The sequence below is a fragment of the Drosophila hydei genome, unplaced genomic scaffold, assembly GCF_003285905.1.
Source record: "Drosophila hydei strain 15085-1641.00,03,60 unplaced genomic scaffold, DhydRS2 tig00008135-arrow-pilon, whole genome shotgun sequence".
NCBI lineage: Eukaryota > Metazoa > Arthropoda > Insecta > Diptera > Drosophilidae > Drosophila > Drosophila hydei.
Genome location: NW_022045844.1, coordinates 2,874,627 through 2,992,069, shown reverse-complemented (window position 1 = coordinate 2,992,069; position 117,443 = coordinate 2,874,627). Strand labels below are relative to the sequence as shown.

General features: G+C 41.8%; 6 protein-coding genes and 1 pseudogene across 13 annotated transcripts; 3 read left to right on the top strand and 4 right to left on the bottom strand.

Annotated features, from left to right (window-relative positions):
* The first annotated feature begins 12,499 nt into the window (after positions 1 to 12,499).
* On the top strand, positions 12,500 to 16,269 carry LOC111593214 (WD repeat-containing protein 63). The gene is made up of 7 exons (XM_023305864.2): positions 12,500 to 12,735; positions 12,788 to 13,452; positions 13,507 to 13,660; positions 13,758 to 15,049; positions 15,119 to 15,294; positions 15,354 to 15,553; positions 15,609 to 16,269. Exons 1-7 carry the CDS (start codon positions 12,548 to 12,550, stop codon positions 16,243 to 16,245), a joined length of 3,312 nt encoding a protein of 1,103 aa, XP_023161632.2. The 5' UTR covers positions 12,500 to 12,547; the 3' UTR covers positions 16,246 to 16,269.
* A 2,809-nt stretch (positions 16,270 to 19,078) lies between these two features.
* Positions 19,079 to 21,467, bottom strand: LOC111593215 (gamma-tubulin complex component 2). Its single transcript, XM_023305865.2, has one exon. It carries the CDS (start codon positions 21,450 to 21,452, stop codon positions 19,233 to 19,235), a length of 2,220 nt encoding a protein of 739 aa, XP_023161633.2. The 5' UTR covers positions 21,453 to 21,467; the 3' UTR covers positions 19,079 to 19,232.
* Positions 21,468 to 22,892: 1,425 nt separating this feature from the next.
* On the top strand, positions 22,893 to 75,534 carry LOC111593213 (rho guanine nucleotide exchange factor 40). 4 transcript variants are annotated; one of them, XM_023305859.2, is made up of 18 exons: positions 22,893 to 23,778; positions 34,171 to 34,694; positions 34,911 to 35,238; positions 35,292 to 35,573; positions 49,559 to 49,682; positions 50,863 to 51,636; positions 55,220 to 55,348; positions 55,713 to 55,836; positions 59,787 to 60,069; positions 60,274 to 60,888; positions 72,195 to 72,320; positions 72,381 to 72,970; positions 73,029 to 73,190; positions 73,256 to 73,988; positions 74,045 to 74,258; positions 74,318 to 74,434; positions 74,486 to 74,884; positions 75,164 to 75,534. In XM_023305859.2, exons 1-18 carry the CDS (start codon positions 23,587 to 23,589, stop codon positions 75,376 to 75,378), a joined length of 5,931 nt encoding a protein of 1,976 aa, XP_023161627.2. In that variant the 5' UTR covers positions 22,893 to 23,586; the 3' UTR covers positions 75,379 to 75,534. The 4 variants fall into 4 exon arrangements, with proteins under 4 accessions (XP_023161627.2, XP_023161628.2, XP_023161629.2 ...); XM_023305860.2 differs by lacking the exons at positions 22,893 to 23,778; positions 34,171 to 34,694 and having other exon boundaries at positions 34,925 to 35,238; positions 35,325 to 35,573; XM_023305861.2 differs by lacking the exons at positions 22,893 to 23,778; positions 34,171 to 34,694; positions 34,911 to 35,238; ... (5 more) ...; positions 59,787 to 60,069; positions 60,274 to 60,888 and adding an exon at positions 69,793 to 69,993.
* Positions 52,698 to 53,615, top strand: LOC111593216 (protein late bloomer-like). 2 transcript variants are annotated; one of them, XM_023305866.2, is made up of 3 exons: positions 52,698 to 52,876; positions 52,941 to 53,114; positions 53,185 to 53,615. In XM_023305866.2, the coding sequence occupies exons 1-3, from the start codon at positions 52,799 to 52,801 to the stop codon at positions 53,563 to 53,565; spliced, it is 633 nt and encodes a 210-aa protein (XP_023161634.2). In that variant the 5' UTR covers positions 52,698 to 52,798; the 3' UTR covers positions 53,566 to 53,615. The 2 variants fall into 2 exon arrangements, with proteins under 2 accessions (XP_023161634.2, XP_023161635.2); XM_023305867.2 differs by having other exon boundaries at positions 52,809 to 52,876; positions 52,936 to 53,114.
* A 721-nt stretch (positions 75,535 to 76,255) lies between the features above and the next one.
* LOC115483480 (ubiquitin-related modifier 1 homolog) lies at positions 76,256 to 76,906 on the bottom strand. The gene is made up of 5 exons (XM_030225630.1): positions 76,847 to 76,906; positions 76,725 to 76,792; positions 76,585 to 76,666; positions 76,479 to 76,527; positions 76,256 to 76,423 (listed from the first exon to the last, which is right to left on the bottom strand). Exons 1-5 carry the CDS (start codon positions 76,894 to 76,896, stop codon positions 76,355 to 76,357), a joined length of 318 nt encoding a protein of 105 aa, XP_030081490.1. The 5' UTR covers positions 76,897 to 76,906; the 3' UTR covers positions 76,256 to 76,354.
* Positions 76,907 to 77,598: 692 nt separating this feature from the next.
* Positions 77,599 to 90,680, bottom strand: LOC115482731 (four and a half LIM domains protein 2-like). 4 transcript variants are annotated; one of them, XM_030225606.1, is made up of 6 exons: positions 90,347 to 90,680; positions 89,406 to 89,595; positions 88,076 to 88,250; positions 78,586 to 78,755; positions 78,327 to 78,513; positions 77,599 to 78,251 (listed from the first exon to the last, which is right to left on the bottom strand). In XM_030225606.1, exons 1-6 carry the CDS (start codon positions 90,472 to 90,474, stop codon positions 78,094 to 78,096), a joined length of 1,008 nt encoding a protein of 335 aa, XP_030081466.1. In that variant the 5' UTR covers positions 90,475 to 90,680; the 3' UTR covers positions 77,599 to 78,093. The 4 variants fall into 4 exon arrangements, with proteins under 4 accessions (XP_030081466.1, XP_030081467.1, XP_030081468.1 ...); XM_030225607.1 differs by lacking the exons at positions 88,076 to 88,250; positions 89,406 to 89,595; positions 90,347 to 90,680 and adding exons at positions 80,363 to 80,630; positions 83,805 to 83,964; XM_030225608.1 differs by lacking the exons at positions 88,076 to 88,250; positions 89,406 to 89,595; positions 90,347 to 90,680 and adding exons at positions 80,363 to 80,603; positions 83,805 to 83,964.
* A 5,105-nt stretch (positions 90,681 to 95,785) lies between these two features.
* On the bottom strand, positions 95,786 to 106,510 carry LOC115482745 (annotated as a pseudogene).
* Positions 106,511 to 117,443: the final 10,933 nt, after the last annotated feature.

Here is a 117,443-nt window from a genome sequence, read left to right as displayed (position 1 = left end):
CAATATATATATATCCATGCTTTGATCACTTGACATAGTGAGTTTAGATGTGATTGCATTAAGTGATCTACGCCATTGTTAGATATGAAGCTATGCTTATATGTATAATGAGTCATTACTGGTATTAGATCACTTGACATAAAGCATAAAGTGATCTAAGCTATACTATTCTAATGCTATTCTAATAGTCCAGATATCTTTAGCTTTCTCTTACTGCGCTATTGTTACATTATTTGATATGAAACAATGCTTACATTACTTAATGAATTTTCTCTAATCGCATTTTCATTGCATTTAATAACCTTTAGTCGCGCAATAATACATGAGTTTATCTACCAGAATGAGTTAGACTTAGACTCGTGCCCTTGGCATGAAATGCTTGAGAAGCAAATGTCAATCAACCCATTAGCTATATATCTTATGATCTAGGATCTTGTTGGATAACATTAGTCAAGTAAATGATGTTTAGCAAGAATTTTTATAGCAGTGTGTTATAAGTAGTGTGCTCAATATATAAATATAAATCCGTTCATTCTTCAGCATGCCATTCAAACTTGCTTCATAACTTAATAAATCTTTATTAAGATGCATTTTTCTATTGTAAATTTGTACACATTTATATACAAGTATAGGGTAATTTGCTGCACTATATCATATTGCTGTCATGAATATAATCAACTAAAAATCACGTTTTTGTTTGGAAAATGCTTTGGTGTTGCTGTCAACCTTGGCTTGGTCTGAAATACTTAATGCACTTAAGCAAAATCTTGTGTCTATTATTCTATTTACTACCTCTATTACTATACTTATTAAATATTGTATGTATATTTTTATGCTCTATATTATATATTATTTAAATATATCTCAAAATTAGCTTTACCCAAACATTAAACTTTCATAATAGTTCCCCTTCTGTGGTTCAGCTTTTAACAGCTTAAATTGCATTTTATGTCATGTTCGTGGACAAATGTAATTTGTCTAAAGGTTTTTATAAAACTTCCCAGAAACTAGATAAACAGTTGAGCTTGCGTAACAGCTTATGATATGTTTTATGTCTTATGTCTTCTGTCTTCTGGCTGTTGCATCTGCGCATTTGTGTGTCGCTGACTAATTAGTTGAAGCTTTATCTATGGAAGTCATCGCAGCTCGAATGCATTTTAATACGTTAATCTTACAATATCATATTTCATCATAACACATTGGGGCTGACAAGGCGACCTTCATGTGCAGTCACTTTGTCAACTGTTCAGAGATGTCCCGATACAACGAAAAAAAACCTTAAATTGGGTTCACTGGCAAACAGATTCGAATTGGGACAGGCTATCAGGCAGTGGGACAGCTGCTGTTGCTGTTGCTGTTGCTGTTGCTGCTGCTGTTGCTGTTGCTGTTGCTGCTGCTGGAGCATCCGCAACAATTTGCAACGTTTTTTAGGTTCGATTGGCGACTGGTTTTGCGCAATTTTTACGTGTTCATTATCATATAAATGGAGAGTACTGAGCAGATGCACAGCCAACAAAACGACATCGACATACCCAATCCACATGCCACATGCTGCATGCGCAGCGTTGTAAATATATATATATATATATATATATATATTTTGTACACAAACGAAAGTGAACTTTTTAATGGCGGGGCCAAAGCCAAAGCATTTTTATCTGTGATGCTGCCTGCGAAACGTGTTCCATGGAATGGCTCGACTCGACTCGCAGTGGCCTGGCCCGGCCCGAAGCTGAGGCCTCTCTTTATTTATCGTTGCGTTTTTTTATGATTTAACATATGTACGTGTTGCTGTCACACATACGAGTACACGCACCCAAACATGCTTATATATTAATTTCATTAATAATAAGTAATTTCACTTTTCATTTCACTCAAAAACGAGCCAAGAATTCGCTAAAAACTTTCGTTGCGGGTGAAGCTGCGCAGCACACTTCCCCATCCCACTCTCTCTCTACCCTCCTCTCTCTCTCTACCGCTCTCTATCTCCTTTTGCTGCCCCTCGCACAAAGGCCAGCAGTTGCGTGGCCAGACAAAATCGATGAGCATATTAATTGCTTCGACTGCCGGGCCAGAAATGCACGTATGCGTATACGTAATTTTTTATTATTGACTGTTAATTACATGCGCATACCCTCGCGTGGGGTATTCCAAAATTTGTAACAATAACTGAGGGTATACTATATAGATTGTTGAGCTGAATGAGAGTGCAGCATAGCACAGTTCGTAACTATATTTAATTGGTCTACGCTTAACAAAAGTTTTTCTTCTTAAACTTTAAGTTTATTAAAAAGAAATTTTAGATATGTTATTTTTTATAGAAAAACTTGTCGAAAATTTGACGCCAAAAGTAAATTTTCTATAAAAATTATTTAGATATATTTATGTAAAGCTAAGCCAGCTCAAGTTATGTCTGCTTCATAGTCACGTTTGCAGCTCAAAAGTTTTCTACTGCAAGCCGCAATTTTTGTTAAAAAAAATTGTGTTTAAAGAGCGATTTTTGATAAAGTTTTAACTAACAGAGAAAATTAAGTTGACCTTCAGAGTTGGATTACATTCTAGCTTCCATCAAGTTGTCGCAAGTTTTATAATAAACATAATAAGATTAATATCTCAACTAACTAACATAGAATATAAACTATAATTTATAAATTCTTCTATAACTTATCTCGATTAGAGTCCTCTGAGCAACTGCTAGTTATCTGTTAGCGGCAAGTCAAATACGTGTCAAGTCATCTTCATCTCAAGCTAAAGCTGATCAAATCAAGTCAAAGTAAATTCTTGACTCTTTTGTCTGTACTTTAAAGCAAATGAAAATCATTTGCCAAAACGAATTAAAAACTCTTCAATAGCTTAGCTCGATTAGAGTTCCCTGAGCAACTCCAAAATATCTGTTAGGGCATTGAAACTTCGTCTAGCCACAGCTCGCTTGATTATTTACTTCATCGATATATCTTTTTGCTTGTATTATGCTTTGTTTTTTTTTTTTTTTTTGGCTTGGCGTCAAAGACAAATGTTACATGTTGCCGCCGAGCGATGTGTGGGCTTTTATCGGCTCGGGGCAGATCAGCGCCAGCGTTTTAATTGCTCCCGAAAATTGAGTTATTTTGAGTTATTTTGATTGCAGCCCGTTGACCTTTTTCGCATTGTTGTTGCTGCTGTTGCTGCTGCTGATTCTTGTACACACCCAGGTAAATGTCGAGTGTGCCTGGTGTTGGTTTAGTTTCGCTTTGTTCGCTGTTGGCCAACTGCTTGGGCCTGGCCAAGATCGATTCTGGGCTCTGGGAGTCGTGCCATGCCGATGTTTATCGCCTCATTGCCGATTCATTCCATGCGAGTGCCACATTAAATTGTAAATAAAAAATCAAGCAAAACTCGAGTCGATTCGATTTGTTTCGATTCGATTTCTGTGTGCTGCATTCTCGGCCCACTACTGGCGGCGGGCTCTATATAAATTTTCGTTTATTGTCAGCTCAATTGGCTGGGAAAATTAATCATTAAACTGGCCGCCGGCTGGCAATCAATGCAAATTTTCGCTCTTTACGGAAATCGGACATTAATTTGTGTTTTCTTTTCATGGGAGTCTTTTAATGGCAAGACAAGATGCATGCAGCAGGCACCGCACCTGCCACGGCTGGCAATAAAAATGTAATTACGCCCTCAAATGCCACACACAACAGCATCAAGTGGCAACTGCGGCCTCTGCCCCTGACACTGTGGCCAGCAACGGCAACAACAACAACAACAACAACAGCAGCAGTTGCAACGCCCTGTGGCTTCTGCCTTGGCCTCCGTCGATCCATTGGCCATTTTGATTGATTACACATACGTCGCGTGGGCCGGCGTTAATGTTAACGTTGCCACATTGCCACAGCCGCATTTGCATCTATGCAACATGCATTTGCTAGCATGACGTCATGCGACAAATGACAGCAGCAGCAGCAGCAGCAGCAACAGCAATAAAAAATTCCATATGTTAGTCGATCTGAAGTTAGGGACTTTAATAGCTAATGGATCACATTTATGTTATTGTACACGATTTACAATCAAATTTGGTTTTTATTAACTTGTGGGGGCTTGGGCGCAACGCCTTTGTCTGATAATATATTAACCCATGCACATTAGCTCGTAAACATAAAAAAAGTAATTGAAAATATGTAAAGCTAACTTTTTTACAATTGAAATGGAAAGTTAATGGTCAATGGAGGAACTGAGAGAAAGGGAAAGAGAAGGAGAAAGAGAGAGGGAGAACGACTAAGTGAGTTTGATTGTTTAATTGCTAACTTTTCTCATGTTAAACAAGTGTTTGTGGGATAACATAGAGTAACTAATTTTCAGTGTTACCAGAGTGAGTGCGAGAGAGAGAAGAAGAGATAGAAAGAGAGGGAGAGAGGCAGGGAGAGTGACAGAAAGAGAGAGAGGATAATGAGTGCGCGAGGGTCCACTTCTATTAAGCTAGTTTGCTATTTGCTTATTAAAGAGCATCTTCAATGAGAATCGCAAAGAAAGGCGACTTTTAACCCCCAAGAGACACGAGAAGAGAGATATAATAAACATATTCGATTATAATAAACATATTCTAATTATGAATCATATTCTGATGAACATTTATGAGAATTGCAGAGAAAGGTGACTCGACTACAAGTAACCATATCAACCATACCATAGCATATCAATATAATTAAAGACCAAAGACATTATGAATTACTTAAAAAGCTAGAGATCATACATTAATTTATGAGAATCGCATGGAAAGGTAATTGTTGCAAATCAAAAAAAAAAATCAAAAAAATAATAATTAATAGAAAATTAGATTAAAATTTAAAAAATATAAAACTCAAATCAAATTGTTAAATACTTCATGTTAGCCATGCTACAGGATATATCAAGCAATTTCGATTTCAGGATCATAATTCTATGCGATTCTCGTTTTTCTTGCCACTTGGCCATTTGTCTGACTGCCACAAAGATTACCTCAGCAGCCGCTACGAGTAACAGCAGGCAGCAGTGAAGACAGGAGAAGGTTAGCCTCACCTCGCCTCGCCGCACAGCTGGCCAAAACTTCATTGACTTAGCCACAAAGCTAAATTTCGCTTTCTATGCCAAAAGATTTGACAGCGTGCGGCTACAATTTTGCACGTTTGACCAAATTTGGGCGCACAAAATGTTTGGGGCGATCGCTGTGGCCAAATGGTGATGACGATGACGATGACGCTGACGCTGACGCTGACTGCTGCTGGGCTCCTCCAGTCGCAGCTACTGCTGCCCCTCTGCTTGTCGAACTGCAGCTCGAGCTCCTGCTCGTGGCTTGGCGTTGGCGCAAGCTCTGGTAGCTTCTTGTCGCCGTATGTCATGCGGCTTTATCTTGATGCCGCTGTCGTCGGGAGTCATGCGCCAGTGCCAGCGCCTGAGCTGGAGCTGGAGCTGGAGCTCGAGCCCAAGTCAGATTTCGCTGTTTAACATAGTTAGGTTTTTGGGATTTTCACCGCAGCACAGTAGCCGCTGCACTGCACTACGTACGTAGGTTGAGGTTGAGGTCAGTGCACCCAGGGACTCGACTCGTGGTCGCATTCACATGTGATTAAAAGCTAAAATGCAAGACCATCATAAATATCAAAATGCGCCACAATTTAGGGCCTGCTATGTGGACCGTGTGGACATTTTCTTGATTTTCATTTTCATTTTCATTTTCATTTTCAATTTCATTTTCACTTTTGCTTAAACGCTGCAGCGACACCTGGCGACAACTCAGGGAACATGAGTCACACAGACTGTCGCCCGGGCCCAAGCCCCACATAAGTGCATCATAAATTATGTTTGGCTTTGTAAACCTTTATATCCATTTTATTTTTGCTTCTACTATTTGGTTTCTTTTTTACCTTCTGTTAACCATTTTCATTTGCTAAAGTAGTCGCACGGTCAATTGCCTGGGACGCCGGGACGTGGCACATTTGTCGCCGCAGTCGCGGCTGCCGTCGCAGCGAAATCGAAATCGAAATTGAAATCCTGGTCTCAGAGTCTCTGAGTCTCGGCGTCTCAGCTTTTAGCCACAGCAGCCGCACTTTGGTCACGAATGTCGGTCAAACGTGTTTTTCGCTATTTTACAACTTTAAATATGCCAACAATGGACGGGGGCCGAATGGCTACTAAGCACCGCCACCAAATCCGTTTTGGATCGCCGCACTTGGGATACTTAATTTGTGCGCATATTTTTGCAGGGATTATCATTGTCACAGCCAGACACATTGCCGCACGGCGATTCGATGCGGCAGCTACTCTTTGCCACATGCGAATTCTAATTTGCAGATTTTCCCTAACAGATTAACGCAAATTTTCATCGCGAGTGCAAAGAGGAAAGTCTTCGCTGGCGTTGGGGTTAATATGGAATTATCTTCAGCTAATATCCGTTGCAAATATTCTCATTTATCGAATATTGAATATGTAAATTCATTATTTCTTGCTGTTAACAAGCTTAGCATTAGCATTAGCATTAGCATTAGCATTAGTATAACATTAGCATTAGCATTAGCATTAGTATAACATTAGCATTAGCATTAGCATTAGCATTAGCATTAGCATTAGCATTAGCATTAGCATTAGCATTAACATTAGCATTAGCATTAGCATTAGCATTAGCATTAGCATTAGCATTAGCATTAGCATTAGCATTAGCATTAGCATTAGCATTAGCATTAGTATAACATTAGCATTAGCATTAGCATTAGCATTAGCATTAGCATTAGCATTAGCATTAGCATTGTCATTAGCATTAGTATTAGCATTAGCATTAACATTAGCATTAGCATTAGTATAACATTAGCATTAGCATTAGCATTAGCATTAGCATTAGCATTAGCATTAGCATTAGCATTAGCATTAGCATTAGTATAACATTAGCATTAGCATTAGCATTAGCATTAGCATTAGCATTAGCATTGTCATTAGCATTAGTATTAGCATTAGCATTAACATTAGCATTAGCATTAGTATAACATTAGCATTAGCATTAGCATTAGCATTAGCATTAGCATTAGCATTAGCATTAGCATTAGCATTAGCATTAGCATTAGTATAACATTAGCATTAGCATTAGCATTAGCATTAGCATTAGCATTAGCATTGTCATTAGCATTAGTATTAGCATTAGCATTAACATTAGCATTAGCATTAGTATAACATTAGCATTAGCATTAGCATTAGCATTAGCATTAGCATTAGCATTAGCATTAGCATTAGCATTAGCATTAGTATAACATTAGCATTAGCATTAGCATTAGCATTAGCATTAGCATTAGCATTAGCATTAGCATTAGCATTAGCATTAGTATAACATTAGCATTAGCATTAGCATTAGCATTAGCATTAGCATTAGCATTGTCATTAGCATTAGTATTAGCATTAGCATTAACATTAGCATTAGCATTAGTATAACATTAGCATTAGCATTAGCATTAGCATTAGCATTAGCATTAGCATTAGCATTAGTATAACATTAGCATTAGCATTAGCATTAGCATTAGCATTAGCATTAGCATTGTCATTAGCATTAGTATTAGCATTAGCATTAACATTAGCATTAGCATTAGTATAACATTAGCATTAGCATTAGCATTAGCATTAGCATTAGCATTAGCATTAGCATTAGTATAACATTAGCATTAGCATTAGCATTAGCATTAGCATTAGCATTAGCATTAACATTAGCATTAGCATTAGCATTAGTATAACATTAGCATTAGCATTAGTATTAGCATTAGCATTAGCATTAGCATTGTCATTAGCATTAGTATTAGCATTAGCATTAGCATTAGCATTAGCATTAGCATTAGCATTAGCATTAGCATTAGCATTAGCATTAGCATTAGCATTAGCATTGTCATTAGCATTAGTATTAGCATTAGCATTAACATTAGCATTAGCATTAGTATAACATTAGCATTAGCATTAGCATTAGCATTAGCATTAGCATTAGCATTAGCATTAGCATTAGCATTAGCATTAGCATTAGCATTAGCATTAGCATTAGCATTAGCATTAGTATAACATTAGCATTAGCATTAGCATTAGCATTAGCATTAGCATTAGCATTAGCATTAGCATTAGCATTAGCATTAGTATAACATTAGCATTAGCATTAGCATTAGCATTAGCATTAGCATTAGCATTGTCATTAGCATTAGTATTAGCATTAGCATTAACATTAGCATTAGCATTAGTATAACATTAGCATTAGCATTAGCATTAGCATTAGCATTAGCATTAGCATTAGCATTAGTATAACATTAGCATTAGCATTAGCATTAGCATTAGCATTAGCATTAGCATTAACATTAGCATTAGCATTAGCATTAGCATTAGCATTAGCATTAGCATTAGTATTAGCATTAGCATTAGCATTAGCATTAGCATTAGCATTAGCATTGGCATTAGCATTAGCATTAGCATTAGCATTAGCATTAGCATTAGCATTAGCATTAGCATTAGCATTATATATATTATATATATATATATATATTCACTACACCAATTCGCTATCCAAAGTCCATACTACGAACAGAATCAATATCTTCACACCTCTCTATCCCTTCTACAACTATTTTTCCCAGATTCTACACATTTTCATTATTAAAATTTTCCTCTATTTCCTTTTCTTTCACGCTCATTTCTCTTCGTAAAATCAACAGTTATCACATCTGTGAGCTTTACTAAATTTTTCTACCTTTATTATTGTTACTTATCCACTCTTGACTAACATCAATTTGCAACACTTTCGCGCCGACCAACACTGCACAGATAACTGTGCCGAAATGTGACCTAATCTTAATTGATTGCCATTTGTAGCGGTCTTCGGGCTTAATGGAACACGCTGTGGGTGGCCCAATTTCGAGCAATGAAAGCCATAATCCGTGGCCCCTTCAGCCGTCATTTGGCTCGCCGCGCCGTTGGCACAGTCAATGGGATTGGGAAAATCAGTAAAGCATTTAGCTCACTAACAAATTTCTCACATAATTCACAAAACGTCGTAATACGGAAGCCAATTGCAGCAAATTTCACTCGCTGATAAAAAAGTCGCAAAGTAAATTTGGCGCTCAAATTTGAATTTCATGTCCCTTTTATCGGTGCGACTATCTAAGCTCTCTGCCTAGAAGTGGGCATTGTTTTGGCCTGGTTGCTGTTGTTGTTGCTGCTGCTGCTGCATTTGACCAATTTGGCAGCGGCTAATAACGGTGCTTGGGGCGGCTTGCCTTATTGGGCGGTCGGTCCATTGGATTGATGTGCCAGGCTAAAGCCAATTTTTTGGTTTTTGATTTCTTTTTTTTTTTCGTATTTTCGGCTACCACAAAGTTATAAAATATCGAAAATTATGCGCTTCGACTACCGTTGCTGTCGGTTGTCATCAAAAGCGGCGCCGCAGAGTCAAACGTGGCAACTCTAGCTCCGAGTGGAACTGCAACTGTGACTCTGACTCTGACTCTGACTGTGGCTGTGGCACTTAACACCTTTTTGACACACAGCCAACGACGTCAAATGCAAATGAAGATAAATCGCTGCCTCTGATCTTTTTAGCACCTTTTTGCATATATTGCTGGCAATAGGCAACAGGCAACTGGCAACATGTGGCAGGCGGCATGCAACGGGCGGCTGGTGACAGCCGCAAACATGCAACATTTTGTCGCCAGTTGTACAGCTGCCTCCTCGCTCACTCGACTCCCATTGGCTCTGCCCCACTCAGCCAGCGCAGCCATCGAGTCGATTTCTGCTGCTCGGCTGAACCCAGCCCCAACAACAACAACAACAATTGCAGTTGTTGGCGTTGTCTTAGTGCAAGTATCCCATAATTTTATATGATGTTTGTGACAGCAGCATATCGTAATCTAACAGTTTTATATATATATATTCATATCTGTTGGGTTTTTAACATGCGAGCAGCTCGAATAAAATTTCAGATATCTTCATATTAATTACAAATATTTGAATAAATTTGGGATTTCGTGGAACTGGATTTGCTTTTAAATTAAGTTATATAAACAAATGGTTTGCTCTCTTTATCTTTGTTATAATTTTTTTGTTACTGCTCTTCTTGTTAATATAATTAATATGCTCACATTAATTATAACAAAGGCCTTTAACGAACTATTCAAGAAAATGTTTCAAGGGCTCATCAAATTCATTTGTTTTATTTGAGCTTAGGCAGTTCCTGTGTGAGACACTCTTAAGTAGATTCAGATCGTTGCCTAATTAATCATCAGGATTTCGAATAAATCCTAAATATTTATATAAATATAGAAATAATAAAATATGATTTTTGCTTGCTTGATGTCTTTATAAATCTGAATCATGTTTTGATGCTTAAATTTAAATTTAAAATTTTTTTTTTTTTTAAGTTTTAAGTTTAAGTTAATTTTTTTTTAAATTTTTAACACTTAAATAAAATTTTGAATTAAAATTGATTTGTTATATGTTTTCAAAGCTGCAAATAAAATCATATTAAACACAAATTCTGTCAAGTCCTGACCAGATTCCTTCAACTATAATCTCTCGTTCATATTTGCAACGGTAAATGCTCTATAACTTAATTTTTATGCTGGGCATTTTGATGTTGGGCTTAGCTGGAGTAAGGAATTAATATGACAATTCAAGAGATTGGCAAAGTTAAGTAAATACTTTTCTTTGAAGATTTTTATTGTTTTCAAGTATATATAGGATAGTATATATAGTATATATAGGATAGTATATTATATATGTATTTAGTTCATAGAGTTATGGCAAGTAGTTTATGTGGCGTCACGTCAAATTCTTGTGAAGCGGACTTTAGCAACTTCATGCCATGCAGGTGTCAGGCCATTATAATAAATATTTTATTTACATCTACGTTTTAGAGTAAGAAATATATGTGGAGCATAATATAGGAAGCTAGACTGAGGTCAAAAATTTGTTTCTTGCTTTTTTAGTAGTCACTACTATTTTTATGAACAACTAAATTTAGCTAATTTGTCTTGCCACGCCCTGAAAAATCATCCAAATTAATAACAAAATTTATTAATCTTAATATTCGATTTAACACAGTTGCACATAATAAATAAAATATATAATTGAACTATATATACATATATATATCTTTTTTCTAATCTCTTATTTATTATCTTATCTCTTATTACCATGTTCATCGCTGTCTTAGAAAGTGTATCACGTATTTGTGGCGCAGCAATGTGAAAATGTTTTGCCAAATCCTGCTGCTCGCTCGACTACTGTCAAATAGGCTCCGCAGGCGCAGGGGCAAGGGACGAGCTCGCGTAGCTAGGCGGCTATTGTTCGCTATGGCTGTGGGGCGCTACGTTTCGGACCCACTTTGCATATGAGCAGCGCGAACAGCTCGAGCGGGGCACAATCAAAAAAATTATCAGCCTGGGCAACGGCGACGTCATTGTTGTGCCTGGACAGGCTCTTGGGTTGCGGATGAGGAAGTTGTGTTGTTGTGTTTTGTTTGCTTTTTGTTTGTTTGGGGATTTGAGCTGCATTCGCTGTTTGCATGCTGCCACAGCGACTATCGGACGTTGACTATCGGCAGCTTGTCGCGTTGTTGTTGTTGCTGGTTTTTTATTTATTTAAATTACGAAATGTTTTGTCAACAATTTGTCGAGTGATTTATATATGAATGTGTGTGTGTGTGTGCGTGTGTGTGTGGCTATAGTTCGAGCATGCCACAGGCTAATCGCGAGGTGCCAGCTATCGACTGACAGGTGCATAAATTGTTCAGTTGCAATCGAAAGTTGAGCCCAGGCCGCTGCTCAGAATGCGACTGAAAATGAAAGTGAGCGACGTGCATCCATTAAATGTGTGTCAGTTGCAAGCAGCAGACATGGCACCACATTTGGCAGTGGTGGTGGTGGTGGTGCTGCTGCTGCTGGTGCATTGACATCCAACTGCAGCTGTCCATCAGAGAACTTTCGATTTCGATTGCGTAGCTTGTGCCGCACGCTTTCCACATTCGCCGTTTGTTGAACCAACAAACATGCCACAGATCATGTCCAGCTCGACGACTGCCAGCGGTAGGGGGCATGGTCACAAGAAAAACACATATTTCTGCCAGCGCTCAGTTTTTTCTTGTTTTTTGTTGTTTTTTGAGGCCTCTGTGAGTGACACACAATTGCGTTTGCCTTTTTTCTGTGTATCTTTCTCTCTCTCCTTCGGCGCATAGTTCCGTATTTGGTCAAAGATAATGATGTGAAATGCAGCCAAAAGTACAGCAGCAACAGAAGCATCGACAACAATCACCCACTCAAAAATTGGCAGTTGGCATCGCATTTTGGCCATGCATGTAAATGAGTGAAAATATCTGTTGCAACAGAATTTCATTTGAAGTGCGTGCCACATGGCTCGGCAATAGAAGTTGCCATAGACGCCAGTCCAGGCTAGGCGCATGCTCTATTATTGCCATGACACACAAAGAAGGCCTGACAGAAAATAAACAGTCTATCGAGAGAGAACTAAACAGCATAGAAATTTCTATTTGATCCAGAAACAGAAACAGAAAATCAAATACAAAATGGACGACAATCTGGAAGGGGAGTTGGAAATTACCGCCGATGGCGTACAAAGGAAGCGGCCTTATGTCAAGAAGTTCGAGAGGCCAGATTCCGACGAGGACGTCCAGGATGTGACGAAACTATTCAATGTGCAGGAGGCGTGGCGTACGCTGCTCTCACTGCCCACCTGCCAGAAGGTGATGGTCACGTAGGTATTCCGAGCCGAGCTAAAAGGAATTCACCTCAGTTCCATTTCCCAGCGAGCCAGTGCAGAAGAAGCTGAAAATTCAGGTCGGCGTGAATGTTACCCAGGAGTTTCCGTGGAAGCAGGTCAAATTTAAGGAGCTGCGCGATATGCTCTTTGAGAACCTGGAGAATACAACGGAGTTGTTTAAAATCTTCAAGGGCTTCAATCCGGAGCATTTCATTCTGATTGGCTACTGTCCCACACTAACCGAGGGCGAAGAGGAACCAGCCGAGGGCGATCCTTTCATCTTCTATGTGAACAGCAAGGACACAAGGATGGCCATGGGGCTCATCCAAAACATGGAAGCCTTCGAGCGTTGGCGCATGCAGCGACGTCTACGAAAGAAGCCCCGTCGCTGGGTCAGCCAGGGCACCGAGGATGAGATGAGCATCATCGTCGAGCGCTTTAGCGACCAGCCCGTCGATGTGGAGATCCAGAGCGTTTATCCCATACAACAGCCCCGTCACATTGCCTTCTCATATCGCATGACGCGCGATGTGCGCGACGGAGTTGTCGAGCTGCTGCCCAAGGAGGATATCAAATACGACAACGTCGTCAAGCGACGCATAGCCGTGGCCGTCCAGGTGGCGCCAGCGTGCGTAAACATTGAGCAGCAAACCAATCCGACGTTTCCTTCCAACGCCTGGTCGCAATACCTCTACGAAATCGATGACAATGGTGGGTTAGTCTAGGCAATGCTATGGAAGTTTTCCTAATCTGTTTCTGGCTCAGATCTGGAGCTGGATGAGTCGGAAGTCGAGGAGGAGGAAGGCGTCCAAGGCCGGCCAGGCACGGCGGAGCCAAAGCCCAAAGTAATCCCACAGATGTCTAGCCAAATGGAACTGCTCCTAGCCACACTCGACTTCAATCAGATCGACTGCTATCGGTGAGCGCATATTTCATCTCTCTCAATTCTCGTTGGTCATCTGTTCTATCTCTGCTTGCTTCTTGCCTCTTCCCTCTTTCTTCTTATCTCCCACCAGCTACGACTATCAGATGATCACGAACCGGCAAGTGGTGCACTATACCAATCCGTTCTTGGAGGAGTTCATCTGCTTCGCCAACATCTCGAAGAGCGACAAGCGATTTGTGGCCAGCTGTGATTGGTATCCGAAGTTGTCCGGCCTAGTTGCTGTCTCGTACGCGTTCAGCACTCCGGTGACAGTTGACCTGGCAACCCATCAGACGAACTTTGTGCAGCGCGCCGTGCTGGAGCCGAATCCCGTGTTGCTCTGGAGCTTTGCCGACAATCTCAACTATAAGCTGGAGTTTGAGGCACCGTTCGAAATCACCAAGCTCTCGTTCTGTCCCTTTAATGGCGACATCTTGTTGGGCGGCTGTCAGAATGGACAGGTCGTGCTCTGGGATCTGCAAGGGCGCTGCGACCACCTGGAGGAGGAGGAGTATCTAACGCCCGCCCAGGCCAAGTATCGCACGATGATTGGTGAATATCTCAACTGGACGCTGGACATACACGAGGATGTGGTGGTGGCACCGGCCACAATTTCGCCACTGGAGCACTCACCCACAGGCGCCATCACTGGCATCTACTGGCTGAGCAGGCATTTCTATTTGAACAACTTTGGCAAGGTGTTCAACGATATGGATAAGCGCAGTAATCACAACTTCTTTATCACTTGCTCCTTCGATGGAACGGTTAGCTTTTGGAATCTGGACGGCGAGAGCTCCAAGAAGGAGAAGGAGGCCCAACAACGTAATAAGAATCTGCCCAAGGAGCTGACACAGAATGAATCGCCCCTCAGGTCCAAGACAATCAAGCCCACCTATAGCATCAGCTACAACGAGCCACTTACTGGTATTATAGCAGACACTTCGGTCTTCTCCATTAATACGCCGTCACCGAAGTTCATCTACAGCTCTCCAAACAACTATCCCATTTCGATGGTGGCCAAGAATCCCCCCGAGCTGCGCCAATCCCTCATCCTGTCCACCTACTATGGTCATATAATACGCGTGGAGTGGCAGGGCATGTACAGCGAGGCTGGTTCCAAGGAGCAGGTGAATGCCTCCATTAATTTTGCAATGGTGCACGATGGACCCGTCGTGGCCATGAGCAAGAATCCCTTCTATCCGGAGCTATTTGCTTCGATAGGACGCACGGTGTTTGCCTTGTGGAAGGAGGACTATCATGATTCGCCCATTATATGGCGTAAGCGTCCTTGTGATCTGACCTCTGTAGCATGGAGTGAGACGCGTCCAGCTGTTCTGTACATTACACGAATTGATGGTATTTTAGAAGCTTGGGATATATTGGGTTAGTACAAATAGACGCTATTCGGAAAGCATAGGCTATACCCCTTCCCTTCCCCTTCCTTGACAACAGCTCGGGATGATGACGCCGTTCTCAGTGAGGTCCTAGGTGGTGGCATCATCACAGCCGTCACGGAGCATCGGCCTTTGCTACCCAACAAGATTCTAGGCATAGGCGACTACAATAGCAGCATACGCATGGTCAAGCTGCCTCACAGCTTCGATACGCCGCTGGACAATGAATTAGAAGTAGATCAGACTCACTTACCTAACCCAGACATCATGTAAGCCTTCCTTATACTTTCCAGAAACTGATGAAATATGTGCTAAGGCAAATCACGCGCAAAATGAACATTCGAGCCTGGGAGCAGAAGTATTACGAATTGAACAAGGACATCATCGAGGCAAAGCGCGAGGCCGAGGAGGAGGCGCGCAAGGAAATGGAAAAACAGGAGCGCGAAATGTTGAATCCACGTAAACGCAATTCCGAAGGGGATGAGGAACAAGTGTAAGTGAGAGTATTTCAAATTGGCTAATAAGAATGCTAAAGCCTACCCCTGTAGCAAGGTCAAGAGTGGGGCTACCTATAGCGAGCGCATGGCTAAAAAGTTTGATGAACTGAATTTGAATCGTATGATGACCATTCTAATGTCTCGCAAGCAAATGGATCCCGAGAAGCTGGCACGTGAGACGGCCTTGGAGAAGGAGCGTCTCAGCTACGAGACGGCCAAAAAGGAGTCCCATGCCAAGCTGTTGCAGACCGTCGAGGACGATGTGGCCACCATTCGCTCTCGCATCCTGCCTGCCGAGGTGCAGGATATGCAGCGCAGCGAGATGATAGCGGAGCGTGTTAAAAACGAGATGGGCCTTGCCGCGTCCTACGAGACCGTCAGCGCGCACGCATTCAAGAAGCTCAAAAAGTTCCCAGAGCTGAAGTCCATTGACTACATTGAGCTGCTCGAGCGTGGGCTGCATCGGCGCCAGCTGTTGGATCAATCACTCGGAGGAAATACCGAACGTCTGCTCTGGTACAAAGAGAAGTTGCAGAATGGAGAGATTTCCCAATGCGATTTTGGAGTGGATCTGCTCTACAACAACCGTAAACTGACTCCGAAACCCAAAGTGCAACCTGTGATAGAAGTCGACGCACCACCACCACCTGAGGTTACCAATGTAACAGAGGCACAACCAGAAGAATAAGATTAAGTGTATTTTGTTTCAATAAAAGGCTATAAAAAAATTCTTATTTATATAATGATCAATCGCATAATGATAATGATAATGATGATAATGATGATAATGATAATGATGATAATGATGATAATGATGATAATGATGATAATGATGATAATGATGATAATGATGATAATGATGATAATGATGATAATGATGATAATGATGATAATGATGATAATGATGATAATGATGATAATGATGATAATGATGATAATGATGATAATGATGATAATGATGATAATGATGATAATGATGATAATGATAATGATGACAATGACAATGACAATGACAATGACAATGACAATGACAATGACAATGACAATGACAATGACAATGACAATGACAATGACAATGACAATGACAATGACAATGACAATGACAATGACAATGACAATGACAATGACAATGACAATGACAATGACAATGACAATGACAATGACAATGACAATGACAATGACAATGACAATGACAATGACAATGACAATGACAATGACAATGACAATGACAATGACAATGACAATGACAATGACAATGACAATGACAATGACAATGACAATGACAATGACAATGATAATGATAAACGCAATGATACATATTTCAAATTGTTTTTGGAGCAAATTAGAACCTTTAGACTGATCTGTGATTAATATAGATTATAGGCTTATTCAATCATGCCCTAATCTCAAAAGCTATACTCAATTATAAATGCCTGACTAATGAGTTTGATTCGTGTGGATACAATTAACGTCTTATGGTTTAATCCATTCACTGACAAGTCGTTGGTAAATGGAACCTTAACTAAATGTTTGTGTATGGCTTTTGAATGATTATTTGAATATTATGAATTACCTGCCAACTGCTCATTAAAATCAATTCAATGGCTTAGCTTTATTTACCAATTGCCATTGCCAATGCCATTGCCAAAATAGATAATGAAAAATGCGTTAATTAAACGGGCACTGAACCTTGACGTCGCACTTCCGCTCCAGTGCCGCGCGAGTTCAAGTATATGACATTTCTAAGCGACGCACAAATGAAGTCATCTCGTGACCAAGGCGTGTCATAGGTTTAATGAACTGAGCCACCAACCACAGCAGACAGAGCCAACCACAGCTGCGCTACGAGCGATAGCCACCGCAACCGCAGTCGCTTTCCCACGACTGTCCGGCCGGCTGGTTGGGCCATAATGCACATATCACTGGACACAGCTCACTCAGGTGAGTGCAGCCCATTGATCAGGTAAATGGGATTGGACAGTCGACAGTCCATCATTTTCGCAAGCACATAATGATATACATTTCGGAAGCAATGCATCTGAACTTTACCATAATTTTGCGACCATTATTATTGGCTGCGACTCGTGGTCGTCGTTGGCTGCTATGCCGCCGGCCGCACTTTATTGTTGCATCATCATCATCATCATCAGCATCAGCATCAGCATCAACATCGTCATCAGCATCAACGTCATCATCGTCATTCAGCGACCACCTGTTGTCCTTAAAGCGCAAAGCGATAAATATAAAGTGAATTCAACTTGGCTTTTTTGATGCACTTTTTTATTTTACAGTTGCTTTTTGAATACCCTGTGAGGCATGTGCAAGGGTATATTAGTTTGTCGAAGTGTGAGTGAATATGCATATGAGTGACTATCGTGTATGTGAAAGCCCGAATATTTGATATATAATTTGCTTTTATGGAATACGTCTCATATACCCTAATTGATTATATATATATTCTTCAACTTTAGTTAAATCTTTATATTTTTACAGGGCATTTCCAGCTTAATCCCTCTCATCCAGCACACTCCTGCCAACTTTTTTCTTTTAATATTTTTTTATAAAAAGATTTTGGACAGCATTGCGTGAAGCTCTGCTCGCTATATTCGACTGGCTCTGAGTGAATTTTCCCGATTTACATAACAATTGGCCTTTGGATTTCGCAATTGTGGTACGTGGCTGGGGCCGCGTCTGGGGCAAGTGCCACAGTGTGGCTGGGCGCATTAAAAACGTTTTTGCGGCCATTTAAAATAATTTACGATCCTATGCAGAAAGCGTTGCTTGATGCATTTTTTGCCGTGACTCGGCATAAATTTGGCAGTGTTCCGAAATTAAGCATACAAATCGATTATTCACGCCCATTGTACGCAATGCAACGCTGTGCTCAGCACTGATGGGGCTGCTAAGTAGGCTCGAATCCCGCTTTTCCATTTAACTCAAACTGTGATTAAAAACTTATCCGACGGAGAATAGGATTGTAAAATATAGTCTCAATCGAAGTTGGACGTAGTTTAAGGGTTAAGAAAGGAACTATGAGCCTTATCAATAAAATATAATAAATAAATAAATCCATAACAAAAAATTCGAACTCGAGCTCGAACTCGAGCCAAGAACCAGCAAAATTTAGGAATTCCAAATTTAGTACAGATTTAATTTAATTTTTAAAATATAGACAAATTGTCTATAATTTAATAATAAATTAATATTATTTTCTATTTTTAATTAATTAATTTAGACCATTTTTTGTTTATACAAATTTTAATTTAATTTTTTACCAATTTTTTTGTGTAATAGGTTTTAATTGTTTATTGTAATATCTATTTAATTTTTTTACATTTTATTTAATTAACCAAGACTTGCTTTTACTTTCAAGCAAAATTTTTTTATATATTTAAATATATTTATTTAATTTTTTATAAATTTATCACAATTTTTTTTTATTGATTTATTTTGTATTATTTAAACTAAAATAATTTTTTTTTACTTTTACTTTGCACAGCTCAACTAAAAAGTTTACGACTTAAGAATAACCCAAAGTTAGAGCCAAAGCTCTTGAGGCAGGTTGCTGCAACCTGCTGCGTCTTGCTGCAAACACCTGAAGATTTATCAATTTTTTAGCTACTTTAAATTTGGAATGGTTAAAAACAGGAAAAAATAAATAAAATCGAACGTAAACTAAGCCAACTCCTGGCTAATTTCTTCGAGGCGCCGCAGCAGCTGCTGGCAGGATTGGCGCTCCTCATTGCCGCACGAACTGTTTGACCTGGCCAGCTCGATGAGCAGGTCCAATATGCCAATGAGCAGCCCATTGAACTCCTGCTCATACTCGGCCAGGCTGGAGTCGAAGCTCTGCTCGCTGTCCTGGCGCTCCAGGAAGAGATTGTAGTTGAGACAGAGTTGACCCAGCGTGTAGAGGGAGCGCACGAAGGTCACCGGCTCGGAGAGCAGGCACATCACCTGGCAGCTGTCCAGGGTGCCCTGAAACAGTTTCATCAGCTCATCCACAAACTCTGCCTTCTGCACATTGTCCAACAGCGATTGCCAACGAGGCTTTACAACGTCCTGGGTCATGTGCTGCTCCAGCTGTTGGATGCACTGCAGCATGCGTGCGTGCAGCGCCACAGCACGTGCGTTGTTGCTGCTGGTTGAGCTCAACTTTCGTTGCACGTAGTGCAGATAGAAGAGCACGCGATGCAGCAGCTGCAGCTGCTCCAGTGCCTCTTCATGAAGGATTAGGCTGATCGGCCACTTGGGCTCATAGCGCAGCGTCAGAGCCTCATAACCGTAGAGTGCAAGCTGCTCTGGCAAATCAATGCTATCTTCCGCCTCACTGGACAACTCCAATTCAGCTGGCGGCTGCTGCACTTGCTCTAGTTGCTTCACTGGCGGCCCCTGTTCCACTTTTTCCAGTTGCTTCACTGGCTCCGTCTGCTCCTCCTGCTTCGTTCGCACTGTTTGCTCTGACTGCTCCTCTTTGGTCTCTGGTTCAGTCTCCTGCATCTGCTGCTCCGTGCCAGCTTTTAGACGTTTCATCCGCCTGGTTAATTGCGTAGCCACATCACAGTCCATCAGCTGACTGCGCAGCAGATGCTTGAATGGATCTGAGCTGTACTGCAGTAACTTCAGCGTGATCTTGTGCAGCTTCTCTGGCCTTAGATCGTCCACATTGCACTGTAGCTGATCCGAGTAGTATTCAATCAACGCCTCATTGAAGTCCAGCTGCTGCAGCAGAAAATATGCCTGCAGATTATCCAGATGCTGCAGCAGATCCTGGTCCTGCACCAGGACCTCGTACAGCTTCTGCGCGGGCAGCTCATAGCTGCTCTGGATCAGCTGCACGTGTGTCTGCTCATCTGGCACATAGCTGAGTGAGGCCTGCATCAGCTTCATCTGCACGTTGCACTGACGCAGAACATTGAGGTACTTTCCAGCCAGCAGAATGGACTCGGCTTCCGGTTCCAGGAAGCTCGGCAGGCGATTCAAGTGCAGGCGATAGCGTTTCGCCCAATAGGCGTGGCAGCACTGCTTCGGCGATAGCAAGGTGCTGCTCATGTCGCTCGCGTTGGTGTCCTCGATGAAGAACTCTTTGCGCATGTCGTAGAGAACGCCCTTCTGCGTCCACAGCTGCACCATCTTCATGTAGTAGTGGGAGACGTCTGTGAGCAGCACCTTCAACCGGTCGCACTTGAAGTGCGCGTGATGATCATAAATCAGCGAGAGCATCTGAGCGCTATTCAGCTTCAAGGAGCGCACCCGACTGGTTAAGTTGGCCAGGGATTGCATTGTGACCAGCCAGGGACGCAGAAGCTGCACCAGCTGATGCAGATTCAGCTTCTTCTCCTGCAGCTGCGTCTCGAGCCCCGCCTGCATCTCGAAATACTGCTGCATGCTGTTGTGCAGAGCCAAGCCCAAGGAGCGACCACATCCCGTTGTCATGTTCATATCCTCAATGAAGCTCTGCACAGTGATGTAGTAGCCGATCAATGGGAGCAGCTCGTTGGCCAAGGCGCGAAAGGCTCCACTGAAGTTCTCATTGATCTTGAAGCGCACCTTTTCGATCTGATTGGCGCGCAGCTGCGAGACTTCTTCGATGGGTATATCGGGGCGTATGTGGGAGGCGGGCACGCCCGAAAACGCATAAATGAGATTGCGTATGAGCAGCTCCTCTTGCCGTTGCACCGTTAACTTCGTAACATCCTCCATGGGCATATAGAAGCCACCCACACTCTCAAATACCCAGTTGCCCATCTTACGCTTAAGTCTCTCCGGCTCACCTACACTTTCACTGCCCACCGAATCCCGCAGCTCCGAATCGCCCAGCGAATGCTCGTCCCCTGTTCTGCTAGAACGGCGACTGCTTGACGCAGTATTAGCGTCTGGCAACTTCGAATCCATTATTAATAAAAAATATATAGTATATAGTATATATATATTTATATATATATATATATATATATATATATATATATATATGTATAGTTGGGCAGTGTTTGAGACTAGTTGAACTAGTTGCAAGAGACTAGTTGAACGTTCAGCAAATGTGAAGGAAGGCTTCAATTCCTTTGTTTAGAAGTTTAAAATTATAGGCTTTAAATCAATTTGGATACCGAAAATCGAAATTTCTATGATATGTTGATCTTGAAAATGTATTTTGAATAGAATATTTTCTAGTAGATTGATATTACGTAAGACAAGTACTACTCTACTATTCGGATATATAAAGCCAATCAAAAATATAACATAAATTGATTATAAATATATTATACTCTATGCATAGGCTAATGTCCAAATGCCATGCGATCTATGCAACAGCTTCGGGCCGTGCCAGCCTTTGGCCAAACTTATGAATGAAACCGGCATCGCAATTCATTCAGCTAAATTCGCGAAAACACCAACATCAATTGTGTTCATTTTGCAAGTGGCACGTACCTGTTGCAGGTTCCGCCGTACCCAGCGGCGACGTCTTCGATGCAGACGCCGTTGCATCCGCACAGGTGGCTTATGCATTTGGATACCGAATGCGAGTCTCCTATGTATGTACGTGAGCGAGGGGCAACTTCGTGTTGAGAATTTTCCACAATACGAGAAAATCACAACGCTGGGAAAGATGCACTTTCTTCATAAATAAATAAATATGGTTGTAGTACACGATACGTGGCCTAACTATGAGAGAATTTTTATATTTATGGGCTTCGTCGCGTGAGTGCTACTGTCGTTGTTGCCGTTGTTGTCGTTGTCTAGCTGTTCTCATTCTAAACAATGCAACGTCAGCGTCGACGTCGTCGTCGACAGCAACATTAGCATAAATAAATAAATAACCGTAATAACAGCGACACTAACAATAGCAGCGATAAAGTGCATAGGCAACGCGAGCAAGTAAATAACAACAGCGAGATGCAGAAGAAATAGCGATAAAGCTTTTTCGGCTTCTGTTGCGTTTCACTGCTTCTTCTTTTTCACATAGTCCATCGGAAATGCACGACAAGCTTTTGTGTTCATTCTCTTCTAGTAGCACACATTCTCTCTCTCTCTCTCTAAATACGTTTTGACAGGCGACAGTAGCTACAAAGTACCCACACGTGATTAACGCACTGTGGAACCATATGCAATATATGTTAAGTGTAAAATAATTAATAACATAAAAAACATACGTAAACAATTCTTTATCAAAGCTTACTTCATATTTTGCCGTTCTTTAATTCCACTTCACACATGCTCACTATCAACAACGGTTACAATAACAACTTCTTAGCAACGACAAAAAGCTCGCCCAGCTTGCATGCATTTAAATATGGCTTTTATTGCCGTTACCTACAATCAAATTGAGTGCAAAGCTCAATTTCAGTTTCGGCAGCGGTCGCGGCCTAGAGAAGGGCAGGGCTTAGCTGAGCAGCAGCGACGCCGGCAGCGAAGCCGGCTTTGAAGTGCGATGTGCTCTGACTGCAAAAAAGTGCCGTTTAAGGTTTCGGGGTTTTTTGTCGCTGTTGCTTATTGCATTATTTATACGCGCTCGCATTTACTTTCTTGCGCGCTACACACACGCACACACGCAACTTATAAACAAAGCGCGCCCACAGACACAGACAGCAGCTGCAACAACAACGGGGTGTCGCATTGGTGACAATTTGCGCCTACTGCAACAACACTCTCGGTCTCAGTCTAAGCCGCTCTCGCAGTTAGCGACGTCGCGGCCGACGCCGTCGTCGCAGCGGCAAATCCGACCGCATTCTCAGTCAAACAACAAACGTAACTGAAGTAACAACGGTGTCCGCGTCCAATAATATTAAACACAGAGAGGCCAAATACGAAACACCCCCCTCCCCTCGCTCTGTTAAATACTAGTGCTAAAAGGAAACAACGAAAAGTGATTAAAACACACACGAAACAAAAATATTGTGTGCAAAAAGAAGTCGAAGCTTTGCTGAAAAAGCGCCAAGTGCAAGTAACAGGAAGTGTTTCTATCTCTGTCGCTCGACTAGAAAGTGATGAAATTGTTGTTGCTGCATATAGGCAGCAAGTGTTGTGCTTAATGTTGGGTCTGCCAACGCGTGAGCAGTGCGTCGAGTGGCTGCAGTTTATCTTTCTGTTGATCCTGCACATCTGGAGCATTTGCAGCATGTCGCTAACGCGCAGTCGTCAAACGACGCTCAAGTGGATTAAGAAGCGTTTGGGGCTGCCGCGTCGACGTCAGCAACAGCCACAGCAACAGCATAGGCAGCGGGTAAGCGTTCTGAGAGCCTTTCAAAAGCGGGTCAACTGTTTACTCAACCCCTTTTACTTAACTTTACTTTACTAATTGATTTTCGTCTAACGTTTAATTTCTCTGGAATTCAATTAAAGTTAATAATTTGTGGTTTAATTTGCGGCAAATTTTGTTTTTCCTGCGTATTTGAAGGCAGGGTTCGAACTTTTGCATTGGCGTGACTTGCAACAATTTCTCCACAAAGTTTGCCCCAAAAGCTCAACCCCCGTTTTACCATTGCCGTGACGTACTTGCCAACTGTCTGCCGCTTTGTTCCGTTTCCGTTGCCATTTGCTAAACACTCTAACCTAACGGTAGGTGTGTCCACCAGCCTAGCCCTGAGCCGCATTGCCGTTACCGACGCTGTCGTTGTCGTTGTTGTTGTTATTTTGCATGTTTGGCCTGTCTTCAAGCTGAGCGATTATCGCTGTCAGCTTGTATAACAGTTCTGCGCGCCATTTGAGTCGTTATCATTTTCGAACACTTTTCGCTGCTTGTTAGAAATCAAAATTTATGCGAAATTTTATGAAAGTTTTTGATGAGTTTTTTGGTATTTGCGATGATTTTTTTGGCAATTTCGAAATAGTTTCAGGGCGTATTGCTGTAACCACTTTATAACTAGGTACATTGCAGGCACAACACGTAGAGGCGAGAGTATGGCAAACGCTACGAGCATAGCAAAAAGTTTTCTATTGCATGGCATTTGTCAAAGTTGGATATACACTCTTTGGGAAGTAAACACGGCATATTGGGTTTAAAATTTGAAATAACTATTATCTATTTACAGTAAACATATTTATATATAACATTATGAGTAAAATAAGTAAACTTCACAAGCCCCAACTTTCTCATCTAAACAGAGAATTTCGCTGCCTTAAATACCCCAATGCAAGTTTATTAACTATAATTAAAGGTCATTAATTTAGATACTTTGACTTTTCAATCAGGTTTTGAAACTACTTTGAGTTTCATATGACATCATTGCTAGGGGGAAAATATATCAAGCAAATTGTTAGAGTTTTTGTAATTAGAAATTTATAGACATAGTTAACTGCTGACATCAGAAATTGACTCACATTTTTATTAACTAACAACTGACGGAAATGCACTTTTAATGAGTTAAGATCACAATGGAACGCGAATAGTTTAAAGATAGAATCATATATTTAAGAGATAGTTATGAGCTGGATAATTATGAGCCGGCTAAGCGATATAGAAATAGATTTGGTTATTATAATACTCTTATAAATGGTATTTCTTAACATAACAGAGTTTTTGAGCAAAGTACTTCAAAGATATTTTATATAGAAACATTTCTTAAAAAGAATTCATTAGACAATGGAGTTCGCTCTTAAAGTGAGGATTCAATGTGATTCTCTATAAATGGAAAGTTAATCTGTAGTTCATACTTAAAGAGGGCATTCATTTCCCAAAGAGCGTTTCTACCAATTGTTTTATTTATAGCATATTTCGAAGACACGTTTTAAATCATTTCTCATAGATCAAAATCAAAACAAAATATTTATTCGCTTCGAGCAAATGTTTATTTCTCAGCACTTAAGCTCTGCTTGCAGTAAACAAAAATCGCATGTTCCGATAATCGAAATCGCATCAGAAACCATGGAGCCATTGAGCCACGGAGCCGTGAAGCAACGGACCCACGGAGCCATGGAACGATGGAACCATTCCGTATAGCCGCAAACAAAGGGCCTGTCAGCTAGCTAGACAAGCATAGTGTGGAAAGTGCGGAAAGTATCTGAGTTTTTAGCCAAGTTCAAGGCGCTGGCGGCTGTGGTCGCTCCATTCGCGCTTGCCACTTCGCAATTATGGCTAACAATGTGTATCGGCAAGGGATGGGCAAATAAAGCAAACAATGCGATGGGGAGCATTAAGCACAGAGAATTTCTGTCCCCCCCCCCCCTGTTTGAACGTAGCACACACAAAACAGTCGAACAATAAAAGAATACCCTATCCCTTGTGCACAGCAAATGTGGGTGTGCTGCTTTGTAAGCTATGCATCGGGCAACACTGTGCTACAAAATCAATGGAGTAGTCTATGAGAATGGGGTAGGAAAATAATTTGGTGGAATTCAATTATAATAAGAAAGGTTATTTTAATGTTATTATAATGTATATTTAAACTTAAGAATCTATACTGGTTGGTAATGTCAAAAAAGTGTTAAGCTTAAAGACTTCAAAATAGCATTTAATAAATCTTGAGATATCTTTAGATATTTTTAGATAAAACTTCACTTATAATCATTTAAAAAGTATTTTAGTGTCTTTTGTACTTAATTTGATTTATATTTCATATCACTTTTCTCGCAGTGTGTTTAAAAAACTCTCAAGTCAAATATCTGAACTCAAGGCTTAAGTATCTTTAGGCACTTTTAGAGTCTTAGCATATATCAAACTCTGACTCAGAATATTATAGTAATTAAGATAGTTTCTCACTTAACTTGTAGTACAGTGTATTTATATAGAATTTGATTGACTCACATTCAATCAATTCAAGAGCTTCGCCGATTCATTCGTACGGCGGATTCACATTGAAAATCATTCGCACGCATGGAAAATCATTCAAGCTTGCAGTGTGTATGTGTGTAACTGTATAGCTGTGGGTGTGTATGAGTGTGTGTGTGTGTGGGGCGTGTGTGCGGCTTTTCCATTTGGCGCTCGACTCATTTCAATTTAGTTGCGCGCCGCAAACGCTTTGAACTTGTTTTGCCAAACGGACGCGAGGCGACGCGAACATTTTCCTATTCCAGTTGGAGCAGCCGTTTGCCAATTGGAGCCCTGCCCAGCGAGCTCTGTGCGCTGTGGCTGCGTCGCGTTTTTTCCCATTGATCTCGCATCGCAAGCGAAAAACAACAAAAATTTGTGCGCGTTTTGATTTTTTGGCGCGTTTTTCATTATTTATTTTTTTACTGCTGATTTTCGTTGCACGTAGCTGGACCTGAACCTTTCTGTGGCTTACCTTAGGCTACGAGCCGAAAAAAAAAACAACTGAAAATAAAGAAACAACAACAACAACTATGTATTGATAAATTGCCAGCCGACGATTTCCGTCGTGACCCGCGCGTTATGCAAAATGCTCAAATGTAAATAAATATTAAAATAATACAAGAAGAAGTAGTAAAAAAGGCACTAAGCCGCCTGCCACGCCTCCCCGCTGCCCTGCCGCCTACCTGCTTTTGTTGGTTTTTGGCTGGCCTCAGTGAAAAATGAAGTGAATCTGTCTTTTGTAAAGTGAATCGCCTGCTGCCACAATAATAAGCAATAATAATAATAATGTAAGCCGACAAATTTCGGACTCGAGTCTTTTCTTTCTTTTTTTTTTTTTTTTGAATTTATGAAAACAATAAACGCAACACAAACTACGCATTAAGGCGCAAAGCCCTCGACCCCCGCGATAGCCTCGACTGGAGTCTGAAGTCTGTAGTCTGGGAGTCCCTGTCTGTCCCTGTCTGTTGGATGGTCGCAGTCAGACGATTTCCTGGCACGCATACAATTTGCATGTGGATATCGCAAGCCTGGCCTGGCATCGATCTTTATGATGTCTTATGTAATCTGGAAACTATTCATGCAGCAATATGCGCGCCTGCGCCTCGACGGCCGCAGTACGCAGCCGTCGCTGCGGCCGACATTGATCTGGCATTCGCATGCGGCCATTACAACGGTAGGTGGCTACGGCTCTGCCTTTAGGGCATTCGCTGCACAAACCACTCCAAATGGAAATGGAAATTGGAAATGGGAATCAGCTTGCACACATATATAGATATCTCAGCCGAATGCGGGTCACCTGGAAACTCTTGCAGATCGTTGCTTTATTGATTTAAATTGAGCAATTTGTAATGCGAGAGTTTCGCTCACGTGCAATTGCAACTTAATGCCACCAAATTATTCATAACTAAGCGCTCACAATTGAGAGATCACAGAAATTGATATTCTATTTAAGACGACTTGAGGCAGAGCCTCAATAAATTGGTTACGCTAGAGAGGATGCTTATGACAGCTGAGATTTTGTGTAACTTTTCAGCTTAGTTCAATTTTGTATTTTTTAAAAAAGATTTTTTTTAATTTTTTCGTAATATTCTATTTGAAATTTTTTTTAGAAGAATATAAAAAATATAGAATATTTAATATATAGAATATTTAGAGTGGAGAAAATAAATAGAAGACATAGAATATATGAAATAGAGTACAAAGAATATATAGAATACATAGAATATATTGAATATATATACTTTTAAAATAGATGCAGCAAAGATTTTTGAATTTCTTCACTGAAATTCAAATTATATAGGTATAATTTTCTCTATATTTCTATATTTAATTTAATTTTTATATTTTGAGAAATACCATTTGAAGACATTTTTTTAATAGTAGATGCAGCATAATAAATGCTGACAGCACATGTTCCGTTAGACTAGCTAGGAAAAGCAAAGGAAATGGCCAAAGATTTGGGAGAAAAATATATAAAAGAAAAAACGAAAGAAAAACAAAGTAAAAAGTTGCCGCCATTGACGTGGTCGTAATTTTTTTATTGATATGATATGAAGAGCAGGAGATGGTGGACCACCAGCAGCAACAGCAGCAGTAGTCCCAGGCATTGCCAATGGCCAAAGCTGTTGGCCAAAAGCCATTTGGCCAAATCGCTAGTCGGCTTAAACGTTCCATTGATAAAAACAATCTAAGCGCGAGAGAGACGGAGAGAGAGAGGGAGACTAAGAGGGAGACAGAGAGAAACGAGAGCTGCAATAAGTCAGCGCTAAGTGTTAAAATGTCGATATTAATTGTGGACTGGCTGCCAACGGTTGCAACTGGTAACTGGCAAGTGGCAACTGGCAACTTGCCCCTGCCGCAGCTCGCATTTAAATAAATTGCGATTATGGCTGCAAATGTGGCATGCAGCTAGCTAGGCAAAGCCAGTGAACCGCTAATAATATTTATCAGTGCCTCATTTGTTGCATGGACAGCACAAGTAGTAGGAGGAGATGGAGGTGGAGAGGGGGGCAGGCACAGGCGAGGCAGTTGCAGCCATTGGCCAATAAACCCACAAAATAAAAAAGAAAAATAAAAAAATTTGAGAGAAGCAAATAAAAATTGTTGCAGCTAATTGCAATGAATGTTGTTGCTGTTGTTGCCACTTGGCTTGGTTGCCAGTTGCAAGTTGGGGGCCGATGTTGCCGCTGCTTTGTGCATCCGCTCGTCAATTTTTCGGTTGCTGTTTTGCCACATTGTTTGGGCAGCGCCGTGGCCATGCATATTTATTTATTGCAACTAAGTAAGCTTTGCATTTTCAACCAGAAATCATGCAAAAAACCAAGAGACATGCAACAACAACAACAACATCGGCAACATCTCTGCCGTTGAGCGGCTTTCAAATCGCATTCGTAGCTGTTAACTGAGGAAAAGAGCGACAGCGACATGAAAACTGTTTAAGTTTTCCATATTTTCCTTTATTTTTCTTTTGATTTTTTGTTTTTTTTTTTTTCTGCCGCACGCACAACGTGGGAAAACTCATGAAAAATGCAAACGCATTCGACTTGAATACGAACAAACAAAAAATAAGATTTGTGCATGCCCAATTGCAATATGAAAGAAATACGTCGAGCTTTGGTCGGACTGTGCGATAGGGCAGAAAGCAGGAAAAGGCGCCGCTGATAAGCGACACGGCATCAAGGTAATTGAGGAAATCAGAGAACAGCTCTCTGCAGATCATAGCGAGTATTATGTTATATCACAAATACCATAACTATATTGTATCACATAACTGTAAGCGAAACGTGAGATGGGCTTAGCGCGAAAGTCGGACAAAATTAACTATTGATAGCAGTTAGATCTCTAAGTACTGTTAGTTGCGGCACTAGTCAGCGTTAAGGACTTAGTTTTACATTGGCCAACTGAAAGACAAATAGCATTGTTGGATAAATATGAACAGAGGGAGCCTATGTTGCTGTGCAGCAAAGTATATATATATATGTACAGGGCAATGAAATATTTAGTAAATATAGCATTAAAATTGACCATTATTCTCATTAGTGTTAGGATTCATCTCACATCATAACCCACAGCATAACTAATGATATATCATTGTCATCATTGCTATTAACATTATCAATAAGATTGTAACGGGTATGAATTTTACTTTTTACTTAATTGTTATCATTATTAGCATTAGCATTAGCATTAGCATTAGCATTGGCATTGTCATTAGCATTAGCATTAGCATTAGCATTAGCATTAGTATTAGTATTAGCATTAGCATTAGCATTAGCATTAGCATTAGCATTAGCATTAGCATTAGCATGAGCATTAGCATTAGCATTAGCATTAGCATTAGCATTAGCATTAGCATTAGCATTAGCATTAGCATTAGCATTAGCATTAGCATTAGCATTAGCATTAGCATTAGCATTAGCATTAGCATTAGCATTGTCATTAGCATTAGTATTAACATTAGCATCAGTATTATCATTAGCATCAACATTAGCATTATCATTGGCACTGGCATTATCATTAGCATTAGCATTAGCATTAGCATTAGCATTAGCATTAGCATTAGCATGAGAATTAGCATTAGCATTAGCATTAGCATTAGCATTAGCATTAGTATTAATATTAGCATCAGTATTATCATTAGCATCAGCATTAGCATTATCATTAGCACTGGCATTATCATTAGCATTAGCATTAGCATTAGCATTAGTATTTGCATTAGCAATAACATTATCATTAGCATAAACTTTATCTCTCTTATTTTTAGCTAAAACTTTTACATTTATAATTAGCTCTCATCGTAATCATTTTCATTCTCATCATCATTGCTACTGCCATTCCGAAGCATCATCGTTTAGTTCCATTGCACTCATGACTCACTGCCCGCCTCTCTGCTTCCAACGAACTGATTTAAATGATGCCCAGCATCTGCTAATAATCACTTAATATGCACATCATGTAATCGTTAGCCTCGCTTAATTACAGGGTATATATTGCATACATTAACGCCTTGTCACTTGTCATCCAATATTACGAGCATTTTCATATCAATTTTAACCACTCACACACACACACACACACACACATACATATATGTATGCATTTTATATGCAACTGTTTAACATGCAAATGACTTTTCTCACATCGCCAGCGCAGCTTCAGGTCTCGAGCGAAATTCATTTCTCTTTCGTTTTGGCTTGTTTGGTTGGGGGTTCAATGCAGAGGTTAGGCTGGAGCCATTAACGGCCCGTCAGAGTCGAAGTCAAGTAATTTTCAATTTCTTTTCCAGCTTTAGCTGTGGCGTTGGCTTTGGTTGTGGCTGTGGCTGTGGCTGTGGCTGAGGCTGCGTCTGCGGCTGTCACTTAATTTGGAAGCGGGAGCAGATGCAGTGGCCACCCACGCACTCGCGCACATTGTCGCCAAGCTTTCGTATAAATGGGCAATTGCAATTTGCAACGCCAACGCGCGAACCGTGGCGCCCCGTTAACTGCCGTTGCTAACAAATTAGTTTGCTGACGCAATTTATTTTTTTCGGTTTTCGTGTTTTTTTTTTTTTGTCTTTTGCTTGTCTTTTGTCCACTATCAAAATCACACGCAATAAATTTAATTTGTAGGCAGGTGTGTGTGGGGATTATGCTGGGTCAGCTAGCCAGCTGGCCAGCTTGTCCAATTAATAAAAAGAAAACGCAGTCATAATGTTTTGATTAACACAAATGTGACAAGCGACGCATAAAAATTAATTTCCAACTCGAATCCAATTGGAAGATATGTTTTTCCTCTTTTAATTTGATTTGGGATGTGGGTCAGCGCGCGCGTAACTGTACACGCGTGAGAAGCAAATGTGCTATATATCTTATAGATTGTTTGTTGTTGTTGTGGTTGTTGTTGGTTCAATTCAAATCGAATTCCAATTGCCCCAAGGTTAGCTAACTGGTCTGCAAATGCACTGAAGCGACCTTCCTTTAAATGTCTTGAGCAGCTTTTCGATTCACTCTGCCGCTCGTAATTTGCTGTTGTCGCTGGTCAGCTCGACCCACTGCCCAGAGAGACGAGAGGAAATCCAAGAGCCAGACACGCATGCACGCACGCCTTCGGGCCAGCAGACCTGGGTAATTAATTGATGAGCTGCGTCCGGCTGTAAATTGGACCCAGCCGCCGCTGTCGCTGCCACTGCCGCTGTTGGCCATGGCAATGGGGCATCTTGCAAGTGGCACAAATGGAAATATTTTTGTGATATTTTTCGTGATATATTTATTGGTATTTATTTATGTGTATTCACTTCAAAAGCAGCCGCTGCCTGAAATTTATTGTGGCGCATGCGCATGCGCTTGTGCCTGTGCCGCTGGCGACATCTGGCGGCCAGTCTGGCGAAACACAACATTTTTGGCTAGGACTCAGCACAGGACTTCAACTCTGTTTAGTGGCTAAAGCAAAGCGCGTGCTGCAGCTGCTCTGTCTCGCTCGCTCGTCAGGTCTGTCTCTCTCCTCTGTTTGTTGTGGGTGTTAGCTGTATATAAAGCGCTGCTTATATGGCGCAAAAGTGTCACATTGTCAGGCTGAACAATTTTAAGTATTTTCTGTTGTCTCTTGACTCGCAATAGACCAAAAAAAAGCCAAAAACTGTGGCCAGTGGGCATTGTGTGTTATGGTCAAAAAGGAGGCGGCCAGCCACTTTCACTGCAAAATTTCCCAATCTGTGTGTGTGTGTGTGTGTGTGTGTGTGCAAAAGAAAGTGAATTCTACTGTGCTACACTTGACCTATGACAACAACAACTAGCAGACAACAACCAGCAGCAAAAGCAAAACATTTGACGTTTTGAGCTCTGCCAAAGTCATTTGATTGTCATGCAATGCAAATGCGAGCTGCAGCTGCCACACAGTTAAAGCTACTGCTACTGCAACTGCAGTCGCATTTGTTTTCTGCTGGCCCTCCCCTAACGCCCTGCCACGCCCTCTCGCGCTGTCTGCCGTTGTCTGTGGCTATGTGAAATCGGATCAATGTTGTCCCCAATTGATTTTTTGTTTAACTTTTAACATGCGCCCGGTCAAACGGTAGCCCAGGCAACCTCCACCTGTGTGTGTGTGTATGCGCTTAAGAACTTATTTTATACCCTAAGCGCATGGAAAATGGGAGTTCAGGGTATATTGGTTTTGTGAATATGTATGTAACAGGCAAAAGGAGGCGTGGCAGGCAACATAAAGCAAGTGTTGTTTGCTTTGTGTGTATATGAGAGCAGCATAGAAAGAAAGGCCAGGGTAACTGCTAGTCGGGCACTCCCGCCTACAGCTCTTTTTGTTGTTTTACTTGTGTTTTTCTGCCCCCAATTGGTAGCGCACCCCATTTTATTTTTGTCTACATGTTGACTCGCCCACAATACGGAAATTTATAGTGCACAAGAAAACAATAAATAATTAAATATTTATTATTTAAATTTATATATTTAAATTTATAAATATCTTATCTTGAATATATAGTTAGTGAGTTATTCTTTGAGTCACTTTTATAGTAAATTCAAGTGTTTCCTTATCATAAGCTTAACATGTTTAAGGCTCGTTTCGTTTTAGTCATTACTGACATAGCTTTGATAATCTAGACTAGACCATACCAAAGAAACATACAGAAATCGGAGATATCATTGAAGCTTGCGGCCTTCTTCATAGTTTTCTATATATAAGCTTCCCTCTCTTTGGTCGATCCCTTTACCTCACTAGAGTCCATTTATTACTTGCTCTGCCTCTCATTTCTTTAGAGATAGCTCTGTATTTATATCTATTGTTTTTTCTCTCAGGTTTTGTGCTCTCTTGCTATTACCTTTTTCTCTCTCTCTCTCTTTCTCTCTTTAATTAATTTGCTCACTCATGCTCTCTCCTACCCCTTCCTCTATCTCTCTCTTTTTCTTTAACTTAATTATTTTTCTCTTTCTCTCTTTACTTCCCTTCCGACCTCCTCTCATTGCCTTTCTCTGCCTCTTCATCTATCCCTCTTGCTGTCTCTCTTTCTATCTCTATCTCTCTTCATTTATCTCTCTCTGTCTCTCTATCTATCTCCCTCTCTTCCTTTCTCTCTCTCTCTCTCTCTCGCGCTCTTTCTTTAGTCCACTCTCTACCTGGCTCAGTTTCTCCACTTAGAACTCGAACTCTTTCAATCCCTTAATCAAAATAGACATGAGAATACTTGAGAATACTTATAGAGCTTTCTTCCTAGCATATTTATACCTAACAAAGGTAAAGGTTTTATACCAAAATTCATATCACGTACACGATATATGAACTGAGACACATTTTAACCTTAAAGCCCATTTACCTTTTAAATGTTTCGAACTTCACACGTGTCTAAGTTTCTGTTTCTGTCTCTTCGCCGCAATGCAGACTGACACAAACAAGGCAGCAGCAGCAACATCAACAACTGCAACAGCAACAACAACAACAACTGCAACAAACAACGACCCAGGAGCTGAATTTGTGGATCAGGGCCATTTAAGCGAGATCTTGGTGCTGAGTGACACTCAAATCGATGGCCAGGCCGCGATGTCGGCGCCGCCAGCAGTTGCCATCGACATGGACAACATGAACACGGACACAGCCAACAACGACATGAACGAGGCCAGAGCGGGCCACACAGCGCCAATAGCGCGCGACGAGTTTGTTGAGGAGTTCGAGCCAGAGAAGGAGCAGGAGGAGGAGGAGGAGAACGATGAAGAGGAGTTGGAACTGCAGCAGGAGGAGGAGCTGGCCAAAGCGAATGCTAATTATGTGTGCTGTCAATGCCCAGCAACAACACGAGCAACAACAACTGCAGCAGCAGCAACAACAACAACAGCAGCAACTGCGAGCCGCAGCAAGTCGCGTGTACGCAGCTATCTAAAGAAATGCAAGCAACGCCTAACGGGTCAACAGAGCAGACCAGCAACGACAACGGCAACAACAGCAACAGCAGCAACAACATCAGGAGCAACAGCAACGGATGTAGCAACAGCCACAGCAGCAGCAGCTGCGACAACAGCAACAGTTGCAGCTACAGCAGCAACAGCTGTAGCCACAACAGCAACAATTGTCGCCACAGCAGCAGCAACAACGGCAACGGCAACAGCAACAGCAACTGCAACAAGAGCAAAATCTGCAGCCACAGCAACCACGACAACAGCAACGATTACATTGATCAAGAACGAAGGAACAGCACCCACAATAGTTCAGGCAGAATGTATGAGGCAACAGCCGGAGGAGTCTAAGGCGGAGGAGGAGGAAGAGGACTCCAGCTGTGGCAGCAGAGATTCGGCCAGCGCCTATGCGGACTGCTTGCCGCTTGATTTCAACATGGGACGAGCGCCAACAGCGCCGCAGGAGATGAGCAGCAGCAGCGAATCCGAAACTGATGAAGAGCCAAGGGAGCAGGAGCTGGAGCAGGAGAAGGAACTGCCAAAGGAACAACAGCAAGAGGTAACTCTATATGCATGAGCAACAACTATTGCCAGATCAACAACTAACTTAAGCCCTTAATTTGTTCATTTGTGATTTGTGTGCAGGGAACGACTGCTGCCACAAATCAAAGCCACATGGATGTGGATGGGGTCCAGCTGGCTGAGCTGATTGACAGGCATCTGTCGCACATTTATCCCGTCTACTGGGCACGCACGCGTGCGATTTTAGTGCGGCAGGCACGTGAGCTGGTCGCACTGCAATACGATGGCAGCCTGCCGCGTTTCGAGCAGCGTTACCTATGCAAATTTGCGCAAATTGCCGCAACGCTGCGCGCCACTCATCAAATTGGCGAGGTAAGTGCCCCCAACGCAGCCAGATGCCCTACAATTGCCCCAACCCCAGAGAACCCTGAAGAAGAGATCGCAGCACACAGATCTATCATTTAGTGAGTTCTTTCTCCCTTTCTCTCTCCCTGTCGCTCCCCCTCTGTCTATCTCTGTTCCTTTTGTATTTCTCGCAGGCTCGCAAATTAGCGCTTGAGCAATTTAACGATCGCCAGCTATGGAAATGAAAATAGCACTGCCAATGGAAGGGGGTTTCGGAATGGGTGGAATTGGGCATCGAGGAATGGGCATAGTTTGTGCGCATGCATATTTAATCGAACAATAGCGCATTCTTTATGGCCACTTACAGACGGATCTATATGTGCCATAAAGCTAGCAGATGACCTAAAAAAAAGTTGGATCGTAAGATAAATAATTTATGGAGCAAACAGGAAAACACATAGCCTCCAAAGAACTCATTAAAAATTTGCTATTTATAAAGTGGGAGGTAAAAAACCATATTGAGAAACCGCAAATAATTCAGAATTTAATAATATACTTGAAATTTTTTAATAGTAATTTCGAAAAACTTGAAAAATCTAATTTCATTAATCACTTTACTGCCAACAAATGGTATACCATAAGAAAAATCTCCCTATAACAGTTATATCCCCAATATTACGCATATTTTACATAATTTTTATTAATTTTTTTTGCCTAAATGCCATTCATATCTCGAAATATATTTCTAAATTCTATCAAAAGATTCCTGAATCAAAGCACTGTTAGCGCAGCCCTGGCCGCTGTTAATTTAGGTCTAAAAATAAGCAAGCGAGCTGCACTCAACTTCACACGCTTAGCAGTGCCAAAGCGAGCATAGCAGTACCAAATTGAGCATAACATGCATGCGCTTTACCAATTGAAAAGCCCACAACTTCGTGCCAGCGAGCGAATAGGTCGAATTGCATGAATTGGTCGAAATAAGTCGCATTGCTGTTCGGCTTCGTGTGTTGTCAGTTTGAGATTTGAATTCGCGGCGCGCAGTCTTGTGAGCGGTTGAAAACCGAACAGCAGCACAAAAAATAATAATAACAACATCAACAAGAAGCAAATCAAGCAACGAAGACGAAACGTGCAATGCATTTCGTATTTCGTATGTTTTTTTTGTGAGCCAACAAGAAATGTGCAACAGGAATAACAACAACAAAAATAAATAAAATAATAAAATATTCATAAATTAATCTCAGTGAAGTGAAGTGCCTTAAAGTGTGATTATTCAGAGAAATATTTTATATAAAAAATAAACCTCAAGAAAAGTTGCCATAAAAGTGCCCATAAAATCAACTTAATTAAAGTTTTTATATTTTTATACAGTTTGAGGTAATTTACACAGAGTCAAAGCTCAAATCAAATGAAACTTTATAGTTATTTGTCTTTTATTTTTACCTCTGGCTAACGGTTGTCTGACCGCCGTCCCTGAACTTTCGGGCAATTAGCACTATAGTTGGGAATGTGTTTTGCTTTGTGTCTTTACACAAAAAATGAAAAAAGCACGGAAATGCGTCCTTCGACCTACGCTTGGCTGTTTTCTAAGACTCTAAGAACCTTCAGACGATAAGAGGCTTTTGGATTTGGCGACTCAATGACACAGCCAAAGACAAAGTGTGGGCTGCCTTTCGACAACAGACTTGAGAACTGGACAAAAAAAATAAAATAAAATTGAAAATATTAAAATTTACAATCGAAATGTGTTCTTGACAAACTGTGACTGTGTGTGCGTGGCTTATCAACAAGTTGTTGCTGTTGCTGTTGCAATTGTTGCTGCTGTGTCTAAACTGTAATTTATGTTAATTTGCGTTACGCATACGCAGTGTGGCACGCACACATTCAGCTGTGGGTGTCTATCGCCCTCTGTCTCCCTCTCTGTCTCTCTCTTTGAAGTGACCTACATACAAGCTGCAACAGCTTTGGCTCTGGCAAACGTTCTTTTTTATTATTCGAATCAATCAGCGAAAAATTACTACGCACATTTGCAGCTGATTTTCGTAGAGAAGCCGTAAAAAGCTGTTGAGCCCACGGCGTGGCAGCAACAGCAGCCACAGCAGCAGAGGGCGCCCTCTGGCCTCATGCCCGCCCCTAGCCCCCTGCTACTTGCAACTTCACAGTTGCAGCTGCCTTGTTGCATGTTAATTGCCTTTTAATTTCTCAAGCTGTGCGTTCTCTTCTCTATGTATGTATGTGTGTGTGAGTGTGTGTGTGCGTGTGTTTAATAATGAAACTTTAAACATTCTCTGCAAAGAATCTTAGCTGCGTGTGACTGAAGTGGAGTTCGATGTGTTCTTATACCCTATAAAAAGAAGTGCTTTAGCGGAGTTAAAAAATAATAAAAATGTTGCATTATTGAGAAACAAATTAGTTATTTAGCACTTGCAAAATTTAGTTGTTGCTTAGCAACGATGTTAATAATAAATTACAATAATTCTTTAAGACTTTAATTTTTATTTAGATATTTTTATTTTAAATTTTTGGAAATTTTGTTATGTTTTATTTAGAAGATAAAAGTTGAGCTTTTTGTTGTTTAAAAAATCACTATTTCTATACTATTATATAAAATATAGTATAATATAGAAAGTGTAGCAAAATTAATAATTTGTTTATTTATTGCAATTTATTTAAATTTTCTTTTTGGTTTTTTATGTGAGAAAAGTTAGTATTTCTTTTTGAGCAAAATATTTAGCGAATAAAAAAATATAAATAAATTAATATTTAATTTTATTTAGATCTCAAATCAATTACGAGTGGCATTATTATTACTATTATTTCTTTCAATTTAAATTTATATATTTAAATAAATTTCTCTTTTTATTATTTATTTTAAAATTCTAAATTTTTTAAAATAAATCTTAAAATTGCCTTTCATGTCAGCAAAAATAGAAATATGTAAAGTAGCTGTCGGAGCCATCAACACAAAGAAAATCAATTGAAAAGAAAATGAGAAAATTCAAAGATTAAAAGTGGAGATTGAGTGGGAAAAATATTTTGATATGCTGTCAACTTAGCGCACTTTAGGCAGACAGAAAACAGCTTAAAATATTTTACAGGATATCTCGCAGCTTAGGAATGAAAGAACAGATGTGTGAGAAATGGAAATAAAGTCGGAGCTGGGAGTAAAGATAAAAGTGGGGAGAGGTTTAGAGAGGGGCAAAACATTTAGGTAAATATGAGGAATTCTAAACTGAGAGAAGCGAAGTGAAGATGCAAGATAAGAAACTAAACTTGATAAATGATGAATAACTTAAGCAAAGATCGAGAGACTAGATAAAATGAGAACACGAAATTTTAAAAGAAAAGAAAAGTCTAGTAAAATAGAGAGAATAAAGGCAATGAAGAGAAAAATTGCATAATAGAATTGAAGAGAAGTTCTCAGTTCTGATTGCAAATAAGACATTTAAAAACCGCAAGAAGCTTAGAAAGACTGGAAACTGCAATAATAAAACTATATTAAAAATATAATATTGCAATTTGTAATAAAATATGTATTAAAAGAAATATTGTTGATAGAATTTGAATAAGGAAAATTGAAAGTTTTAAAGTTTGGAATAGAACTTTGCGAGGTATCTGGCAGCTTGGCATACTTCATGCAACAAACACTTTTACTTGCTTTTATTTATTTTTATTCGATTGTTCTTTCAGCTTCCTTCTGCTTCTTCTCTCTTCTTTTTTTCTTTTTTTCTTTTTTTTGAATGAACGAAGCACGTTCTGTAATTTAATTCGGCTTTTTGTGCGCAGACGCAGCGACAGGCAGACATAGAAAGGGCAATATAGGGTATATGGGGAAGGGGTCACATACAAATATAAGCATATATGTGTGTATATAGGGAAAGGGTCGCAACTCTCATCAGGTTTGCTACGCTTTACGCTGTTCGCTTCGAGTGCCACTAAATTGTAAGCGGAAATTGTGTATTAAGCAAGAGAGGGAGGAGAAACTAGGGGCTAGCTGCCCTTTGTTTGTTGCCCCTGTTCAAACTGATTAGGCCTGAACGCTCAAATACAGATTCCGATTCGGATTTGAATTCAGATTCAGATTCTGTTGCTGCTGCTGCTGCTGCTGCTGCTGTTACTGCAGCTGCTACATGGCATATCACTTAGCTGTACAGCAATTACTGTCGGAGCTGCAGTGATTTGAGCATCGAAGTGCTGGTATGGCAAACAGCTACCGAGTTGAGCCCGGCAGCAGTTGCTCCCCCAACCCGGCCCCCACTTCATGAAGTCTGTCCAGACCCAATTTCAAATGCAGTTGCCAGACGTTTTAGATTTTCTGCAGTCTGGCAATAATTTTTGAGCTGCTAAAAGTGCTTTGAACTGTTTATTGTGTGTGTGCGAGTGTGTGTGTGTGTTGAACACAAACATGATCGGCATTTGTTAGCGATAATGAATTGAACATTTCTGAAAAACATGTTTGTACATAATTTGTATGCAGGCAGACACTACGGGACATGTTGCTCTCTCCCTTCACCCTCTCTCTCTTTCACTCTTTCAGTCTGTCTTCCTAAGAGATACTCGATCTGTATCCTCTGGCTAGCTGGATGGCTGTTTGTTTTTTGCTTGTGCGCACACATTAAAAAGGCTAACAGAGAAAGAGACAAGGAGAGAGAGAGAGAGAGCGAGACAGAGACAGAGAGAGTGAGGCAAAGAAAAAGAAATGTGCAAAGTGTAAAGTGCATATTTATGGCTTGCATAAAATAACTTGTAAAAAGCATTCTCGAGTGCGCACTCACATTCATATGAATAGACACGTGTTGTGCATGACTGAGTGTGTGCGTGTGCTCGTGTGTTCGTGTGTGTGTGGTGTGAGTGCGAATTGGCTATAAAGTCATGACAATCACATGTCGTATTAGAGCTGAAGAGGAAGTTGTCGTTAAGGATATGAATATGGATATGGATATGGATGAATTATAATGCGTGCATAGCATTTGAGCATGAGTTATGAGTGAATGCATTCAAGTGTTTACAAATCTATTGAACATTCATTTCTCTTGTTCAAACATCAAGTTTAGCCACACGCTTTGAACAGCCGACCCGAGCTGAAGAGCTTTTAGCATTAGTTGAAAGTCATTGTAACTTAATCAGTTGTGATTTAAGGCTTTAAAAACTCAAAAGAATTTAACTTCCCTCATTTGGTCTTAATCAAGTGTAATCAAAAGTTCTAATGAGCTTTGACTGAAACAATTTGATTGTTTTCTAATTGGGAAAATATTATTATATTATATTATGTGAAACATAACTGAGGGCAAAATAAAGTTTTGTTGTTTATGATACTTTGATAATTGATACTGAATATGTTTACATTGAAATAGCATTTGGCAGTCTGTTTTGCTGTATTCCTAAGCCTGCCTTTATTATAAATATTTATAGTAAATATTTATTTAAAGTTGGTTCTTCAAGGTTTTTTCGTATGTCTAAATACTTTAAGGCCCATTTTCTTGACGACTTTTTGAAATTATCGCAGTCATAGTCAAAAGAGGTATTTATAGAGCTATAAGCTATTTATATTACATGCAAGTTTAGATTATATAAATTATATTAATTATTATAATTATTAAATGAATATAATTAATAGATTATATAAATTAAAGATAGAAGAAGAACAATGACTATAGATCTTCCATCCATCCGCAACATTTTGCTTACAACTTGATACATATTTACAGATATGTAAGATCACAAAATCTTCTAGATATTTTTTCTCTATTATCTCTTTATACAAAATACTTTCTACCTGCTCTTTAGAAACTTTTGGTATATGCATAGCTTGACTAACATACTCTATAAGCTCTTTTAGCTCATTTATCATAGCTCTAAAGACTCGTTAGGCATAGCTGCTTCATATTAATTTCATATTTCATGCATAAGACATGCTCTATCTACCACATCTTGCTTATGCAACTACTCTTTAGCTACTCCATATGATTTCATATCTATATCACTTACCAGACATACTCTAGAGATAGTTTCTGCTTTCATCTAAAGACTCTTTGACTATATTTCTTATGCAATCCCTATGTAGCAGCATATCACTTACCATAGTCAACTCTTGGAATACCTGCTGTGCGTCTTGTTCTTTTCTTAGCTATTTGTTGATATACTTGCACATTAGCTAGTTCATTATGAGGTACTTAGTTCTAACCAGCAGCTGCGTTATTAATGACAGTGACAAACGGAATCCCGATCCCGAACCGAAGCCTCCACTGCCAGGCAGATTATGTTACGCAGAAGCTTTAAATGATGTTTGGATTTGATGCGTTTCTCTCTCTCTCTCTAAATAAATAAATATATATATTTATATGTATATAGAAAGAGTTGGATACGCGCAGCTGTGCAGTTGGCAATAGATACGAAGACATCGTCCAGAATTGCATTCGAGATAGCCTTGAATTATTCAAGCGCGTGTGACTTGCTTAGTAATTAACCCAGCCAACAAAAGCCAGCTCCAGGCTGATGATGAGTCGCCGCTTGGATTGACTTTGAAGAGGGGCGGGAAGCGCTGCGGTTGGAGCTGAAGCCAAAGCTGGAGATCGGGCTGCAGCTGCTGTTGTTGCTGTTGCTGTTGCTGTTGCTGTTGCCTTAGCTGGGGTCCACATCAAGTGGCAGACACCGAAACCGAGACATAACAAATGGGTGTGTGTGTGTGTCTACATTGTGTTCCTTTTTGTTTGACTGACTGCCAGTTGTTGTTGTTGCTGTTTGTTTTACTTTGTTTTCTTCTCTTTTTATGTCATTATCGTCATTGTCTGCCCGACTCGACGCGTCTCGTCTGGGTAAGGTGAATGCTTCCTGCAATGCCAACAACAGGTAGACACATTCGCTGTGAGAAACGGCTGCTTCAAATGCTTCAAATAAATTGTTAACAGCAACAACTGACTACAAATCCCCATGAATGACTGACAAGCCCTTTGCGACAATTGTGTGTGCACCTTTGACCAAGCTCTAATAAATGGTTCAATCATAAATTAGACTTGTAGTTGGAGCTGAGGTTAAAGTTGCCGCCAGGATTATTTTTATTTGGCGTCACGTTATTTTTGCATTTGTCAAGTTCATAGCGTTGCTTATTTATAACACTAGACAACAAGGTTGTGGTTGGCAATTGCGCCAACTTTGGCATAAAAGACTTGCACATAAATTTGAAAACATGTTGCTTCATGCCAAAGAGCAATTATTTTGCTTGAATTTATTTGTAAAATGAAATAAAGCTGAACCAGAAAAAGTCCATAACTTTAGGGTTGCATCAATAGTCATGTAAATTGGTGTTTACTTAGATATATATCAACTAGGTTGAAGAGCTTAGCACTGCATATTTGACTCAAGCTCATTATGCTTTCAACTTTTCGGTGCTTCACAGCTTGAAAAGCAATTTTAAGTATTTCACATGATTTCAGGTGCTTTTGTAAATATTTCTGACGACTCTACAAAGTAGTATATAGAAGTATATAGAAACGATAAAGCCTTAAACTGATTAAAACAACTTTGAAAAGCGCTTAGCTTCAAAGTATTTTGAATAAATTTAAACAAATCCCATGGGGACCACTCGTCATTAAGCTTCTAGAATGTCTGATATGAGCAGATATGAGCTTTCTATTAATACGTTCCTTAAGCTTTTTGTTTTTTGCTTTGCTTCAATTGTCAAAGCTTGAATGTGCTTTAAAAGCTGCTTGCATGGCTTGCTTTAGCTAAGCATAGTTCACGAATAGAATTTCTGTAGAATCCTGTTGCACAGTGTGGAGCTTTTTGTGCAGACAACACCGACACCTTGCCTGGAGCTCAGTTGTGAGTGGGATGTCAGATCGCGCGCCACCTTCGTGATTTGTGGCTTAAGGGCACATGTGGCAGCCACAGCTGTGGTGGTCTCCGACTCCTGGTCAATTCAGTATGCGTCCGTCTGTTGGCTGTCTAAGTGTCCCTCCGTCCATCTGTCTGTCTGTCTGTCTGTCTGTTTGTCTGTGTCTTTTGTCCGTTTTAGCCGCCGGATTAGCATTGAAATTGACTTCGTGCTGTGCTCATTAAAATTTTACGTGCATAAAGTTTATTTCGATTTGCCCGACGATGTCGTTGCCGATGTTATTTCTGCTTCTTCTTATTCTTGTTGTTGTTGTTGCTGTTCTTGTCTTTGTCGCTGGCCACGTCCTTATACTCAACCTCCACCTCAAAGTCAATGTCTCCTTATCTCTCCCCCCGCCAAAAAAATAAAACAAAAAACAATTACATTTCGTGGTTTGCGACGCAGAACTTTTCCTAGAAACTGCGAATGAGAAAATTTGAAGCTCAGCAAATAGAAATAGCTACTGCGGCCTGTTCGATTTTCCAATATCGAATTCTGACTTCCTTATTGACCAAAAGAGCAAATCGCATGCTTGGAAAACCCTTCGACTCCAGTTATTGGCTTTAGTTTTAATGTGTTTTCTTTTTGTTGCCTCTCTTTGTAGCAAGTTTATGGACGTTTTTGGTATTGATGTTGGCTAACAACATTTTCAATTACCCGACAGAATCAGAGTCCAGACCTCGAGTCAAGATCATCTTTCCGTTGTTGTTGTTGTTGTTCTTCAGTTATTATGCCATGAGGCTATAAAAACTCGTTTTCAGCTGATTTTTTTGTGTCTTTTGCTTTTGCCGAAGTTCATGATCAGCTGTGAACTGAAAGTGGTTGATTGGAACAGCAGCAGCCACCACCAGGCAACCACCGGCCAGCGAGGCAGCTGTAGAATATCAGCTCTAAGTTGTACCGGTTTTTGCTGTTACTCGACGGCAATTGTGAGTCGTAATTGAGCCGCATCGCATCGCATCGCATCGCATCATTGTCTTCATCTCGTTGGCTGTCTTTAAGCGTAGTGCCTCAACTGTTGCATTACGTTCGCTGCACACTGATGTAATCGTAGCTGCAGCTTTGATGTTGCCACGAAATCGAAAATCTTTTGCTGTTGCCTGCCGCCTGCTGCTGCTGTTGTTATCTTAAGCCCGTTAAGTTGACAGGCTGTGAAGTGCCTGATTCGCATATTTGATTCCACTTTTTTGTAGAGCATTCATGATGCCCTATAATATTTCAACACTCAATCGATATGGCCAGTGTACTTCCTGCTTGCTGTTTGCCCAAATCATCTTCATCTAGCTGCCAGTGCCGCGCTTTGAAGAAATTGCAACAACAGCTGAATTTGGCATGCCATCAGCTCAGCTGAAGATGGGCCAGGCAAGGCGATCCAGCGGAGTGGGTTGCAGAAGTTCGTCTGCCTTTGCATTCCGGCCATGCAGCAAGCATGACAGCCTAGACCTGATCTATTTTGGTCACGCTGCGCCTTATGCCCCTTGCACCTCTCCCATCCACACTCAGCTCCAGCAACATGCAAAATATACATAAATATGCCACATTACACACACACACACACACACACAGTCTGTATGTGTGTGTGTGCTGCTCCTGCTATTGCAAAACAAACAATTTGTAGGTGTGGCTGCGCCCTGGCTTTGGCCATTGCCAGTGGTGGTGGTGGTGGCATTCTCTTGATGGCCGTTCTGGTAGATGAAGCGGAAATGTGACGTTGACTGCAATAAATTCACTCGCTTTTGTTTGTGCAAAACAGTTCAAAAGAAACGCAGCGCTCAGCGAATTGCAGATGGTGTTCAATGGAATGCCAAATGTTTATGGTGAGATAGATAAATATCATAAAGTTGAGTGATGTTTAGTAATTCAAAATCGTTTCAAATTCCATATAAAATCTACAATATATAAATTTACATCAATTAACTTCATGTTAACTTACTGCAGCTCGTTAACATTCCGGCGCGCTTTGAGCTTTGAGTAATTGACTGTAATTGATAAATATTTATGTTAATTTAAGCTTTAGTTCCACTTGCACTGCATTTTAAAATGTTAAGTCAGTAGATGCTGCTAAGTTCAAGTAATTGACTGCAATTGAATTATGTTTATTACTAGTTGCAGCCGAAAATGTTAACTAAAGAGACCTCATTAATAAGTTATTAGAATATTAAATTTGCTTTTATGCATTAACAATGAAAGCATTGTTTGCTTTGTCTTAACATACATTGTACCTAGTTAAATGCTAATTAGCAGCAGTTTAGTACTTGACTTTAAACCTGCAGCGCAAATGTTAACTTAACAGTTGAAGCTCTGATTCTAGCAGAGAAATCATTGCCTATGACGTTAACATTAATTGTCTTTAGTTCAATGCTATTAAGCTCATAGAAAATGTTAGCTTAACAGTGTGAGTTGCCATTATTGCCGTTGCTGTTAATGTCAATGATGTTAGTCTCATGGAAGACTTCTGCACTTATATAAGCTGTTAGTTTAACAGTTCAAGTTAGCAGTCTCTTAGTTTTTGTAAATTGCAAAACTTAATATAACAGCTCTGCTGAATGTTACCTTTCGCTACAGAGTAAACTGTTAATGTATTATGTTTTCGTTTATTGTTCACATTTAATGTGAGACCAATTGGCATATGATATTAAATGTTAGCTTAGCAAACTCTTTAAGATTTCATTCGCTAAGTGAATTACGTAATAGCTTTCGTCACTTAAATGAAGCATATGCAATCCTAAAGCAAATTCTCATTTCCCTCACACCCCACCCACATTTCATAACAAATTTCTGCATAAGCCAAAAAAAAACAACCTTAATCAATACCCTTAACAAATGGGTTTCAATGAATTTCCCATAGCATTAGTCACACAAGCGGCCACTCGAGAGAAGCCCGCTGTCAGGGGACAGGCGAATATCAAATTGATTCGCCAAATTGACGGCCTTCTGTCGAAACGGTTTTCTCATGCTGCTTTGCTTTGGCGGCAAACACGGCGTATGTGTAATTAAAATTGTTGTGCCAGCGGCACTTTTCGACCAGGTGTGGCCCTTTTCGCCAACATATTAATTACTGTTAGAGCGCAACAAACAGCAGAAAAGAAGAAAAAACGAGAAACAAATTTCCAAAAATTACAAAAATATCAAAATTACAAAAATAGTATCGAAAATAAAACTGGGCGTCGGCGCAACCCACAATTGGGTCCGACCAGCGGGCAGCGGGCAGCGGGTAACAAGTTGTCTCTGTTTTCATTTTATACTTCTATAATTTATTAAGAAAACAAGCCAAATGCAGAGTGTGCAAGTGAGGGAGTGTGTCTGCCACGCTGCCCCTCTCACTGTCTCCCCATCCTCGAGCCTGTTCATGCAACGCGCCTTTTGCATGCGTAATTTGTGCTGCGCTGACGGTGGTCTCAATGGCCCCGTCATCAGCCCAGTCTGTGCCGCTCCGGGTGCGACGGCACCCGCACTGAATAATTGCCATAGGCTGGGCGCCACACGATTGCGGGACAGGCACCAGGCACACACAGAGAGACAGAGAAAGAGAGAGAGCGAGAGAGAGCGATCGGAACATGGATTCGTATTCGAGTTCGAATTCGGATGTATTTTTGTATATATACATATCTAGATCTGCATATATGCTAATGCCAACTGCTTGTCGGCTTGATTACTCATAAAGTGCGCTGAAAGAAACGTAATACCCTATAAATTGAGCAGGAGGGGTATGATACACATATATATAGAATAAGTTGAGCATATATATAGAATAATGGAGATATAAGATTTAAATCCGCATGTGTGTTAATATAATACCCTGTACTCATCCATCAAAGAGATATGCCACACTCATGTATAAAAGTTGTAGATGTGCGCATAACAGAAAAAGTAGAGCTATGGCATAATATGTAAGAGAAAGATTAGCATAAAAGCTCATAATATACCCTATAACTGACTGCCAATGGGCATGCCCTCTCTCATAAGAAAGGAGTTTATCTAACAGAAGCTAAGTAAAGCGGATTGTCGCTGACTCACAAAGTATGCTGAAAGATAGGCAATACCCTGTTATTAGCCAGCACAGTGGTATGCTTAACTTATATATATTTGCATAAATACCCATAAAATACCCTGTATTCTACCAGCAGCTGGAGCAAGCTCAGTTAAAACATTCGAGATATAGACGTCACTCTAAGTCAAACTCTTTTCCACTCACCTGAAACGTTAGCTACAGGGTATTTTCTAGTCGTTCACTTTCACCCCTGCTCCATTTAGCGTATATAAATATTTATGCGAACTGTTTGCGTGGACAACGTGAATTGTAATTTAGTTTTCAACATCAAAGGCGTGGGAAAGAGGCAGAGCAAAAATTCAAATTTAAGGAAAAAAAAGGAAATGAAACGAAACGAAACGACTCAGCCTATCACAATGATAAATGCGTTTGTTTTTGTGAAAAAAAAGATCCACTGCCGAATCCTTTCAGACAAATCCTCCCAGATTTATGGAGGGCAACAAAAAATTATAAAACTAAAAAACTATAAAAAAAAAAACAAAATGCCAAAAGTCAAAAGCAAATGCCGCCAATGGAACGGAAATTTGTCGCCGCAGCAAATTGAAAACGAGCCGAAGCTGACTTTGAAAGCCAAAATGGGCAAAAGAATTCTAACAAACAAAAAAAAGCTAAAAATAAGAACTGAAATTGAAGCTTGAGGCTTGAGGCGGCGCAGAGGCGTGGCATAGGGGGGCAGTGCAGGCAGCGGCAGCGGCTCCGGCTCCGGCTTCGGATGACAATGACAAGCGGCGTCCGAGCGACGCGCGCATTTGGGTCAATGACGACGAAATCGAAGCGACGACGATGCCAATGATTTAGAACCTAATGTTGAAGAGCAACAACAACAACAGCAGCCGAGGCAACAACAGCAACAATGCGAGTCTGATCTGGAATTGGCGTTCAATCAAGCTGAAAATGTTGCAGAGAGCAGGCATCATTTTTAGCATGTGGCGACAGCGACTTATACAACTTGAATCTGACTAAAGGGAAGTTGTTGTTGCAGTTGTTGTTGCTGTTGTTGCTGTTGTGTGTGTGGCGATGATCATTTTGTTCAATCGATTGTAAACGATGCGTTGCGATCGTTTCGCTGCGGCTTTGATCAAATGACAAAATTGATCATTTTCTGTTTGAATGGATTTTGGAGCAGTCGATGGCCCCTGCGCCGCCCTCTCTTGGCCCTCCTCTTGCACAGCTCTGTGCTGCCAACAATTGATTTATGTTGGCTGCCGTCTCTCTCTCGCTCTCTGTGTGCTGTGTGGGGTCTGTTGTGTGGCATGTGCAACAGCAACAACAACTATCAAATAGCAGAGCTTTTGTGTTGAGTCAAAAGGTGCTATAAATCAAGCCAAATGTGAGCGCACCTCCAATTCGTTGTTGTTGCAGCTGAGTGAAGGTTTTCTTGTTGTTGTTGCTGTTGTTGTTGTTGCGCATTTTCCGCAAATTAACAACAATGCGCCAAGCATTTTCGCCTTGCAACAATTAATAGCGCACAGGCAACGCAGTGCAGTCCAGTGCAGCCAGCCACAAGGTCCAAAGGTCTCCCAAAGAGTCTGTTGCAAGTCGCTTTTTTGAGTTGCAAGTTCGATTTCACATTCCCGTAGGGGTGAAATCTTGTTTTTTTTTTTGGTTTCGTTTGCGTCGCGTTTTTGTTTCTTGAGCCTGTGGGTAATGGCCAAAAATTAGCTAAAAATTGCTAAAGTTTGACTTGCATGATTTATCTATAATTTTGCATCGCGACTCGCCACGCGGCCCAGGCCGGCATTTTGGCTCTGGCACATTCGCCATCTGATAGGCCCACAGTCAAATACACATAGAGAGAGGGAGTTGTGAAGGGGATACCCCTACTATATACATCTGACAGCCTGGGCCATTTTTAATGCGCTTTTCAGCCTAAGCGATTTGGAGTTTCTGTTCGGTTCGGTTTCGGTTTCGGTTTCGGTTTCCTTTTTGCAGCTTAACACTTGCGGGTGTTATTGTCTACATAATTTCACTGTAGTCGCAGCCTGTGCTTTTCGCTCTGTGCCACAACATGTAATCGTCGTAATAATAAAAATTTGCAAATGATTTCGTTACTCAATCTTCAATCTCTTTCATTGGCTATCGTTGCAGTCCTGGTTATGGCATGCCGGCTGGCCGCTGGCCACATCCAATGGAGCCCTCGTACTCCAGCTGAGCGACTCTGAGTTCGCACACGCACTCCAACCCGCCGAGCTCTATCTGTGTGTCAAATTAGGTAAGTGGAACGAACTGGTCAAGATATATATATATATATATATACAGCTATATCGTATTTTGTTCAATGGTGATTCTAAGGACAAAAGAGTGTAGAGAGGGGCCAGTGTGAAGAAGGAAATGATAAGAGAGCTAGGAGAGGAGAGAAGTAAGAAGAAAAGTGCGAAGAGATGTCAGAAGAGAATTGTTAAGGGAAGTGATAATAGAAGAGAGAACTAACTAAAGACTGAAGGCTGAAGACTGAAGACTGCAGACTGAAGACTGAAGACTGAAGACTGAAGACTGAAGACTGAAGACTGAAGACTGAAGACTGAAGACTGAAGACTGAAGACTGAAGACTGAAGACTGAAGACTGAAGACTGAAGACTGAAGACTGAAGACTGAAGACTGAAGACTGAAGACTGAAGACTGAAGACTGAAGACTGAAGACTGAAGACTGAAGACTGAAGACTGAAGACTGAAGACTGAAGACTGAAGACTGAAGACTGAAGACTGAAGACTGAAGACTGAAGACTGAAGACTGAAGACTGAAGACTGAAGACTGAAGACTGAAGACTGAAGACTGAAGACTGAAGACTGAAGACTGAAGACTGAAGACTGAAGACTGAAGACTGAAGACTGAAGACTGAAGACTGAAGACTGAAGACTGAAGACTGAAGACTGAAGACTGAAGACTGAAGACTGAAGACTGAAGACTGAAAACTGAAAACTGAATACATAAGAGAGCATATAAATGAGAGATGTTAAATAAGAGATGAAAGATGAGAAATGCGAGAAGAGCGGACTAGGACAAAGGAAGGAAGGAACTATTATAAGGCATATATTTTACTAGATTAATTTGCAGATATAATTTTTTTTAGCAGAATCATGTTATACATTTCTAAAACCTATGCATAAAGTTTCCTCTATTCATATATTATGAAGCAGAGCTCCATCCTCACATAAGTCTTACTCAATTTCCGAGCCAATATTCCCTTCCCAGCCTCTCCTAGAGCCGTTTCAACTTTTACTTTCCGCCTACTCTAAAAATAATGTCTCAGATAACTTTTCACTTATTCCAGCTGATTATGGGCAGCGTATAAGCAATTAATCTTTGTAAATTAACGACTCTATATCTTGTCCCTTTCCACTCAGCTCTTTTATGTGCCGTCATTATTCATATTTTCACTTCCTTTTTTCAGATTCTGACGCAGAGGCCACACCGCAGCTTTATGTCGTTTGGCGCTCGTCCGAGCAGCAGCAGCAGCAAGAGGGGAGCACACAGAGCGGAGGGCAGAGTAACTGCATCAATATCGATTACACAAATACGCAACGGCAGCCACTGAGCGTGCTGCAACTAGAGATGTCAATGGCAGCCACAGCAGCAGGACACGCACAGAGTGCGGCACAGGAAAGGGGACAGTTTCAGGCCGAAGCTAACGAAGCCATCGAGTTGCCGCAGCTGTTGCAGAATTTGCTTGTGAGCGTGGAGCGCAGCATAGAGCGCGTGTCGCTAAACGAGCTACAGATGCCGCTGGCACTGCACGAGGATCAGCTCGACGAGGCCAACAACAACAGCAGCAACATTAATACCACCAACATTGGATCGCCAAAGTGCGCGCTAAGGCGCAGCGATTTAATTACCAAAAACAAACTGTTCAACAATCGTTACATGCTCCGGCGCCTGACCAATCGACAGGATAGCATGAACTCCACCTCGTCGGGCAACAGCAATGCCAGCGAACGCAGCAGTGCCAGCTCTAGTGCCAGCGAGGAGCTGCACAGCCATCTAAATAATAATAATAATAACAACAACAACAACAACAACAACAACAGCAGCAACAACAACAATAACAACTTGCAGCTTGCTGCATCCACATCGCCTGCCTTGCCGCTATTTTGTTTGGGCAACTCATTTCCGCACATTGACAGCGACGAGGAGGCCACAGATGCTGGCGAGAAGCGGCAAACACGCGGTAAGTTAATGCATGCGCGACGTATACGTAATATATTGCATTACGCATACGCCATGCAGGCCAGCCAGCCAGTGCTCCACTTGCTGCGCTTATCTCAATTGCTGGGCGTTATTTCTATTTGTTTTTGCTTTGTGCTATGCAAAGTGCCACGCCCACAGCTAAACAAAATATTCAATTAGACGCCCCGCAGCCAGAGCCGAGCTGCAGTTCGCTTTGAAGTTGAGCTCGGTCTGAGCTAATAACACGATTTGAGATATCGCGCAAATTTAGCGCTAATTTGATATAATTTCTGCGCATAAAACATTTAATTCAATTAAAGCGCAGCTGATTGTGGAGTTTTGTTAAGAATTCTAGCGAAAATATGCTCGAGACTTGTCCCGACTTCAATTTGATTAATTACGATTTGTATATTTTTTTGTCCACTTTTACTACTTTGATTTGCAATGCAAATTCAGCTAATTGGATAGTTTTGCCTGCATGCGGTATACATAGAGAGTTGTTGGTTTTTGTTTGAATTAGGGTCTCATGTGTGAGATGAACATCTGATTGTGATTCATTAAGAGATGGTTTTATTACTCACTTTCATTACAAGCCACTTTTATCAGTTCTTAACACAATTTACCCAAATAATGTAGTCTTTGTTCAAATGTGTATTTTATGAGTAATCAGACTGCAGAGTGTAATCGGCAAAAGCTCTGCATACTTTGCTTAGTTGCTGACAAGACCAAAGCAGGCGAAAGTCTGCTCGTCTAAGCATCTGTCCAACAAAAGCTCCATCTTCTACATCTGCCACTTCTACTTCTACTTCTACTTCTACTTCTACTTCTACTTCTACTTCTACTTCTACTTCTACTTCTACTTCTACTTCTACTTCTACTTCTACTTCTACTTCTACTTCTACTTCTACTTCTACTTCTACTTCTACTTCTACTTCTACTTCTACTTCTACTTCTACTTCTACTTCTACTTCTACTTCTACTTCTACTTCTACTTCTACTTCTACTTCTACTTCTACTTCTACTTCTACTTCTACTTCTACTTCTACTTCGGAAACTACTTGATTTTTCCTTACTCCAATCAAATTTTTTATCACACACACACCCTTTAGGGCTTATGTCAACATAGAGCTGATAACTATTTGTAGACTTTGTGATTATCGGAGATGTGCGTTAGGACCGCCTGGGAATGCACGAGTCAACAGTTGACTGGAGCCTGTCTCATGCTCAATGGCGTTTTGACGGTAATTTTTGTATACAAATATCTCACTCTGCATGGAGCTGCTTATCGAAACATCCTCAGTCTAGTATTTGTATAGTGGGACGTTATTCCAAATCATTTATGTCTCCGTCAAAATGGGCTCATCTTATGAATTTAGCACACTTTATGTGATCTTGTCCTGGGTGGAGGGTGTTTGTCTCTTTGTGCTGATCGTCGATTTGTGCTGGGTTTGCTGTCACATGGGCACGCTGTTGCTGGCGGTAAGTAGAAGAGAGAGAGAGAGAGAAGTGATAGAGTTCCAGCTACTGCACTGAATTTCCGTTTCTTTAGTCGATTTCCGTTGCGTATTCGCTGGGCGTCTTTTTGCTCTTTGCTGGCAGCTATAGCGTCATCATGTATACGGATGTCTACGTGGTCGTGCGCAGCTTTCACACCGACAATCTGTGGAGCTATGAGATCGTTTACCATTGCTGTGGCATCAATGGGCCCAGCGACTATGGCAATGTGAGTCAGAAGGATACCGTGCCTGTCTCCTGCTACAAAGATCAAGAGGAGAAGCTCGAGAATCTCTATAAGCGCGGCTGCATCTTTGCCACTGACGATAGCTGGTTCTGGTTCGTCTTTTCCAACTGCTACTGGTTTGCATTTGTGCTCTTCTGTGCGAATCTCATAACACACTGGAAGCTGAGGGAACGTCTCAGAAGTTTCTGAACAACAGAAGCTCTCCAAATTTACCCACACTTGATAAGAAATATATGTATCTAGTGATAGTTAGATAGATCGATGGCTTTTATATTTGCAGTATTTGCTTTCAATATATTGTCCACTTGAAAGCCGTTTCAATTCACAGTCGGGGCTATAGAATGCGTTGCCAACGCCCACGGCTCGACCACAAAAGCCAACAAAAAACCATTAGCCATTAACAACGGCGGCCCACAGCATCCGCCAGGCGTTGGTTAACCACAAAATATCGTTGTCTCCACGACAACAACAACAGCTGCAACAACAGCAACAACGGTGCAAATGCCTTTTAATTTGTCAAAGCCTAAAATATGAAAATTAAATGAGAAACCAAAGCAGTGCAGCGCACAGTGGTGCAAAATGGTGTAAAAATTGAAAAAATATATTGAAGGTGTAAATGCTGCTGATATAGATCGTTGAAAGATATTGACTAGCTTGAGTATATCTCTCAGATTTTACTGTATGTGAAATACTAAATATTTCTGCTAAAATTCTAACAATTCGAACAGAGCTCGAACCCGGATTCACTTGTGCTGCAAGACTTTGCCTGGATATTGCCTATGGCAATATGCCAATAGAGTGTACGCAGACCTAGCCAATATCCATATATATATGCTGTCAACTTGATTATTGATTGATGCCGACATTGACATTAGAGTGTCTGCTACACCTGCCTGTGATTCGAACCCTGCTGGTTGGGCCCATTTCTATTACGAATGCCAACTGTGTTTTCTTGTCATAAAAACTTTGCCAATCAGGTCAACTGTGGCAACACATACGTTCGCTGATTGCTGCAGGGCTACGCCTCGCTTGAATGGTGCACTCAGATGCCTATCTGGCACCACTGTGCGCTGGAATGCGATCGACTCGCAGTCGGATTTCGGGCGTGTGGGTGCAATTTGCAAGCGTGCATAAATCAGCTGACAAGTGCGGGGGCAATTGTAAACAGGGTATTGAGTTTCATACTTATGCATGCAATGCCACCATCGAGCAGCTGGGCATTTGTATGCAGCGAACAGGTGGTGGTGCTGCTGCTGCTGCTGCTGCTGCTGCTGCAGGTACATACAGAATTTGTGCAGACGCTGCAATGTGTCGCATTTATTACCAGCAAAAATTGTCGCACGCGAAAGTGCCCAGCTGGAAATTTATGGGAGGCCAACTGGTTTACCTGGCCACGCCCACCCTGTCCCAAAAACTGGGATGTGGAGTGTAGCCAAATTAATCAAATGGCATTATTATGCAAAAAGTAAAGAGTGTTGCGCGCAGATCCTGAACAAGTTTTCAAGGTTTTTCGTCGAGCGTTTAAAATGCAATTAACCCATATAGGAAAAGATATTTATAAGCAAGTAGGAAAGATCTAGTGCCCGACTAGGAAATACCCTGAACCCATTTTTAATACTTTCCATAGCGGACGGACAGGACTCAATCGTCCCAGTTTGTCTTCTTGAATGAAAAATTTATATACTCTGCGGGGGCTGCCACGCCCCCTGCTGTCTGTTACATACATTTTAACCAAACCATTATACCCCGATTTGCCATTTGTAATGGGATCAGGGTATAAAAATAAATATATATATATAAAGATAAATTTAATATTTATGTATGAAAACTTGTCAATTTCTAGCGCTCAAGAGCGAGACGACGCAGCTGGCTGAGCCGGAGCCGGAGACGGAGCGGGAAACGGAGCTGTTGCCGCCCAACTCGATCAGCGAATTGCCCGAGAAACTGTTGAACAGCGGCGTCTATTTGCCAGGTAAATATATGTATATGTATATATATGCATATATATTCCCCGACTTTCCATTTTGTTGCTCTGCATATAATTCTAGACTTTCGCTAGTCTTTAAGCCGAAAACTTATAAATATAAATTGGAAAATTCGCAACGCCCCGTTAGGCAGTTAGCCCGCCAGGCCTGACCGGGTGAAAAGCGCTCCAATTGCCGTTCCAATTGGAATGCCAATTCGAAGTGATTTGCCAGCCATTCAATTCAATTAATTCACACACTTTTTCGCACATTAACGCGCGCTGCGGCAGCGACCACCCAAGGCGCGCAGGCGCAGTTGAAAAGCAATTGAAATTCATTTTGAGATTCAATTCGATTTGCATCTATTCGCAGGCACACGCACCCTCCAAGGCGACCCACTTGTCCATGTGGAGGCGGACGCGGTGGCAGGCGCTGGTCTCAATTGCTACGAGCTGGCCACGCTGTTGCTTTACTATAGCACCATACCGGAGCGCAGGTGAGTTCAAGTTGTGGGTGGGTGCAGGGGCAGGGACAGGGACAGGGGCAGGGGCCATTACCTCAATCAGAATCGGGCAGTTTAATGTCAAATGTAAAACGCATGGGAATGAGCACAGGCTCACAGTCCAGGCATTTCAATTTGTGTTGCAACACAACAGCAAAAAAAGAGAAAAAAAAATAGAAAGAGCTAAGTTCATAGACTCACAAGCAGCCCATCCATATTTACGAGCTGATATGCAAATGTGCAGTTAAAGCCTGGCCAAGAGCCACCAACGTGCGCTGGGAACAACCGAAGACGAAGAACGCGACGGCGCTGCACTTAAGCCTTTAAGATGTTCTAACTGTGGTGCAAGGGGAGAGCTATGTCGCTCCCTCTCTCTCCCTCTCTTTCTCTTGCTCTGTCTCTTTCTGCTTCGCTTGCTTAGTCGTCTGGCTGTCTGGCAATCAGGCAGTCGAACTCATTGCCGCTTAAGAATATGCATGCCAGTCAATTTGCCACTTTGGCTAAAAGGAAACATGCAACAACAGCAACAGCAACAACAACAGAACATCGAACAGCACTTGCATTGAATGCTGAGAACTTTGCCATAGAAAATAGAACAAAAGCTTTAGCAAAAAGTCAATAACACTGTAGAACAAACTCCTCGTTTTATTTAGATACTTTTTACCACACTAAAGATACGTTTTCTTTTTATTAATTGGCCTAAATTGGAATTCTGTCTTCGATTCGTAATCGACTAAGTCCGTAAATCTCTTGTGACCTAGTTAATAGAAGAGAATCTTAGACATAAGCTGGCAACTTTGTTGTCTAGTGTAGCTTAGAATTCTCGTTTTTAGCTGCCCGGCAGGCAGGCAACATTTGCGCATTGGCAGACACATGGCTGGAGGGACTCTGCGGTTGCGGCTTCCCTTTGTGAGAGCGAGACAACGCCAGCTGGCCTGGAGTAAGCGAGAAGGTGAGAGAGGAAGCTGCTGCTGCTGCTGCTGCGGCTGCAGGCATATGAATGATCTTTCAGACAGATTCGTGACACTTTGAATTTATGATGTGAACTTTTGTGGCCCAGCGATGAATGCTGGCTGTGTGTGCTGAGTGTGTGTGTGCTATCTGTTCTACCACGATTCCTGGAAATATCTCAGAACAATCTGCGAAATCTAAATCGACACACGAAAGAGAGAGAGAGAGGGAGAGGGAGAGAGCAAGATAGAGCGGGTGGCAGAGAGGGAGGACTCGTTGGCCACTTACAAGAGTCGACAGTCAGCTCTTGCTGATTCTGATTCGGATGCAGAATCCCGTTTCGACTTGAGCTCCAGCTGCATGTTAATTGCTTCAATGCCAATTGCTAAAATGCGGCCAAATCGTGTAGAAAACTTTGACAAACATTTGCTCAGATTTTGTTGTGCTCAAGCAATTTGAAGACACCCCTCGCCCTCCCTCTCTTCCGCTCTGTCTCCCTCAATAGATAACTGGCACAACATGTCATCAGACGTGCGTCTGACACTAAAGACTTGAAGCTTAGACAGAGCTCAGTCACACTATGTATACTATCTCCCCCCTCTCTCTCTCTCTATCTCTCTATCTCTCTCACTCGCTCTTCAAGTGCAGCCATTGACATTATTTGCTATTTGTTTGTCGACATGTGTAAGGTATTCATTAGCTGGCTGTCCAAATCCAAATGCCAGTCTATGCTGCACGCAAATATTAAATATTTGAGCTGAGTCAAGTTTTCACCAGTCGCCGACTCAGTCCAAGACTTGGGCCTGGGCGCAGTGTCAACAGCAAACTTTGCTTGTTGTCTTTGACAACTTGTCGCTTATCCAAAAACTTACATCATCAACAAGAGCTCCTCCATTTGACCCTTCTCTCACCGCAATTCATCTCTATGCATGTGTGTGTGTGACAGCTTGCAATTAAATTTGTTTTTATGAGGCCTGCACTTCTGGGAATCTTTAAATGCCGCCTGCAACGAGTGGCAAAGGTATTAATATGCATGCCTGTGCATAATACAAATATAAATATAAAGAAAGCTCGGGTTACACACGAACGACCCGGCCTAGGACTGCACTCATAAATTTATTGCACACACTGCGCTTGGAGTCTAATGAAATACGCATACCCTTTGTTTGCCCTCCAGGCCATAGTTAAATAGACCTTAGTTAAAGCCCTTAATACGCACATGTTCCTGTTATGTTATCCATAATTGAGTGCGCTTCGCAGCCAACTTAACTGCATTTCGCTGTTGATTAGTTACAGCTCTTAACATTTACATTTGCTACTTATGTTAAGCCCTTTGGGGAAACTTTACTTATATTTCCTCCTTTAATAGTCACAGCTCATATAATGAAAATGCTAGCAGCTGAGCTTAGCTTGTATTTCACTGCTAAACAGCTTTTATAATGTGCCCACAGGCAGCTTGTCTCATATTGCACTTTTAAATAAATACAGTTCTTATAATTGCATTTGCTGGTTTTATTAGGCAGAACCAAACGCTTTTATGAAGTTAATTAGCGTAACCAATATGTTCATTAAAAAATTTAATTTATTTCCAAATAGTAATAGGTTCTATAACTTCCTATATTACGCAGCTCACTTTTATTTGCTTTTTAAATTATTCGAGCACATAAAATTTGATTTCTATGGCTGCCCGTTGGCAGTTAAAGTCGACTTGCTTTATATATGATATTGAAATAAGAATTGCTCTGTTAATAACATGATCTAAGCGGTAACAGAATGCCTAGCTGTAACTCAATTGCTTAACAGTGCACTTTAAATCAAGTGCTGCTCTTGTAATAGCATAAAACTGCTATGTTAAACATAACTACAAACTGTTACTTAACACACAACTGTTAAAGTTGACTTAAGGCAAATGCATAGATAAATTTGGGTTAATTGAATAATAAATAAAATAAATTTGATAGATATTTGAGCTGAATGTCACAAATACGAATCGAGCCCTAGTCTCAGATGCCCTAACTAGTCATTAGTTGTATTAAAACGCATTAACAGCAACATTTGCATGTCAACAATAAAGGGTATATGAAATTCGTTGTGAAATATACAATTAGATCTAGCTAGCAGCTTAGTTTTTGTGTAGGCTGCTTTAAAATTGAAATGCCAAACGCTTTTGATGGCCTGTGTGTGCTGTGTGCTGTGTGCGGCATCATTAAACTCGAGGCATGCCAGCGCTGATGATGAAGCTTGTGAGACTTGTGAGTTGAGAGTTGCAACCCGCAGCTTTTGCCGCTTTGCCGCATTGCCACTTGCCGCGTTGCGTGCAAATATCAACTGAAAATGCGGACTCCAGTGACGGGGGTGGACTGGGCTGTGAGAGCACAGAACTGGCTAACTGCCTAACTGGCTAAGAGGCCAACAACTGGCATGCATTTACAGTTAGAACTGCAGCACAGATTGGCAAGCGGCAGTAGAGGGAAGCAGCTTGGATGCGAGCCACGCACAGCTGGATAAAACTTTGCTAAAGTGTTAAGAAGTGCCTGTTGGGCTTTTTATTAATAGGCCAGCTGCCATTAGCAGCAATTTTCAATTTTTATTTACGCTGATTAAAAGTGGCTACCAACTTGTCATATTTACAGTCGAGCAGCAGCAGCAGCATCAGCAGCTAGCTTGATATACTCAAAGGGAGGCAGAGCTGCAGCAGCAGCAACAGCAGCCGCAGCATCTAGTTGTGGGCTGTGCCTGTTGGCCAAGTGGCAGAGGCCGCTTATTGCCAATTATGCTGAACTTGTTTTGGGCGTTGCCAGTGGTTCTGCTACGAGCAGCAGTTGCAGTTGCAGTCGCTGCCAGCAACCTGCCACAGCCACAATTTACACCAAATAGACAAAGAGACAGACACAGCCACGCGTTGTTTATGAGCGCCTGCACTGGCCATGCACTTCTTACAAACAAAAACAGAAGGAAAGAAACTCATTGCCTTTTAACTTATGTATTTGCAGCTTTGGCCATAAAAGTACACAGCAACCGCAGCAGCAACAGCAGCAGCAGCAACAGTTGCTGCCAGCCTCGCGAACATTTACCATTTTAATTGCCATCGAGAAGTCGCAACATTTATGCGTAATCGACTTAATTTGCCAAAGCCTCAAATTGTTAAGCAAGCAAATTGGCAATTGTGAAATTTTGGCCGTTTGCCTCGATGCGAATTTGCTGCAATTGTGCAACCAGCAACAGCAACAGCAACAGCAGCAGCAGCAGCACAGCAGCAATAGCTGTGATCAAAAGGTAAGTTTCAGGCTTTGACCTTTGCGATTGCAGCACAAAATGAAATCATTAGGCGAGGGCCAACTAACTGCCTCGGTTCAAGTTAACGCCCCACAAAAAGTCCGCACAGACGCCCAATTAAAGCGCTTTACATGGACAGATTCTGGCCAACTAATGATGGCTTTAAATTTTGTTTCTTTTTGCTTGACCTCCCACCACATGCAGGACCAGCAGCAGCCACCGTTGCAGCAACAATTGCAGTTGCATTTGGTTAAATTCATTAGCGTGGACCAAGTCACGACAAGTGTTGCGCCATCGCATTTGCCGAGCGGAGCGCTCCGGGGCCAGCATCATCACGACGCGCGCAAGTGGCGCGAGTTCTTTGCCCAGCTGGAGGCGTTCCAGCGGCAGTGCTCCACTGCTGGGGGTCGTCTTGTTGGCGCTCTGAGCGACATACGCGCCGCAGATCTATTGGGCTTGCCGACACGTCGTCAGCTCTATGGCCAGCATCGCGCCCTTAGCCGTGCCCTCATGGACTCTCAGCTGCATAATCTCCGCAAGAATGGCGCCAACCAGCTGTTGCGCCTGCAAGCGGCAGCCAGTGCCATCAATGCAGCGCCAGCGCCAGCAACAGCTACTGCCACACCCACAGCTGCCGCTGCTGCTACAGATGCAGCAGCTGATTACCATTTGGATGCAGCTCATAAGCTGCGTAAGGTAACGCTGCTCTACAGCGAGGTGGATCGTGCCGCTCAGCGCCTGGAGCAGCTGACTGAGCAGCGACGCGAGCGACTGCGTCAGCTGACGAGACAACGCGCCCTGGAAGATGAGATCAACGAGGTGAGTTGGCATATTGATTAGGCATAGGTAATTCAGATTAATATAGACTTAAATTAGAGCAGAGATTTCCATCGGAGACTATCAAAAGCTCTACTAAGCTTAGTGTCAGTTAAAGAAGTTTGATTGAATCACTTGATCTACAAATCACAATCTACAAATATTGTGGAATAAACTTTCAATTTATGGCTATATCTATTTACTCCACAATATCTATGTTATACAAAGTATATACTCTAGGACTGAGGGTCTGCCAGGCTGTCAATGCAATGCAATCCATTCATACTTCACTTAATAGTTAATAGCCTATTGTGGGCGTGGCATATGAAGAGTGCAATTCGTTTGATTTAGGACTTAAAACTAAAAAGTAGCTATGACTGACTGAGCCAGCTCAGTTATTCAAATATATTTGTATTTATTAACACTTAAAAGCTCGCCCAGTTGCCAAATATCTCTTGAAACTCTTTGACTTCAAATAAAAATGCGCAAATATATTTCAAATTTGTCGAGAATTTAGCTTCGTGCAAGCGAAAACATTTTCTATTTAATTAAACTTTTCTCTCTCTCTGCCAACTGTTAACGGTTTTGTCATAAAAGAAGAAGAAACTGAAAAAACTCAAATCAATTCTAACTAAATTTGTTATATTTTTCCAAGAAACCCAAAAAAAAAAAAAAGAAAATGTTTCAGGTTGTCTGTCAATTGATATGCTCGAAACGTGCCACGCTCTGAGTTTTGATGTATGTGACGATAATAGCAAAGTTTAATCAGGCGAGAGAGAGAGAGAGAGAGGGGCGCTGCAGCTGTCGTCTGTGGACAGGAAATGCGCCGAAGCTCACATTTGAACACACTCGAAATGCCAAATGTAGCTGTCAGATAGTCGCGCGACATTGTTAATTGAATATGCGCATTGGCTTAAGAGCTGGCTTTATTAATTTATTACGCGCATCCGCTTAGTCGAAGTTGGAGTCGGAATGGGAGTCGGAATGGGAGTCGGAGTCGGTCAGGCAAATGGAGCCGTTAGATAAGCCTGCCAAGATGCGCAACTGTTGCAGTAGCTGTGGCAGCAACAGTTGCAATCATCGCTGTCGTCCTCATTGCCAATTGCATTTCCTGGCATTAATTGACTTGTTAATGGATATGCGCAGTGCAGTTGCAAGGGCTCAGATGAATGACTTGACTTGACTCGACTTGCCTTGCCTCGCCATGATCATGATCGTGAACATTGTCTACCTTTAACCCAGCCTCAGCTGCTGCCGTGCTGCATAATTGAGCACGCACGCACCCACAACAGCTCTTCCCATATGGGCTTTATCTCTGCTCGGCTAATCTTGAGTTGGCTTTGGCTTTGGCTTCGCTTGGCGCTTAATCAGCGCCAGTGACAGTTGCTGCAACGCCCAACGACCCGCAGCAGCAGCAGCAGCAACAGTTGCTAATGCAATTTCGCTGATTAATCACAATAATTTGTTGTGGGATTAGTTAGCGCAGTCATAAAGCCAGGCTCCAACTCCCGACTCCAACTGCAGACATCGACTCCAACTCTACGTTTACATATTCGTCATACTTTCGCAGCTACCATTAAGTTTTTTTTTGGCATTATTATTATTATTAAGATTGTTGCATGCGTGTGTGTGAGTGTGTTGCATGCCACAAACGGCAACAAAAGTATGTCAAATTGCCAACACACGATACGCAGATACGCAGATATTTTGCGCTTGTATCTCACATAGATAAACGTCTGCTGCTGCCTCAGCTTCAACTTCAACTTCAACTTCAACTTCAACTTCATCATCTTCGCATTTCATTTAATAATTTGCGGAAATTGGCATTTAAAAATTTGCCAGCGCCTTGTTAACGTATCTCCACCTTGTTTATTGTTGTTGTTGTTTTTGCTTGGCTTTTACAGTTTTTCGTATATTTTTCACACGCTCCTCCGCCTTTTGGCTCAATTTATCAACAGCAAAAAATAAAAATTAACTTGGCAAAAATTGAATTTTAATTGCCGACGAAAAGTTAATGAGAAAAGTGAAAGCAAGGTTAAAGAAATTAAATACGTTTCTTGTGCGATTTTCAATCGATTTATTTATATTATATTTTTTATTTATTTATTTTTTTTTTTTTTTGCACTAAGCCCCCTAACTGCCTGTCTGTCTGTCTGGCAATTGCCCCATTGATTGCTTCATTGATGGCTGAGCTGGCAGCTCATTTCATTAGTTTTCATTCAAAAGTAGTTCAGCGATAAGCGTCTGACACAAGGCTGTCGCGCGCTCTCCGTCGCTCTCTGTCATCGTGGCATATGTCTGTCATATCGCCAATCGCCGATCGTCGATCAGCGATCGCCGTCGTTCGCCACTCAAATTAAACTAAAAGATACGCAAACAACATTTAACACTATGAACACACGCGCTCAAATTCAAATGTTGTTGACATCCAAAAGCCACAAAGTTTCTGATTTGTTGTCATAGATCCACAATTGTTGCCGTGGGAAGTCGAACACATTTCTCTAGAAAGCTGTAACTATCTGAAGCTCTCATCAGTTAGTTAAGATTGTTTCGGGCTCGCTCATAAATCAAACGAGGTGCTAAAGAGGCGCTTGAACTTCGAGCTCAACTTTGATGTATCCCAAAGAAGTTTGTTCTTTTCACTCAAAGTGAATCATTTCGAGTTGACGAATAGCTCGATTTAGATATCATTGTTGAAGACTTTTATATAGAGTAAAGTATCATATTACTAAGACTTTTAGTGTGTCGCTGACTTGCAGCTTTGCAACTTTGCTCTTTAGTCCTAGCTGGCACATTGACTTATATTTATATGACAGCTAGCGCATAAATCTATTTTTTATTGACCTTTGAGCAGCCATCTTGCTGTTATAATTTATAATATGTTTTAAGTAGCATTATTTGCATTGTTAGATAATATTAAAATATGTTCTGTTTGCTCATGTTGATGTGATATGAAAATTATTTAATTTGCTAGCAATCTCTATGATTAGAAGTTCATGGAATCTAAAATGAAGACAGCAAATTTTCAATGAGATATGAACAAAGATAACACATATGCGACACGACGTCTTGCTAAAGCTGCAGATAGAGCTGTAGATAGAGAGAACTATTAGCTGAAAGTAATTTATTATGGCAATACGAATGAATTTACTGAGCTTCTAGCTAAAGATGTTATTCATGATATTAATATACAGATTACATAATCAGATGATACATGAGCATACATAGCTTTGTTCATAAAAATAGTAGTGCGACTGATCACTAAATGTTTGACAACACAATTTAGTGATAAAAACAGTAATTTGAAAACAAATTGAAGCGAATATTAAAATTAACATATTTTATTATACATTTAGATGGTTTTTCGTTATAAATTTAGGAACATGGCATGAGAAAGAAAAGATAAAAATATATATAATGAAAATATTATGTATGCCATATATTTATAATGTATGAGGTATAAAACTCTGATTTGATATGATTTGATATATGATATTTATAAGACACTTCATATATATTCAGCACAACTATTATCATCTACTTGTGTAGTTACTGCAGCAATTGATATCTGATATTGACTCTTATATATATATTTATATATATATTGCTGTACAAATTGATTGCCTCATAGTGTATTAAATCTTCGTTAGACTTGTTTTATGCAGGCTAATTAAATCAATGTATATGTGTAGCTAACTAGCCAAGCGCAACTAAACTAAGTCAACGCGAGCTTTGGCTGGCAAAGCCAATGCCAAATCTGAATCGAAAACCAAATGCGAAACGCGAATTGCGGCTCTGAATGCAACTCTGTCACCTAACAAATGTCGCTGTCGTCCATTAGGCGCGCATTCAAACAAGGTGCGAAAAAAGATGCCGCCATCGCCATTTTGTTGCAGCAACAGCGACGACGACAACGACGACAACGTCGACAACGACAACGACAACAACATTATGATGCGATATGCGATATTATATCTAAATTGTTGATCGGCTGCATTAGTCGTTGACTTTAGCTCCAGTTATGGCCAAAACTGTTGACTCTGGGTGTGTGCTACAAGTGTCCAAGTGTGTGTAGCCTTGGGTGTTGCTGCTGCTGCTGCTGCTGCTGCTGGTGAAAGAGCTGACGATAGCTGCCTGCAGATAGCGATAAAAATCCACAAACGCTGGCGGTGAAATTGGATTTGTTTGGGGCGCTTTCTTTGAGTGCTGCCTGTAGCCAAGCTTTATATATATATTTTTTCATTAAATTAATTTGCGCGCTGTCGGCGGCTTTTGTGCAATGAAAACTATGTTTAATTGTTTCGCGCCTTGAATTGCAGCAGCAGTGGCGGCAGTGGCAACAGTTGCTGCTGCTGATGTCTTGACCATTTGACCAAGCGACAAGTTTTTTTGTTGCGGAAGCAGGCAAACGCCTTAACTTATTTATGGCCTTTGACATATGAACCTGCGGCTAGCTCGTGTGCCAGACAGGAATGTGCCTTGCATAACTGCAACAGCAACAGCAACAGCAACATCAACGACAACAGCAACAGCAAACAGCAGCTGCAGCAACTGTTGAGAACTTGACTAAGCATAGAATTTCGGTCAGCCTGGCCATGAAATATGAAGGCTTATTTAGTGTCGACAGGGCAAATGACGAGAGAAGGGGAGAGAGAAGCAGTCAGGTGAAGACCTCTTGGACTCGCGTGGCATTAATAATAGCCCCGACGGGCTTGCAACCGGTTGATGCATGCAAATGCAACAATGCTAGCAAGGCAAGGCGAGCCTGGCAAGCAGCAACTCCTGCCTGTCGCTCTGTGTCATCAATGTGAACGTTAATCATACGCTTAGAGCTGGGGGACAGACAACGCCAAAGGCGCTGCAATGTCTAGAATGTCGGCAGCAACAGTTGCTGTTGCTGTTGCTGCTGCTCCTGCTGCTGCGTCTTTATACGTTTATTGAATCAAGTTAAGCCTTGCAGCACATGTCAAAATGTAATTCGTCGCATTGCGTTTGACATGTTGTTTTTTCCTAACACTAATTTTACACGCATTTTTAGAAATCGTCAACTTCATCAACGGCTGTCATCATTTTCCATTTCATTTTCAGTTTTCTGTTTTTCTTTCCCGCTTTTAAGCGTCGTCACGTCTGCGGCTGCTACGCCTCTGATGCCAGCGATAAGCTGCGCTCACTGTCACTTCGTTCCATGTTGTTGTTGTTGTTGCTGCTGCTGCTGTTGCACTTGCTGCGACACAAAACTCGCCTGCATGCAATATTGTCAACACATTAACGTCTTTGGCCTTTTATGTTCACAATTTATGACTTTCTGCGTGCAGCTTCCCCACCTCTCTCTGCTTTGCCCTCCCCCTCTCGCTCTTATGTCTCTTTCTTTGGAAAGTGAAAAATAAGTCAAATTTTAATCGGCTTTTCGCGCGTCGAATAGCTCAACAAAAATTACTTTATTATAACATGCGAGCATTTGTACTTCAGCTCTTCCATGCTCCAATACACCAATACACCAATACACCAATACACCAATACACCAATACACCAATACACCAATACACCAATACACCAATACACCAATACACCAATACACCAATACACCAATACACCAATACACGAATACACCAATACACCAATACACCAATACACCAATACACCAATACACCAATACACCAATACACCAATACACCAATACACCAATACACCAATACACGAATACACCAATACACCAATACACCAATACACCAATACACCAATACACCAATACACCAATACACCAATACACCAATACACCAATACACCAATACACCAATACACCAATACACCAATACACCAATACACCAATACACCAATACACCAATACACTATACACCAATACACCCATACACCAATCAATACTCCAATTCCCATTCCATTTTTCCTTTTGGTTTCGAAATACCTCTTTAATATTAAAGACATATATCCATTCGAACATATATATAGTTCAGCTCACTCATTCACCAATACAACAATCCTAATACACCAATTCCAATTACACATTTAATTTTCGTTGTGCCATCGAAATGCCTCTCCTTTACACCACTTCACTTTTTAACGATGCTCTAAAAGTCACCGACTTTATTCACAATTTATAGTTAAGACCCCATTTTAGTTGAGATATTTATTTTTGTTTTTTTTTTTTTTAGTCCAGTCATTAGCTTTAAGCACAGGTTAATGCTGCGATTCCTTTAATTTATGTCACGTATTAAAACTTAATGCACATTTATATTGCTCTTCAAAAAGGTGCTTTAACCGCGGCTTCGTATTGCCTAAGCCGGAGCATAAAACTTAACTGAAATGCAAATCCATTAAGCATGGAAATAGGTTACGTTTTAGAAGAGTTATGAAGGTGCGAAAGTATTTTTTTCTATGTTTGTATGGTTTGGGCTAAGACTTTCCTTAGTTTGGGTTTCTTTGAGATAAACAAATCTATGAATAATCTAAGAAAGATTTAAGAGCAAAAGTTTTACCTAGGACTTAAGTATATCTGTTTTCATATGTCCAGACATATTGAAATACCTCTCTATTAATATGTTTTTTTCGATCGACAAGGCTGCAAGACCACCACCCTCTTCACTCACTCACAGTTTACAGGGTATATCTAAGTGTTCAATTTGATTTGGTCCACAGCTTTTTGTATTTAAGGCTTCAGTGCACTTTAAGTGTTGCCATTCACAGGCCACATTCATGTTTGATGTCTCATTTGGAGCAGACACTCGTACACATGTCACTTAGCTGTTCTAGAGTATCTGCACATCTACCCCAGCTGCACTCTGGACCCCTCTCGGTGCTTTATGGCATACTCACTTTGGCGATCTGGAGCTAGTTATCGGCGCTATAATTTCTGAGTAACTGCCATAAATTTGCGCACAAATTACACGACATGGCTATTAAAATAAGAACATCTTAAGAGACCAAAGAGCAGAGACAGAGAGAGAGAGAGAGTGAGAGAGGGGGAAGGAGAGAGAGATATGCCTAGACCATGAAGAGCCACAAATTAGTTAGGCTCGAGTTGGAAATGAGACAGTCTGAATAGCGAATGGCGAATGGCGAATGGCAAATGGCAAACGCATATCATTTAAGACGCACTTCAAATAAATTACCCAAGACCAGAAATAGAAACAGAACTCCTAAAGCCGACACAGACCGAAAATCCCAATAGCTGTCGCAATTTTCTAAGATAGCAACAGCAACAGCAACAGCTTCGACAACAGCAACAGCAACAACAGCTTCGACAATGGCGACAACTTTGTAAAGTGTCAAAATAAATTCGATATTGTGGCTTAAAAATGTTTATGGCTGCGAGATAAATACGCGACATTTGCGTAAATTACACGACAGCAGCAACAGTTGCCGCCGTCGCAGCAGCAGCAGCAGCAGCAACAGTTGCCACGCATGCGCAACATAGATGTTGCTGTTGTTGTAGGTGTTGCATGTGTTTTATGGCGCATGCGATCAACTTGTTAAACTGTCACGTTAAATTTGCGTTTTATGTCAGCAAACACCCAACGGCAACAGCCACAGCCACAGCCACAGCAACAGCAACAGCAACACACGCCTCTAAAGCAGCAGCTTCTCTATGATGTGCCGCATCATACGCCGAGCTGCGATATAGAGTGCAGTCAACTGGGCGAGTTATCAGCAAAGCTGACAAAAGACAACATCCGCTGTAGACCAACGACAGTTGCCACCGGCTGGCAAATAGAATAATAGAGTAATAGAGCCTCGAATCGAAAGCTTATCACTGCGCGACTGTCTTGCAGCGAGAAGCCCTGCAGCTGCTGCTGCTGCTGCTGCTGTGGGAGATGTGACTGCAGCTCACATATTGACTTAGCTAAGCAAATTGCAGCAGGGCAACATTCAACGGCGACAGCATAATCAACGAGCACACAAAGCAATTGTGCTGACAGCCTGTAGAGTAGCTACAAAATGTGGCTATAAAATAGCTAAGCTTTAGTTGTTGCGTGGGCTTAAGCAGATTTAATTTGTTTGCTTACTAAGTGTGAAAAATGATTAATAATATTTATGAAATTAACTATGCCTATAGAAATTGTATTGTGAATAGAGTAAACACTATATACTATGAATATATATATATATATAAATATATATATGTGTATATGTAAATATAATATTTGTGTGTTTGGCTGTGCCAATTTCAAGCAGAGTTCGTAAAACCGTTTCTGATTCCATTATTATTTGAAACTCTTCGTATATATATTATTTCTAGCTAAATTTAAAGTCAAATTCATATTTTAATTTGAGACTTTACTAAAATAAAATCAATTAAACTTCATTTTAACACTGCAAAATGAAAATAAATAAAATAATAAATAAACAATCAACACAAAATATATAAAATAAAATGTAAATAAATTTTATTCAGTTTCAGAATGCATTAATTTTCCCTAAACTTTAGTTAAAATTGCTAAAAGAAACAAAAAAAATATAATTTCATTTATATATAGCCAATATTTTAAGTTAACTATAAATAAAGCTAGTTTTTCGGCTGAAAAATAGCCAAGTTGAGCCAGCTCTGATAGGCAGCAACATGATAATGATGTTTGCTGTGCCTGGCCTGGCCTGTGCCTGTGCCTGTTGCTGGTTGGCAGCAACAGCAGCAGCTCTGGGCTTCCAATTCCAGCGACATTTCCAGAGCCAGCCAAGCGCAAGTGCCCTCTGCATGATTATTATATATTTGCACAGACTAATTGTTTTGATTTGATTGAATTTCATTGAGCGATGCCGACGTTGGCGGCGAGCAGCGCTGTCATTGCTAGTTCCAATTCCAATTCCACTGGCAATGCCAATTCCAATTCCAATTCCAATTCCAACTCATTGTTTCACTTCCAATTCCAGTCGCAATTCAGAGCTGTTGGTGGCATGTTGTTGTTGCTGTTGTCGCGCTTAGCGGGCAACGTTAATTGTTATCGCATTTTGAGCTCTGTACGCATTATGATCGGCACCAGCAGCTCCTCCCCCGGCACACCAAGCCCAACTGCTGCCGCAGCCGCAGCATCAGCATCAGCTGGCAGCGAGCGTGAAACAGCTGCCAGCCATTTGGCAGCCCAAATAGCCAACTATGTGAGTCATCAGCAACTTACACTTCCACACAGCCTCAACAGCCTCATCAAGCTCATCAGCCAGCTCAACGTGCAGCCAACTGAAACTTGTTGAAGTTTTCTTGTTTTTGTTTTGGCCTTTTTATGATGCTGCCTGCATTTGATTTCACTTGCGAGTCATTCGCAAGGTTCGATCGGTGGCTGCTGCAGGCGCGTCTTATCGCATCGGCGCTGGCATTAAAAATTTCATTGAAGCAGCGATTTACTAAATCAAAATCAATTAATTTATTTATTATATTGACTCTCTTATTGACTCTCTGTATGTGTGTGTGTGTGGCAATCTCTCAAATGCCATCAGCCAATAAAACTAAAAAAGGCCTTGCGCCCCGTCATGTAAACAATGCAAGCAACTGAGCCGGCTGCACACAACAACAGCAGCAACAACAACTAAAAACAGGGTGTGCTTAAACCAAACTATAAAACTGTTCAAAAATAATGACAAAAGTGTTGAAATCTGTGCAAAAAGTGTTTAAATTTCAATTTTCAAAAATATTTTTTAGTTTTTAAATGACTTTGCGCCATGTTTTTAAAGCACGTTCTTAAAGAGGTTAGTTATGTTCACTAAGTGTAATGAATCTTACTTTAAAAAAATATCTAAAAAGACAAATATTTATTTTTGAAAATATTTTTAAAAATTTTGTGAAGAGCTTAAAATCTAATTGAAATCAAATTTAATAAATAAATCGAATAAACTTTTTACTTTTAGAAATTGTCACTCAATTTTGAAAGTTTTATAATGAATGTGACTAGTTACTAGTTATAAAAAATAATAATAAAGCAATAATTGCTGGCAGATAAATATTTTAGTTGTCAAAATTATCAGCAGCCTCATCAAATTTATGTTTTTCAATAATACTTAAAATTCCATTGTCATATTTTTAATGCATATGCGATAAAGTTTCAATATCTGATGCAGTTCTCTTAGAATAATGCGTATATTCATAATTTCAAAATATTTTGCTTCATTTTGAGTCATAATTAAAGAGTTCATCCAGATTCGTTGGAATTTATGCATTTTAATAATACTAAAAACTTTGCTATCATCTGTGATCACTTGTAAAAAGCTTTTACACTTAAAGAAAATGATATGTCTCGATAGCTGCAGCTACAAAGCATTTAAAAACTTACAAATTTCGAAAGGCATTAAGTGTTTCGAATAGAATTTATGTTTATCAATAATGTACAACTTTTTCCAATCGATTGCCAAAGGCTTTTGCACTTAAAAAAAATTGAGAAGCGCTTTTCATTTCGTCAGCCAAACAGAACTTGCCATCAAGCTCAAGAAGCACTTAACTGCTAAATGATTTCGGAGCTATTGCAACACCCTGTATTGCTGATCGTACATGCCTCTATATACATATATGCACGCTTGTCTGTTTGGTCATGCCGGCCATATCTGATGAGAGCATGAAGAGTCCGAGTCCGATTCAGTTTGATTGAAACTGGAGCAGAAGCTGATGCTGAGGCTCAGCTTTGACACTGCCCCCATAGACGCAGGCAGACAGTTTCATTCATTGGGCAGGACATGGACATGCCCCAAAAAAGTGACTGATGCCGAGGGGCATTATCTGCAAGCCAAAGATCGACAAATACAAAAACCAAAAACGGAAAGTGAATGTGGCGTGGCACACGCGTCGCCAGCTGACTCGCTGAATAGCTGAATAGCCGAGCAGCAAGGGGACCTGACTAGCTGAATAGCTGTAAGCTGGTTAGTTAGTTAAGGTTGGGTCTTAGTCCGCGTTTCTGTTGCCCCGTCGCATCATCATCATCATCATCATCATCGATTGTATCAATTCAATTGGACGCAGCAGGTGATTAAAAATTGGTTAGAGCTACAAAATTATCAATGTGAGATCGTTGATTGGCTCGTGGTTGTTGTCAATGTTGTTGCCGTTGTTGCTGCTGTTGCTGCTGCTGCTGCTTTCAATACCTTTGGGAGCGCTGAAATACCCCAGCGAGGAATCATTTGATTTGATTTGATTTGTGCGCGATTGGTTTTTAATTTGTAAAGTGGAGCCTAATTAGATCGTCGATGAGTTTCACTTTTCATCGCTGGCGATCGTCAGGCGAGGGCGAGAGCAGCCTTGACATAGGCGTGGGCGCGTCTCTGAAGGTTCCACACTTAACTCAAACTCATTTTGCCCTCTGTCTGCCGTTTTGTAGGTCACCTCTTGGCTGGGCAATGACGGCGCTGAAAACTTGCAAAGATTCGCACAGCTGCAGCTGGAGAGCGAGGCGCAGCTGAAGGCGCAAGAGTTGGAGTTCGAGAAATACTATTTCATAGCCAGAGTAAGTCACACACCGTGATAGTAGATCAACAATTGGATCTAATCTATGTGATCTGATCAGAAACACTTGGCCAAGGGTCGCGATCTGCACTTGGCAGCCAATAAGATTTCGGTGCTCAGCGAGAGCGCACACAATCTGAAGACGGCGCTGGACCAGTTCGCCGAGAAGCTGGAGAAGACGCGCGAGCGCATCGAAGGCGGCGCTCGACTGCTGCATCTGCTGACGCAGCATCAGCGCGAGACGAGTGCCCTGGAGGAGCTGCAGCGTCTAGCTGCTGAGCTGAATGCCACAGCGCTGCTGGACAAGCAGTTGCTGGCTGTGCGCAGAAGCAACACGTTGCCAGCTGCCAGCAGCACGCCTGCTCAGGCTGCCACAAAGCGTGGCAGCTACCGCTGCAGCTCCGGCAATGGCAGCTCCTTCGAGGGCGCCGCCGGCGGCAGTCAGTGCAGCTGCTGGCGCGAGAGTCGCAATCTGGAGGACATGGATGAGCCGGAGGAGGAACAAGAACGCGAATGCCTAGGACTAGGCGATGCCGATGGCGAGGAGCAACAGTCCAAGATAGCCGACTCCGGCGTAGGAGTCTGCGACAATTGCGAACGCAATCCGAAGCTGGCGAGGATTTGCAGCTGTCAGAGTCTAAACGAGAAGAGGTGAGTGAGGTGTTGCAGCCGAGCCAAGATCAGAGTTGAAGCCGCAATTCCTTTGCAGTCACGACGAGCTACTCGAGGACGAGTGCTTCGACCGGTCGACAAAGCGCTACATAGACATGCATTCGCCCATGGAGGCCAATGCCCACCTACAGTGCCATGCCTCCAATCTGGAGCTGACCACACTAGAGGAGCTCAGCTGTTTGGAACCAAAAATACAAAAGTAAGTGAACCCCCTATTCCTCCATCAGATCTGCTCACCTGCCCCGCCATCTCCCACCTGTACAGAACGCTTCTATTGATCATGCGCGAAATGATTGGTACCGAACGCGACTATGTGCGCTCCTTGTACTACGTAATCGAGAACTATATCGATGAGCTGTTGCGAGAGGACATTCCGCAGCCTTTGCGAGGTCAGCGGAACGTGATCTTTGGCAACATTGAGAAGATCTTCGAGTTTCACAATTCGCACTTCCTTGGCGAACTGGAGCGCTATGAGCGCAATCCGCTCAAGGTGGGCGCCGCCTTCCTGGAAATGGAATCCAAGTTCTATTTGTATGCGCTGTACAACAAGAATAAGCCCAAGAGCGACACGCTGCTGAGCGAATATGGCAGCTCCTTCTTCAAGCCCAAGCAGCTGCAGCTGCAGGACAAGATGGACCTGGCCTCCTACTTGCTGAAGCCCGTCCAGCGCATGGGCAAGTATGCGCTGCTGCTGCAGCAGCTGGTCAAGGCGGTCAAGAGTGTGGAGGGCGCAGCACTGCAAGAGATTGCCGCCGATGTGGAGGAGCTGCAGCGTGCCGAGGAGATGGTCAAGTTTCAACTGCGACACGGCAACGACCTGCTGGCCATGGACTCGCTGCGGGACTGCGATGTTAATGTGAAGGAGCAGGGACGACTGCTGCGACAGAACGAGTTCCTCGTGTGGCAGGGGCGCGGCGGCAAGAAGACGCTGCGACAGGTGTTCCTCTTCGAGGAGCTGGTGCTGTTCAGCAAGGCACGACGTTTCCCCGACCACAAGGTAGGTTTGATCCGCTACAGTCCAGGACATACCTGAAGCTCACTCTCCACTCGCAGAACTTGGACATTTACATATACAAGAACAGCATCAAGACCTCGGACATTGGGCTGACAGCGCACACGGGCGACTCGACGACCAAGTTTGAGATTTGGTTCAGGAAACGCAAGCCGGACGACACTTGGATGCTGCAGTGCATGTCGGAGGACATTAAGAACGCCTGGACCGAAGAGATATCCAAGCTGCTCTGGAAGCAGGCGAAACGAAATCGAGGTGAGTGAGCTGAACTAGCAGCGCGCTGAGCTCCTGATATCTTAACTATGTCTTCGCAGACATTCGCCTAGCGGAGATGTCCTCCATGGGCATTGGCAGCAAGCCCTGCCTGGACATACGTCCCAGCAACAATCAGATCAGCGATCGTTCCATACCACTAACACAACTAAACAAGAGTAAGTCGCTGGCTAAGCTGGAGATGCAGCGCTTAACCAATTCCTTTACAGCACCCAAGCTGCGCCACGCTGAGCCTGGCAAGGGCAGCATGCGACGTCCCAACTCGCTAATCTCGGAGAGCTCGCTCTCCAGCGGCACCAGCACCACGAGCAGCAGCTCCATGAGCGGCGGCTGCTCCTCCAGCCATGCTTCACACGAGACTGGCCGACATAGCCTCAATCTGAGCTTCAGCAAACTCTCGAGCAACAGCAACAACAGCAGCAGCCCGGCTACCTTGGAGCTGATCAATGAGACGCAGGCGCTGAAGCTGAACAGCAGCAGCGAGCAGCAGGAGAACTCGGCAGCTGCCAGAGGGCAGGCCACGCCCACGCTCACGAGCAGCGGCTCCAACCGAAGCAACAAGCGACAACACAAGCGTTCGACGACAATTGTCAGCCAGCTGTCCATGGGTATAGAGCTTGAATTGTGCTACTTCTTCTAGCTGCCAAGGGTTCCTTTTAGTTGTTGTTTATGTTTGTTTAATGTTTCCAAATCCCATGTATATAAAACACACACACACACACCAATCCCCAGTATTACTCTGCTGTATATATGTATATAGACCCCACCTCAAACACCTTCCGCCCACCTAACTAGTTGTTGTGCTGCATGCTCTATGTCTATTGCTGGAGAGAGTTTTCAAATGATATACCTGCATAACCCACACTCTTCCTATACTCTATATCTAGAGAGCGGCATACTGTCCGATATGTCCATAACGCCGGATCAGGAGCATGCCCACTTAGCCGCCGAGCAGCTGTCTGGCAACAGAGGCAGCTGGTCCACGACCCTGGCCAGCACCAGCACGAGCACGAACACGAGCAGCTCGACCGTTATACTGCGTCGCTACAAATCGTACGCCCACGCAGCTGAGGCAGCGAGTCCACCCGAGAGCAATAAGTGAAGCAATCTCGAATACCAGCGAGAGAGAGGAAAGGGAAATGCGGACGAGGAGCAAGAGGAGGAGGAGGAGGAGGAGGACTAGAAGAGAGTATACATAGCTTTAGCGAAACGGTTTCATCAGATTCAAATTATCATATACATATACATATATATGCATGCATACTTATTATAATTTTTGTTATTTATTATTTATTTGATTTTAGTTGCGTTAACTTTTTGTCATCAATTTTCATCCTATTGTATTATTATTTGCCCTGGATGCAGTTTTTCTCTTTGTTTTTTTCTTCATATAGAAAATTTGAAATTATTGAATTCAATGTGTCAATGTCAAAATATATTTCATAGCTCTTAATCAACCTTAATCTACGCCTTCAACCCACACACGAAACACACACACACACACACAAATCGAATGGCACAGACAAAGTGCCAGCCGAAAAGGAAAATAGAAAATATAAAAACGAAACATTTATCGAAATCGAAATTCATAACGTACAGTTAGTTAATATATGTAAATTAAGTGCCTATCTTTAAATTATCGTAAAAGAAAACAAAATATACATAAATAATTGCATATCTTTTAATATTTGAATAATGTATACACATAAGCAGAGAATTGAATAAATGTTGCTTCGAAATATACAAAAAGAGGCGTCGTCGTTAAGCTGTCAGCAGGAGATCGTTAATCTTATAAGAATGCGCTCAATTAGAACTTCTACTCAGCATGTTGCGCTTGTAATTCTCAACTGCTTATTCTGAACATCACTGCTTTATATACCAGCAGAATTCCCATACCTTACTTCAATATGAAGAAAATCTTTACTGCCCGAACCATCGTGTGGGCCTTTGCCATTTATGGTAGAGGGACGTAATTCTGATCTGTATAAAATTTGATTTTATTTTTATTTTTTTAAATACAAAACTTTTTACTTATACTAGTTAACATAGCAGTCGCTGTTATTGAGCAGCTGCCACTATTATCCGCCGTGCAGTGTTGAGATGAATAACACATTATCGTTCGGCTGCAGCTCGTACTCCAGCTCACCCTAGTTAAGCACAATAGATAAAATGTATATAAATCTGAAGCCCAACATTACTTACCAGAAGCTCCCAGTCCGTATCGTTGATCAGCACCAATATTCCAGGCCGTCTGAAACAGAAGAATCATTATATGAGCCGCACGTGTTACGCTGTCTCTCCTTCTTACACTGTGTCTCCTTGTATGAATAGTTCCGGCCGTTCGGTAAGAATGTTTACGTGCATCCACTTTAGCAAATTCGCAATTGTCCCTGCAATAAACCATTAAACAGCTGCAATAAATTGGAGACGAGAACTTATAGTGCTCACATTTTTGCGTGCCATCCAAGGAGATTTCACGTCGTTTGATATTGCCGAACAGCAGCTCCGCGCCAGCACTAAAAGCACAGTTTGCTTGAATATTGCTAAATATTTATAGCATTTAATGTTACCTGAATTCTAGAATAATTTTTAAATCCGGCTTGTTTTGGTTGCTCATCATCAAGCTGTTATTGTTTTGCTTATTTGTCATTCACAGTGAATGTTGAATTTATAACATTTCGTTAACAGTTTTGTGAACTCATTTTTACGCTGTTTTGCTCAGCGTGCGTTTGCGTTGCTCTTTATTGCGCCGATGACATACGTAACGTAAGAGCTTCAACGGCTTTTCATTTTTGAATTTGAATTGAAATTCCAATCATTTGGCAGATTTCTTATTAACGGCTGACAAAATGTATATCATTTAAAATTCTAACTTAATTTAGAGTAACTGCAACATAAAACCATTATAAAAATGAATTAAGAAAACACCACATATAATATTATTAATTTATTTAGCTTTAAATAGTTAAGGACATTGACATTTTGTTGGCATTTGTAAAATAATTATGTGTGTGTGTGGGAATTTATTTAGTTTGCGCTTTGTGCTCCAATAAAATACAAACATCACAAAAATAAAATAATAAAACTAAACAATTCAATTGCTATTGTGTGTTTAAATATGGTTTTTGTTTAATAACATAGATAAAAGTTGTTCGAAAAAGTTAAATATTTAACTGAAGAAAATAACCCGCTGTTAGGAAACTTTTGCACGCATTTCTCTCTCTCTCTCTGGCTCACTCTTCCACTTTCTCTTACTCTCCTTCCATCTCTGTCTCTGTGTGTGTGTTTGTGTGTGTTAAAAGAACTTAAAATAAATAAATAAACATTTACATACAATAGTTACAAGTTTTTCCATTGTTTGCTTTTGTTTTAGTTTTCTCCTGCTCCGTTTTTCGGTTTATCGCGCGCTCAAATGCAATTACAAATAATAAATAATTATATATTTTATAATTTTATACAATTCGACAAATAAAGCACAAAAATAATATCAAATATCAAGTGTTGCTGCTATCGCTCCATAACGTTTCGAGCGTTTCTCAAATTTTACATAAAAAGTTTTGCTTTGTTTTAGGATTTCCTTTGCTGTTTGTTTTTTTGTTTTAGCTAATTCTCGATATCTAATATATGTGTAAGGCATTATTTTGTTTGCATATATATATATATATATAGATATATATATCGTTTAATACATATTCTGATTTTTGATCCATTTTTTTCTCGATTTTTTATGGCTAATTATCGCTGGCACTTGGCCCCAGTTTTTGATCCATTTTGATTTGATTTGATTGGAGTGGGAGGGGCGGGGGGCGTTCGCGCTTTACATCAGCTTCTGCTTGGCACAGTCGGGGCACAGGATGTCGGGGCCGTCGGTGATGAAGCCGCGTCCCACCAAGCTGGCCTTGCAGCTGGCACAGACAAAGCAATCGTGATGCCAGTGCCGATCCTCGAACGAAATGAAGCGAGTGCCGCCAATGCCTGTGCAAAAAGAGAGAGAGAGAGAGGGAGAGTTAGCCAACTAGTCTATAGAGCTGCTCAGTTTCTTCGACTCACCTGTAATGGGCTTCACACACGAGGTGCAACGTTTAGCGAACAGCTCGCCAAAGCACTCGGCACAGTAGGGCTTCTCGTCGCGGCTAGTGAACCGCTGCCCGGCCAACGTGATGTTGCAGTGGGTGCACGTGAAGCACTCGCGATGCCACGGTTCATTCTTATAGGTCACGCCCCCAGAGGTGATGACCTATCAAGCCAATCAAGAGAAGATCAATTAGTAGCTGTTCAACTAGGCTCAGTGCACTCGTCGCTGGCTCACATTGTTGCACTTGATGCAGCGCGTGGCAAACTTCTCCTCGTAGCAGCCGGCGCAGTAGATCTCCTGCTCACGCGGTATGAACGACTTCGTGCCAATGGCCATCTTGCAGACGCAGCAGCAGAAGCAGTTCTCGTGCCACTGCCGGGTTTTGTATTCCATTTTCTTGGTGCCTGCAACAGACCAAATCAATTTTCACTCATTGCAACCTTGAACTTTTCGGCTTATCGGTAAATAGACCCAAATTCCAACCAGACACATTCAGGCCGAAGCCATCAAACCAGAAAACCCAATCAGAATTTGGTTTCAATAATAACTGTAGAAAATAATAAATATATAAATGGGAACTAGCGTTATGAGCAGCTGACATGCAACTGTCGAAGAGGCAACCCCTAAGCCCCTACCCCTACACCTACCCCTACCCCTGCCCTAACCCCCTCACTTTTTCATAACAATTAATGCAAAAATTATTCAAATTTTGCGAGTTTCAAGAGACAAGAGCGAAATATGAACCTCACGAGACATATAAATATATATCTAGTCTTTATATAGTGGCTTTCAGCCCTGATGGTGTGCATAAAAATCTGTTTCGTTTATTTATTGCGTGCTCGAAATTTGTTGCCAAATATAAAGACTGAGCCGAAAAGTTTTACCAAAATCTGGGTTCACTGACTGCGACAGCGCAGCCTAATTGACTCGAATAATGTCAGGGCAGCAATTCTATTGTTCTGCTTTAATTTTGGGCTATATGGAGAAAAGCCATTTCATATGTTGGCAAATTATGGCAGCACAAAAGTTGGCCAAATTGCATGACAAATTTATGACATAAAAGTTAAGTGTCTGAAGACATCATATGTGATAAAGTAAAGAAAGTTAGCTTGGTAGTTATTCGAGCTTACGTATGGAATTTTCTTGGCAAGAAATTCGCCTTCGAATTTCCCTTAAATTAATAACTTATCTGTTAAAATATAGAATTTCCTTTAATAGGAAATTTAATGAGCAGCTCCTTAACATAATGACCTAACAGCTTACATAAAGCTTACATAAAAAATTAAGGGAATTTTTTTTAACATTTCCCTAATTAATTGAATTGCATTAGCTGCGCATCAGCGATGTTATGCTATGTTACACGGGTTTCCCTTAAATGGGAATTTAGTTAACATTTCTAAATGCTTTTGCTCTTCCGCTAAATTAAGTTGGAATTCGGTTTAGATTGATCAATAGTCTACTAATTGGAACACTGCGTTGAGAGAAATGTTCGAATCGAAAAAAAATATATTTCCTAAAAAGACCATCTAAATATATATATAAAAAACATAAACCTTACTTAAACACCCAAAAGTCAATTGGTTATTTAAACATAATTGTAGCAGATTATCATTAACCCATTCAACATCATGTGAGACAAATTTAGCAATTTTCCAATTAGAATAATTCATAAAACGCGATCAACGCCCGTCTAATCGCATCATTTGTATGACAGCCGCTTTCTTTCAGTGTATTTTTTTGGCTGCCACTTACTCATCGCAGACTCAAGCGGACCGCAGATCGCAGCTCGAAAGCTGCGATGACGTTATAGAGAGCTGGGCCACAACACCTCCAGCTAATCCATGGGGGCGTCGAATCTATTCGCTGTCTGTTTTGTGACTTTTACCAATTTGGCCAGCACTCGGGCTAGTTAATGGCCAGTAATATTGATAAATTATGATGTATCGCGGGGATTTAATTAACATAGTTAGTTTATGAGCAGCTGGCGCTGCCCATTTGGGTCCATCATTACCTGCTTTGGTGGCACGGGGATCGCCCAGGCGGCAGTAGTCACCCAGGGAGCAGTAGAAGCTGCGGTTCTCCTCGACGGCGCTGGCATTGGGCAGGAACATGCTCAAGACGGCAATGTCCTCGTTGTTGTCCTTGGCCTTCTTAATGCGATCGGCGCCAATTGTTTTGGTTTGCAAATGCAAACGCGACTTCATGCGCGAGCTCAATACATCAACGTCAGTCATGATTGACAGCTATACCAACTGAGCGTAAGTGCGAGTGTGAGTGAGCTACTTAAATGCAGAGCCAACCAGAGTCAGAAACTTGCAACTGGCCTAATAAGTCACGACTTGGCTTAAACACAGAGTCAACGAGTCTAAGCCAGCTGAGAGATGCCATCAACTGCTCGTTAACTGGGTCAGCTGATCGCCGCTTAAACAGATACCCTAACAATACTCTATAAATTTCAGCCAACGGCTGTCAGCGCGCAAATTTGGCGACGTCGAGTCTCCAGCTTCAAGGCAATGACATCACATTCAAAAATTTGCCTGACCGAGCAACAAGTTTCATTAAAACTTAGAGAATGTTTATAAATAACAAACCGGGCAGCAGCAACGACGACGCTGCCTTTCATAAATCATTAAATAATTAACTTTTTACAAAAGTAAAAACAAAAAACAATAACAAATAAATTGCTTGAGGCAGGAAATTGACAAAAAATAGAGAAGTTTTTGGCCTACAGGAAATCCACTCAGTGAATATATATAAGTATATAGATCCATCTATATATATATATATATATATATATATATATATATATATATATATATATATATATATATATGGGCAGGTAATTAAGATCTGGCTAATAATTTAGGTGGCATTGCTTGGATTACTAAACCACAGCGCGAGCATTCGTTGGGTTTCCTCAGCAAACACACAAATAATTATAACTAATTGAAGTCGAGTCGCCAAAGATTTCGCCCACGACTTGCCACAGAACGCCCACAACAACACTGAAACATGTAGAGACGCCGCCAATAGCCGCGCTGAGGTCAAGTGCGGATCGGAGGAGGCGACATTGAAATGCTTCAGCTTTAGCCTAGACAGACGGAGCTGCTGCTGCTGCTGCGAACGATTGACTGATTGATTGATTGCCGGCTTGAGACGACGCTTGGCGATTACGTGGCCAAACCGAAATGGAAAGTGTCGCACGCAAACGCGTTCTGCATTTATAAGCAACAACTTTTTCACAGAGCTCAGCTAAAATTTGGTTTTTTCTGCTTTTGCCGTGCAGCTGACATTGCGGGCGGTCGAGCATTCAAATTACGTTTACTCCGATTTTATTCGCAATTTGCTTGCAGTTAACACTCAATCAATGCTTTATAGCAATAAGTGTCAAAGAACAAGCCACTGCCATGAGCTGATCTGGCAACTCTGCTCAATTATTCTTGGCTAATTCGCAGTCAAGCGAGAGAGCAGCCATTCAAAATGACAAACATAAGTAATTTACTACTAACTGTCATTGGCTAATTGAAAACTATAAAGAAACTGCAAATTTCAAGTTCTTAAACTGACGTCTGGCAACGCTGTTAGAATAAAAGTGGCGAAATGGTAGAGCAATAAGTATCAGCTTAAGTGTTTTATGACTAAGTGTCAATTCATCAAAAAATCTATATTTCAAGTGAGAAATAAAGCGTTTTAACTCAAGTCTGGCAACTCTATTTGAACAGAATTAGCCAGCTTAGAGGAAAAATTATAAGAAATAGATTGAGCATAATAATATTGTTACCTAATGGCTTTAACGAATCAAAAGCTCATTCTTAACTAGAGTGGCCAGCTCTGAATTAGAAGTCTGGCAACTCTACTCAGCTTCAAAAGATGACAGATGTGCAAAAAGGACCTTCATAAGAGATAGCTTTACTGCTTGACTTAAAATTGAGAAACAGTAAGTCATATGTACAGCAATTCCTATAAATTTCACATAGCAATCTGGCAACTCTGACACAAATTCAATTTACTCAAGTCTAAATGATGAGGAAATTTAAATTGATATTCATTAAATGGCAGCTCAAACTAAAATTAGGCTAAGAAGAGGTAAGCCAGATGCAATGTTGCCAGACGAACAACTCAGTAAGAGTCTGGCAACTCTCGTCAAATATAGTAAATTAAAAAGTAATAAGAAAATGCATTGATCTTTAAATGAATTTAAATTTAAGTAACGCAAGCAGAGCTGAGTAGTAATCAAGTGATCAGTTGATTTTCCATTAACAGTCTGGCAACTCTCCCTAAACATCAATACCAAACGGCAAATAAAACTCAATCGAAGCCAAGTAGCTCAATTCGAGCTAGGCTAGACCTGAGCTTTATGCCATAAAGCAAACACTTCCCGCTGACCTTTGGCAACGTCTTTAAGCCGGCTAAACATGACAATATCACGATCTGATCTCGCTTGAGACTGTCAAAGATGTCTCTTTGTTTGGCCATTTGACCCGCCTGCACAGATGTCAACGGCTGCAGGGCAAAAGAGGGAAAAAACTACGAGATTTATTAGTTTTTGTCAGCCAAAAAGCTAAAAAGAGAAATTTAAATTGAAATCGAAATTGAAATTTATTGTTGTTGTTGCGGCGGCTTCTCTGATAAGCCCAACAGACAAATGACATTCAATTCATTTGCTTAAGCACCTCTTACGTATGCCATGCATATATATATATATATATATATACATATCGGTTTGAATGATGTAAACACTTGATCAAGGGCTCTGAGAGCGAACGTCTTATTGGGTCAGCTACCTAGCTTGAAATGCTTTTATTTACAGCAACTACAAGCTGGCTGCTCTTCAATTAATTAAGTTCAGGCTTCGTTCATAATTTCAATGCGATTTCATTTTGATTTTGATTTTGATTTCGATTTCATTTCAATTGGCATTCAATTGCAGTGCCAACAATAAATAAAAAAGAAATGCCAGCTCAAGTGGGCTTCGACCTGACTCTTTGCGTGCATATTCATGCTGATTGTTGCCGTTGCTGTTGTGCCTGTCTGTGTGTGTGCACTGGTGTGTGTGTTGCTGCTTTTCATGTTTTCCATTTAGCTCTTTAAATGTGGCACACGTCGATGCTATCGCCGCATTTTTAAATGCAGCCCAAAAAGCAGCTCAAATTCGTTTCCGGTTTTGGTATGCAATTTCTAAGTGGAATCCAATTGGATTCCCGCTAAGTCTGGCTGGTTTCATATTTATTTCATATTGAAAATTGACTGGCGACACCTAGCGATATTACAATATTATGCAATGCCTGTCAAACCTCGTCTCAACTGTGCGTGTGGGTTGTGGAAATATTGCGCATACGCAGCGTGCCACGGCGTGTTCAATATCAGTTGCAAGTTTACGACTCTGCTGGCAGCTGCAGTCGAAATGTTTACAAGAACATTTCCTTAAACAATTAAGGAAGGTGCAAAAATACTTTTTTTCTAGTTTTGTTTGATGTTCTGTTGTTGCAATTCACGTTGTAAATAATTTTAATAGCCGCTCTGCTTATGTCGATTGATAGTGGACATGCAACACGTTGCCTCAATTCAAATACAATTTACACTCGGTTACGTCCGCGGCACTGGCCAAGGCGTTCTGAAAGCCGTTTTGAGACTGAGCACGAGCGCCATAAACAAAAACCCACAACGTAAACAAACAGCCAGCCGTGGTGAGTTCGCGTTGAGTTGTGGTGAGTTTGCGTCTGTTCGAGTTGCGTTCGGCTTAGGTTCGAGTTGCATTCAGATCGAACGAAAACAAGGCTGCAGCTGACTGCAACGTGCCATTTAGGCTCACTTATGAATTATTTTGACAGGCGGAAACTGGTTGCAGCAGATTGACAGTCTGATTGACTGACTCGACTCGATTCGACTCCACTCGACGCGACTCGTCTCGACTGACCAGCTTAAATGTTATGCAGATGCTCGTCAAGTGCCTTGCCAATGCCCCTGACAATGCCGCCACGCCTCTGCGATCGAGGTTAGCCACACGATCGAGGAAGCCAGCCAATGTTGTCTGCATGTGGGAAGCTGGCATCAGTCAGGTAATGCGATATGGAAATTGTCAACTGCTTTGCCACTCTCAAATGCCGCCCAAGTGGGAAATTGCGTGCATAACATGCTCCCATTTATAGTTAGACAGCCACACAGAGCCCTAAAGGCCTTTCTCCTTATACGGCTGACATTTATTATTTGTTTCTCATGTTTGTTTTTCCCCCTCTGATTAATTGCTTTGCTTGGACGGAAATGTTGTGGCAATATGCGTGGGTTTCTGATCAGCTACCAGCATGCGATCTACTACATAGAAATCAATTTAGCTGCAGTTAAATTGACTCTACTACACACATTCTTCTTATCTGCCAATCAATTAAGCAATTAGGCAATCAAACGGTAAATGACTGCAAGTGCAGCAGAGGCAGCAGCTGGAGTGCTGCTTCAAGTGCGGCTGCAAGAGCGAAGAGAGAGCGAGGTGAGGAAAGAGCTGACATCACTGTAGAAAAGTCACTCAAAGTCAACTCTAATGATTGTAATTCTCAAATGGTTTAGGCTGAGAGCAGATGTGTGGAGTTTACTAGGTAAATACTGCTCGTGAGTCGATATGTTGCTATATGTTATGCCCTGTACTCTTTTCAAGTGACTAGTTAGAAAAGCAAGGCAGCCCAGGCTGGCAGACTAGATATACAAATTATCTTATGTGATATACAGCTCAAGTGTATATATAAACAGTGCCTTTGTCAGTCAATCAGTTGACACTAGGTAATTACACTTGACACGGAAAGACCCAAGTCTTATATCATATTTAGTTTAAAAGATTTCTGCTTGCTAAAATCAAGTCTGCTCAACAAGTTTTCATTATATTTTATAATCCACAATTGGCTTAATTTAGCAAATTTCTGTCAGTTGCGCTAAGTACTTCTAGCCACAGTTTTTATTATATTTTTTTATTTTCGAATAAAATACAATAGCTATATAAAACACATTAATTTAATTCCACACGCTTATCAACGATCTTCAATAATAATTCCTCAACACGCTGAGGCAAAAGCTATTTAAAAGCCACAAATCATGCGCAGACAACAACAAAAGCATACAGAAAAAAATAATAATAAAAACAAGTTTCATTACCAAAAAAAAACAGATGAAAATTTAAATATGAATTCTATAAGAAAATATAAACACAAATATCTGATGAGTCAGACACAACGCATTAAACATATGCTACACAATTTGCCACGAATTAACATAGATGACATGGCCGATGGTGATTATTTATATATATTTATCAGATGTATATATATGCATATATACATCAATAAAGTCTTGTTCGATCAATACCATACGAATATGTTGAGTGGGCGTTGCAATCTAAACAATTTGTGACAGACAGACTTGACAATTATCAACTGAGAGTGCACTGGTGGGGAGTGCACGACTCGGAGATACCCTGAACAATGAATAATGAATAATGTATTTGATGACTAATTCTATAGGAAATGGTCAAATAGCGGAGTTCATTAAAATAGTAAGAATATCAAAAATTTCCTAGAGGAACTACAGATTAATGGAATAACTAGCTATAAAAAGTACTAGAAGAAGGAAAAAGGGAAGAACAATGTATTCTAAGCAACTATAATTACCAAGATGATCAATTTTACGGACAAAGCGACGGGCAGACAGAGAGAGAAGAGGGCAAACCAATAGATGGAGATACAAACATCAAAGTCTAGATCCATACGTTTGTTGATCCATATCAAAAGTATATAATTTCCCTATAGACATCTGCCACTCTTGCTTGCTTCAGTTAATTTCAACAAAGCAAATATACCCCTTTCCAACAGGTAGCAGTGCATAAGAAAGGGTTAATGTTATGCTATGTCCACAACTAAAATTGGCAAATGAGCAAATATCTAATATATATTTGATTAGACAATTAGTTAATGCCTGAATAGGCAAAGCAAACGCGACACCTTTGGCAAACAGAAGGCAGAGAATCAAATGAATAAAGATGTAAATATTTGTATACAGCTAGAGGTATTTAAATGTCATTGCAATTGACAGTGGCAGCGGCAGTCGAGCGTGTGGGCCGCTTTGCTGACATTGATCTCACTAGATATTTATCAGCCAGCTCTCGTAATTGGCAATGTCAACAATGTACTTTCAAGTGAAATGCCATTTTTGGTAACAGCTTCAATTGGCTTAGCACCTGATTGATATGAGAAACGTTCCCAGTTGCTTCTCGATTGAGGTTTATCAGCAGCCATACATGTTATATATGAATAAGACCTTTTCTTAGCTGAAACGTATTTGTTTTGACTTTGAGTGGGGCACAAACAACTGGAGCGCTTGTCACATTTAACACCTTTCTGTTAGCCTTCTCCCTCCGCCTGCCAAATAATAATGAAAACAATGTCATGCACCTGTGCGAGTTCGGGTTCAGGGCCTGCCGCACAGCTGCTTTTGGATTGTGGAGCTCCGTCGTGGAGCGTGGGCAGCTGGCAATGAACTTGCAGTCGACTCAAGTCGCCTCGACTCGACTTATGTCTCGAGCATCTCGCGCACGAAAACTTGGACACAAATTGCAGTTAAGTCAACGTATAATGAAAACAGATATCGGACATTTACGACAACGGGGCCGCTGGCAGCGAACGCTGCACGCACTCAACTGTAGCAGGTTCATTAGTGGAGCGTTCAAGTGAAGATAACACGACTACAAATATACCCTGTAGGCAGCACAAATATTAACATAAGTCAATTACTATTCGAGACGCGCTTTCATCAAATATTAACAGACATAAATTACTTCCAGCACTGAAGTTTTAGTTGAGTATCGTATTATCGTTAGCTAGCTATACCCTGTCATGAGCATTAGTAACTCAGAGCTTGAGAGCTAAGGTAAGCCTGACCTTCAGCAGCTTTGGCAAGCCTTATATGAACTTAACAATAGTCTTGTAGAGAATGATAAATGAGAGAATAATAAATGAGCTTTATGATGACATAACAGTAGACTTAAGGGAGCATTTAAAGAGCTTTACAAAGCTTTCACTGAGCATTAAGTGACTCCTATCTTTGCTCTGATTAATATTTACACGTTTCTTAAGGCTGCTCAAGTTTTAATTTCATGAGATACGATTCGTTATTCATAAATTTCTAACTTCCACTCAGATATTTCCATGTCTCTTAACATTATCATAGTCATATTTCATATAGACTTCAAAAAGCTTTCAGCACTCTTCCCATATTTATTATCTATTAAGTATTCTAAGCTTTGCAGATGAGCACAAGAGTCTCTCAATGGTCGCTCAAGGCTTAAATGAGCTTTTACAATACGAAAGCTTTTCTAAAGCTCTCTCTTAGCTCAGCTGCTTACAGCATTCAACTGCTGTTGCTAGCACAGCATACCCCACACAGCAACTCCACTGCAGGGCATGCAATATGCGCGTCTGTTATATACGTTCAAATGGCCGCGCGCATTGGCGATTTATGGAATATGTCACCCGTTGGCAACAAATTGCCCTGCAAATGCAATTAATTTGGCACACAAAAATGTCATTTCTCTCCCGAGTCTCCCACCAAAACGGGTTGCAGCCGCTCATTATTTTCAACTTAGGCTATATATCTCTATATATATAAATATATGGATACTATTTACAGTGGCCGCCACAAAGTATGCCACAATTGGTGGCACAGCTGTTGTAGTTGTTGAACTCACCTGCACGGAATACCTCGCCGCAGCCGTCGCAACGGGACGCGAACTGCGCATCGTAGCAGTTGCCACAATAGATCTTATCGGCCTTCGCTCCAAACTGCTTGTCGACCAGATTCAAATTGCATTTGAAGCAGAGGAAACAGGCCTCGTGCCAGTGCTTGTCTTTGTACGATAAATCCTATGGTGAAATGAAAGGAAAGAAGCTTAGATTTAATGAAGAATTTAGAAATAAAAATAAAATGAAGATCATTTTAACTACATTCAAAATAAAGTCTTTTGCTATCTTAGCAAAATAGAAAACCTATAAAATGGGAAACCTATAATATATAAAACATTAACTTTGTAATTTACTCAGAGCTTAATATTTGAAGCTGTTAATAAATTATCTTTAATTTTAGTCAAAATAATATGTCTAATTTTAGATACTCTGCAGTGCCTGTCTCTGAACTAACTTGTTATTATTTGATTCCTACTAATGTTCTCTATGTATATCTATCTATCAACAATTGAATAACTATCAAAATTATATGTTTTATAGATGTTACATAAATCTAAAACAAATATCTAAATAAATTTTAAAATTAATTTCTGGAAGATCCATTTGTTCTACAATGAGTTGATCTGGTTTCAACATTTTTTTGAAATATTAAAAAATAATGCTTTGCACTTGAGATGATCTATTCTATTTCTGTTTCTAATTTGCATGTAAATATAAAAGATGATCTCAATATGAGTATTAACTAATTTAAATGAAATCCATTTCAGAATCTATTTATTGAAAGGAAATTTCATTTGGTTTTAATTTGCATTTTCTATAATTTCTTTATCAAGCTTTATCTTTGTTTTCTGGAATTCTAGACACTATTAATTCATATATTTATTTGTTCATGTATGTTGCAATCAATTTTTTAGTCTAATATTTATGATCTATTTTTTTTATATCTATATTATTTTATGATCTATTATTCGATCTATTTTGCATGTATTTTCGATTAATTATTTCATCTATTACTGAATCTATTTTTCAAAATAATATTCAATCTATTATTTGAGCAACGCTTCGACCTATTTTTGCATCTGTTTTTAATCCATTATTTTTTTCAATATTTTTCTTTGATCTGTTTTATGATAATTATTATTATTATTATTATTATTATTATTATTATTATTATTATTATTATTATTATTATTATTATTATAATTATTATTATTATTATTATTATTCATTCTCTTAATTGTTTAATTTTATGATTAAATTTTTAAGCTTTTATATGATATATTTTCCGTTAAATTTCCATCTCTTATTTAATATAGTTCCAGCTGCTAAGCTCACCTTCGAATCGATGCCAATTATCTTGTTGCACTCCTCGCACGTGTTGGCGAAGACGTTCTCGTAGCACTTGATGCAATAGGGATGATCGTCCCGGATGACGTAACGCTGTCCAGTTAGGCTCTCATCGCACTGCCAGCAGCAGAAGTGACCCGAGTGCCAGTCCTTGTCCATGGCCTTTGTGTATTCGCCACTGAAATTAACTGCAAAAAGGACACACGACGATGTAGCCAAACCAAAAAGATCTCGATCAAAGTTAAACATATAGAATAAGTATTAACGGATAGAGTCCATATAGGAGTATTCAAATTGCGTGTGGGTCAGTGTAAAATGTGCTTGTTGTATATATCATGTATATTCACTGGGTAGCTATAGTATGTATATGTGGCCATACTCGATATAATGTATGTATTCACTTGTTATTCAGTTTCTCAGTTTATTTGTTTTGTTTTCTTGGTGTGTTGTTCAGTGTATGTTGTTGTTGTTGTTGTTTTCTTGTTGGTTTTTGGTGTGTGTAGACATTTATAGACATTTATAGACAACGACAGCTTTATGTTGGGTACCTTTTAGTAAACAGTTTTGCCGAGGAAAGAAGGTAGTAAACGTGTCGTTCGATTAATATTATGCGAGTACTTTGGATAGTTTTATTTGTGATCGTTTCAGATATATATATTTGGTATATATATTTGTGAGCGAATGTGCATGAGAAATATATATATATTTTTGAACGAATTTCGAATAGATCGAATGATATACGGGTATACGAAACAAAGACGAGACAATAAAAGAAACACCCATCCAAAATACCAGAAAAATACCAGAAAAATATCGAAAAATACCAAATATACTGCTGGATATTTGGCAGTTTTCTCTATACTCTTTTTTTGGTTTAGAAATTTTCATCTGCTTTCTGTACTGAACCACACGTAACACGTTCCACCTACCCCCTTTCCTCGTTGGTGGCATCCACCTCGCTGATTTGCACTTCGGATTCGCGACGTTTTGACGACTTCTTGACCTTCTTCGTTTTCTTGACTTCCGTCATCGTTTGCATAATTTCCACATCCGCCATTTTGTGCCGCACTCAAAACTCAAAATTCAAAAATCTGCCAATCTTAACTCGAAAATTCCCCAATAAAAACCCAATTTGCACTCTAATGACCGACTGAACTTTCCCTATACAAATGCAGAAAAAAAGACTAAAACTTGATGCTAGCCGAAAAGTGTTCGCGAAACGTTTTGAACTTTGCCGAGTCGTGATGCCAACTGACGCGTTTCTTTCACAAAATATTCGAAATCTTTTCAAAAAAACTAAAACAGAAACCGAAACAGTCTAATAAGAAGGAAAAGTCTCGCGTGTATCTAGTTTCGCCCCCAGAGGCAAGTGTATAAATAAAATCTCGGGGAGTGCCGCAGAGCGCAGCAGCTGCCCGCTGAGCGTAAGAGAGAGAGGCAAGCACAGCAGAGAGGGAGAGAGCGGCAGAGGTAGAGTAAGCAAGCGAGAGAGAGAGCGCGAACAGCTATGCTCTTTTGCTTGTTGCCTTAGACAATATTTGATCATTAGCAGCTTTATGGAATCAAGTCCAGTTTGCAATTTTGTTTGTTATAAATCAAACACGCATCTATAAATATATCAATAAATGTTAGCCAGGTGTAGGTAGGTGTGTGTGGCACACACCTGCAGCAGCTGCTATAGACGTCATTTTACACACACGCGCGCAAGAAAAGAGAAAGATTCGTTTTTAGCATTTTCGGAAAATTCAGTTTTCCTTTGTTGTTGGCGCTTGTGCACACGACACACAAGTCACACACACACACGCACGGCAACACACCTACACGCACTCTCTTTCTCTCTGTCTCTCCCTCTCTCACTCTCCCACACTTTTGAAGCATAAATTCTTTGAATCAGTCTGACTCTGTCTGCAGCAGCTTTTGCCTCCACACATGCAACATCCAGCCATATAGATTTTTTAATTGATCAGTAAATATCGCGTGGGCCGTATACTATATGATTAATATCAGTTTGATACCGCCCCCTCCCCTTTTCCCTTCCCGTATTTGTTACAGCATTTTGGCACAGACAGCGCGCATATTAAAATGCCATTGGAAATTGTAATGCAAAATTGCAAACAGCTGCAGCAAAAAGAATTTCCAACTGGAAAAACGAATTCGAATTTCCCTCCTTGAATTCATGTTGGATATGTATTTCGCTTAATATTTAGTTGTTCGCAACGTTTCTGTCGGTGACAAGCAAAGGGCAAGTGGCCAAGGTAAATAGCTTTGCCCATCAAGTCGAAATCTCTATTAGATATATTTTTTCGTTTGCTTCAATGTAGCGATGACATTTTAAAAGCAGCCAATTTGCAGACAAGTCAGACAAGGCTAACAGCAACAGCAACAACAATGGCAACATTTACATTTACATCACAATTATTACGTTGAAATCGCATTGAACTGTAGAGAGAACAAAAAACATCGCGCGTTTAGCCACGTCTCTAACGTAGGCACATCTAGCAGGCAGTCCGAGGTTCAAAGCCCACATAGTCAAGTTGAATGATTTAATTAAATGTTTGTGGCCATAATTTAATTAGAAATTGGCAATAATTAGAAAGCATATACATAGTTTCTAAAGCTGAGAAACAGAATACCTCTTGCAGGGCTTTTTCGATACAAAAATAAAAATCTTTGGAAGAGCAAGATGAAGAATATATATTGTATATATATTATTTTATATATTGTATATATATTATTTTATAGTATATAGTAATTCATGTTAAATCATGCTGAATATGAAGCTATGAACTCAACGCAATATATAATATAAACAAATAAATGTGGCTAAATTTTAGAACTTATAAACGGATCAAGCTTGTGTTTTTGCTTTTACTGAATGTAATGGAAATGTAAATCAAATGATTTTCTGTTATCTTAAACATCAGCATACATTAGAAATTGTAAGTATAGATAGAATTTGATTTTAGTGCAGTTTCCAAGCAAATTATAAACAGCTTTTGAGCTGTAGCACTGCCGCTTGAAGTAATCCCAACATAAACGTGATAAATTAGTCATGTTTATGTTAGGTGAAAATATGAGCTAATCACGCGTTAAAACTAAATTTTATTATGTTATTTTTACATTTAACCAAACTAGTAAAAGTTAGTTTTATTATAGACAAAAAAATATATAAAAATATATTTAGTATAAGTTTTTATGGCATACTTGATGCATATAACGAATTTATAATTGAGTCCATGTAGACGCAGCATATGAGTGTATATATATAAATATATGTCTTATATATATATATATATTTATATATATATATATGAATAATTGCAGCTATTAATGCAGCGGCGGCAGCAGACAAGAGCAATGGAGCAAAGTGAAATGCAATCTTCGCTCGATTTTATTTTAATTTATTTTATTTTTTATTTTACAATTTATATTTTCTGCGCTCTTCTGCTACTGCTTCTGCTTCTGCTTCTTCCTCTTGTCTATAAATAAATGCAATTCGCGAATCTTTGATAAAAACTTGGCGTGTTTCACGTTCAACACTCGAAGCGTTAATTGGGTCATAAATTCATAAATTTTCCAGCTTTTCATTTATTTTCATAAAAGTTTCAAATTTATGAGCAGCAAACAGAGCAAAAGATTATGGAAAACTTGAACTTTTTGCCGCGAATCTCTGATTCTGCATGGGCCAAAAGTTCAAGTTGAAGTTTGTTTATAAATAAATGCAAATTGGGATAATCCATTCGAAATGGCCGATCTATAATTAGATCGGCCATTAAAATGGCATTCGGTCATCTCTTGCACGCGGCACAAAACATCATTAATTATATTATTATTTTTTGCTTTTGCTTTGGAACCGCAATACACATCAATAAAAATCAACTAAGGGGCACAGATATATATATATATATACGTATTCATGAAAAATTGGAAATGCTGGCAACAAAGGTGTTTCCTTTTAGACAAGAAATTCAATTTGTTTAAGCTCCACAGCTGAATAAGCAATTAGCAGACGACTAAATACCCTAAAGACTAACAGATTTCTTACACTAATCAAAGTCTTTTGCAGAGCCCAATCTACCCCTTTGGCTTCTGCAGTTGTGGTTATTTTTCAAAAAATATTAAATGAGTAGAGAAAAATATTTTTAAGTACGCCAAGAAAAATGAATTCATGTCAAAGACGAAACTATTGAATAAGACTTTTTGGCAAACGTATTTCGCATGTTTTCTTAGTGCAACAAGAACCATATGTACGCCGACATAGATATAGATATATATCTATATATTATTTGTGCTACGTACATCCAGATTACGCAATGCCGAAGGCCTGTACGAGAAACAAAAACAAAAAAACAAAGGAACAAACAGCAAACAGTTTGAAGAGCAGAGACCCCCCAAACAGAGCAAAAATTGTGGCAGCCAAGTGAGCTGCGTAAACAAATCATGCGAGTGACACGGATTCTGTGTTTTGTTGTCATAAATATTTTAGCGCGTAAATTTGCAGACACATTTAACCTGCTCGACTGGCGCAGATCGCTTTTGAATTGTCACCGAAAAATATGACTTCGCAGCGCCTAATTTGACAGAGGATATGACATAAGATAGTTGACAGCGTTATATCAGCGACAAAGCTGAAAGGAATCGCTCTCAAAAGATTAATATTATTATTTGCAAGAAAGCAACGTCTTTGCCTTGCCTTTGAATCATTTGCGAATTTATCTTTGCTATTAAAAATAATAAAATAATATATTAGCTATTTTATCTAGTTGTTGCATGCTTTTAGGCGCATTGTAAAGTGATAGATAAGTATATGAATATAAAATACTTAAACAAGTATTCATAATATAAGAAATATGACTAAAAGCAGAGTAGATATAGAGGAATATGAAAGCATTTACTACTGTAAGGAATTCTCAAGAATTAGAGATGTGAGAGGGTCAATATAACTAGAGCTATAAATATACAGATATATATAAATTATATATAATTATATATATATTCGATCAAAGATCGAAATACTCTAAACTAAATTAAAATACATCAATTTTTTATATATAAATATAGATAGATCGCCGGAGTGAATTGCTCTAGCAAGCAACACCTCAGGGCAACCCTAATCATTGGCCAATGTTCATTGGTAAGCTGTAGCTATGCCTGCTGAACTTGCAACACAACTGAAATATTTCTTATATCTAATAGTAGAAGATAATCAAACGACTCACTGAAGAGAATCGCAGCTGAAATGCCAAGCCCAAACTTAAAAGCTAAGTATAAAGACATAAGTATATTCAAAGTGAAAAGATGAGAATTGGATTTCTATGTACAAGTGAGAGATGAAAAGAGATTTATCTGAACTTAGGCTTTACTCTAAAAATAAAGTAGTTTTTAGCTAAAATAAACATACAAACAATTTATGTGCGTCACTCGATCAAACAGCTAATAGACTTTAGCAACAAAAAGTTCGAGTCCCTTATCTAAACTAAAGCAGTATAAATGCACAGGCTTTATATAGTATATATATTATATATAGTATATATATTATAGTACACTATTTATAGTAATCACACATATCACTAATTAGTAACTTCAGTCAATCAGGAAGTTGACTGAGCACACCTATCTCACGTATGCCAAGCTACAATCGAAATCATTTTTATAGCGTGTCACAAAATTTCATTTTTATGGTAACAATAAACTGAAATTCTATAGGCATGGACCAAAGTAGTAAGGCCTTGTATAATGGCTACTTAAAAATGCTTTCCAACATGACATTTTAAGTATTTTGTGACTTGGCTGACAAGAGCATTAGAATAAGGCCATCAACTGAGCTGAACGTACAGCAGCCAAGACTTGCGCTACTCGAATCGATGACATCATGTGACCGAAACGAGCCAAGTGCAAATTGGGCCAAGCATACGGTATATATTACGATATATACTATACAGACTATATAGACTGCATATATACTATATATATTATATGGGCCAATTGTCTCTGGCTGAGTGTCAGTGCACTTGCGCATTTGGATAACAAAATGATCTCAATGCTAGGGCATTTCTGTGGTCCGACGTTTGCTGGTGAGAGGTGAGAGGCGAGAGACGAGAAGCAAGAAGCGAGAATCGAGAAAACATGCAGATACAAATAGATGAGGAAATATTTTAGCTGAGTCGAGCCGGGCGAACATTGCGTCAGATGCAGTTTTCTGAATGAACTGATTCGATCAGAAATATATTCATTAATTCATATATTCATATTTATTGTCAGCAGTAATCGATAAACTAACAGATATAGATAGCAATTAATCGATATCATAATAAATAATAATAACAATAATCCTGCTCTCAATTCGATTATAGATCGTTCGTTGCGATTCTGGGTCTGGTCGTTAGTATAATACAGTGAAAGATCCCTCAGTCTAGCGGAACTGGAACTGTTACCGGAACTGCAACTGCAACTGCAACTGGGTGCATAACAGTTTGATTGTTTTGGATTGATTTTTATGCAGCGTGCGCGATGTGGATGTGGGGCTTATGAACATGTCTATAAGAAACAGATAAAGATTGAAATCAAATGTAAGTGTATATAATATTCGTTGCCTAGAAGAGCGGATAGAAGTTGGCATCTTTGAGCAGGTCAAAGGTGTCAACAACAGAGCGAGCGGGCGTAGTTGCTGTTGCTGCATTGTTAGTAACCAAATCGGAGCTCGGCGGCTCCTCGAAGGACGAGGCGGGAGTCAGGCACAAGCTGTGCCCGGCACTTAGGCTGGACAAGAGATTCTGCTGGGTCGAAGCTGGCGTTAGATTCGCAGAGGCCGAAACTGTGATGGGCGCAATCTTGGCCAAAGCCTCGGCCAAGGCTGCATCAATGTCTGGGCCATTGGACAGGTCTGGGACTTCGCTCGACTCTTGCTCCTTGATTGACTTCTTGCGTTTCTTTGTCTTCTTTTTCTGTGTGTTGTCTCTGCCGCTGGCTCCAGCTCCGCTATGCCTTCCAGTGTTTCCCTCGGCGACAAAGCCAATGCTGCTGCGCGGCGAGAAGAGCCCACCATTGGCCTCCTCATTGGTGGCGCTGCTCTTGGAGCTGCGTCGCGAACGCACCTTGCGCTTAGTTGTTTCAGTGAGGCTTTCCCCATCTTCCCTGCTCGCCGAGGCACGTCGATTGATTTGTTGATTGGTGTCTGAGTCGTTGTCGTCTTGCAGTTCCTCCTCTGTTTTAGAGCCCTTGCGCGTCTTCTTCTTGCTCTTCTTCTTTTTGGTTTCTCCAGGGATTCTTCGTTGATCGGTAGCTCAGCATTTGCGGCTTCCATGGCATTGATAGAGTCGCCTCCATTTTTCTGCTCTGGCAACGTTTCCTCCAGCACAACTGACAACAGCTCCGCGCTCTGGACTACGACTGAAAAGGGTAATGCTCTCGCCTCCTAGACTAATGCGACGTAGATCCAATTCACCACTTGGTGGCGGCTCGAATAGATCCTGATCCTGATCCTGCTCCAGCTCTAGCTGCTGTAGCTGTTCCTCGTCCAGAGTCACCTCTTGTTCCTGCTTCTCCAACTGTTCCTGTGCCTGTTCCAACAGCTCCTCGCCAGACTGAAGCTCCTGGCTGGGTCCTTCTGACTCATTATCGTCCAGCTTAAAATTCTTGCGCCAATTGTATTCCCTCTTCGGCTTGTAGTTCAGATCCACTTCGATATCATCCTCCGCAATGCCTCCTTGTAGCTTGGGACTGTAGCCGTAGCGGGTGCGCAGACGTGTCGACTGCCGTGCCGCCACCTGAGCATCGCCTAGATAGCGCATCTCCGTATCGCGACGCTCGCCCTCAAGCAGGCCAAGGGATATGTCGATGTCCCTGTGCTTATGGCCATCTTCAGATCTGCTTAGCTCTCTGGTCTTGGCCCACAGCGCATAGCGCTCGCTATCCGGGCTGGATTTCTCCTTATCCGAATCGCTTTGGTCCACATTATCCGCAGGCAACTGCTCCTGCACCATTGTCTCGTAATCCCTTAGGATCCCACTCTGCTTCCGGTTCTTTACAGCATCATTGTAAATCTGCTCGATAAACGAATCTGGGTCGGAATAGGCTCCACCCACAGCGCCGTCGTCTAGGCTATAGTCTGCAAAGTCCTCCACATTGTCCACTTCCTCCCAGTCGTTGGCTTCCCGGTTCGCATAGCGGTCCGCATTGCGCTCCGCCTCCTCGCACTCGGATGTATCGTGATGGGACTCATCCGTTGGCTGCGTACGCTCGTTGTTATCCGAGATGCCCTCGTCCAACTCAAACTCGAATTCATCATCGTCGTCACCGTCGTCGTCGTCCATTTCGACTACAGTTTGTCGTTCGTCGTCGCTGTCATTGCTGCTGCAGGCATCATCGTGGCCCGGATACTCTCCGCATATATCAAAATTGTAAACTGCGCTCGTCTCATCGAACTCGGCTGCCTCCGCCTCGGCTGCCAGCACGGCGCGTGCCCATGAGCGCTCCTCAGTGGCATATTCCGTCTCTTTGTCCGACTCTTGCAATAGTTTTCTGCCCTCTTCCAGCTGCAGCTCAAGGCTGTCCAGATCGTGTGTATAGAAATCCTCTTTGAGCCAGGTTCTCTTGCCCGTCAGCGAACGCACTTCGATTTGTGAGATATACACACACTCATCGCTGGGATACTCCTCGACAGGCTGCTCCTGGGCCAGCGAGTAGCGCCTGAAATGATGATACTCCTCCGGCTCTAGGTCTGCAAACGGATCCAGCTGCATAATGGCCGAGTCCGAGGCGCGTCTTTCGCTATCCAAGAAATCTGTATTCAAATAGCGCGAAAAGTTCTGGAAGTTAACGCTGGAAGCTGCCAGCTGATCCAGCAGCTGATCCTGTAGCTCCCGCTTGGCGGCCTCGGCATCAATGTTCTGCAGCGCCTTCGCATCCTCCACATCACGCCCGGGCGAGCGACTCTGACTGCGGGAACGCTGAAAATCAGCCGTGCGATGACGCAGATCGTCCAACTGTCCAGATATGCCTGCGGCTAGTGGCTCCTCCTTTAGCTCCTCCGAGACTCTGCGATCGTACTCATTCGTCTTGGGCTTGGCCCCGAGTCGCTTCTCATCCTCTGACCCACTGGCGCTGATCAGCGAATTGAGTATGGCCTCCTGCATCTCGCGCTGCGATGCCGCCTGCTCGCGAGCCACCGACAGATCCAGCGAGGGAGAGGGCGTGCGAGAGCGTTGAAAGCGCGCAGTCTCCTGACGCTGCTGTTCGTACTCGCTGCCCAGATCTAAAGATTCGCCCACGTAGGTGGAACGCTTAAAGCCACTGATGTTCAGCTCATCCTTTAGATCACGCGCTACATCTGAGATGCTGCGCTCGTAGTCGTAGGCACAGTCTGACTCGTCGGGCGTGCCAACGCGCAGCTCGACCTCTTCGGCCATCAACTGAGCTGAACGTACAGCAGCCAAGACTTGCGCTACTCGAATCGATGACATCATGTGACCGAACGAGCCAAGTGCAAATTGGGCCAGCATACGGTATATATACGATATATACTATACAGACTATATAGACTGCATATATACTATATATATTATATGGCCAATTGTCTCTGGCTGAGTGTCAGTGCACTTGGCGCATTTGGATAACAAAATGATCTCAATGCTAGGGCATTTCTGTGGTCCGACGTTTGCTGGTGAGAGGTGAGAGGCGAGAGACGAGAAGCAAGAAGCGAGAATCGAGAAAACATGCAGATACAAATAGATGAGAAATATTTTTAGCTGAGTCGAGCCGGGGCGAACATTGCGTCAGATGCAGTTTCTGAATGAACTGATTCGATCAGAAATATATTCATTAATTCATATATTCATATTTATTGTCAGCAGTAATCGATAAACTAACAGATATAGATAGCAATTAATCGATATCATAATAAATAATAATACAATAATCCTGCTCTCAATTCGATTTATAGATCGTTCGTGCGATTCTGGGTCTGGTCGTTAGTATATACAGTGAAAGATCCCTCAGTCTAGCGGAACTGGAACTGTTACCGGAACTGCAACTGCAACTGCAACTGGGTGCATAACAGTTTGATTGTTTTGGATTGATTTTTATGCAGCGTGCGCGATGTGGATGTGGGCTTATGAACATGTCTATAAGAAACAGATAAAGATTGAAATCAAATGTAAGTGTATATAATATTCGTTGCCTAGAAGAGCGGATAGAAGTTGGCATCTTTGAGCAGGTCAAAGGTGTCAACAACAGAGCGAGCGGGCGTAGTTGCTGTTGCTGCATTGTTAGTAACCAAATCGGAGCTCGGCGGCTCCTCGAAGGACGAGGCGGGAGTCAGGCACAAGCTGTGCCCGGCACTTAGGCTGGACAAGAGATTCTGCTGGGTCGAAGCTGGCGTTAGATTCGCAGAGGCCGAAACTGTGATGGGCGCAATCTTGGCCAAAGCCTCGGCCAAGGCTGCATCAATGTCTGGGCCATTGGACAGGTCTGGGACTTCGCTCGACTCTTGCTCCTTGATTGACTTCTTGCGTTTTCTTTGTCTTCTTTTTCTGTGTTGTCTCTGCCGCTGGCTCCAGCTCCGCTATGCCTTCCAGTGTTTCCTCGGCGACAAAGCCAATGCTGCTGCGCGGCGAGAAGAGCCCACCATTGGCCTCCTCATTGGTGGCGCTGCTCTTGGAGCTGCGTCGCGAACGCACCTTGCGCTTAGTTGTTTCAGTGAGGCTTTCCCCATCTTCCCTGCTCGCCGAGGCACGTCGATTGATTTGTTGATTGGTGTCTGAGTCGTTGTCGTCTTGCAGTTCCTCCTCTGTTTTAGAGCCCTTGCGCGTCTTCTTCTTGCTCTTCTTCTTTTTGGGTTTCTCCAGGGATTCTTCGTTGATCGGTAGCTCAGCATTTGCGGCTTCCATGGCATTGATAGAGTCGCCTCCATTTTTCTGCTCTGGCAACGTTTCCTCCAGCACAACTGACAACAGCTCGCGCTCTGGACTACGACTGAAAAGGGTAATGCTCTCGCCTCCTAGACTAATGCGACGTAGATCCAATTCACCACTTGGTGGCGGCTCGAATAGATCCTGATCCTGATCCTGCTCCAGCTCTAGCTGCTGTAGCTGTTCCTCGTCCAGAGTCACCTCTTGTTCCTGCTTCTCCAACTGTTCCTGTGCCTGTTCCAACAGCTCCTCGCCAGACTGAAGCTCCTGGCTGGGTCCTTCTGACTCATTATCGTCCAGCTTAAAATTCTTGCGCCAATTGTATTCCCTCTTCGCTTGTAGTTCAGATCCACTTCGATATCATCCTCCGCAATGCCTCCTTGTAGCTTGGGACTGTAGCCGTAGCGGGTGCGCAGACGTGTCGACTGCCGTGCCGCCACCTGAGCATCGCCTAGATAGCGCATCTCCGTATCGCGACGCTCGCCCTCAAGCAGGCCAAGGGATATGTCGATGTCCCTGTGCTTATGGCCATCTTCAGATCTGCTTAGCTCTCTGGTCTTGGCCCACAGCGCATAGCGCTCGCTATCCGGGCTGGATTTCTCCTTATCCGAATCGCTTTGGTCCACATTATCCGCAGGCAACTGCTCCTGCACCATTGTCTCGTAATCCCTTAGGATCCCACTCTGCTTCCGGTTCTTTACAGCATCATTGTAAATCTGCTCGATAAACGAATCTGGGTCGGAATAGGCTCCACCCACAGCGCCGTCGTCTAGGCTATAGTCTGCAAAGTCCTCCACATTGTCCACTTCCTCCCAGTCGTTGGCTTCCCGGTTCGCATAGCGGTCCGCATTGCGCTCCGCCTCCTCGCACTCGGATGTATCGTGATGGGACTCATCCGTTGGCTGCGTACGCTCGTTGTTATCCGAGATGCCCTCGTCCAACTCAAACTCGAATTCATCATCGTCGTCACCGTCGTCGTCGTCCATTTCGACTACAGTTTGTCGTTCGTCGTCGCTGTCATTGCTGCTGCAGGCATCATCGTGGCCCGGATACTCTCCGCATATATCAAAATTGTAAACTGCGCTCGTCTCATCGAACTCGGCTGCCTCCGCCTCGGCTGCCAGCACGGCGCGTGCCCATGAGCGCTCCTCAGTGGCATATTCCGTCTCTTTGTCCGACTCTTGCAATAGTTTTCTGCCCTCTTCCAGCTGCAGCTCAAGGCTGTCCAGATCGTGTGTATAGAAATCCTCTTTGAGCCAGGTTCTCTTGCCCGTCAGCGAACGCACTTCGATTTGTGAGATATACACACACTCATCGCTGGGATACTCCTCGACAGGCTGCTCCTGGGCCAGCGAGTAGCGCCTGAAATGATGATACTCCTCCGGCTCTAGGTCTGCAAACGGATCCAGCTGCATAATGGCCGAGTCCGAGGCGCGTCTTTCGCTATCCAAGAAATCTGTATTCAAATAGCGCGAAAAGTTCTGGAAGTTAACGCTGGAAGCTGCCAGCTGATCCAGCAGCTGATCCTGTAGCTCCCGCTTGGCGGCCTCGGCATCAATGTTCTGCAGCGCCTTCGCATCCTCCACATCACGCCCGGGCGAGCGACTCTGACTGCGGGAACGCTGAAAATCAGCCGTGCGATGACGCAGATCGTCCAACTGTCCAGATATGCCTGCGGCTAGTGGCTCCTCCTTTAGCTCCTCCGAGACTCTGCGATCGTACTCATTCGTCTTGGGCTTGGCCCCGAGTCGCTTCTCATCCTCTGACCCACTGGCGCTGATCAGCGAATTGAGTATGGCCTCCTGCATCTCGCGCTGCGATGCCGCCTGCTCGCGAGCCACCGACAGATCCAGCGAGGGAGAGGGCGTGCGAGAGCGTTGAAAGCGCGCAGTCTCCTGACGCTGCTGTTCGTACTCGCTGCCCAGATCTAAAGATTCGCCCACGTAGGTGGAACGCTTAAAGCCACTGATGTTCAGCTCATCCTTTAGATCACGCGCTACATCTGAGATGCTGCGCTCGTAGTCGTAGGCACAGTCTGACTCGTCGGGCGTGCCAACGCGCAGCTCGACCTCTTCGCTGGCATTGGTTAACTGATGCAGGGCCTCCAAGTCGAGCTCCCGCTGCTTGGCTATGCTGGCCAGCACACTCTCCAGCTCTGCGCTGTGCTGTCGCAAGCTGCGCTGATCGCCGCCTTCAAGGTTGAGCATCAGCTGGAAGTCCGGTTCATGCTCCCCGCCTTTTGGCGAATTGGAGCGTGAGCGTGAGGGCGAGAGAGAGCGCATATCCCGACTGCTGCCTGGACGCTGCTCAATTGAATGAAAGTCCGGCTCTGGTGTCTTGGCTCGCTGTTCCAGCCGCTCAAAGAAGGCGTCATTCTGAGCGATGAGCTTCTCCCTTCTGTGCTGCAAGCTGTGCTCAGATTGGGCGCCGATGGCAAGGGCGAACGGGAGCGGGAACGCGAAGGCGAACGAACGCGATTGAAGAACGCAGCTGCTCGAATAGCTTGGCCATCGACTTCCGGCGTATCCTCTGGGCTCCTCCAGAGCTTCCTTTGGCTCTTCCACAACTTCAATGGAGATGGTAGGCAAGGGAGGTGGACTGAGCGCAATAACTGGGAATATCTATGGGCACATTCCACGTCTGAAAGCGTGTGCGTCCTTCAACTGCTCGAAGAGCTCGTCGTTGTGCTTGATGCGTTTTCAGTCGTCGCGTCTCCAAGCTTCTTTCTATGTTATCAGCTGTCGGCAGAGGCGAGCGTGAACGGGGAGCGGGGAGCGTGACTGTGAACGTTCACCGTGAATTGCGCTCGGCACGCACAATTTTCGACAAACAAACGCATCTCCTCGCGCGTGGGCAAAGGCTCAGTGTCGTCTGCTCTCGCCTCGGCCATGTCATTGATCTCGATAATAGGTTGGGGTAGTCCGGCGTCCGATCCGGTGTGACTTGCATGAGGCCTCTCCGTAGCCATTGTTTCCATTTCCGCAGAGTTTTCTCCTCGATTATGCAGCGCCTTCTGCTGCATGTGCTGCTCGAGCTCGTTGACAGTTTGAGGCTGCGTTTTCAAAGACCCATGGGCACAGCTGGATTACCCCCATTCTGGGGCTCTTCGTCGGCGACATTTTGGAGCTGCAACTGCTCGCCTTGAGAACTGGTTTTCATTTATGTTCGCCTCCAGCATCTGTAGAAACTAATTCGCAATTCAATTCACCGGCCAGCAAGCCCGCTTGGCTGTCGTCGTAGACCTCCAGGGTGTGTGGCCTCATCGACATCCATGCGATTGGCCACATTCTTGGGCTGTGGCGATGGATTGCGTGAGGCCGACCTGGATCTCGAGGGGTTGCTGGATGCTTGAAAGTCGTAGAAATCGCTGATGCCCTCCATGAGTAAGCCGTATTCATCCCGCCAAGGAGCCGTGTCCGGCTGATGTATGGCTATTGTTGGCGTTGCCCTTGCTGGGCAGCTGGCTAGCCGCCTCCGATTCACGCCAACGCTCCTCGTAGTGATCCATTTCCGTCGATGCGCGGACTGCGACGCAGGCCGGGTGAACCACGCCTCGGCTGCTCCTCTGTCGCTGAAGAGGTCTGCAGCTGCACAAGCGAAAGCCAGCAAAGGGGGCAGAAAGCAGAGGCGGACAGATATGAAAGGCAAATGGAAAGCGGTTAAAGCAGTTGCGGCAGAGAAAGAGTTAAGGCCAGGCGGGCATTTGGAGGCAGGGCGGGCATTGCGTGCGAGGGTTAAGAGTTGGCCAAAGCACTTACATTGGATTTAATGTCGCTGCTGCCAGATTCCGTTGCTTTCGTAGACTCCGAGCTGTCCTTGTCCTTGTCCTGATCAAAAGTTGATCAATTATAATCAGTTGTTCTGGCTGCTAGGCACCACTTACCAGTTGCTCCTTGGAGCGCTGCTGGCTCAACGCAGTGGCCGCAGCTCGTTTTGTTCCTCGGTAGCATGCTCAAAGGACGAGGCTTTGGGCAAGTTCTGTGAGTCGTCCAGCACCTCTTCGCCGGAGGCGCGTTTCTCCAGATCGAACTCCTCCTCGTCAATGGACAAGGCTTCTCCCGCTTCCAAAACTCGGTGTCCTTATAGTGTTCCGGCTGTACTTCGCCCCAGGGATTTGAGCTCTCCTCGCCGAGCATTTCCAGTGAGCCAGGCACATCGGACGCTGGCTTCACATCCTGACAGGACTGCGCTTGTGCCGTCTGTGATGTGATTTGACGCGCACGCTGGGCTCTGTATACTTGATGGGATTGTAGTCCGCCTTATCGCCGTGGCGCAGTTCCTCCTCCTCCAGCGATGTGAACATTTTCACCTCTTCGTCGCGTGAGGCGCGTGACTCGCGCGATGAATTCGAGCTTCCACTTGATCTTCGTTTCTTAAACGCGCGTCGACGACCCGAACCATCCTCTCGTATCAGCGAAACGACTCTTGATGCCGTCCAGCGAACGCAAATAGTCCTCGGTGTATTGGACATCGGGCACATTGTCCTCGCCCTCCGGCTCCTGGCGCTCCTCCTCTGTTCTGCGCTCCTCGGAGGGCTGTGTGCTAAACGAGGATTGCTGGCTGGAATTGGGCTCCACGGAGGAGCCCTCATCAGAGACACTCGGAAACATTAAGGTCTTCGAGCGCGTGTAGGGCTCCTCCGCTGCTCCTCCTCCGCTTTTCTGGCCAAACTGCGTCTTCACGCGCTGCACGATCATCGGCTCCTCGATCGTCGGCTCCTCGAATCTGGGCGGCAATATCTTCTTGACGCAGGGCTCCTCAACAACAGGCACCATGCCGGCATATTGTTCATCCTCCTGCTGCTGAGCCGCCTGCAGCATGCGCTGCTGCAGCATCACCATCTCCTCCTCCGCCTCCATGAAGAGTCGCGCGTTCTCTTCAATTGACTTTTGTTTCTTTTCCAAATCCAATTTGCTAGCTGCCACTCGTCGGGACTGATCCAGTATTAAGGCCTCCTCCTCCAGCTCGCTCTCCGTGGCGCTCAGCTTGCGCTCGCGCTCAGCTGCCAACAGACGCTGCACAATTTCCGCATCTCTCCTGCTCCTGCTCCCGATCATCCAAGTCGAGCAGCTGGCGCTCGATCTCTGCTGCAGCCGCTTCCTCCTCGATCAGACGCTGAGCAGCGAGTCGCTCCGCTTCGGCTTTGTGCAGTTTTCTTTCATTTTCCTCCAGTTCGTACTGCTCTGCATCTGCTTTTCTTTGCTTTTCTTCTCTTTCCAATTCAGCCTGCAGAAATTTTCTTTCATTTTCTTGGTACTTCGCGTTCGATTTCTTGCAATTTTCTTTCATTTTCCTCTCTTTCGCGTTCGGCTTCTTGCAACATTCTTTCATTTTCAGCTGCTAGCAATTTTCTTTCATTTTCCTCTCTTTCTCGTTCGGCTTCTAGCAGTTTTCTTTCATTCTCCTCGCGCTGCTTTTTCGGCCTCAATCAATTTGCGTTCGCGTTCGCGTTCGAGTTGCTCTTGCTCTTCGCGCTTTCTTTCAGCTGCTTCGCGTTCTTTTTCCGCCTCGATTAGCCTTCGTGCGCTCTCGTTCGCCTCGGCCGCCAATCGTTGCTCTTCAGCTCGTTTGCGATCCTCCTGCAACCTGTGCTCCGCCTCCGCCAGCTGTTTGCGCGTCTCCTCCTCGATGCGTCGCTGCCGCTCGAGCTCCGCAGCCAGCGCCGCGCGCTTCTCCGCCTCCGACTCGACCCGGAATCCATTGCTATAGAGCACACCATCCTGCATGACATTGCTGCCTGCTGCCGCTTCCCTTGCGGCCGCCTCTGCTATCTCCTTGTCCAGGCGCTCGCGCAGACGCGGCAGCTCCTCGGCATCGGCAGCCGCATCGATGCCCGCGTTGTGGCTGCTAGGATGCTGGCAGCTCCAGTGATACAGATGGCGAGCCACAAACGCAAACTCCAAGGCGCCCAGGTAGCCAATTAGCAGCGAGAAGAGCAGCTCGCCAATGCCGGTGAGCGCGTCGTCTGCAGCCATTCGCGTTCGCTTGCGTAATGCGCCGACTTTTTATAGAGTATACAGCAGCAGTGCAATAGCACGCGTGTGTGTGTGTGTGCGTGTGTGTGTATTCACCACGCACTCACAAACACTCAGACAGACAATCGAAGCACTCAAAAGCGATTAGGTAATTCAATTAGAAATCTTTTCGCCAAGCGAGCAAAAATCGATGAAAATTCACTTGAAAATAAATAGCTTAATTTTCTAAAATTTTTTAAATATATATAATTATTTTGAAATATATATATTTATATATATTGTGCGCACTTTTCACTTTTGACTTTTTTCCGGGGCAGCGAGGCAGCGTGGCAGCAGTTGCAGTTGCACTTGGCGCCAGTTGTTGCCACCTAATCGATCGTCTTGCAACTGATTATGCCGCGCAGCGAAAGGGCCGACAGCGACTGAGTGAATCACAAGCAACAAAAATTTCTGGCAAGGGGGCGGGGGGGGGAGGGTGACTAGCGGAAACGGCGATTCGTTAAGTATTTGGCAACGAAATTGGCCCACGGGCTGTTTTTTTTTCTTATACTTCTTCTTCTTCTTCTACGTTTTGGCCGAGCGCGATTCCTAATCAGCGCGCCATGTAAATTGCGAATGATTTTTCGTTTAAACAATCTATTCACCAAAAGGCCAATGAATAAACATGCACACACATCTAGATATATATATATATATATATATTCTTTTTTTCTTTATTTTTTCACATTTTCCATTCCTCTTAATTTTCGCATTTGTTGCGTTCACGCTTTTCATTTTGGGCTATTTATGTTTTTTAATACTTTTGCCATGGCCAATGTCGCTGCAGTTGCTGCTGCCACAAACGGTGGCAACAACAACAGCACAAACACTTTATTTATCAGCAAATACGTTAGCTATCAGAAAATTGTCTATTTTTATTTTCTATTCATTTTTCTTCTAATAAATATCGAATTAATGTGCCAAAAATAACTTAGAATGCCTGGGCGTTTGTTTTTCTTTGTGCTGAAAGGAAAGTGTGTGTGCGACAGCCGAAGTGGGCGTGGCAGCCTTATGCTATATATTTATGTAGTTTTCAATGGCAAACGAATTAGATCGCAAAATGATATATAGAGATCATATTGAAGCCCACAGCTGGCACAGCACAGCGAGCGCGCAGCTGCTGAGCTCTTAAGCAAATATGTTTTTCAAAAAAGTGTTAGAAGGTCAAGAATTTCAAATACTTTAAAGTGACATAGTCATTCATCAAAATAAGAGGAAAAATACAGATACATCAGTGCAAGTTTTCATGCTTAAATTTGTTAAAAAATCAACAACTAGAAATCAATTTTCATTTAAAGAAAATGTATTATTTGGTATGTTCATCATTACACTGAGAAAAAACAAGTATTCGAAGAAATGTGGAAATGACGACAGAATTTTAAGTCCTCGTGATTATTAAAATGCAATAAACAGATTTTACTTCAACTTTCAATACAGCTTACATGATGAAAATATATATTGTCACACATAATATAAATATATGCACATATGCAGCGATTATATATATGGATTGTTAAATACTAAATGAATTTAATATAATTTATATTTTATTTTCCTTTATTTAGTTTTATTTGATTTTAATTTAAATTTTGGGCATTTATTTTATTGTTTTACTTTTTAATTTTATTATATTTTATATATTATTATTATATATATATATATATTTATATATTATTATTATATATATATCTATTTTATATATTATCTTACTATATATATACTTTTATTATCTATTATTATATATATTTTTTGTTTTTTTTTTTTTTTCATATAATTTATTCTTTTATTTAATTTTTTATTTTAATTGTACTTGTATTTTATACGTTTGTCCTTTCACTTACAATATTTAATTAACTGCTAAAGTTGCTTAAAGTTTTCTTTCTTATTGAAAACAGAGTTCAAACTTCAGGCTTACTTCCAAGAGTTCACAAGTTTCATATGCCGTATACCTAACGGTAATATTTCGACTTACTTCCGAATTCCGAGCCGCGCCCAACGATGTCAACACGTCAACGGACAAAGTCACAAAGGAACTGTCAACTGGCCTCGATAAGGGCCAAAAGCTGCATTGGCTGACCTTTCGATATGGCCAGATATGAAGTTCAATGAAAAAAAAAGAACAGAATATAGCTGGCTAAGGATTATGGAGGACACACCTCTGTCATTAAGCTGACTGAGCGTGCGACAGCCCATAAAAGCAAAAACAACGCCAAGCAACTGAGATGAGCGAGGGAGACAATTAGAACCGTGAAACAATTAGAAGAACAGCCTGAAAGTGTGCTAAGCATTTGTGTCTCTGTAGTCCAGTGTAAGTGTGACTGTGTGCGTGGGTGACAATTTGGTGATGGATTGAAAGCAGGACTCACCTCATCACAGCCCGTGCAGCGGGGTTTCAGCATTTCCGCGTAATGGCGCTCACAGTAGACCTTATCGTCGTGGACACAGTAGGTGAGGTCCACTAGCAGCTCGTTGCAGGTGCTGCACGTGAAGCACTTGGGGTGCCACATGACGCTCCTCCACAAATTTGGGCGCGGCCACAATCAAGTCGCCAGCAGATATCTCGTTCTCGCACTGCGCACAGTGCTCATCATAGGGCGCATCCTTAATGTAGGCTGCAGGACATACAAATGTGGCCAAGTGAGCATGGCTGGGAAATTTACCTATCTCGGCAACAACTCACCTATATCCAATGCAATTTCATTGCGTGCCGTCACAAAGTCCTCGAACGATGCCTCATGCTGCACCTCCAAATGCCGACAGTGCTCCAGCTCGAGAGATCCTGCTTGGGCAGCTGATAGGGCGATCTGCTGCTCGCGCAGTCGCGCTCCCTCGCTGCCCAGCCGTGGCAACCTTCTCATCCGGCAGCTGGTCAAAGTAGCGATTCACGCGCGACGAGACACGCACGCTGCCGGCACCCACGTATAGCCCAGATCTCGCGGCTCCACGCCCGAATCTGCCGGCGAAACTACCTTGAAGCCGAGTCGCTCGTGCACATTCGTCGTCTGTTGCTGGTAAATGGCATGCGCCTCACGTGGACATTGCACGATTGGCAGGTTTTCCTGGAAAAAGCGAGGAGATGACAGATGATGATTAGATGAAAGAGTACAAGAGATAACTAATAGGAAAACTTAAAAAAAAGTTGACTTTATAGAAAATAATGTCCATAACATAGAAATTATCTAAATTTTCAGTTATTTCCTTTCAGTTTTTCAGTTTATTTCAAACATTAATTTCCATTGTAGTTCCAACTGTTGCCGCTGCACGCAAACGGCGCACGCCGCAAGCTCACTTCACACGTCGCCCAGCGCCATCTAGCGGCAGCTTTCGCCACGTTTCACACGCTTACCTCACAATGAGATCGTAAATTTCCTTTTTATCGAACACCTTGCAGTAGACGCTGAGCACATTGAGGCAGGCATAGTGCATGCCCGTCCAGGGCACGTCGGAGGAGGCCAATGCCGCCCACAGGGGGCAGTCAGCGTGGCGGTCCAGGTCGAGCATCTTAACCATTTTATGCACACAACTTAACGGTTAACACTTTACGATGCTCCGGACATCAACATTAACTGTACTTTGAACTTGCCTAGTTTTACGATTTTTTGGCAACTGTTCTTAAAATATTATTGCTTATTAAATTTGCGTTCTGCTTTACATTTATTTTTCACTTTTTGTTTCACCTTTGCCTGACTCATCAAAAGCAAAGTTGGTTGAGTGCTACGCGGGCTACTTGGGAGGCGCCTCCACAGAGAAACGAAAGAGATATTTATATAAGTTAAACAGTTTGCATTTGGCACATCTGTTCGGATTATTTGCTCATTGACATTTTGATGAAGGTGTTAATTTAACCTTTATGCGAGCGCTCACACATTTACGACGTCTTCTGTTTACGTTATTTAGTTTAGTTTTCTTTCAATTGCCATTAATTGTTTCTGCTTTCTTCTATATCGTCTCTGTTTTCCAATTAGACAAACACAATCAATGTCATAAGGAAAAACAACAACATCGACCCACGCCTGAAACATGAGTCGAGCCAAATGACCAGCACTCAAAAAGGTATTCGAAAATGAAATAAAAATAAAAATAGAAATAAAAAAGGTAAAGGTACGGGTAAAGGCAGCGACAGAGACAGCAGCTCACAACTTTCTGATAAGATTAATAAATACGAAAATAAAGAACGCACACACGCATTCGTATTGGACAGTGTGATGTCATCAGGGGGCGCGGGCGGGTGGTGGCATGGCTGAGGCAGCAAAAAGATTGTCAACTGCCACGAAAAGTAAAACAGCTCAGGTACGTAATAAAGTCGAAAAATAGCTGATGAGCAAGCAGCCGGCAGAGATAAGTCCAATAAGAACCACATAGTCCAATCAGAGGAAATGCATTGAAGCCCGAGCTGACCTTTTATAGACACAAGCCAAGCGCCGATTGTTGCTGTTGCTAATTGCTCACGACTCGACGTCAATGCGGAAAATGCAACAGGTTTGCAAATAACTAGTGGCTGGGGGAGGCGGGAGTTACCTGGTATCTGGTATCTCAGTGCAAACATGGCACAATTTAATGGAATTATTTGCATGATTCATATTTACAATGTCTCTCTCTGCTATCAAGAAACGAGATCAACTTATGTTTCTTCTGTGAATCACTTGATCAAAGAACACATAAATTATTTGATAAGCAACCAAAATTACTAAGAGTAGGGTAGATATATGGCTGGGGCTAAGATAACTGGATTTATAGTAGAAATATTCACAGAACTCTTAAGAAAAATAAACAACAAAAGATAAGTTAACTTTGTAGAAGAAGTATTACATATATGTATATATATATATATATATATATATATATATATATATATATATATATATATATAATATACAATATATACAAATATATATTATATATAATTTAATCAGTTTATGCTGCCTAGTCAAACCTATCCCTCAATCATAAAGATATTGTCACAAACCTTATCACTATTACGTCTTCTTCTTCTTAATTTCAGAAGTATATATCATATAGCTATCTGAGGCCTGAGACGTGAACAATGAAATTCTTGTCTAAAGATATTGTTCGTCATACAGATATATTACCAAAATACTTTTGAGCTATACGAAACACTCGAGACATAAACAACATCTGATTAATAATGAAGTTCTGCGAGGGTGGCTAGAAACATACCAACACAGGTATTTTCATTTGAATTGGATATATTTATTTTCAATCTTATTTTAACTATTTATGAATATTTTAATATATGAAAATTAATCTCACTTTTCGCTTCTTTAACAATCTTCATAGATCGAATCACACTCGTAGAACTCTACAGCTATGGAAAATATTTCTCTTTTGGGCAAAAATGTGCTTTACTTTCTATACGTCAACTTCTATATGTGCTAAATAATATATAACAGATCTAAAAATTCTAAATTTTAATATCTATTTTCAAATTATTTTTCTATTTGTCTATATAATCTATGTTATGTGTATAATAGCAAATTACAAAAATACAAAATGAAAATTGAAACATTTTGTGACCTCAAGCGAAATTCTTTTTATAGTATTCCCTGCTTAATCGCTGTGCCTCAAGCTAATACATCATGCTAATACCCGCTAAAATTAGCCAAAAGGCGCTGACATTTACATATTACATATATAGTATATAGATATATATAGTTTATAGGCATATATATAGTACACATATATATATTACAATTTGCAAAAATTTAAGTTTAGGTTCATCTAGCTCCCATCTCATAATAGAGTATACCTACTATATAGACAGAGATAACTGTAGCATTGCACCTATTGCCAGTCAGACAGACCACGTATACTATGTAAATATATTCCGTTTCTTTTGTATTCATAAAAGTTGTCAGATGCGCAACCTTATCTCTTTGGCAAACAATTACTATGCCATTAAAACGTGTTCATGGCAGATTAAACAGATGTCGTACGCCCATATCAAATGAGCGCAAAAAGCGAACAGATTTCGTTTAATTGAATTGCGACACGAATTTAATAAACGATAGCACAGAGCAATCAGCGAGAATTGGGCTTAATATGCAGTGTGTATACATAATGAATTGCTGTCGAAGGGTAGATAATACAAAGATACCCAATAAAAGAGATTTGGCTAGAAACTAGCTATATGCATAGCCAGATAATAGCTTTCTTAAGCGCAGCCAACTTAATATGCATTGTAATTATTAAGTTGGCTGCGCTTTAACATTTAGTGCCGCCATATCGCTGAGAAATGAGGTTATGTTGTTTTCTATTGATAATTAAACAAAATAAGACCATAATGGAAAATTTGACAGTTCTAATTGCATTTCTTCTACACTAAAAAACTTTTTCATATGTATTTTTTCACCTTAGAGATTTTAGCTTTAAAAAAGCTTTTCTTGGAAAACAATTCTCACTTTGGATAGTTCTGATTGCCATATCTTAAATCTTAAACATTTACTTTTATGATTTTTGCTGGTTTCACTTTAGACAAGTTTACAATAGAAAACATTTTCTTCTCTATGGAATATAATATGTGCGCCCGCAAACATGATTTTTGACATGCGGATAAAAGCGTATGAAAACATAACGAACACGGCAAAGGAAGAAGAGGAAGCAGAGGCAAGCGTCGAAGTCGCTGCCAAAGTTTTGCTGCGAGATAAATGTAATTAAAAGCTAGCACACACTTACACACACACGCACACGCACATAGACAGACGTTCGTTTGTTGTTGCCCGCAGCATTTGGCAGTTCTGCTGCTGGGCATCGAGGAGGACCTGAGGTAGACGTGGGGTAGTCAAACAATTACAATTGATAAGCACCAAAGTCACTTTCATTTATCTATATATATATATGCTTATACGCCCTGGCGAGCAATTGGAAAAGTTTTTGGCGACAAAACCGACATTAAGGGCCAACTGCAGAGTAGACGTCTATCGGCCTGAATGTCTGTCTGCCGCAGAGCTCGGCTGGCCGTTTGGCCTTTTCACTGGCCGAGCGAAATCCAATTTTCCACTATAATTGAACATGTTGCGCCATAAACAATAAACAATAAACAATAAAAATGCGCGCATAAAAAGTCAACGCCGAAGTGCAACAATCTCAATTATGAGCTAGCAGCACAGCGCAAGGTGTGCGAGCGAGAGATGGCTAGATTAAAAGAGAGCATGAGAGTGAGAGTGAGTGTGAAGCGTGTGCAGAAGGGAGATGGCGAGCGTGATAAAGTAACTGCAGTTCAAAGCTCAAGCGCGCCAGCGCTCCCATTCACACACACACACACACACACAGTTCACACGGCACGCTCACTCTTCGCTGCTCGCACGCTTTTCGCTTTCGATTAAATGACTTTTAATGCGATTACGACAAACAAGAACAACAGCAGCAGCAACAACAATGGTTGCTCTATTCTATGCACTTGACTGCGGCTACTGTCCCACATAAGCTGAACTAAATAAAAGTCAGTTTATAATGATGCGTGTAGATGGCAACCGCTAATTGAATCAGTGAGCAACCAACCAGCGATAGGTAGATAATTAACATATGCCGTTAAGAAGCAGAAACAAAGAGAGTGCGGGAGAATGGGACAGTTACAGGGAGAGCGTGCGAGCAGTGCCCACCCGCTTGGAAGTTAAGCAGCGGCTGTTGTCATGACAGCGCAGGAAAGCAGCTTCTAGTTTATGACTTGCAGACACACGCACACACACTAATACAAAAAAGAATATATTCTTTTGCAACTGTTACTTTAGTTTTTCTATCTATGTGTGTCTGTGTTTGTATATAATGCCAAATTGCATTGCGCTTTGTGAATTATTACGGCCTTGCATGCACATTACTTTAGCTTTAGCATTTGTTTGACTCTCTCTCTTTCTCTCTTTTTGTCTCCCAATCTCTCTCTCGCTTTCTTTGTGGGGGTTTACAGTTCCGCGAAATCTGGCCACAATGTGTTACAAAAAAAAAACCAAAGCAGACGCAACAAATGACAAAGCCGGATGATGCACTCCCGGAGCATTACCCAAGCCACGAGCTTTGCAACGCCTATTAGTGGTGTTTCTTACGCACAGGCCGCTAGAGGTGGACGTCAAATAAGAACCACAAGTGACACTTTGTTCACTGAAATGCTTCAGCAACAACAACGTCAGTTTGACGCAATTAATGCCGAGCTCAAAGCGATGCGAGAAGTACAATCCCAACAAGCAACCATGCTAAACAGTTTAATGGCCATCATAACCAAGCTTGCCTACAAATAATGGCTTTACGTGTGGGTATCTGGAACGCCAATGGCCTGAGAAACAAGACTCAGGAACTGGCTGCGTTTCTCTCACAAGAAAACATAGATATAATGTTAATAACAGAAACTCATGAGTGCCCCACTACACAAATTTTCGGATACGAACACTATCAGGCTCATGGTGAAGGAGCAAACTGCTTTGGTGGATCCTCAATCCTCATACGAGCAACAATACCGCATACACCTTTACTGCCAATTTGCAACGCAACAATGCAGGTCTCAGCCATCACCCTGCCTACGTCTATTGGAGCGATCGAAGTTGCGTCAATTTATCTTCCGCCAAACACTGGTCTGTGTGATCATCACATGGAACAGGTTCTAGGCCAAAGGTTGAATAAGACCCTCATCGGCGGCGACTGGAATGGATGGCACCCATTTTGGGGAAGCAATAGTGCGAATCGTCGCGGAGAAGTCATATTTGAGGCGATTCAAAACTTACAATTCAGCATATTGGCGACTGGAGCCCCCACCCGTTACCCAATTAATGGACACAGGCCCTCGGCAATCGACTTCGCTGTCTACAAAGGCATCTGTGACCGGCAATTGACCATTGAAGAATCCTTGGACCTATCCTCTGACCACCTGCCACTAATAGTCACAATCCACGCGCAGCCACAGCCCTTGCCCATTAGGAAACAACTACTGCCAGCAGGATCAGATTTAGGAGTCTTTAGGCGCGAGCTCCATTACTCTTTGCACATAGAAATGGAACTTAACACTCCTGAAGACGTGGACTACGCAGCAAACAAACTGCAGGAAGAAATAGTCAAAGCTGCGCACCAAGCCGCCCCACCATCTTGCCAAACAAGACAACAGTCTCCGTACAACATCCCCCTCACCTTGGAGGCCCAACACCTACTAATACACAAAAGATGGGCCAGGAGACGCTGGTTAAGATTACGCACGCCTGATGCCAAATCCATGTACAACGAAGCCACGAGGCATCTTAAAGCTGCTCTCGCCCTGCTTCAAAAGAGGTGTATCAGCGATGCGCTGGTACGAGCTGAATCGCCCACTGACGCAGAGTTTCAATTATGGAAATTTACAAGAAAGCTCAAACGGCAGCCAATACGACGTCATCCCATTCGGAGCATTTCTGGTTCCTGGCACATTGGAGACGAAGCTCAAGCTGAGGCTTTTGCAAACCACCTTCAAGACCAATTCACGCCGGTGATTACCGCAGAGGCCTCAGAAATCGAAGCAACAGAAGACATCGTTCTCTCGCCCCTCCCAGCTGAAGACCAGATAACTGGATGTACAAAAGAAGAGGTTCTTGAACACATCAGAAGAGTGAAGGCAAAAAAATCCCCTGGATATGATCTAATAAACGGCAGAGTCCTTAGAGCACTGCCTGACTCCACCATAGACTACATAACTATGGTGTACAACGCCATGCTCCGCATCCGGCACTTTCCAGCCTGCTGGAAGCGCGCCGTGATTGTGATGATTCCTAAGCCTGGCAAACCCGTGGGAGAAATTGAGTCGTACAGACCAATTAGCCTGTTGCCAGTACTCTCCAAAATATTCGAAAGAATATTTCTGGAACGAGTACTGACACATCTGGGACGCCAGGAGGCCATTCCAAACCATCAGTTTGGCTTCAGGAGACAGCATGGAACACCGGAACAGGTTCACAGAGTTGTGCACCATATCCTTGGAGCCTTTGAAGAAAAGATGTACTGCTCTGCCGTCTTTTTAGACATCAAACAGGCGTTTGATCGAGTTTGGCACCTGGGACTGCTGCAGAAAGTGAGGACCACCCTTCCAGCCCCATTTTTCGCGTTGCTATCCTCATACCTTATTGGAAGAACCTTCCAAGTGTCAAGGGGGCAAACAGTATCCTTGACTAGACCAATTATGGCTGGAGTACCACAGGGTAGTGTTCTAGGCCCAACACTTTATACTTTATTCACAGGAGATATGCCAACTCCCGAGCCAAATATAGGAAGTACAGATGCAGTACTCATAGCGACCTATGCAGATGACACCGCCATCTTATCACGTCACGTATCTGCGCAAGAAGCTTCAGACTCACTACAAAAATATCTGGACTCTTTCGGACGCTGGGCAAAACGGTGGTGTATCACCATTAATGCACAAAAGTCTGTACATACTACCTTCGCCACTAGAAGAGGAGATTGCCCAAGCGTTGCATTGGGGCCCACTATTCCCAAAGCCTCAAAAGTAAAGTACCTTGGTATCACTCTTGACAGAAGGCTGACTTTTAAAGCGCACATAAGTCAAGTAACCTCAAAATGCAAAAGCAAGCTAAAAACCCTCGACTGGATGCTGAGAGCTTCAAGCAAGTTGTCTTACAGCAGCAAGGCCGCCATCTACAAGGCAATAGTTGTCCCAACCTTCGTATATGGTATCTCTCTATGGGGCTCCTCGGCGAAGACTACAAGGAACAAAATTCAGACCCTGCAGAATAAAGCACTACGCAGATGGACTGGAGCCAGCTGGTTTGTAAGAAACTCAGTCTTACATAGGGATTTAGCAATTCCCACAGTTGCTGAACTCATTGGGCGACACAGTTCAAGATACGCGGACAGACTTGCAGCGCATCCTAACCATCTCGCAAGCAACCTGGCTATAAACAACAATAGGCGAAGACTGAAGAGATTGCATCCTCTAGACAATATTAGAACTAATTAAGATAGTAGCTACAAGTGCAGAATAATTGGCATATCTGCCCTCCCATTAGTTAAGGTTTAGAGCTAAATGCGCTATAGAGTCTAAGACAATAAGCTGCAACAAAATAAAGAAATAAAAACGAAAAAAAAATATTTTAATTATTAGGAATTATAATTTACGC

Excerpts from the sequence above, each read along its gene's own strand:
- LOC111593216 (XM_023305866.2), top strand. The coding sequence starts at position 52,799 with ATGTGCGTTAGGACCGCCTGGGAATGCACGAGTCAACAGTTGACTGGA. Across the intron at positions 52,877-52,940 it reads TGCTCAATGGCGTTTTGACG|TATTTGTATAGTGGGACGTT; the intron begins GTAATTTTTGTA and ends TCCTCAGTCTAG. Across the intron at positions 53,115-53,184 it reads TGGGCACGCTGTTGCTGGCG|TCGATTTCCGTTGCGTATTC; the intron begins GTAAGTAGAAGA and ends CCGTTTCTTTAG.
- LOC115482731 (XM_030225606.1), bottom strand. The coding sequence starts at position 90,474 with ATGGCGGATGTGGAAATTATGCAAACGATGACGGAAGTCAAGAAAACG. Across the intron at positions 78,756-88,075 it reads CGGCGAGGTATTCCGTGCAG|GCACCAAGAAAATGGAATAC; the intron begins GTGAGTTCAACA and ends GGTCTGTTGCAG. Across the intron at positions 78,514-78,585 it reads GCTGCATCAAGTGCAACAAT|GTCATCACCTCTGGGGGCGT; the intron begins GTGAGCCAGCGA and ends TTGGCTTGATAG.
- LOC111593215 (XM_023305865.2), bottom strand. The coding sequence starts at position 21,452 with ATGGATTCGAAGTTGCCAGACGCTAATACTGCGTCAAGCAGTCGCCGT.
- LOC111593214 (XM_023305864.2), top strand. The coding sequence starts at position 12,548 with ATGGACGACAATCTGGAAGGGGAGTTGGAAATTACCGCCGATGGCGTA. Across the intron at positions 12,736-12,787 it reads TGCCAGAAGGTGATGGTCAC|CGAGCCAGTGCAGAAGAAGC; the intron begins GTAGGTATTCCG and ends TCCATTTCCCAG. Across the intron at positions 13,453-13,506 it reads CTACGAAATCGATGACAATG|ATCTGGAGCTGGATGAGTCG; the intron begins GTGGGTTAGTCT and ends TTTCTGGCTCAG.
- LOC111593213 (XM_023305859.2), top strand. The coding sequence starts at position 23,587 with ATGTTGGGTCTGCCAACGCGTGAGCAGTGCGTCGAGTGGCTGCAGTTT. Across the intron at positions 23,779-34,170 it reads AGCAACAGCATAGGCAGCGG|ACTGACACAAACAAGGCAGC; the intron begins GTAAGCGTTCTG and ends GCCGCAATGCAG. Across the intron at positions 51,637-55,219 it reads CGAGAAGCGGCAAACACGCG|CGCTCAAGAGCGAGACGACG; the intron begins GTAAGTTAATGC and ends GTCAATTTCTAG.
- LOC115483480 (XM_030225630.1), bottom strand. The coding sequence starts at position 76,896 with ATGATGAGCAACCAAAACAAGCCGGATTTAAAAATTATTCTAGAATTC. Across the intron at positions 76,793-76,846 it reads AAAATTATTCTAGAATTCAG|TGCTGGCGCGGAGCTGCTGT; the intron begins GTAACATTAAAT and ends CTGTGCTTTTAG. Across the intron at positions 76,528-76,584 it reads TTCATACAAGGAGACACAGT|ACGGCCTGGAATATTGGTGC; the intron begins GTAAGAAGGAGA and ends CTTCTGTTTCAG.